Here is a 144,179-nt window from a genome sequence, read left to right as displayed (position 1 = left end):
GAAACAGATCAAATGTTTAGTACCGTTTCTTTTTTTTCCAAGCAGTTATAGTACACTGGGTTGCTGGTGTTGACTTGTTTTAGTCTCAGAAGCAGGTTCTCCACCATGCTATCCCTGTCCTTCAACTCAATGAACTGAAAGGCCATCTTGCTCCTTATACTAATAATGATGGGATTGGGAAGGAGACTAGTGTCCTCCATCTTCTCTATACTAACCACCTATTCCAAAAACATGACAGAAAATGTATTAGTCACCATTCAAATACACTCTCTGATATACTGTACATGCACTGAAATGTACATAAAGGGATATATTTCTTTGCACACTGATATTATGACCATTCAGATTGTCTAAATGGTCAGATACATCCTAAAGATCAAGACCGATTAAATTTTCTTTACTTTAGACAGATGACCTTACCCCCTTCAGTCTAAAGATTTTCAAGAGTAACTTGTGATTTTGAATGCTCAACTTAAGACATCTTAAAGAAGCCTGATTTTCAAAAATCTGAGCACCCACCTTCGGACGTTCATGCCAGATTAAGGTATCCCAAACTGGGCACTCAGAATCATTATGCTACTTTTTAAAATCTTGGCAAACAGCTATGGTTTTGCCGACATTTAAAACAACAATTGGAATGGGATCAAAATAACCAAATTCTTGAGGAAATACAGAGTTTCTGACCAATAGCATTGAATTAAGTTTTTAACCCTGTGAGCCTAACAGTTTTTGATAGATATGAAATTAAAAAGCCTTTGTCTCCAATTATGTACATTACATCACTTGTTTTCCACAAGTTTTCAGATGCTGTGTCACTACAAGTCACTGCTAGGGTCAGGATACCATTTAGAAGTTGCTGTTATTGGTTCAGGATGAAAGTAGAGCTTCATCATTAAGAGATCACAACTGCAGGCACAGGGATTGAAAAAAAAAATTTAAAAATCAAACAGCATCCCACTCCAGTGCATTTAAAATAGCTGATTGGCAGTTATTACTTGCCATCCATGAGCCAGACAAAGGCTAAATGAAATATACTGAAATGTTCATAATACTTGAAGGCCAGACTTCTTGCAGTGAGGGGGAAATGCCACTTAATTCTGCTGAAAGCAGAAACCAATTCTATTGATTCTACACCAGAGTGCCAAGAAGTAAATTTTGTCTCCAAAAATCTCCATTAGATAAAAACGTACAAGTCTTTTTTAAAAGACTGGACTATCGTGTCTGTGTTGGAGACCTGTGTGTCGGCACCGCATCCAGAGCCCCCTGCTTCCCTCAGCTCCACAGGACAATCCACTGCCAATCAGTAGTCCCTTGTGTGTGGAATCCCCACAGGCTTGGTTGGGGGAAGACTGCATGGAATGGAGGGAAAGATGCCTCTGTATCTTATCTGCATGTGTGTTCAGCACCCAATGGGGCCCCAATCCTTGAAACGTTTGGGTGCTACCACAGTTAATAAAATAAATAAAACTGGCACTCCCTCTTTCCATACCTCTACCTTGGGACTTTCCCAGTTCACATCCCCCTGCCTACTGAGGGGGGATTGGGAAAATTTGGGCCACTTTTACTGCCAATAGCAATTATTCCTTGGATAGATCAATCTCTTGTTTTGCAAGGTACCTTTCTGTTACATCACACTGTATTAATCGACAATACTACTTTGAGAAATGTGTTACCTCACCCAACTGCCATATAGAAATTCATCTGCTAATGAAGATAGGAACAAAACATATTGCAACTCTCTTCCACACATCTCCTTCCTACGGAAAACAACTGTTTTTCAGCTAAGTTAGTTGACAGCAGTGGTTTGGATCAGAAAAAAACAGGCACAGTGTAAAATTAAAATCAATCAGCAGACCCTACCTCTCTAAGGGGGATGAGAACATTGCAACACCCACTTTCTTTGCTGGCAAAACAGATATAGCTGTCTGAAGTATACATCCTTCCTGCAGTGTGACAGCGATTAAATGGAGTCCACAGAGAACAGTCTGCAACTTCATGTAGCTTCTCCTTCCCCGGCAGTCTGAAAAAGGCCCGAAAGAACTCACTCTGTGCTCTGGCTTCGAGATCCCTTGTTAAAAAAAAAAGAGGGGGACAGAGGGAGAAATAAAAAAAATCTTGAAACCTAATATCTGAGCTTCCTTTCCAAAAGTTACATTACAAAAGAAATAACAATAATTAAGAATAAGTAATGTAGAGTAAAACTGTTACATACAGCAATCTTGCCAACCAGGTCTTTATGTGAATGTGGAAGCCTATAAAGGTGGCAACTTCTAAGTACAAAGACCGTAGCAACTGATCACTTTTGACAAGTAACCTAAAAACAATATTACTACCTGTTAAAAAAGGAACACACATAAATTAATTTTAGTTGTTCCTTAGTTTTCAGTGTGCCATAGGCTTTTGTATGAGAAATGTGAACTGGAGGTGCAGGGGAGGGGACAAGGCATAAAGGATATGACAGCTGGAACTTGCCATTCAGGGAAGCAGTTTTGATTTGGGGCACCCAGAAGGCAACCAAAGGCTATCAGTACATTCTGCCCCTTCACTCCGTTTTTAGTCAAGGACAAAGGGGATTAATGTACCATCATCATCGAGTGGGTGGAGGTCTTTAATTCCTCATTCAATATTTATCAGCATTATCTGCTCCACTGCCACCATTCCTGATTCTTGCCTCTACACACCCCAAAAGTGATGGAAAAGCACATTAACTTGATACTCCTGCTAAAACATTCAGCAGTGAAATTGTTAACCATGATGACATTTAAATCGTCATCATTAAACTTCCAAGCTGACAGCCACTGAGACGAATTCGAACAGTTCAAAATTCAGAGCAATTTTTGGGGCCATTTTGCAAACTCAGATAGGTATAATGACATTAGATACAGACATTCAGACTGAATTTGGAAGGTTTCCTTTCTCCCCCACTCCGAAACCATGAAGCCAAGGGACAATCTATATAAACAAACATTTAGCTTTTGAATGGTGATGCAAAAATTTTAAATGAGGAATTACACAGCCATTTATATTTTATAAATTACATTATAAACAAGACACTGCTCATTACACCATGCTGTGGTAGTATCAGTGAACCACAGCCGTAATACTCTGAGGATTTCCAAGAAAACAGTCATAATCCATACTTATTTGTTGGCATTAAATTTTTGACAATGAAGTCCTATTATTCTCTTTACTGTGAATGAGTTCCTCCAACAAAACTCACCTAGGGGGAAACAAAGCTTGTCTTTGTTCCACTGAAAGAATGCAAAGCATGGGTTGACCTATGGAGCTCCCCAGTGCTATGGTGAGCCAAGGAAAAGCAGGCTAAAAACCCCTCTCTTCGCGTTACTTAGGAATAAAGGCTAAAGTATAGAAGCCTCTTTCACTTTTAATAAATAACCTAATTTCCCTTTTTATTTAATGTTTAACTGTAGAAAAAACAAAGCCCGGTGAAGTGAGGGACAGAGCGGAGTGCAAGTTGGAAAAGGGGAAAGGAAACTCTAAAGCTAGTAAACAATAGAAACAACAGAATGAACTTGACCAGAGTTTCTGACCCACTATCTTCAGTAATACTGTTATCCAAGGAAAACAGACAAAAAGGCTCCATTCTGTTAAAAATAACAAAGAGAAGTATTCTTTACAAAGCAAGACAAAAGCTTTCTTGAGACTTAAATTTCCATAGCAAAAGAAACTCGGACAAGCACATACAAGTGCATGCAAGGATCTGCTATTTTGACTAAGCTGAATCAGGATATGCCTCTCTGTTAGCTAAGCACAAAAATATTTTCCACTTCTGCACAACACAGATGAGCATTAATGATAAGATCCACCATCGTTCTATATAAGGTTGTTTTCTCCAGTTATTGTGCTGAGAAGGTAAGTTCCCTCCTGATGCTATCGCTTCCCATGCTTTGCCAATTGTTGTATTAAAGTGTATTATAGCAAAGCGACAGCTCTGCTGTGCTTACAGCTGAGAGCTGCTTACTGTTTAAAAGACGATCATTCTAAGTACTCTACAATCCACATGAAGATTCAGACTCTCTTGATATTTGCTGTGCCTCATGGAGGTGAGAGAGAGAGGGTTAGTGGTCCAAAGCTGGGGTCATTTGAGCAAAGGGTTCCAGAGATTACAGCCACCCTAATAATCCGACATTTTATAAAATGACCTGGTTCTAACTTATTTTCCACACACCTGGGGCTCAAACTATTATTCTAATACTCCAAACATTGATCTCACCCACCCAGGATTTATCCCACCTAATGCCTGGCATCCATTGCCTCTTTGGGCAGTTATACTGAAGGGTACAGTTTATAAATCCAGATTGGCATGTGCCAAACTGATGTGCCTAAAAGGGTGAAATGTGCCCGTGCAGCAAGATTAGGGCTCTGTTGAAGCCAGAGGGTTTTCAGGGAGTCTTTTCACAATAACTGGGTGTCTCAGGGTGACCTGCTTGGGGTCACTGAACCTGAGCCGCACCTATGCAGTGTGAGTTCAAGTCCTACCACCTAGTAGTTTTCAGAGAATGTGTCTTCTGCCCATACCTTACTCTCTACCTGCATTCAGCAGTGTTTTCCCCCTAAAGTTTTGCCCAAAAACCAATATTTGGGGAAGAGACCACCAAATGCCAAAAACAATGAATGCAATTATTCTCTTAGCTCTAGTTCACATGCCTCAGAGCTATGATTTCAGGTCATGTTAATCTCCATGAAGCGTTCTCATTCAGCTGCAATCATCATATTGAGATAATGGTCCCCTTCATGACTCTCTGAGCCTCCTGATGCAGCCAGATGGATAGAGCCCTTTCCTCATAAACTCAGCCCAGATCTGGGGGAGGGACTCAGCATCTCCCTGCCTCCATCTGGTATATACCCTCTTCACAGCCCCACCACATTCCCACCTCCCCATGGCCACTCCAAGCTTACCAGAAACATGGAAGGTGCAGCTGGCGTGTGGGAGGTGTGTGGAGAGTACGGGAGTGGGGGTGAGGGGGCTTGGAGCAGTTGGGGGTGGGGGTGGTCAGAGCCATGGGCATGATAGCAGGAATACTGGAGCAGTGCAGGGGAGAGTCTAAGCAGAGAAGGGGAATGTGGGCTGTTGTTGGAGCAGCGGAGGGAAGAACGGAATGAAAATAAGGGGGTCAGAGCTGTGTAGTGGGGCATGCTGGGTATGTTCATCTGTCCTCCAAAATCACCCACATCCATGCATCCCCAATGTCTGTCCCCTCTCTCCAAAACATGTCCCCAGTGACTTCATGCTAGTCCCTGCATCCTCGGCCCAGCTCCTCATCTGGAGTACTGTGTCCAGTTTTGGGCCCCACACTTCAAGAAGGATGTGGATAAATTGGAGAGAGTCCAGCGAAGGGCAACAAAAATGATTAGGGGACTGGAACACATGACTTATGAGGAGAGGCTGAGGGAGCTGGGATTGTTTAGCCTGCAGAAGAGAAGAATGAGGGGGGATTTGATAGCTGCTTTCAACTACCTGAAAGGGGGTTCCAAAGAGGATGGCTCTAGACTGTTCTCAATGGTAGCAGATGACAGAACGAGGAGTAATGGTCTCAAGTTGCAGTGGGGGAGGTTTAGATTGGATATTAGGAAAAACTTTTTCACTAAGAGGGTGGTGAAACACTGGAATGCGTTACCTAGGGAGGTGGTAGAATCTCCTTCCTTAGAGGTTTTTAAGGTCAGGCTTGACAAAGCCCTGGCTGGGATGATTTAACTGGGAATTGGTCCTGCTTTGAGCAGGGGGTTGGACTAGATGACCTTCTGGGGTCCCTTCCAACCCTGATATTCTATGATTCTATGATTCCTCAACTTGTGGGTCTCATACCAACACCTTCTTCTCTGTGCGAAGGAGGGAGAACCAGCCCTGCTGTACAGGCAGGAAGATGGGAGATGAGTTGGGCACTGAAGGGACTAACATGGAGCCAGTGCATTCTGTGCCAGGATAATCGTAACCAAGGAGCCAGAGGCACTAAATGGGCATAGCTGGGCTATGGTACATGATGATGCTGAAAATTATTTGTTTTAAATTATGGAAATTAAATGCCCCAAAACTTCATTAATGGATAGTTAAGGTTGGCTGGTGGTGGTTTCTTGGGCCCTTCCACAATGTGGAGAGTGACTAAACTTCTAGAAATACTAAGTGAAGTAATACAGACCAACGCTACAACACAATTTTAACTCTGCTGCTCCACTCTCAGCCCTAGAGCTGGCAGAAGCCACCGTAAGGGTGGTGCAAAGGTTAAACTACCAAGAGAAGTCGTAGATTCTTCATCGCTTCAGATCAAGACCGGGGGCTTTAGTCCATCACATATATTAGGCTCAATACAGGAGTAACAGAAATTCTCTGGCCTGTGTTATACATGAGGTCAAGCTAGACCACCAAATGGTCTCTTCTCGCCTTAAAAATCTAGGAGTCTACAGTAAGTAGACTGAGGAGGGACAAAGAGAATGCTCCATCATTTGTGTTGTGTTCTACAGCTTTGAGTTCCAGCATTTATCTGCACGCTCTCCAGCTGCATTCCCTGAGCTAGGTGTAACTGTACTGAATGGTGGAAGGATTAGTTGGAGCAGATTGGCAAGAATTGTCACTACGATATGAACAGAGCCGCATGTATACAGAGAGAGAGAGAGCAATTATGCTTTATGTCAATGATTAATTATGTTGGTTGTGTCAGCAGAGGTGCACAGGGGTGTCTTTTTCCCCATGGGGAATGTCAGTACTCTGACATACACAACAGTGGTCTCTGGGGCTTAGAGAGGGGTAAGTGAAGGCAAGGTCTCAGAAGGAATCTTCAGGGCAAGGGGAGAAGAAGGTGTAACGTAGCAATCTGGAGTGGTTTGAGTGGAGCAGGCTCAGTGCATGGGTGTAGCCCAGATGTAGGTAGTTCCTGTTTGTGACCCATGACCCGGTCCTGTAGATCCTCCCCTTAGGCTGGGGGATGGGGGGTCCTTAAGCAGTGGGTAGGCTCTTGCCCGCCTGCTTCCCAGAACCCGATAGGTACAGCACTACAGCTGTGCTGCAGCAGCATAGTCACTTCCTACAGCAACAGAAGAGGTTTTTCCCGTTGCTCTAGGTAATCCACCTTTCTGAGTGGTGGTAGCTAGGTCGACAAAAGAATTCCTCCATCAACCTTCCAGCATCTACACTGGGGTTAGGTTGGCTTAACTATAAAGCTCAGGGTTATGTGAATCTAACTTTTAAGAAGAGACCAGGCTTTAGTAAAGAAAATGTGTTAAGCTGTCCTACAGTGCTCACGTGCTCTGTTTCCCAAGTGTTCTGTAGCAACTGTGAGGGCAGATTGCAAGTATGTGGAGCAGCGCTGGAAGGGGGCAGAGTTAAATTTTCATTGCAGGGGTGGAAGATACCTTAACTTTGAATTTCTGTTATGTATAAATGAAGTTTTGGGTTATTGAAATTGCATGAGATTTTGAGAAAGTATTACATGGTGCGTGAAGTCTATGTGTAAATGGAAACTATATCGCTATGTATATGAACTCTCCCACTATACAATTGTGTGTTTATACGCACACAATACATAAATGCTCATTCGTATGTGGAATATGAACAACTATCCATTGGAATTTAACAAAGACCACTTTGATGCCTGGAACATTAGGGTCCTATCCACAAAGAAATAAGCAGCACTAGCTGAACCAATTTTAAAATCAGGCTTTGGCCATCATCATGGCGACACGTCCCCTGTTTTAGCATAAATCAGAAAAGTGCCTTAGAACCAGTTTTCTAGATGTGATCTTTACCGTTCCCCCTCTTCGAAACATGTCCCACACATTCTGCAACATGGACTTCCACCCTGCACTGTGGGTAGCGTAGGGACAGGTATCAAACACTTTTGCTAGTAAAATGTTAGTACAGGAGTATGCCAATACTTGCCTCTGGGCAACACCGAGAAGCCTGCACTTCTCACGCTGAGATGAGTGTTCATGCAATTTAGAAGGGCTGTGCCCTGTTTCCTACAAACCTGATGCCTGAGCATTCATAAAATGTTACAGACCACATCCAAGACAGCTGAAAATCTTAAACTGGCTATGTTTAACACAGGCTGTCAAACACTGCTTTGCTCAATTTCATCCCTCCCTCCTAAACAGTGGTTAAACGCTGATTGGCCACTGTGAATATGGCATAAATGTGTTCAATACCTGGCGTCCAGGGTGCACCCAGCATCCGTTAGCACAAGATGACGAGCATACTGTCAGCAGCAGTTGAATATAGTAGCCTCTCTATACCAAAAGAACAAGTGTTTCTGAATACTCCTTGGTTTGTTTTTTTGGGGGAGGGAGGGAGAGGGAGCGGAGAAGAGCATGTCTGTGCTTTATCATTCCCATTTAACAGATGGAGAACTGGAGTAGAGAGAGATTATGAGATTTGCTCACAGTCCCACAGGAAATCTGTGGCAGAGCTGCAAACTGAATCCAAATCTCTCCCAAATCCCAGTTTAATACTTTACAAGATCAGCCTTCCTTCCCACCAAAAATCAAACACAGAAGTTCTGTAGTATAGACAGAGACATATCTTAGAATACATCTGAATTAAAAGGGACGGGGGCAGCCACATACAGACAATACTCAGTTAAGAAGGAAAAATAATCTGATATATTTAAGAATTTCAGAGAGGTTACCCAGGAACAAGAAAAAATACTGCTGTAACTTTGGCAACTTGCAACGGCTGATGGGGCTCACCAATACTTGTTATATTAAAATGGGAACATTTATGCTTTTTTCCTTTTAAGTTTTCTTTTCATCTGGCTGGATTTCTGTTACTGTGGAGGAAGGACAGCAACTCATAGCTAGTAAAGTAACAACACTACATAGATACACTGAGTGTTTCAACCAAAACAGGTCTTAAAGTATCTTCAAATTTTATTTTGCCACAGTGGCCTGACTCATTAGCCTCACCTCTCTTTGAGCTAACAAAATTTATGTTAAAGCCTATATAAATTCACCAAGTGCGTACTTGCCTTTTGGCATGACGACATGCACTGCAACACCACATGAAGGGTTTTATAGGGGAAAAAGGGGGCATTGGGTCACGCTCGAGGGTATGAAAAATCCACACCCCTGCACAACATAGTTAAGCTGACCTAACCCCCAGTGCAGACCGTATTAGGTCAACGAAAGCATTGTAGCTACTGCCTCTCGGGGAGCTGGATTAACTACAGCAACAGAACTCCTCTCATCAGTGCAGTGAGTGTCTACACCAGCGTTACTCAGACTCGCTCTCGAGCCACAAGTGGCTCTTTAATGCATCTCCTGCAGCTCTTTGTAGCACATGATATTAAAACACTGTGTGATTTAATTATTAACCAATCAGGATGTTTTTACTATGTTATTAACCAACTGTAGTTGATAAAATAATAATACTTGGTCAGTCATTTTGCTGTGAGAATATATATCTATAATAAAAACTAAATAGTTCCCCTGCCATACGGTTTAAATATGAATACATAGTACCACAGTATATGAAACAATGAATTCACACAACTGTGGCTCTTCTGGGTAATGTCGATCGCTAATTTGGCTCCTGAACCAGGAGTTTACATATAGACATAACCGTAGCCTCCTGTCATTAGGGAAGGATGTCAATCCTAACATCACTGGAATTGCCTATTCTGAACAACTCACGAAGCAAGATCAGACAGCTGCACCAGGAGACCACACCTCATCCACGACTGCCCTAAAGAAAGGTGCTGAGATGGAGGTCAGCTTTGTGCGATACGGGAAAGAGAATAAAGTGTCAGCACAAGAATGAAATGCAGTCAGTACTCACATCACTGTGGGCAGAGATGAAAACTTATATGAAAAGAATCACAAGTTGAACAGAAGAGCAGAATTCCGTTACCCAAAGAGAAATGCTATGCATTTCCACCTCTCAGCAACTGCATGCCCTCATAAATATCTCCCAGCAAAAGTACAGCATATAAAATATCTTATGGCAGTTAAAAAAAAGGTACCTCTAAAGTTAGTTGCTGAAACAGGAAAGGTAACCCTTTAAATGCGATACAGCAAAGATTGAGATCTATGGGCCCATGATATCAGCTGTAAGTTTTCCAGTAATAAATACGATATTACCCTGGAGACAAGTTTAAATGACTCAATTAAGGTGGTAGACCCAAGCCCTGGGGCATTGCCTATGCTGAAATAAGGACACGGTCAAGATTTATTATTTACAGAGAAGCATGAACAGTGTTTGGCAAATAAGCTAAATTCCCTGTACTAAAGAACTTGTCATCTAGGTTATCTTCCCCCTTCCCAATTAAAGAAAAAAAAAAAGGGGGAGGGGATTCCAAAGATTCCATTCTGAGTTTCAAAACCCCTCCAGCGCTGAAACATGAGTGCAAAGTCCCAATGTGCTGGGGCTGTTAAACTCAAGCAACTTCCCTCTTTTCTTCCTGATATTGGCAGTTCCATATTTATGAATCAACAGGCAACTAAAACAAGTAGTGTTATTTTTATATGTACCAGTGAGAAGATATGATGAAAGTTAAGAAAAATATAAACCTCCCCCGCCCCCTTTTTTTTTTCCGCCTGGATTCCCAACTTGCACCTTGTTGGATTCTAGGATTATCTTTGTCTCCAGCACATTGAGTGACTAGTAAGACTGAAACTGTGATCATCTATAGGTGACCTAAAAGTTACCTTTAAAAAGTCTTTTACTTAAAGGAAATAATACACATATGGCTGACCAAAACAATTCCTGGACAGTGTTTCAACACTTCAGACTGCATCCTCACTGTCACGTGTGTTTTCTATATTTTAAAACCAACAAGGGTCATATTGGCAGGATCTCAGTTTTGTTGAGTCACTGCCTGTTCATATTCAAAGAATTAAAACAACATGCAGCGACAGAATAAAGCATCTAAATGACAATGTTCCATTGGTAAGTAGCTAGATGACGTCTCACTTTTAGAGAAAAGTTACTCACTATTTTTTCCCCCATGGGGTGAGAAGTACCTGATATGTATAAGCTGGGAAGTATTTGTAAAAGTTTGTCAGTTTATTAAAAACACATTGATATTCTGAGCCTCCCTGTCAGAAGCAACCACATGGACGAAAGCAACATTTGTAATGCAAGCTATTTCATCAACCAGTTTCCATTCCGCTCTGACACTGGTTTAACAATCAAAAGTATTTTTTTGCTTTAAATATTTTGCTTCAAATTCTATGGATTGGAAACTCATCATTACAAAACAAGAAAAAGGATTTAAGACCGTAACAGCCCAGAGAAATTATTATCCTCTTCAAATCTTATTGGCACCGCATGCACCCAGTTACATTTCCACTCAGGCCATTTCCTCAAGAAGTTTTTGTCCTATACACATCCTGAATGAGATGGAAGTGGAAAATCAAAGAAAGCAGTAAAACAGCATTTTCAAACCCTCACAAAGCAAGAAAATCTAATCTCTTTGGATAAAAGAGTTATCCTATGTAACAGTGCAGTTCATGGCACTGAACTGCATTTGCAATAAAGGCCTTTTGTCATTATCAACTGCCCCTCAGCTTCAGTTTGCTTTTGAGTGTGCTTAAATGGCCATTAATCCCTTTGCAATCCATGTCTACGAACATCATCATTACATTAAGCAGGAAGGAAACTGATTTACTATCTGCTTTGCAACTAGGCCCCAGTATTGTTCTTGTCACAAATATGGACCTGATCCAGCAGCCCCTACACATGTAGTCCCATTGAGATTACAGAACTACCTGCATTAGTAAAGAAAGGGTTGCAGGGATGGGCCCTATATTACTTTTCAGCAAGATGAAAACAGGAGATTCTAAAATATGAATTATAATTATAAGCTGCTATTTTTCATGTGTAGTTTATTCAGAACGCGAAGATCTTCCACACAAGTTCTCATTTTTCCAGAGAAATGAAGGCATCTTTTTAAAAGAATTGCCACAAGCCCCTGGAATGTAGTGTCCAACCCAGAGGTGGGCAAACTACAGCCTGTGGGCCACATCCAGCCCACGGGACCGTCCTGCCCGGCCCCAGAGCTCCTGGCTGCGGAGGCTAGCCCCCAGCCCCTTCCCCTCTCCCGCGGTGCCGCCAGTGTTCTGGCCCGCCGCTCCTCCCGGGCGGCACGGGCAGCGTGGCTGGCTCCGGTGGGGCTACGAGCTCCTGCTGCTCTGAGCAGCACGGTAAGGGGGGCGGGGGGTTGGATAGGGGTCAGGGGGGCAGTCAGGGAGCAGGGGGCGGTTGGATGGGGCGGAGGTTCTGGGTGGGGGGCAGTCAGGGGATGGGGGCAGGGGGGTTGGATAGGTGTGGGAGTCCCAGGAGGGCTGTCAGGGGATGGGGGTTTGTGGATAGGGTGCAGGGCACTCAGGGAGCAGGGGGGGTTGGATAGGGGGTTGGGTCCCAGGGGGACAGTTAGGGGCAGGAGGTCCCAGGAGGGGGCTTTCAGGGGATAAGGAGCAGGGGGGTGTTGGATGGGTCAGGGGTTCTGAAGTGGGCAGTCAGGGGACAGGAAGTGTGAGGGGGGCAGATAGGGGGCGGGGGCCAGGCTGTTTGGGGAGGCACAACCTTCCCTACTCAGCCCTCCATACAGTTTTGCAACCACGATGTGGCCCTCAGGCCAAAAAGTTTTTCCACCCCTGGTCCAACGCATCAACAAGTATAAAAAAATACTAACGGGGGGGAGTGGGGTAAAGGAGTCATTTTTATAATATTTGGCCCAGGGTGGACTCATTTAAATTAAAGTGATTTAAATAATTGATTTTAATCATGATTTTAAAAACAGCAGGCAGGAAACCATTATTTAAATATCAATTTTAATCTTGTTTTATATTTGTACTTTTTAGTTATTTTCTTAAAGAAAGATAAATTCTCATTGGTTGGTGTAATTTGGTTCCCTTTTTTGCTAACCCAGAGGGTACATAATATCTATGCACATTTATGTATAGTTTAATATACATTTATTCAGATCCTTAATTTTTACATCTTCTGTTAGAAAACGGTGAATGATGTTTCTCATTTACAATTAATTTTTTTTTTGGCTCGTGATTTGTGTAAAGCTGCATTTAGATGGAAATTGGAATTCAGTTGGAATGCACAAAAACAACATTTTAAAATTGTTTTATTTAATTAGTAAAAATGATCTTAGATGTACTGGAAATGTAAGAAAAAGAGTTTATCAAAACACGTTTTACATTTAAAACTAATGGATTTACTAAATAAAGGAAGTAATTGCAGTTAGTGAATCGAACTGTTTTTTTCTGGTCACTTTGTCCTTCAAGAATTTAGAACTAGTAAGTCTCATTCTCTCATCTCATTTTTATTCATAGACTGGAAAAAGGAAAAACAAGCTCCCCTGCTTTTTCAACTCTCAATTAGTTTCTCAACTATGAATGGACTAGTGACATCCTTAAACTGAACTAGTTGAATAACCTTAAATGAAGAAAATATTCTCTCTAAACCTGCAGAAGAGGCTACTGGTGTCAAAAGGTGGTTTAGAACTACAACAAACCCTGGTTCCAGGTACTTAGCCAGTGACTTTAACAAGTTCAGTGGTTTGATTTTATTTAAAACTTTGGCAGCAAACACCTACCACTTAACTATTACTTATATTTAAATGATTTTTATAGATTATAGTAAATTTTGGCTTGAACGTAGATTTTTAAATTTTAAATTATTGTTTCCCCAAAAAATAAATGTATATTTGGCGGGGGGTGGGATGGGAGAGAATCAGATTTTTTTATTTTAAAATAATTTGTATACACCCTGAAATGGCCTATTACATTGATTCTGACATTGCATTATAATACATTCTAATATTTGCTTCCAAGACCAAAAAGGGAATTATAAAAAGAGAACACAGGGAAAAATTAAGTGAGAACTAGTATTTCCTGAACTATTACAACAGCGAAAAAAAAGTCACTTCAACCCAAATATGTCAGAATTAGCAACTCGTTTAGCCACTACTCAAAAAATAAACTTGCTGAATCATACTACATCAAAGTACGAACCTACCTAGCCACTACCTGTCTAACCTGTGTACAGGAAATGGGATTTCAACATCTTTGTATTCTCAAGTTACCACTCACCAGCATGTTTACAGAATGTCAGGCTCAGGAATTCTCTTGCAAACTATTTCTTCTCTCTCTTTTCTTTAAAAAAATTTAAAAAAAAAAAAAAAAAGGAAGGAAGGAAGGAAGGAAGGGGAGGAAAAAAACTGTGTGATTATAGGTGTGGGCTGATTTGTGCTCCTGTTGCTGGTTCATTAATATACGTATTGCTTTTCAAACTCGATTCAGGACACAATTTGTAGTTTGATTCAGTTGAAGGTCTTAACACTACAGTATATCAGAGGTCTATTAAATTCAATATTTACATCTGAGGGGGTGGAGGGTGTTAACTTTTGTTTCAATTAAGACTTTTAATTCAAGGAGTCTTTCAGTGGGAAAAGGAGAACTTAAAAATTACAAATTAGGAATCCCCCAGAAAAAAAAACTGGTGTGCAATTGGTGTCATAGCTCCTGTGCATTAGTTTCTTTACTTCAAGACACAATATATTTTTAGTTCAAAAGGTGAGGTTCTGAGGAACTCGTTAGTTTAAACGAACCTCTGGCATCACTGAATAGGTGTACATAAGTAAGTGTTACTGCTTACTGCCTTCATTAAACTTACAGACTGCTCAGAATATATTCTTCAATGACATAATAGGCAAAATCCTAGCCCAGTGACTGCAATGGAGCCAGGACTTCACCTATGAAGCGTAAATTTAAATGCTTGGGGAAAATAATAGTGTATAGGAATCTTCAACTGCTATTAAAGATCCTATAGCACTATTCACAGGAGTTTAGAAAAGGGGTTGTAATTTTGGCATCATTGCAGAAATGGCCACCAAAACCGAAGCATATTAATAACGGAAAACAGTTATTGTACATCTGTATTCTCATCATCAGAACTTCTCCTCCTCACCTAAAAACCATTCACAGATCATTCATTCATGTAGCATGAGTGATCTATATTTATGAGAGTGCACAGTTCTCACTGCAGGGTCAAGCGAGCATGCGTGTTTTGTGTACTGTTACCGGCACAGAATGGCTACCATTTTCCTCCCTCCGAGTCAACTTCATTTCAGTGGTGAGTGAGGAATAGAGAGAGAGAAAGAAACTATATATGTTGGGATTCTTTGGAATGAAAGGCCAAGGGTAATACAGACAATTGCATATGAATCTCTCACTACAGTTTTGATTCCCAGAACTCCCTGTTAAATCAACGATGAGAATAATAGAAGTAGGGACTTTCCATCTGTCAGAAGTTCAAGAAGAGGTGACCCCAAGCAATAATTACCATGTTATCAGCACTTGGAAAGTTTACACAGAACAAAGAGCATAACAAAGAGTGCTTTTGTTCAAGGCAGTTGGAATTTATTTTTGGGCAATGAAATGGTGCTTTTAAAAGACAAAAAAAAAAGGAGTGATGTTACTTCAGAAAACACAGAAAACGTAGTGGTGTGACTTGAATACCTACTCCAGACGAGTTGCATACACACTGAAAAACTCTATTCCAGAAGATCGAATATATTATAAAGTCTGGTTTTCCTGAAGACACAGCTGTTCAATATTTAATTACTACCAAGCAAATAAAATACTGAAAAATGGGAAATGTACTTCTATAATTCTTCTTGCATAAGCAAGAACTTTGCTTTTTACCTTTTTGTAATCTGAGTAGGATCCTGGAGACCTGGATCCAGTTCAAAGATCTCATTATCTAGTAGCCTTCGGAGTGTTACGTCTGCCAGCTGCTCCATTATCCTGAATGCCTCATCAATATTAAGGAACATGGAGAAGTCTCGTTCTTTACTTGAAGTGGTAATACGGATGATATCAGTCATAAAGACATTGGAGGTTCTTTCCAGTTTCTGGACATCAATCCAGGGAACTAGGAGTTTTACTGCAATTTGAGAAAAAGCAAAAACCTCTTAGGAACTGAGTTTAAACTTTTCACAGACTTCAGAAATATGCAAACATACTAAAATTCAGATGGACTTTAAACAGGTATAAAGGGGAAGAAAATATCCTTCTGTATATTTAAAAAAAACATAAATGCCTAATACGTACCCACTATTCATTCTCCAATGTTCTAGGCAGAAAGCATCTCTTTTGAGGGATTGCCCTCTTAAGTCTCTTTTAGTTTTCAGGAAAGACACTAAATCATCAAGTAACATTGACGGGAGTCCTCTCCCCATAAAACAGGTTACGTTTCATTCGCTAGGGGGTGGCAAGAACATGAGGAAAGGTTCCAGGGCCATCTACCCTACTGGAAGTAGGTTTTGAGAAGGGTGAGAACTTGGCCTCCTACTCACTTGGCCCTGGTCCACACTGGAGGAGAGGGGGGCGGCGGGGGGAAATCGATCTAAGTTACGCAACTTCAGCTACGTGAATAACGTAGCTGAAGTGGACGTATTTAGATCGACTTACCGTGGTATCTTCACCGCAGTGAATCGACTACTGCCGCTCCCCCATCGACTCTGCTTGCGCCTCTCGCAGCAGCGGAGTACAGGAGTCGATGGGAGAGCACTCGGGGATCGATTTATCATGTCTAGACTAGACGCGATAAATCGATCCCCGCTGGATCGATCGCTGCCTGCCAATCCAGCAGGTAGTATAGACATACATAGACAGTGTCAGGGAAGCAGCAGGCTATATAAACGTATAGATCTATATATCAGAAGTTTCCTTTGATGAAGAAGAGACTGACACCACCCTTTAACAAGGCTACAAAGATCACCAGAAAACAGTAATAAAACTCAAGCTCACAAATTACTCTAATTTAACTACTGTGGGGACAATGTCATCAGAAAATAGATGTGTACATTTCTGTCTGTGTCCAGTTTGAAACACCCATTTCTATAACCAATATAGTATAATGAGGTAAAAAAGATTGAGAAATACCACATATGAAATATAAAGTCCACACGCACAAAATATAACTGTTACCAATGGAAATCTGAAGAAGGCTGCAATGTCACCCATAAATAGAATTCTGAAGAAAATTACTATGCATATTAATTTAATCTTCCCATTTTAATTTTTTTAAATAACTGACAGCTGTAAATTTTGTCTAGAAGCATTTAACTGCATGTGACAAAGGCCAACTACAATTAAGAAAGAGTACAAGATAGCATTTTTGATATTGACATTCTGTTAAATCATCTGTCACTACCTAAAGAAGAGAAAAAGGATCAGCGCATATTGGATGATTATGAAAGGAGATCATTTGCCTTTTATACGAGCTCTAAGACTAACAATCTGGCTACTATTTACTGAAAAACACTTGAAAATAAATTAGATTTTCCACCTGGGTTAACAACTGCTGAAAGCTCACCCAGGACTCTCGTTGCCAATGAAAAACTCTACCAATATCCCAGGCCAATCTCTTGTTGCTAACCAAGTCATAAAAAGGCAATAATGTAAAGCCTTGTCATGATTTGATTGTTTTGTTATATATAACATGCCAATAATTTTTATAATTATAAAATTATTTTATAATAATTTAATAATAATTTTATGCCAATAATTAATTACATTCATAAAAGACCCGAGTGAGTTTACTGTATTATTCCATAACCATAATCCTGTCAAGACTGTTCCCTGATTCTAACTTTTCCTATTTAAATGTAGCATACTAATGTCACACAAATTGTTTATCAATCGCCATAAAATATTTTAGTTCAGCAGAGCGAGACAGCCAAGGGACTATAGACCAGTTATCTAGAGTTGTACTAACGTTATTACTAATGCTGTTGTCAAACACGTCAGCCAAGTAAGACATAACGGCTTTTATCAGTGGTGGGCAACCTGAGGGCCACATGCGGCTCATCAGGGTAATCTGATTGTGGGCTGCGAGACATTTTGCTGATGTTAACCATCACGACTTGCCCCAGCTCCCAGTGACCACGGTTCTCTTTTCCCGGCTAATGGGAGCTGTGGGAAGCAGTTGCCAGCATGTCCCTGCGGCCCGCGCCACCTCCCGCAGCTCTCATCGGCTGGGAACGGTGAACCATAGCCACTGGGAGCTGCGGGTGGCCATGCCTGTGGACGGTCAATGTCAGCAAAATGTCTCGCAGCCCGCAATCAGATTACCCTGATGAGCCGCATGCAGGCCACAGGTTGCCCACCACTGGCTCATATTCTGTATGAAACAGAAGGAGCATGCCAAATTACAAAAAAGGTCAAAACTGGTGGCAAAAGACAACATATTTTCAAAGTCTAGGAACAATGAAAACTTACCGTAATTAAAAACTATGAAAACTTCACAGTAGCCCTTTAAGGAATTGAACTTTCCAACCTTTCAAAATTCTAAATCTTTTGATAGATCTCCCTCCTTTGAGTATCTTTGAACATGTTTCAATGTAAGTGCCCTTCTAGTGTCGAAGTACTGTGACTTCACATAAAACTCACTGACACCACCACCAGAAATAAAATAAGGATTTTTTGATCAACAGGCAGAACCAGAAGATTTAGTACTTTGCCCATATTTCTGTTCATCCAACAGCACTGAAGCATTGCAATAAAACAGAATTAAAATAACTGCCAAGGCTTTTTTATTTCGGTTTTGTAATTCGTGTTTTGTTTCTCCCAGCAGTTGTGTTTGAGAATGCAAGAACATGTTCTATTGGCATTATTTTCTAAAGTCGTTAAGACTTAGGCATTTTAAGTAGCATTGCTTAAAATACCTTTGTGGATCTAGCCTAACTGCCACTTTAGTTGCCTAAATCCAAAATTCAGATGCTAAAAATGCCCACTCAGCTGCTGCCTAATCCTATAGGTGGCTACATTTCCCCCAGTAAAGTCCCTTAGATACCTAATAATCTGCTGCTGGGCATAAGCACAGGTGCTTTAGTCCTGACACCCAGGTGCCAACCTCATGCTTAAACCCAAGTGGGAACTAGGCCAGAGAAAGATTGAGAATAACTCTATAGCCCAGTGGCTCATCTGGGATGTGGGAGACCCAAGTTCAATTCCCTGTTCCAATGCTAAAATATGTACACATTGGAATTCGTCTCTTGTTGAAGCCATTCCACTGTGTACAAATAATCAGTCATTGAAGACTGACAGACACCTACCCCAGAATATCCAATACCCTACTGGCTAGGGCACTCTACTGAGAAGTGAGAGAGATGGATTCAAACCCTTGCTTCAAATCAGGCAGAGGGGTCCCCTGCATACTAGCTGGGTGTTCTGAGCTAAAGGCAGCTGTTACCTCCCGTTTTTTGTGAGGAAGGGCTTAGGTGCCAAACTCCAGGAGAAGGTTCCTAACTGTGGATCCCAAGCAGAGATAAGTGCCTCCCTCTGACCCAGACTTAGGCACTTAGATAGAAAATGCCAAGGAGAGGAGTGTGACCTATTGGCTAGCTTAAGCAGCTCTCCACCCACCCTGCTGGGTTTTGCAGATCTCATTTCTCAGCACCTAACTCTCCCTATATACTGTATAGGGAGTCTGGGTGCCTAACTCCGGGCTGTGGATGCCATTAGGCAGCAGGGTTAACTTAGGCATTGTAATGCTGAGGCTAAGTCCTCAGTGACTTTGCAGATCTAGTCCTCAGTGACTATGGCATGAAAACCAGGATAACAAATTCCTTGCTTCACAATAAGTGTCAAGTTCTCCAATATTAACAGTCATTCATAACTATAATTATTTATGAACCATTCAGTAGGTCAGTTGACAAACATGACAAAGAGTGTTCAGATCGTATCTGTCACCCATATCAGATGAGAAAAAAATAAATTTAAACACTAGATACCATCAAGTAAGTTTAGGACTAGGGCTGTCAAGTGATTAAAAAAATTAATCGCACTGTTAAACAATAATAGAATACCATGTATTTAAATATTTTTGAATGTTTTCTACATTTTCAAATATATTGATTTCAATTACAGCGCAGAATATAAAGTGTACAGTGCTCACTTTATATTTATTTTTAATTACAAGTATTTACACTGTAACAAAACAAAACAAAATTTTTCAATTCACCTCATACAAGAACTGTAGTGCAATCTCTTTATTATGAAAGTTGAACTTACAAATGTAGACTTATTTACAGGAAATAAATACATTCAAAAATAAAACAATGTAAAACTTTAGAGCCTGCAAGTCCACTTAGTCTTACTTCTTGTTCAGCCAATCACTCAGATAAACAAGTTTGTTTATATTTGCAGGAGATAATGCTGCCAGCTTCTTGTTTACAATGTCACCTGAAAGTGAGAACAGGCATTGCATGGCACTGTTGTAGCCAGTGTTGCAAGATATTTACATTCCAGATGCGCTAAAGAGTCATATGTCCCTTCATGCTTCAACCACCATTCCAGCAGACATACGTCCACGCTGATGACGGGTTCTGATCGATAACAATCCAAAGCAGTGCGGACTGATGCATGTTCATTTTCATTAGCTGAGTCAGATGCCACCAGCAGAAGGTTGATTTTCTTTTTTGATGGTTTGGATTCTGTAGTTTCCTCATCGGAGTGTTGCTCTTTTAAGACTTTTGAAAGCATGCGCACACCTCATCCCTCTCAGATTCTGGAAGGCACTTCAGATTCTTAAACCTTGGGTCAAATGCTGTAGCTATCTTTAGAAATCTCACATTGGTACCTTCTTTGCGTTCTGTCAAATCTGCAGTGAAACTGTTCTTAAAATGAACAACATGTGCTGGGTCATCATCCGAGACTGCTATAACATGAAATATATGGCAGAATGCGGGTAAAACAGAGCAGGGCACATAAAATCTCCCCCAAGGAGTTCAGTCACAAATTTAATTAATGCATTATTATTTTAACCGGTGTCCTGAACATGTCCTCTGGAATGGTGGCTGAAGCATGAAGGGGCATATGAATGTTTAGTGTATCTAGCACATAAATACCTTGCGATGCTGGCTACAGAAGTGCCATGCAAATGCTTGTTCTCACTTTCCATTGACGCTGTAAATAAATAGAGGGTAGCATTAGCTCCTGTAAATGTAAACAAACTTGTTTGTCTTAGTGATTGGCTGAACAAGAAGCAGGACTGAATGGACTTGTAGACTCTGAAGTTTTACATTGTTTTGTTTTTCAGTGCAGCTATGTAACAAAAAGTCTACATTTGTAAGTTGCACTTCCCCGACACAAAGATTGCATTACAGTACTTGTATGAGGTGAATTGAAAAATACTATTTCTTTTGTTAATCTTTCACGGTGCAAATATTTGTAATCAAGAATAATATACACTTTGATTTCAATTACAACACAGAATACGATATATATAAAAATGTAGAAAAACATCCAAAATATTTAATAAATTTCAATTGGTATTCTATTGTTTAACAGTGCGATTAATCATGATTAATTTTTTTGAGTTAATCGTGTGAGCTAACTGCGATTAATCGACAGCCCTGTTTAGGATCAAAATTTAGGAAGGGTTGGTGCACAGGTGCTGGAACTAGAGGTGCAGGGGGTGCCATAGCACCCCCTGGCTTGAAGGGGGTTCCATTATATCCAGGGTTTACAGTTTGGTTCAATGGCTCTCACCACCCCCACTATAAAAATTGTTCCAGCAACACCTGGGGTGGTGTGTTGGGGTTTTTGTTGCTGTTTTGTTTTGGGGAGGAGGGGGAGGAATACAGTACATTCTTCAAGAGAAAAAAAAATGTTAATGAAAACTGTTTTGTTTTTTTAAAATTTACTTTCCCAAGCATTAGCCTAATTAATGCATGAGAAGCAGGAAGTGAAACAGACTATAAACAAAAGTGAATGAGTAGTTTATTTTCACTGTCCAAGATGAAAAATGAATATAAATGCAAAGTAAATTATATTTATTTCAATTTTGCATTTTAATAAAGTGTTACTAACAAAGATAAGGGACTATTTCTCGTTATGTAGTATAATATTTGATCGTGTTCCTTCATTATCCTTCAACAATCTTCAGTAGTACATAAATGAAGCTTTGTGACTAATATTAAAGCATTTTTCCCTTTCTGCTTTGATTTGTAAGAATCCATTTTATTGTGTGCAGAGGATTTCATATGTTCATCACATATTAGTGGACAATCAACAAGATATTTAAAACAGAGACTGAGCTAACTATGCATCAAAACAACAACGACATTTTTCCAAGCCACATGCAACTTCTGTATTATAATCAGCAGAAGTTGAAAGTGCAACAAGATAACTGGTTCTAATAAAGCTGAAAGGAAAGAGAGACATCTAATTAGAGGAAGGGAATATATTAAATCCTAGAAATTAAGAGTTAACATTTTGCATATTTTACTGTACTCTCTAATTCAGCTTTAAATCTATAAATATTTGAATAACCACATGATCACAATTTGACTTGACAAAATAACTCTTCTATTCATAAATAGTAAAGCCTCCCTGATCATTAAAGTATAATTAACAAAGCTTCATTCTGCTGTTGCTGCTGGAGTTATGGTAGGATTCACAGGAATCCCTACAGTGCTACTCAAGAGCATAATCCTGTTAAGGAGAAGAAGACACACACACCCTAAAAAGAAAAAAAACAGTTAAAAGTTGTCTTCATGTATTATTTCCATCATCCAAGACTGGGTATGGAGGGCATCTCATAAGAATGCTCCCTGGGGCTCCAGTGGAAACATGGGACCATATCTTTTGGACTGGCTTATTAGTAGTGATTATCTGGTAGATTTTTCAAGCCATTCTTAAAACTTTAACTTGTCACTTCTGTGAAAGATTTAAAAGGTAGAAAAGGGAAGACAAAAGTTTTAAGATATTTGGGAGTTGTTTGTTTTAATTCCCCCCATCTGTAAAACCTGTTCAGAAGCTTGAAAAAACAAAATTTCATTCCTTTTAGAAAATACTAGTTTTCCCCGTCTACCTCATCACATGGAGCACAAGACACAGCTGTGTTATGTTTACTACTCACATTACTTTAAAGTGCATAATTGATGTCACTTAGTTCTAAGAACGGGGTTTTTTTTAGCCAATTTACACTTCCTTTGATGTCTCTGTACTAACTGCAGCTATTAACATGGCTATTTTTGTGTGTGTGCATGTCACACCAATGGGGGAGAGACTGTTTCTGAATGACTATGTTCTGTATTAAAAATAGGTATTTAAGAATCTGTCAAGTCAGATACATTTTAAGGCAGATCTACTTTGGGGCCTAAACTATTTAGCACACTTTTAGAGCAAACTGTTTTCCTGACTTCCACCATATAATTACCACCACGGTCCACTTCACATTTAAAAAAAACAACAGTTTAAAGCAATCATCATCTATGTACACTAATAAGAAAAGTTTGTTGCCAGTAAAATATAAAAATAGATGACAAATGACAACGTGGAATTTTTAAAAGCAAATACACTCAAATTTAACAGGATAGTTGATCCAAACAGAACAAGTTTCAGAACCTCTTCACTGTTGCATTAGCGAAATACCAAAAATAAGATTAGATTTAAATACATCAGCTTAAAAATTACCCCAAAAGTGATATACATGTTTACAAGTCTGCATAGGGTATAGGGATAACAGTTTTTATATGTTCAGACTTACATTCTTTGCCTAGGAAGAAGGAATAAAAACAGAGGTGATTGATGCTCAGATAAAGCCAGCCTTGACGAGGAACTTTACCCTTCCAGCAGCAGCATGAATAATAGGTAATTAACTTCTCTGTTTCAGGGAAGTTAAATCTGGCTTCAAATTTCACTAGCGCCTCTCGAAACTTCTCAGGATCCTCCTCCTGCTCTGCTAGTTTACTCCTGGTCTCTTCTGCTATCAATGCCTGATTCAATGACAAGATAATATATTATGGCAAACCGGTAGTTTGCCTAAACGAGTTATTACAAGCTATCAGTACATTTTTAAAATCGTGATTCTCTCTTAGAAAGGTATCCAAGTTGATGTGCAAGTTACACAGACATTTGCTCACTATTTGCAGTCTGTTTACCCACACTTCCAAACCCAGTTTTCTTTTTGGTCCCGAGTGATAACTGAAAAATATTGTTCAAACTACAATGTATAATTAAAATCTCATACCAATAATGGTTTGCTTTGATCACCACAATTATTTCAAATAACCCAGAGAAGGCAATAAACATGACTGGAATTTCACTTAGTATATGATGGCTGTGGAAGCTTTAATTTGACTTACATAGCGCAAAGCTACAGTACCAAATTTTTATATTGATCAGCACTATTACCAAGAAACAGTACAGTGAAGTATATGATAACCTGTAATAAGCATAACTATTTTTAAAGTCTTGAAATAATTAAATGCTGTGTCTTTTCATTACAGCTCTACATTAAATAAGGAGGTGAGAAAGACAGTTAAGTGCAAATTGCTTGGCTAAATGCAAATTTACTTCAGGTGCTACAGAATACAAATCAGTCCTACTGGAATACTGTAATCCCATATGCCAGATGTCTGTAGCAAAGGCCAAGATGTAACAATAAAAATATGGGCCCATTATTCAGTTTGAAACCTGCAGAATTCTAGATGTCCTGCTCTCACTTTCATGGTCATAAAATTATTAAAAGATGAGAGTTTTATTCAAGCCTTTCAGAGCACTTGGATGTACAAGGTGTAGTAAGGAAAGATAAATCACTGAACTACTGCCAAAAATAGGAATTTAAATAAAGAAAAACTTCTCAACAAGGTGCACGCTTTACAGATGTTGCATCAAGGATCAAGTAGGTGATGGTGTCATTTTTCCCCATTTATGGATAACATTTAGATACAACAACAGACTATTTGGAACTAGTCTTTTAAACACAGATGTTTTAAATGGTCTTCAGTCCTTGGATAGAATTTTATCTGAATGCCTTTTAATGCGACCTTTATTTCTGTAACATCACAGATAAATCCAGAGTTTAACTGCAGTTGATGGGACCAATGATATCACTGATGTTAGAGATTCATGTACTGTAATCTATAGGGCCCTACCAAATTCACGATCCATTTTGATCAATTTCATGGTCGTAGGATTTTAAAAACAGTACATTTCATGATTTCAGCTATTTATATCTGAAATTTCACAGTGTTGTAATTGTAGGGGTCCTGACCCAAAAAGGAGGTGTGGGAAGGGGTCACAAGGTTATTGTAGCAGGGGACTGCAGTACTTACTTCTTCATTGCTGCTGCTCGCAGTGGCACTGGGCAGGTAGAGAGCGATGGCTGCTGGCCAGGAGCCCAGCTCTGAAGGAAGAGCCGCCGCCAGCAGCAGCGCAAAAGTAAGGATGGCCTGGTATTGTATTGCCACCATTATGTCTGCTCTGCTGCTGGCAGGGCGCTGCCTTCAGAGCTGTGCGCCCGGCCAACAGCCTCTGCTCTCCAGCCACCCAGCTCTGAAGGCAGTGCAGAAGTAAGGGTGGCAATATTGCAAACGCCCCCTCAAAAATAACTTTGCAACCCCCCCGCAACTCCCTTTTGGGTCAGGATCTCCAATTTGAGAAATGCTGGTCTGCCCCATGAAATCACAGATTTCACGGTCCGTGACGCATTTTTCATGGCCATGATTTGATAGGGCCTTAGTAATCTAGGATGTCAGAGCATTTCTGTGCTGACTACTCTCTACAAATTAAAAGATTGAGCCCCTTGAGCATGGGTGCAGGGGAAGTACCCTCTTAGAAATCCAAGCAACCTCCCCCTTCCCAGTGTGTGTGTGTGAGAGATCAAGGCTGGCTTCTCACATAAGCACTGCCCCTGGACAGTGGGACCCATCACATCTTACACCTGGGTCTTGTGCTAGTAGGTTCAGCCATCTGTCAATTAAGTGTCTGGTGAAATTTCCAATCTTGAGTAAGCGGATGAGTGTGAGAGAGTGAGTGGATAGATGTAGACAGGAGAAACTGATGGGATGTATTAGGAAAGTATGAGAGAGACAGAGAGATCAGGGGAGAGGAAAGAAGCAGAAAAAGAAAAGGGAGAAGCTATACAATTATAGGAATACAATGTGTGCTTAGTGTAGGATCAAGAAAAGACATATGACAGATATTGAAGAAAACTCAAGAAACAATACATCATGATCTATTACAGGAGAGAAAATTGGAGTGAAGCCAGAATGGGAAACAATGTATAATGGAAGTGAGAAAGATGAAGCTATACATTTGCAGAGGTATTAAGAACTTGCAGCTCCCACTGACTTCAGTTGCAAGCACTCAGCACCTCTGAAAATCAGGCCCTGCAAGTATTAAATAGAAAGGTATATGTAATGTACTGCCAATCAACTACAGCCTATGACAGACTACACAGCTGTTACTCCTGTAGCTTCCTGAGGCATGGTGACACAGGTATTTTTCACCATAGCTACTAAGCCCCAGGCATGTGGCTATCTGATGAAAATACTGTGTAGACATACTTTCCAACTCTTTCTGATGCAGGATGACAACAAACTAATGAAACTACTGATACAGAATGTGGGAATCAAGACTTGAAAAAGAAAGCTATGTACATTTCATGACAAACATAATTGCGTACAGAATAAATAGAGCTGCAAAGTCACCTCGTTTTATCAAAAATACTGCCTAGATGGGCAAAAGCTAATATGGACACAAACAGTTGGTAGACTGGTATAGTTCCACAACATCAAGAGTTCTTTCAATTCCTTTACTAGTGGGCAGAGGAAAGATGAAAGCAAGACAACTTTTCTTACCTTTACTTTCCCTTTGACAAAACTAACAATATCTTCTTTATTATCAAAAACAGACAATGTATGGAGTAAGTTTTGCTCCAGCCACTCCCAGTGCTGGTTTATCTCCTCTAAAGTGGCACCTAGAAAAGTAAAAAGAGCTAATTAAAAACCACATAGAAGAAATTGTGAAAGAAACTAGAAAAAAAGAAATTAAATGCAGTTGTGTCATAGTGCATGAAAAGAAATTAAGTTTCTGAAGTCACAAATGAAAACTATTAGTAGCAAATAGGTCAATAAGATGTTACATTTCAAGGCATAACTAGAGAAAACAAAAGTAATACTATTTTAAGTAGTAGTTTTTAGTACTTTTAGTTTTCAAGATCTGAATACAAGTTCTCTGTAGACAAATGCTGTTCTGGTTTTCAAAGCAGACAAAATACAACAAAGTTTCTTACTGCCCTGTCTGGAGGTGGCTCATTTTTGATTTAAGGTTTAACTCTCCCGCCTCTCCCCACAAACACATGATCTCTCTCTCTCTCTCTCTCTCTCACACACACACACACACACACACACACATGCGCCTTTGGGAGGAGGTTATGTAACCTTTAATTTGGTACCCTACTCGTGAAGGCTTTTATAATACTCAAGATGTCTGACAACAAAGGAGTTTGTATTTGGTTGTTTTAACGCTGCTTGACAAAATGAGAATGTCTGCAGTTTTGGAGAGAGGTGGGTGAACAGAAGCAGCTTTGAAACATGATGGACTTCTTTAAAAAGCAATACAATTTATTCTTATTAAGTACCACGTGTACATACGAACTCCAAAAACGTGATTTTAATCTCTGGCAGTTTGCTTCAGGCAAAATGCTTGTTGAGCTCCACTGCTCCAAAAAAGCTGCAGTTGTGTGTCATAACGACATGAGACCAGAAAAGTGCAAGGAATAGAGGCAAGTTGTAAAACAGCACTATTAGGAAAAAAGCTAGCCACCCCACTACAAGATAGCGCCTGCCAGTCCGTCATTAAACAGCCTACATGTAAAGAAGACATGATGTGCTCTTTTCAGTGCCCTGCTGAGAAGAGAGGCGACAGTGAACAAAAAGAGCAGAGCATGGAGGAAGAAAAAGAAAATTCAAGTACAAATCTCATTATCACAAAACCTGAGATCTGTAAACATCAAAGACACTGCATGTTGCCTCACACGGCAGAGATGATAAATTTAGCTAAACATTTTCCACCTTCCTCTGCTAGGTTTCCCAGAAGGAATGCCAACAGGCAGGGAAACTTTCCAAGATTTAACTTCCTCAACAGGAAGGTCTTGCGATGGAACTTCATAAATATCATCAATCAAGGCAAAAAAAAAAGAAGAAATCATGAAGAAAGACGACAGCCATTTAGATGGCCTTTGCTTACAATTAGGAGGACCACACACTGTAGGATATTAATTAAGAATACTAGACCTACTGTTTCATAGGAGCTGTTTTAATATAAAATGACAATTTATTAAATTGAACTTTTAAGCCTGGACAATGAAGACAGAGGGTAAACACGATGGGGATGAATCAGCGGTCTGCCTTTGTGTGTGCAGTCTGGAATGAGACTACAGTAAGAAGGAGTATTCCATAGCAGTTGCCCTATTTTCCTTTTTGCTAGACACCTTGTCCAAGCACTGGGCATCTCTCACCTGTACTGCTGTAAATCTTCTCTCTGCCTTACCGTCAACCCACTCATTCTGTTCAAAATGCTGCCCAAGTTATCTTCCTCGTCTTGAACCATGTCACCTCACCACTTTGTGACTCCCTCTGCTCCATGAGCTCCCCATCTCTTACTCCCTACATTCAAGCTCCTTGTCTTCAAATACAACATGATCTAAGACTCCGTCTACACGACAGACCTTACAGCGGCACAGCTGTACTGAAGCAGCTGCTCTGCTGTAAGATCTCTTGTGTTGCCGCTCTATGCCAACAGGCGAGCGCTCTCCCGTCGACATAATTAAACCACCCCACACGAGCAGTGGTAGCTCTGTCAGCAGGAAAAGCTCTTCTGCCGACATGGTGCTGTACATACTACCACTTATGCCAGGGAAACTTTGGTAGCTCAGGGGTGTGTTCTTTATTTATAACATTGAGCAACCTAAGTTTTGCCGACATAAGTGGTAATGTAGACATGGCCTTACTCACCCATTCCCTGGCTACTCTCATGCCCCCTATGCTCTTCCCAATCCTTTTGCCTTACTCCTCCCGTCATCTACTCTTCTCACTCTGCTTCATGGCTCTTTTTTTTTTTTTAATTAATTCTGCCCTATGCCTAGAGTCTCTTGTCCCCATTTGCCAAGCGCCCTCTCACTTCTCTTCTTCTCTCCTCCAAACCCACTTTTTCAATAATCCCCACACCCACCCTGACCTGAACTGTCTTCATGTGTCTTTCCTGCAGCACTGCTGTAGCCAGGTTGGTGCCAGGATATCAGAGAGACAAGGTGGGTAAGGTAATTTATTTTATTGGAGCAACTTCTGTTGGTTAGAGAGACAAGCTTTTAAGCTATACAGAGCTCTTCTTCAGGTCTGAAAAAGTAAGCAGAGTGTCACAGCTAAATACAAGGTGAGACAGATTGTTAAGCATAAAGGGTTAACACATGTTGCAGGAGACCAGTTAAAATGAAGGGGCAACTGACACCTCTGCGGTCACAGGACAATCTGTCCCACCTTGTAATTAGCAGTAACACTCTGAATACTTTTTCCAGACCCGAAGAAGAGCTCTGTGTAGCTTGCAAACTTGTCTCTCTCACCAACAGAAGTTCCTCCAATAAAAGATATTACCCTCATCCACCTTGTCTTGAATTTGTCCATCTTATTTTGCTTGTAAATGCTCTGAAAAGGCAGAGAACATGTCTTCGTGTGAAAGCTAGCATTTAAGCCCACAGACCATTTCTAAGAGGAATGTTAATAATTAATATTCCATTTTTCAACACTATGTTAACTATCCAGCAATGTGGGTGCAATACAAAATTATGTACTCTCATGGGGATTGCTAGGAGGCACAGGAGCTGCTCCTTGGCTGCATTCCAACTTTTACTGCAGTAGAAACTGCCTGTAACCCCCTTCAGTCCTGAACAATCTTTGGATTGTTGAGGGGAACCTTGAAAGCCCCTCCAGCACCTCACTAGTACAGGGAGAAATTAATAAGCAGATTCCCCCCGTTGCTACAGTAGAACCCTAACCCTGCTTTCCTGCTCCAAGGCTTCAGCTTTGTGGGAACTTACCGGGGAAGAGTCTCAGCAGCTTTTCCCCAGGCCCTTCCCTAAATAAATTCAGGTATCAGTTTTGGGGAACGAGGATAAGCAAAGAACCACAATGGAAGAGGCAGCTTGGAGAACTTCAAACACTGTGCTAAAGAGAGTCGGGTTCTGCTGTGTTACTGACTGGTATTGCCAGCCCTAGCAGGAAGCCTGCTTCTTTCCCAGCTGCTGAAGGCAACATTGCATAACAAGAGGATTATTAGTCAGAAGCATGTTAAATTTTTATTGTTCTTAATGTCTTTATGAATTTTGTGTGCATAAAACTGCAAACATGCTTTGACTACAAAAGACACATAAGAAATATAAGAATGGCCATACTATGTCACACCAATAATCCATCGAGTCCAGTATCCTGTCTTCTGATAATGGCCAATACCAGATGCTTCAGAGGGAATGAACAGAACAAGCCAATCATCAAGTGATCCATCCCCTGTCGTCCAGTCCCAGTATCAAGCAGTCAGAGGCTTAGCCATCTTGGCTAATACGCATTGATCAACCTATCCTCCATGAATTTACCTAATTATTTTTTCAACCCAGTTATATTTTTGGCCGTCACAACATTCCATAGCAATGACCTCCATAGGATGACTGTGCGTTGTGCGAAGAAATACTTTTTTGTTTTAAACTTGCTGCCTATTAATTTCATTGGGTGACCCCTGCTGCTTGCGTTATGTGAAAGGGTAAATAACACGTCCTTATTCATTTTCTCCACACCAATCCTGATTTTACAGGCCTCTCTCATCTCCTCCCTTAGTTGTCTCTTTTCCAAGCTGAACAGTCCCAGGCTTTTTAATCTCTTCTCATCTGGAAACTGTTCCATGCCCCAAACCATTTTTGTTGCCCTTCTTTGTAGCTTTTCCAATTCTAATGTATCTTTTTTCAGATGGCGCAACCAGAACTTCACACAGCATTCAAGGTGTGTGCATACTATAGATTTCTAAAGTGGCATGATGACATTTCCTGACTTATTATCTACCCCTTTACTAATGGTTCCTAACATTCTGTTAGCATTTTTGACTGCTGCTGCACACTGAGCAGATGTTTTCAGAGAACTATCCACGACTCCCAGATCTCTTTCTTGAGTGGTAACAGCTAATTTAAATCCCATCATTTAATAAGTATAGTTAGGATTATGTTTTCCAAAGTGCATGACTTAGCATTTATCAACGCTGAATTTCCCCATCTGCCATTTTCTTGACCAGTCATCCAGTTTTGCAACTCTTCCCAGGCAGCTTTGGATGTAACTATTATGAGTAATTTTGTATCATCTGCAAACTTTGCCTCCTCACCATTAACCCCTTTTTCTAGATCATTTATTAATATGTTGAAAAGCACTGGTCCCAGTTCAGATCCTTAGGGGACCCTGCTATTTACCTCTCTCCATTCTGAAAACTGACCATTTATTCCTACCCTTTGTTTCCTGTCTTTTAACCAGTTACTGATCCATGAGAGGACCTTCCCTCATATCCCAAAACTCCTTACTTTGCTTAAGAGTCTTTGGTGAGAATCTTGTCAAAAGCTTTCTAAAAGTCCAAATACACTATATCAATTGAATTACCCTTTTGCTGACCCCCTCAAAGAATTCTAATAGATTGGTGAGGCAAGATTGCTCTTTACAAAAGCAGTGTTGACTCTTCCCCAACAAATCATGTTCAACTGTGTGTCTGACAATAGTAGTAAAAACCAATGCAAAGAATTAATTTAGCTTCTCTGCAACAGCCTTGTCTTCCTTAATTATTCCTTTAGCATCCAATGGCCCCACTAACGGATTGGCAGTCTTCCTGCTTCTGATGTCGTTAAAAAAAATGTGGTGTAAGTTTTGCCTCTTTTGCTAGTTTGCTCTTCAAATGCTTTTTTGACCTGCCTAATTCTATTTTTTGCACTAGACTTACCAGAATTTATGCTCCTTTCTATTTTCCTCACGAGGATCGGAATTCCAATTTTTAAAGGATGTCTTTTTGCCTCTAACCACCTCTTTTATTCTGTTGAGCCATGGTGGCATTTTTTTGGTCCTCTAATTATTTTTTTATTTGGGGTATACATTTAATCTGAGCCACTATCATGTCACTATTCCTTTTAATTTCCATTTAACTAGCTTCCTCATTTTTGTGTAGTTCCCCTTTTTCAAGTTAAATGCTACTGTGGTATTTTCCCTCACACAAAGATGTTAAATTTTATTACATTATGGGCACTATTACCAAGCAGTTCAGCTATATTCACCTCTTAGACCAGATCCTGTGCGCCACTTAGGAATAAATCAAGAATTGCCTCTCCCCTTGTGGGTTCCAGGACTAGCTTCTTCATGAATCAGTCATTAATGGTGTCTAGAAATTTTATCTCTGGATTCCGTCCTGAGGTGACATACCCAGTCAATATGAGATTAATTGAAATCTCACATTATTATTGGATTTTCTTTGTTTGTAGTCTCTCTAATCTCCCTGACCATTTCACAATCACCATCACCACCCTGGTCAGGTAGTTGGTACCATATTCCTACTGCTATATTCTTCTTGTTCAAGCATGGAATTTCCATCCATAGAGATTCTTTGGTACAGTTTCACTCATTTCAGATTTTCATGTTATTTGACTCTGCTTTCGTTCACATATAGTACCACTCTCCCACCAGCATGACCTACTCTATCATTCCTATGTATTTTGTTTCCTTGTACTACTGTGTCCCATTGATTGTCATCATTCCACCAAGTTTCTGTGATGCCTGTTATACCATTACCCTCATTTAATATCAGGCACTCAAGTTCACCCATCTTAGTATTTAGACTTCTATCACTTGTATATAAGTACTTATAAAATTTGTCAATATTTAGCTGTCTGCCTTTGTGCGATGTAATTGAATGGGACTCTTTTTCATTTGATTGTTTTTCTTCAGCTCCTGCTTGTACTTTATCAACTTCTATCCACTCCTCTTTACTAGGACAGAGAGAATCCATGTTAATAGATCCTCCCCTAAGGGATGTATTTCTCTGAACTGTGCTCCTCTCCACCTGCTGACAGTTTCACCTGCTCTTAGTTTAAAAACTCCTCTACAACTTTTTTTCGTTTTCATGCCAGCAATCCTGTTCTGTTTTAGTTCAGATGGACCCCATCCTTTCTGTATAGGCTTCTCCCCTTCCAAAAGGATCTCCAGTTCCCAATAAACCTAAAACCTCCTCCCTAATACCATCGTCTCATCCATGCATTGGGACCCTGCAGTTCTGCTTGTCTAATTGTCCTGAACATGGAACTGGAAGCATTTCAAAGAATGCTACCATGGAGGTTCTGGACTTAAATCTTTTAAGTAACAGCCTAAATTTGGCCTCCAGGACCTCTCTCCTATCCCTCCCTATGTCACTGGTACCTACATGTACCATGACCACCGGCTCCTCCCCGGCACTACGCATAAGTCTATCTAGATGTCTTGAGAGATCCACAACCTTCGCACCCAGCAGGCAATTCACCTTGGATTCTCCCAAGCATCACAAACCCAACTACCTATCTTTCTAATAATCAAATCCCCCATTACTATTATCTGTCTGTTCCTAAAAAGTCACCTCCCTCAGAGGGGGATCCTCAGTGCAAGAGGATACCATGGCATCATCTGCGAGGATGTCCCAACTATGTGACTGTTTCTCTCCACTCCAGCTTGATGTTTTCCTTTCCGGAGACTTTCATCTTCCTCAACACCATAGAGGCTGTCAGACTGGGAGTGGGACCGCTCTACTGTGTCCCGGAAAGTCTTGTCTATGTACATCTCTGTCTCCCTTAGCTCCTCCAGCTCAGCAACTCTGGTGTCAAGAGATTGTACTTGGTCTCTGATAGCCATGGGCTGCTTGCACTGAATGCACGCAAGGCAGGCAATCATTTATGCTGCATTCAGTGCAATAAACTGGTTAGCTCCCCCTCTGCTGCTGAATCCATAGTATAGATTAATGCAATATTGATCTATTCAACCAGAATTATCTTCTACTGTCTTGAAAAAATTAACTGTTACTTACAACAATACATCTTGTAAATCCATTTGGTGAAGGGTGGCAATTCAAGATCTTAAAGAGTTATTTGTTAAAGGCTTTCTAAAACTTCTATAACCTATACAAAAAATCTTAACCATTCTAGTCAAACAAGTGAAGTGGGGGGGAAAAAAAAAAAAAAACAGCTGCCCTAGCAGGCTGAAGAAATCTGCAACGAGTAGAGTAATGATCAACCCGAGAGAGAGGTATTACCTATATCTTACTGAGAAAGGGACCTAAGCATTCTTTGAGATGAACATTGATTTGCATTTTAAAATGCAAAACTCATTTTCTTCATTACAAGAGCAATATTTAAGAGCATGAAGTATTCTCTTCACAAAACATTCTCTCTTTAGTGGTGTGTTCTTACCTTTCAAATAAACAAAAAAAAGAGTACCAAATCAACAGCAATTATGAAAATGAGGAAACAGTAGCACCTAACCATAGCCAAAAATAACATGGAGAACAGACTCTCTGCAAGCTTCCCCAAACAAATGTAACAATGCACATCAATCCTGACCTACTACCCTTCGCTCCAATTTCGTATCTTCAAAATACACTAAAAATCATACAGTGGTTTTGAGGTACAGACAGGCATCCATAGGGTAGCGTTCTCCAGTGCATGGAGCACCTCCTCAAGGGGATACAAGGGAGAGCACACACGCATGCACCTTCAAAACGTGAAGTGTGTGCAGCTGATGAAGCGACATCTACCAGAGTTCTCAGTAAGCCATAAACAACAAGTCTAATGTGTGAACTGCCTCACTAATTTCAATTAATACTAAATCTAACACCGTTAGTGATATTTTAAATGTCAACATTGTTAACTATTTCACTGCTCAATCCATGAAAAAAAGGAGAGGAAATATATTATGAAGATCTACACCAGCATTTTTCAAAACAGGAGGAAGAATGAAGGACTAGCCAGGAGAGCACAGAAAGTATATAAAAATGCCTACATTAAAATTGGTAGGCTTTAAACACCACATAGCAGGGTTGCTATGATTTACAACTGGTTTATTTTTCTAAAAGGGTGTTCAGCTTTGAAAAGCATGGGAAACATTGCATTAAGAATTAGTTCAAAGACTAGCAAATTCAAGTCTTCAGAGTGCACTATTCTTATGGGTCACCTAGCACTATGATACTTTAAAACATTTATTATTTAAAAACATTTCACATTTTTTAAAATCATTTATTTCATGAGATTTTATTGTGATCAGAGGAGCTGGGAGACTTTTTTTTTTTTAAAATAAACTGCAGGTAAAAATTAACTACTGATACACGTGTTGAAGACAGACCAGACCAAAAAGCCTCCTGCTGCAAGTGTCCTGCACAGGCTACTATCTGAAATGATAAATATGTGAATGGAATGACGACATTTTGTAACAGACAGAAAAATTGGAAGGCAGCAACAGCCAGATTTTTTGTTCTTGCTTAACAGAAGAAAACATTCCCTTATGTTATTAATACCTTGAAATATAACCAATAAGTATTTTAGTTGTTAAACAAGTCACAGCCAGTAGCCTTTACACACACACGAGGTTACTAATTTTGGTTACCTTCAGCTTCTTGGACATGCAGATACTGAGCATGCTCAGAATTTAGCTTTGGGGATTTTTTTTAATTGGTATGTAACTCACCAGTGGCTATGGCCCAGTAAACTTCTGATCCATTCAATAACTCACCACATGCTATGGCAGAGTAAACTGGTGATCCCGGAACTTGAAGTAAAATTCGAAATGGAGCAACACGTGCATTAGAATCTAGCACTGCATCCAGGGCACCCACCAAACGACCTGAACACACACAGAAAAGGAGAATGACGTGTTTTAACAACAGCAGCACCAACTCTCACTGAGACTAGTTTATCACTACTAGACCTATTCATGTTTAAGACCCTCAGATTAAGCACAGAACAAAATTATAACAAAGCTCTCCAATATTGGCTTGTAAAATGGAGAAGTGTTCAAATGCACCAGGGACTAGAGGACCAGGAAGACCAAGTTTTTATGCTTCTAGTTGGTTTGTTATGCCATATATACATAAGACTAACAGAAGCTTTGAAACTTGGTTAAGAAAAGGAGTACTTATGGCACCTTAGAGACTAACCAATTTATTTGAGCATAAGCTTTCGTGAGCTACAGCTCACTTCATCGGATGCATACTGTAGAAGATCTTTTTATATACACACAAAGCGTGAAAAAATACCTCCTCCCATCTCATTCTCCTGCTGGTAATAGCTTATCTAAAGTGACTACTGTCCTTACAATGTGTATGATAATCAAGGTGGGCCATTTCCAGCACAAATCCAGGGGTTTAACAAGAACGTTGGGGGAGGGGGGGAGGAAAAAACAAGGGAAAATAGGTTACCTTGCATAATGACTTAGCCACTCCCAGTCTCTATTCAAGCCTAAGTTAATTGTATCCAATTTCCAAATGAATTCCAATTCAACAGTTTCTCGCTGGAGTCTGGATATGAAAGTTGCTATATTACAACAAAAAAACTTCAAATCCAGACTCCAGCGAGAAACTGTTGAATTGGAATTCATTTGGAAATTGGATACAATTAACTTAGGCTTGAATAGAGACTGGGAGTGGCTAAGTCATTATGCAAGGTAACCTATTTTCCCTTGTTTTTTCCTCCCCCCCCCCCTCAGACGTTCTTGTTAAACCCTGGATTTGTGCTGGAAATGCCCACCTTGATTATCATACACATTGTAAGGAGAGTGGTCACTTTAGATAAGCTATTACCAGCAGGAGAATGGGGTGGGAAGAGGTATTTTTTCATGCTTTGTGTGTATATAAAAAGATCTTCTACACTTTCCACAGTATGCATCCGATGAAGTGAGCTGTAGCTCACGAAAGCTTATGCTCAAATAAATTGGTTAGTCTCTAAGGTGCCACAAGTACTCCTTTTCTTTTTGCGAATACAGACTAACACGGCTGTTACTCTGAAACCTGTCATTAAGCTATGGTTAGAATACATAAACATGTATTATTTAGAACAGTCTCAAATGCATTGTGTCTCAGAGTCTATTCCATAATAATTGGCTCCTGAGTAAAACAAGTCTTAGCATATTATTGCCAGCTGTTTGAACTGGAGTCATGAATTGGCAGGTGAAAATATAACACAAAGAAAGTACCAAACCATCTCCAACTATGACAGGAAAAACAATCAGAAAAAAAAAATCAGAATTCCTCCAACTACAAACACTTAAAATGTGCATTCCCTTTTGCCTCATAAAAAGTTCTAATTCTATAAGATGGTCTTAAAATTCTGTATTTTGCCAATAACAATAATACAATTAGGAGCACCCTATGAGTCCGCATCCAGTCATCAGAGGGCAATGGCATAGCACAGTCTAGCCTGCAAGTTTCAAAATATTGAAGACCAGGTGATTAACAAAGGAAGAAACAGCCCAGACTAATTTTTTCATCCTGATAATAAACCTATGAGTTGGAATTTTTAAAAGCGTTTAGTTTAGGTCTCACCTTGGCCCCATTTAAGTCACTGGCAAAAGTTAGACCAAGCACTTCTGAAAATCCTGATAAAAGGTCAGACTTGTAAAATATGGTTATTTTTAGAGAATACAAGAAATGCACCCATATAATGAAGCCATGTAAGTACATGAAAAATGACGGGCATTTATCTTGTTTCTCAGTTTGTGCAAATTAAATTCCCTTTTCTGTCCCTGAATGACTGATCACAGCAGCCAATTCCTCTTTTCACTCTGTACTTCTGCTTACCAGTTCCATAATGTTCACTACGTTTCCAATAAAGGAAAATAGTAAATATCACTCACTCCCCAGATTGGCTAGGTTAGCCACAGTTTAAATATTATAAAAACAAAATACTAAGAAGCCAAAACTAAGATGAATCCTTTTAATATATTATATTTTAAAAAAAGATCTTAGCCAGGTTCATTCACAAACTCCAATGATGAGTCACTGGAATATATATCTGAAGTCTCCCTCTTCAGTTAGTTTTGTATTTTCATAATTAATATCATACATTAGGAGCCTGACTGAACTTCTATTTGTGTCTATGGAAAGACTCTCATACACTTATGTGGGATTTAGATTAGGCCCCAATCTATTTTCAATTTGGGTAAGATGGAAGGTGCTTTCTAGTTTTACAAGTAAGAATGTTGTCTAGATTTCTGATCTCACATATCTGCTGCTGATTCCAGGGCAGTAAAACAAAGGTGCACCAGTGATGCAGAATAAGCAATTTATGCACGTTTCACACCTGTATTTTGATTATTTTCTTCAAGAGAGAAAAATATTAAGTATTTAGTGCAGGCTAAAACAATTTCCTCGTTTGACATAAAAGCATAACAATAATCTTTCTGAGGTAGCCTCATTACTATACTTTAGCACGTCTATTTTTGAGGTGCTACTGCAATGGCATAGGTTGAAATTTAACTGAACAAGCTCCAAAAATAGATCTTTCAATAATTAAATCAGTGAGTGCTACAAAAACTATGCAAGTTAGCCAAAACTTGTACACGAACCTGGTGAAGATTGAGTACAAAGTTTAATATTAAAGAAGGGACGAAAGCTACTTAAATTATTCAAATGGTGCTGCTTTCCAAGTGTTTTTTCCTATCATATAAACTCTGAACTCCGCTTAATACTTGTAACATACAACAACTGCACAGTGCTTCCTGCTGAATGAACCAATAAAAGCATGCAAACAAAAGAACTTTCTAAAGGAACACAATTTGAATTTTAAAATCAACTTTTTCTTTAGATTTTTTTTTTATGTTTCTGATAGAGCACCATTTAAAACAGTCCTTATATTTTTTTAAATTATTTTTCCTACATATTATACAGATACACACACACACACCACTCCCCGTTGATGTTTAAGGGTCTTCTTAACCATGAAGAAGCGGATTGACTTTTACAGGGAAAAGCAAATCTTACTGTCCATACAAGCCTATCAAATAAAACAAACTAGAAAAAAAAAAGAAAAACATGTTTTACTAACTTTATTCTAGTAATCATAGGTCTTTCTTGATACCATGTATGGAACAAAAATTTCAGAAGTAAATATGATTTTCAAGTTCATTGCATTCTTTTAAACAATAGTACTACCAAGCTCTCTATTTCAATTTTTCAGCTTCAAACAATGCAAAACCATTTCAGGAGGGAAAAATAAAGCCACCGAGAATAAAATGCATTTGATTTTTTACTGCACTACAGAAAGCTGCAGCCACAGGTTTTCTAGTAAGACTTCAGAGTCCAGAAACAGATCATCTCATGAACATCACAAGTCTTTTCATGATTTTATCACGATTACAAAGAATGTTGAAATGCAAGGGGAAGCTCCGAGTCCAATGTGGACATCAGACAAGGCTGGGGGAAGAAGAGGGAAGAAAATTGCTTTTCTGCTCTAAAATCAGTTTGTGCTCAATAACAAACACTTTCCCTGGACATGGGATTTCAAAGCAAGTGTTTAACTTGTATTCTTATGGAAACAAACAGCTCTCTAAAACAAAATTTGCACTCTTACTGTGGATCATGGATCTTAACTACAATTTTTGTTTAGTTACATTTCAGAGGTCTATCTTTATGCACATTTAACACAACCTAAATAGTGCAAATCAAACACTGTAAAGTTACACCTTATATGGAACGTACAACTAAATCAGAATTACAATAAAAGTTTCTACCCTGAAATCCATTTTAGAGAGTTCACATTATTTTATGCATACCAGTTCAATCAATAAATGAATCCAAGGACAAGCTAGCAGGAGACTGAAGCACTATTTTCAGATCCTGTGACAGACAGGCAGGGTCTTTGCTTTACCAAGATCATAGTGTAATCTAATCAGCCTGGAAGCAGCACACTACACAGCTGTATGATTAGGCCTCCTTATTCACGCTAATTCCAACTGTGTGTGTAACACAGCTGTGCACCCGTTTGTTTTGTTTTGTCTGGGGAGAAAATTAAAGTGATACCTTTCTGGTTATCAAATAAACTTGCAGAAGTATGATCCACCATCTGAGCTTAATCTGTATTTACCTGAAACCTCAAAGAGAAGATGATATCACAAATTGCAATGTATGACCCTGTACTTTGAGTACCACAACTCACAGCTACAGTCTAGAAAAGGACCAATTACAGTAAAGCCACCTGCAAAACACTGATTTCTATTTAAAACGTATTTATTCAAACTCTCAGGAATGCAGATTTCTCTAAATTGGTGTGAATTATCCATATGATATTTGAAGAATTCCACTAAACTTTGAGAGACTGGATGTTAGAAAATTAAAGCTGGACTCAAAGTTAGACACTTTGAAATCTGGGTTTGTGAAAAATATTGATTCTTTCCATCTGTCAATTCAAGATTTTGGGGAAGTAGCCTAAGATGTAATTAATTAAGACAGGTCAGGTAGCACCTGATCCAAAGATCCCCCTTTACAGAACAAAAGGCTCTCTCTGCCCATCGGCACTGCACCTAACAAGTCTTTAGGTAAAACTAAGGTAAAGTTTTCAAAAGTGCTTATGTCCCCATTTACAAAAGTGGCCTGGGCAGTTAGGATCCTAAAAGTTTTTTGAAAGTCAACAGGACTAGGAGCCTAAAAGCTCAAGCCACTTTTGAAAAAGTCACTTAGGGTGTTTCTACACTACGACTAGAAGGTGGGATTGCAGCAAGTGTAGGCATACCCAAGCTAGTTTTGATTGAGTTAGCTCACTAAGGCCTTGTCTGCAGTACCGCGGTAAATTGACCTAAGTTACACTTCTCCAGCTATGTGAATAACGTAACTGGAGTCGACGTAGCCCAGGTCGACTTACTGCAGTGTCTACACCGCTCTGCGTCAATGGGAGATGCTCTCCCGTCAACTTACCTTACCAGAGTACTGGAGAGCGTTCTGCAGTTGATTTAGCAAGTCTTCACTAGACCTGCTAAATCGACCCCTGCTGCATTGATCACCGCAGCGTTGATCCTGGTAAGCGTAGACATGGCCTAAAAAATAGCAGTGTAACCACATCAGCATGGACTAGCCCATAGGTGCTGGATCTAGGGGTGCTCCTGCACCCCCTGGCTTAAAGTTTCCATCATATACAGGGTTTACAGTTTGGTTTAATGGCTGTCAGCACCCCCACTATACACATTGTTCCAGCGCCCCTTGACTAGCCACTCAGTACAATCCTCTCTAGGACACTGGATATACACCTGGGCAGCTAACTCAGGCTGCTGTAGCTACACTGCTCTTTCTATCCAGCTAGCTCGATTACAGTTAGCTCAGGTATGCCTACACATGCTGTAATTACTCCTCCTGATTGCTGTGTCGTCATACCCCTCGGGCGCTTTTGAACATTTTAACTAGTCTAGCAGCAGATTCTAGATTCAAGGGTTTACAAGAAGAGAGGCCCAAGCTTGCTGTAAAATTCTAGCTCTCCTGGCACATTACTTTGCCCCAATATATCAATATTCAGTAGCTCATTAAGCATTTTAGTGCCATGTGCCATCCCTGCCTCTCATATCCTCTCTCATCCAGAAGCTTATAAACATAATCAAAACAGGAATATGGGAGCAAAACGAGTGGTCAGGTAAAAACAAAATGCTTTTACACAAAAGAGTAATAAATACACTGAATTAAAACAGGATGCTTCCATCTGTTGCAACATGGAGTGAGGTTCCAATTCAGGATGACAGCTAATGGTTGTGAGAAACACTTTCTGCTCTACATCCCAGACGACAGATATGAGACTTTGGGCAAGAAGTAAACCATGGGGGGAAAAAAAAAAGTCACACCAAGAAAATACAGAAGTTATGTCTTATCTAAAACTTTTAGAAACAAAAATGGACAATGAAATAACTTCTGAATGGAATTAAGTATTATTCACCCCTAGTTCCCTCAAACAATATATCTGAGTATTTTTGTTGCGAAGTAACATCTGAACAGCTCAATGCACTTTGCAAAACAGCAAATTAGAAAGTTACAATACCCTGTGAGGCTGGCAGCTACCTGTATGCTACAGATGGGCAAAGTGGTTAAGCAACTTTCCTGTTATCACAGAAGAACTCAGCAGAGCCAGGAAGAAAACCCAAACCTTCCAACTCAGAGACCCCAATTGTTCCCTTATGCTCTGTTTTACAGGTAGCTTAAGTGGCCTCTCCCTGAGGATTCAACCTGCAAAAGGGGAATCCCTGGATAGGGTAGAGCTATAACAACTGCCCTGTTCTGTTGATTCCCTCTGAAGCATCTGGTACCGGCCAGTGTCAGAAGACAGGATACTGGGCCGGATGGACCATTGGTCTGACCCAGTATGGCCATTCTTATTTTCTTACCAGCTCTACACCACCCTTCTGAACCTCTTAGCACAAGTGAGGCACATGGATGGAAACTGCCAAGTTCAACTGCTGTGTTCCAGCTATCAGAACATTCCATTGGGCTCACAGAGAGTTGGACATAACTAACTGGAGCTGTCTAAGGCTGGTCCAACTCCAGGACAGTTAGCAGCATAAAGGCAACTTAAAACACCTTTGCATCCCCCTACTGCTGATCTGCACTGAGCTAATTTCTGATGTAGCTCAGTATCTGGCCCTCATCCTTGTGGGTTAAATATAGGCAAAGAACTCTGTTCTGGTGAACAGGTGTTTGGTATAGCAAGCTAGGGAACATCAAAACAAGGAAAACTTAGCACCAAAATTGGCATCAAGTTCTTCCTAGAACCAGTACAACATGACACTCTGATTTTGCTTGCAGCAGTTCTAAATGTTTTAGTCATGCAGCAGTGATGTTTAACAGATTCCTGCTTTCACTCACATTTCACTGAGGAACTTCTGCTTTATAGCTCTGTAATATCAAGAAAATTTTTGTTACACAGACAGCTAAGGACTAGCAGATAAATTCTATCTTAGTTTACATCTCATACAAACATATGTTGATTTCACCGAGATTGCACAGGGTACAGATAGGGCAGGTTTCAAGCCAACAGGACACACACACAGTGGTGTATTTCTTACTAGCTTTCTCAATTCAACTCAACAGAATTTATACCGATAGCAAGGAAAGCTATTTAAAGGGGGGGGAAAGATAAATTAATAGTACACTAACCCTGCTGTAACAAAAAACAAAACAAAAAATTCCTTGGTGACGATGCTGGTTTTACCACATTTGAAAAAAGCTCACAAAGCTAGATTTCATTACTAAGGGCCTGATGTGGCAAACGTTTATGCACGTGTAATACATTACACAAGAGTAATCCCACTGAAGTCAGTGGGACTACTTTCATGTGTGTTTGCAGGATCAGGCCCTTCAACACCTAGGCAACAAGTCAGTGCCTTAAATTTCTTTTTCACCATGTAAAAGTGAAATTACAATTGTTTGTGTTACTTCTTAAACTGAGTGTCCAGCATCATGTTCTTTGTGAAGTTGGAAGTTATCATGTCCCAGCCAGCGAAGTTTTTACTTTTAATGGTATTATTTCACAAGTTTTCTTCAACGTTTTCTGTGGGTTTATATTACTCTGAGATTTAGCTACCCATTTGTTTCATATGCTAATATCCTTGGAAATTCAAGATACGATCATGGGGTCTGCTGTCATAGGAGTGCTGTAGGAGAGTGAGAGAGACGTGATATAGGAAGGGGAAGGAGGAAAGAGCAGAAGTATGCACATGCTTCCCCACTTCCTAAAAACCCACAATGTACTTCTCCTAATGTGTTATGAAAGAACAAACATTTATCATGACCCCCTCTTCTCCTCAGGCTATTTTTCCAAGTATGCTTTTATCCACATATTTCTTGCAGAGGGTTGTCACATTTATTTAACAGGAGTCAACATGACTGCAGCCTAAGATATACTAAGATAAGGTTGCCATCCATGTTGGTTCTAAAGTCCACAGAGCTAAAGGCTCTGTCACACTACAAGTCTAGAAAAACTGTTTCCAGCCTAAAATTAATGTACCTAATAAATATGTGGGACATATATGCTGCCTTTTGATAGTCCCCTAAATCACCACAATATAAATTCTGTTGAATACTGTCAAAAAAGAATCTCTCACACATTTTGTTGGTGCCATATAATGCCCCCACAAAGTTATTAGGAGCACTCTAGTACTACATAATTCTAGTAACCACAAAAAATCCTTTAGAAATTACCCATCTTGTTGTTCTGCAGAGTGTGTCCACTACGACACAACAGAAACAAAAACACATTCCCTCTATATTTATTCCAATCTCATTTTAGCTAGTTAGTGCTTTTCAATGTTAAAGGGGCTGATGTTCACACTTTAAACAGATACAATCCATGCTGGTAGGCTAAATATTAGACCTGAAACTTCTGTTTTGATTTGCAGGTGCATTCATGGCTTTCAAGGCATTTAAAAACACACATCACTGTAGTATGTGTGTGTATGCATAACGTGCTGCTCCTCCACTCTGTTTGCTGGTTCCATTTTGCTTTGTAACCTGCGAGCTCATAAGATTAGAGCAGGCAGAGCACATAGATAATGCCATATGCACACATCAAAAATACAAAATGTTTGTTGGTTTGGCCCAGCTGAGAAACTGGGCCTTCATATTACAGCCTTTGTTGAGGATTGAGAGTTATTTATGCATGTGATTCCATGCTTTAAGTTATTTGCAGCCCAAATTCACTTGTGGAGACGTCACCTTCTTCGGGGAAAATTTAAGAAAAACATGTTTTTAAGAGAGACCTTTTAAGATGTTACAGTTAAAGAACAATATAAGAGGGAGGGAGAGAAATATGATCTCTGATTTCCAGCTGTGGACAAGGCTACAAAAACATTTTTGATTAAAGCCTAAAGGCAGGTCTCCACTTAAAGAACTGTAGCTGCACTGCTGTAGCACTTCAGTTAAGATGCTACTACGCCAACAGGAGAGCTTCTCCCAGCGGCAGAGTTAATCCACCTCCACGAGAGGCAGTAGCTATGGCGATGGAAGAAGCCCTCCCATTGACACAGCTCAGTCGACATCAGGGGTTAGGTCGATGTAACTGCATCGCTCTGGGGTGTGAAAAATCCACACCCTTGAGCGACGTAGTTATATGATGCAAGTTTGTAGGGTAAACTTGACCTAAGTTATTGAATAGCCTATTGGTTAGAAAGAATCGTTTTCTCCTATGAGGGGGAGTAGTGATGATAACTGTAACACCTGTTCTATGGAAGCTATTCCATACCCCTAATAATTTTTGTGGTCCTTCTTTGTACTTTTTCCACTTCTAATATATCTTGTTTGAGATGGGGAGACTAGAACTACACACAGTATTCAAGATGTGGCCGTACCATGGATTTCTATAGTAGCATTATGATATTTTCTGTCTTTATTATCTATCCCTTTACTAATGGTTGCTAACATTCTGGTAGCCTTTTTGAGTGCTGCTGCATATTGAGCAGATGTTTTCAGATAAATTTGCATGACTCCAAGATCACTTTCTTGAGTGGTAACACCTAATTTAAACATTTTGCCTGTATAGTTGGGATTGCGTTTTCCAATGTGCATTATCTTGTATTTATCAACACTGAATTTCATCTGTCTTTTTCTTGACCAGTCATCCAGTTTTGAGAGATCCCTCTGTAACTTTTTGCAGTAAATTTTGGTTTTAACTATTTTGAATAATTGTGTATCATCAGCAAACTTTGCAACCTCACGGTTTATCCCTTTTTTCCAGATCTTGTTGACTATGTTGAACAACAATCGTCCTAAGTTTCTGAGATACCTATTATATCAATATCATCTTCATCTAATACCAGGCACGAAATTTTACTCTTCTTATATTTAGATATCTTGCATTTGTGTACAAGCACTTATAAAATTTGTCAATTTTATTTAGTTGTCTGCCTTCATGTGATGTAACTGAATGGGACTCTTTCATTTGACTGTTTCTCTTCGGCTCTTCTACTGGTACTTTATCAACTTCTATCCTCTTTACTAGGATATACAGAATCCCTGTTAATAGATCCTCCCATTAGGCATGTGTCCGTCTGAACCACATGCTCTTCTGCACCTGTCAGCTTTCCCCCAGCCCTTAGTTTAAAAACTCCCCCATGACTTTTTTAATTAAATACACCAGCAATCTGGTTCTATTTTGGTATAAGTGGAGCCCATCCTTCCTGTAGAAGCTTCTCCTTTCCCAATAGGTTCCCCAGTTCCTAATAAACTTAAATCCCTCCTATTAACACTATAGTCTCATCCACACATCGATTCCCAATTTGAGTCCAAGACTTTGGTTGTGACCTGTGAAGCCCTAACGGACTTAGAACCTCCCTTCTTGAGACCTCTCCCTGAGCCATACTGCAACAGCTGCTATCAATGGGGACATTTAATGTGGAGTCCCTCAGCATAAGAAGCTGTTAGCAGAATGATGTTTTCCAGGACGGGACCTCAACTTTGCGGCCTACTCATTCCCTTGGTCTGAAATAGCTTGAATTTTGGAGTATGCTAAACGCCTCATTATTTGCCCAGGGAGAGGAACAGGCATGGTAAGAGCCAATGTTTGCGAGGGATGGGGATACTGTTTGGACTGGACTTTATCATAGTTGATTATTTTTGGCTTGAAGATGCACAGCAGCTGCTGGCTTTAGTTTTGCTTATATTATATTTTTTGTTTCTCGAAAAGGAATCTAGACTCTAGCATGGACACTTTTTTATTTTAAATCAAAATGCAGTAAATAATTTGGCAACTGGAAATAAAGAAGGGAGGCAGCACCCTGTGACCAGCCAGCTCTCTCTGCAATACCAGCAGGTGCTCTGTGGGTCACAATTTGAGAACAGCTGCTTTGCAGGATGGCATTTTTTTTAAATGCACCGTAATATCTTATTCACTTTAACAAATGCTATGAATTGATCAAAACCTATTTTCTACAGCTTCTGAGGCCAGGTCTGTACTACAGGCCTATATCGGTGTAACTACGTTGCTCAAGGGTGTGAAAAATCCACAACCCTAAGCGACACAGTTATACTTACCTAGCCCACCTTGTAGACCAGAGGTCTCAAAGTCCCGGCCCGCAGGCCATATGCGGCCCGAGAACCTCCCCCTGCTGCCCGCAGAGGAGAGGCGCATACAAGCATGCTGCCGGCAATGTCTGTGGCAGGCACCGCCCCCTGCAGCTCCCACTGGCTGAGGGAGAGAGACAGAGATACACGGCGAGTCAGCCATGGAGGCAACATCATTAGTTCCCAGGCAGAATCAGCCATGGAGGTAGCGTCACTTTTTCCCCACAATGAATATAAATAAATCAAAATACTGAACACAACTATCTGATGCCCACCTTGCTGCAATCCTGAAGTTTTCAACTGCTTAGTCACTGAGGCCAAATATCAACAAACTGACAGAACTGAAGCGTTGCCAGGTGTCTGGCAAACACAAAAAACTCTCTGGCAGGCAAAGAATTGTATAAAGTTGTATGACAGTTTGATTATTTCTAAGAAATTCGAAATAAAAAAATATAAACATTTTCTTTTCTGAACACCCTCTTCAGTGACATTATTGGCCCGCTGGGAGAATTTGAGGACTGGCACTGGCCCTAAGGTAAATTGAGTTTGAGACCCCTGTTGTAGACAGCACTTCATCAACAGGAGAGCTTTTCCCGTTGACATAGCTACTGCCTCTCAGGAAGGTGAATTAACTAGGTGACAGGAGAAACTTCCCCATCAGCATAGGAGCATCCTCACTTAAGTGCTACAGCAGCGCAGCTGTGCCGCGCTGATGCAGGGTTTTAAGTGTAGACCTGCCCTAAGTTTACTTTCCTAAAGGAACATACAGATTCAGAGACTATCAGTATATAAGAAATACTGATTATTTTTACCAGTGTTGCATCACACTTAGAATTAAATGTCACTGTCAATGATACTGCCAAATTCCCTAATGCATTTCCATTCTTTTGCAGCTTCGCACAATCCTCCATGATTTTTTACCCAGTAAAACCATTTATAACTGAAAAATTTCATCAGTGTATAGTCTGCTTCCTCCTACACTGGGATGCAACTCTCTATGAGCTTCTCTCCTAGCTGAAAAAAATGAGGAGTCCTTGTGACACCTTAGAGACTAACAAATTTATTTGGGCATAAGATTTCATGGACTAGAACCCACTTCATCGGATGCCTGAAGTAAAAGATACAGGAACAGGTATAAAACATGAAAGGATGTGGGTTGCTTTACCAAGTGTTAGGTCAGTCTAAAGAGATAAATCAATTAACAGCAGGATACCAAGGGAGGAGAAATAACTTTTGAAGTGGTAAGAGAGTGGCACTTGGGGCGGGGGCAGCGTGTGGAGACCCCTGGCTGCCCCTATGCATAGGAGCCAGAGGAGGGACACGCTGCTGCTTCCGGGAGCCACGGCATGTGCGGAGTGGGGCAAGCCCCCAGTCCCACTCTCTGGCAGCAGCTCCAGGGCCGGAGTAAAAGGTCTCACAGGCCCAATGCGACCCCCAGGCCATAGTTTGCCTACCCCTGACCTAAGGAGACCATAGATTCTTTACAGAGACTACAGAAAGATACCACACATATCTTAGTTATTAAGTTCAAGTTCAACCAGCTCCCACCTTTTCCAGAGCAACAATGTAAGTGATCTACTACAAAAGGATTTCTTCAGTTATACGTATATAGAACCCCAGAATCAGCCAGTGCTACTGAATTACATCTTGATAAAAGTTAATTTGTGGATAATTTCATCCTGAAAGACATGCTTTCTAAAACACATTTCAGATTTCCTGCCTATGTCCCTGATCCAGCAAAGCACTTAAGCATGTGAGTAGTCCCAATGAAGTCAAGGGAACTACTCACATGTTCAGGGTTAAGCATTTGGTTAAGCGCTTTGCTGTGTCAGGTCCCTTGCGAGTCTACACAAAGTGGGTGATCAACAGATTAAGAGATCTCCCCTCACCTTCTCTTGTATGAAAGTGGGCCAGTTTTCCACATCATCTGCAAACCCAACTTGTATCAGTGAACTTTGCTAGTATGCAGATTAAGTGACTGTACAGGTTATATGTATCTCATATGTACACACCTGTTCAAAGTTCAATGCAAATACACTACCCTGATGACAGAAACAGACATTAAAGACTAGTACTTTCATATGACTACCCTATAGTTCAATTATTTGGGAATGAAATAAGAATATATCTAAACAAAATATTTTCTTCTGCTGTGCTGTCTGTGTTAGGTTTATTTGTACTTTCTGGATAGATTAACCTGGAAAGAAGAGAGAAATGGTTTGGAAAGAAGAGTAAATAAAGAATGGACCCCAAAACAGTTGTTCACACACAGGAGCAGTGAAAACACCATATACTATCATGGTGGCTTACATGCCTTTGTGCACACTAAAATGTATTAAGCGACATCTGATGCCGCCTTTAAAAAACAAACCAAAAGAAAAAGAAAAACAACCTCCATGATTTATCAAAGTTAGGGCTGTGAACTGCTGTATAATTTTAAAGTCAAAGATGGCTCTGCTAATAATAGTACTTTGCTTCCAGATGAAAGATTGAATAAAAATGCATACTGCCTATAGAGCCTTGCGAGGTAAACACTCATTTTTCACTAAGTTATTGATGGAGCCAGAAACAAAACCCAGAACTCCTGACTCAGAGACATCTGCTCTAAAAAATAAGTAGTATAATCTCGTCCCATGTGGGTGACATTTCTTTAATCTATTTTTAGAGTCTATTTAAAAGTCCTAGAAATTTCAAGCCATTTCTCCCATCACTGAACTAACTTGTTTTAAATATTTACACTGAAAGTTTCACACTAGTTTTAACTATTTTGTTTCACTTTGTTTCCCACCATCGTTCTCATTTTTGACTGTTCCAAGTAAAAGAGAATTGTAACATTTCATTTATGTTCAACATAAAGTGCACTTAATTTTTTTCTATTAATTGTTTTCCATTTGTAAGATGCACCTAACCTCTAGGCCAGGGTGGCCAACCTGAGCCTGAGAAGGAGCCAGAATTTACCAATGTACATTGCCAAAGAGCCACAGTAATAAGTCAGCAACCCCCCCGCATCAGCTCCCCCACCCCGCTCCCAGCACCTCCCACCCACCGGCAGCCCTGCCAATCAGCGCCTCCCGCTCCCTCCCGGCACCTCCCGATCAGCTGTTTCCTGGCATGCAGGAGGCTCCAGCGGGGAGGGGGAGGAGTGAGGGCACGGCAGGCTCAGGGGAGGGGTGGGGCGGGGGCAGGGCCTGTGGCAGAGCCAGGGGTTGAGCAGTGAGCAACCCCCGGGCACATTGGAAAGTTGGCGCCTGTAGCTCCAGCCCTGGAGTCGGTGCCTATACAAGGACCCGCATATTAACTTCTGAAGAGCCGCATGTGGCTCCGAAGCCACAGGTTGGCCACCCCTGCTCTAGGCTCTTCTACAATACAAACAAAAGCCGATTAAAGAAATGTGTCTAATTTTCTTAAGATGGGGGAAATTAAGAGGATAGAAAGAGAAAGCGTGTTTTCAGTTAATCAGCCAAAACAGATTTATGCTAACCTTACATAAAAAGACTGTATGCACTGCAGATTTAGCTTCTGCATTCAGTCAACAGGATGCACCAGGAACTTAGCTAGACAACAAACATCAATTTTTTATTTTAAACTTGCAGATGTCTGCCATGGAAAGCTCAGGAGTAGAGACTTCACATTTGTGATTTCAGCCACATGATCCACCTGGACCTAAAACTAACAGCTGAAGAAGCTATTTTTAGATCTAGAAATTAATCTCTCTCATCCCAGCAATCAAGGAATGAAGAGTGGGCTATGTGTTCCACACAAAGAGGAAGGGGAAATAATAATATAAACCCTAGGGGTTAAATCTTGATCCCATCCCCTTGACTTCAGCTGGGCCAGGGTTTCATGAAAGGTACACAATTGTAACATGACATCTTGGTCTACTGAATCAGAATTAAGCATTCGTGGTGACAAACAGTGAATGCCTACACAGCCAGGACAGACACCGACTCCAAATAAAATGGAGATGATAGAAGACAATGCCACATACTGACAAGAATCATAGAACAATTCTACCTTTGGTATATCAAATAAACATAGTAGCCTTTAAAAGTGTCTATTATGGACCAAAAAAAGATTGTGAGATGTAAAGAGCTCAACTTTTTTTAAATTACAATCCATCATAAGAAATTTGAATTAAAAAAAAATAAGATATAGAATACAATCTTCTCTCTGCAGAAGTCAGACTCATTGAAGAGCAGCATTCCTTCATCTTTTTGCTTGCTGCTGTCTTTCTCCATCCCCGACATGATGTATCATCATATTCTTTATGTTTTGGTCCAATCTGGATTGTAAACGTCTCAGAGCAAGGACTTTGGACCAAATTCTGTTCAGTTACTCTACAGTTAACCTGGTATAACTCATTGATCCCAGTGAATTTACTCCAGATTTACACAGTTGTAACTTAGGGCAGAATATGATCCATTGTCTTCATATTTTCTTCTAAAAGTACCATGCACAACTAAGGAGCTAAAAATAAACATTTTGTACAGTTAAATGAAGTAAAAATGCAAATGTAGGTTGGAAGCTATTTAATGGAAATATGAAGTTGCAAATGCACTACTAAATCTAATTTTTCACCATGTATATTTGATAGGATGACAGAAATCCTATGAACACTAAGAAAGTATATGCAGATAACTGCCACCAAATCATTTTCTTGGCCCTACTCAATCAATTTTAGTCCTGAATATGTGATGCTCCACTTGTTTCATTAGTTAATCATGTCCTAGCCACAGATGTAGAAAGAGATCACTCATGGTGATTTTCCTCAGATCTATCTTTGATATTACTGACTGCAAGGTTTTTGGTGATTTCTTTGTGCAAAGAAGCTAGAATCAGTCTTGAGCGGCTCTGCCCCTTTCATTTTTAGAAATCCCAAAGGACAGCTCTGGGCAATTGCTCTTCTGCAGCCATCTGTATTATCACTGCTGCTTTTCGTGTGTATATGAAGCAGCAGATAGGCCACCAGCACATTAACCACCATAAAGGCTAGACCTGCTTAAAGCAGAATTGGACAACATAGTCACTAAAATGCTTGCAGGCAGTGTGTACTAAAGCTGCATTTGTGCTAGCTCAAAGAAGTGAAATTTTAAGACAAATGCTAATATACCCCTTTTGTTTCAATCCTAACCGGGGTAGTTACACTAGTACAGTTGATGTTGAACTTATCAAGTTTCAAGAGAGTTGGTCAGAGTCAAAGAACTCTGAAGAATCAATCCTTTATTTAAAAAAAGGAAATATGGATAATCGGCACTTAATATATTGCAACACATGCACAAAGGAAATTTAAACCACTATAAATTGTGTGTGTTTTTCACTCAACACTTGTATAAGAACAGTACGGAACTTTTTTTTTTTTGGCTCACTCTTCTCACTAGTATCTCTCTCCTTTCATTCCAGGTTAATCCACCTATTCTGAAAACTTCTGTTTTTCTGCACTGTCCATTAGGATGGAGTCTATGCACTAACTTAGTATTTTTGGTTACCTTTCAGAAGATCACTGAGAAAGAGTCAAAGACCAATTCCTTTCCCTCTCCTTCTCATCTGGATTATTTAAATTGCCAACATTCATGGGAGACAAAGGCAACACTCCCTACAAGGCAATAACTCAAATTCTTACAGCAGGGTGCCCAGAACTGCACGCATTATTTCTTAGGGAGTTTAACAAGTACTTTATGAAGCGGGACACGCTTTTGTTTTGTACTGAAGCAGGGGGACAATAGGATTCTGTTTGCCTTCCGACTGCAGCTGAACAAACAGCCCGCGGTTTTTCAGTGCCTTGCCCAAAACAAACCTCAACATCTTTTTCTCACCTTAAAGGGAAGGATTTTCCAGGAGCCCGGAAGGAGCATCTTGCCAAGTAACTTATCCAGCTGTCAGAACAAACCACCCCAGCACCAGTGACTCTGGGAGGGGCCACCCCCGTGGCTGCAGGCAGGCCCCGGGGCCCCCGGCGACTAGAACCCGCCGCAGCTGGACCCCCCGGCAGTGCCCCGCTCCGCAGCCACAGGCACCCCCCGGCCGGCTAGAGGGGGCGGCCCTGTCTCCGCGCTAAACCCAGCACCAGCCTCCCTCAGAGCCCGCCGGGGCACGGAACAAAGAGCCTGCTCCGGACTCCCCCGGGCAGCAGCTGCCGCTCCGCTGCCCCCCTGGCGGGCAGGTCCCTGCGGCCCCGACCGGAACCAGCTGATTCCTGAGCCCGGGGCCGCCGCCCGCCGCAGTGCCAGGCACGGGGAGAAGAAGTGGGGGGTGCTCCCGCTTCGCTTCCCCTCCCAGCCCGGCGGGGCCCGCGGGGCAAGCGGCTCCGGGGGGCAATGGCCCGGCGGGCCCCACCTGGGCGGCTCCCACCCCAGCCCAGCCCCGGCCGGGCGGTACCGGTGAAGCGGCCCCCGCCGTCCCCGTGTCCGCGCCGCCGCTGCAGGACGAAGTAGCCGCTGCTCTTCTGGGTGACCCAGAGCTTGAGCGCGTTCTTCAGCAGCACCTCCTCGGGACGCAGCCACATCGTGCCGCCGCCGCCTCCCTCCGGCCCGCCTGCCTGCCTGCCTGCCCGCTCGCCTAGCGGCCCGGCCGCGGGGGAGGAGCCTGGACGCGGAGCCGCCGCCGCCGCCGCCGCTCCCTCCCCGGGGACACCGCGGCCGGGATTCGCGCTGCGGCGCCGGGAGACTCCCCCTCGCTTCCCCGCCTAGCCCGGCCCCGCAGCGCCTCCCCCACCCGGGACTCCGCATTTCAGGCTCTCCGTGCCGGGCTGGGAGAGAGGAAAGCCCGGACACCCCCTTGCGGGGAGGAGAAAGACCCCGCCGGGAAGGGGCAGCGCCTCCCCACCGCTGTCCTGAGAGGCACTGATTCCCCCTCAGCCCTCCTCCCCGCAGAGCCGCACTAGGCATGAGCAGACTAAGCAATTGTTGCGGGGCCTGAGAAACTCAGGGGCCCCCTATTAATTATTGGGGGGGGATATTCTTGCTTAAGGCCCCCAGTCGGCTAGCACCCGGCCCCGATTCTCCCTTTCCCTTACATCTTACTGAGAGTGAAATCAGTATCGCCTCCACACTCATCCAGGGATCCACCCTGTGCCTGCTGAAGGCAGGGCCTGCTGATTGCTCCTCCACCCATCCCAGCTTCCAGAAATCAGGGTTCTTCTATTCTCCCTCAGAGAGATGGGCGTGTGCACCCGTAAGTATTGGAACTGGGGGTGCTGCTGCACCCTCCGGCTTGAAATGGTTTCCATCATGTACAGGGTTTACAGGTTGGTTCAATGGCTCTCAGCAACCCCCCTCTACAAATTGTTCCAACACCCCTGCCTGCACATTCCAGGACAGGTCTCTCTTTTTTGCCCCTCCAAGAAGGCAAGGTCTTATTATATGTTAAATACTGTACTGCTGCTCCCTAGGGAGATATGATCAGAAGCTCACACAGCCATCTCTAGGCATCAACATTCCTCAATGTGCCAGAGTATTAGCATACCATATCTGTCACCATCCTCTGACACTAACACACAGTGCATTGCACATTTTTGGCATATATTTGCATCAGTTCAGATATGAGCTATCTGCAAGTGCCTTCCCATTTTAAAGTCACTCTGTAACAACAAGATTGCTTGCTAGGTTACATATACTGTAAATACATCCAATAGATAAATAATGTTCATGCTATATATCCATTTAAGCCTAGTCATTTTCATATTCACAAGTCATAAGAAGGTGGGGGAGGGGAGAGCAAAGGGATTCCAAATGTTTTCTGGATCACAACTGTGCAGACCTACTTGCTTAGGGCCTAAGCCTGCAAACTCTTAAGTACCTGCTTAACTTTTAAATCAGGGGAACTATTCACATGTGTAAATATTTGCAGAATCAACATTTTAATTCTCTAAACTATGAGAAATGTCAGGGACTGACTGAACATGACCTAAATGGCTTAGGGCTAGGATTGTTTCTCAGCACTCTCACACATTATTTATATTCCTGTGATGCCTAGGAGACCCAAGTCAAGGATTAGGGCCCCAGTGTGCAAGGTGTTATACAAGCAGGTCAAAAAGTTGCCCCAAATACCTTACAATCTAACTCTCTTCTGCTTTTGTGAAATCCACCTGGCATCAGAAGTTCAAACAAACAAGCTCCAAAACAGTAACTTGCTGGAGTTTCCTCTGCTGAAGGGCCCAAACCTTGGAGTCTATAGACAGAAACAAAAGATGAGGCAGAACTTCACTAGTTTTTGTTCAGAAAATGGAGTGGGATAGGGATGCATACCCCACTGTCATTTTAAATAGTTTTGAAGAAGGGATTTTGAAAACCAAGGACTACTACTGTAAATCCTGCCTGGTATTATTTTATACTGGTAATACTGATGGCCACTGAAATATGAATGTCTAATTCAGGGGTTCTCAAACTTAGTGCACTGCAACCCCCTTCTGACAACAAAAATTACTACAGAACCCCAGGAGGGGAGACTGAAACCTGAGCCTGCCCAAGCAAGCCCCACTGCCCTGGGGGAGGAGGCAAAGGCAAAGCCCCACCTCCCCAGGCCAGGGGGCCAAAGCTGAAGCCCAAGGCCTTCAGGCCCAGGCAGGGGGCCTGTAACCTGAGCCCTGCCACCCAGGGCTGAAGCCTTCAGGCTTGGGCTTTGGCCCCTGGCCACAGCAAGTCTAAGTCAGCCCTGGTGACCCTATTAAAAACAGAGTCACCACCCACTTTGGGGTCCCAACCCACAGTTTGAAAACCGCTGGTCTAATTCGATGTCCAGAGTTCTCTCTCTTGGTCAGATTATAAATAATAGTAAATATGAAGTAATTCCATTATAACTACTGGAGTAACTGAGGTCAGAATCTCACTCCCTCTCTAGACTCTGACACTCAGTCACTATGGACCAAATCACATACTGCTAAATTGGGCAAAGTGCCTATTAGTAGAGAATTTTGATTAATAAACAAAGGATTTGGCCCTCTGCTTGCAATACACAAGATGTTTTATGTATTCTGAATATTCTAACATGCGCAGCCAGGTATGTGGCACAGCCAATGGTAACTGGCATTTGGAATACCTGAAGGTGACTCTTTTGATTGCTTTTTAGGTACCAATTAAATAGTTGATTAGGCCAAACACTGTAAGCTGACTATAGTTTGTTCAACTTTGTTTTCCCTCACAGTGTGTGCGTGGTCTACACAAGTACCAGAATTTTGTTTTCGTACTAGAGAATGGCAAGCAGAAGGAAAAGTGAATGTACTACTCAGCTGAAATATTAAAAAGAACAGATGAGGGATGGAGGAACAATAATGTCTTTTAAAATATTAATTATTGAATGAGAAGAGGTTACTTAAAATGCTCAGTCAGAACATGGGTATTCTAGAGTATGATTTGACGTAGTAGTGAGCAGGATGGTGTTTTTTCCCTTCATAAAACAGTTTGGAAGAGAAGTCAGGTTTTTTTTTAAATTAAATAACTGTTGAGTGGCTAGATTTGTGCATGTTTATTCCTTCTTTTGTTCTGATTTGACACTTATTGCTATTTTGTTTTTACACTCAACTTTGGACTTCGCTGAAAATTAATTTGAAAAGTACTTAAAGAAAACTGACTGAGTTGTTAGTCTTTAAAATGAGATTTCTGTCCCCTGAGGAAAACTTTTCCTAGGACTAGAAAGAGAGCAAGGCTAGAGTACAGTAAACTTCCTTCTATTTTAGTATCACATGTTATGCACACATGCCATTATTGATTATTCCTTGAGACTTGCCTCTGGTTGAGCCTAATCAACAGTACTCCTTCAAAGGCTCAGGCTTTTTAATCACATTAAAGTTGGTTAAAAATCATATCATCAAAAGACATGCAATTTGCTGTTTTTCAGGCATATAGAATCAGTGGAAGGAAACTAACACAAAATACCATTTATAAATGGCTGTGGAGGATCAGACAACTGAAAACTAATCAAAGACCTGAAGAAGAGTTCATTCTAAGCTTGAAAGTTTGTCCCTTTCACTAATGAAAGTTGGTCCAGTAAGAGATTACCTCACCTACCTTGTCTCAAGGATAATATAGTAAAACAAAGGGCTATGGTGATACATAGTTTAATAAATATTCCAGATAAATTGAAAATAGTCTGGTTCTTTTTCAAGGTGGAAGAACAAAGTTTTCTAGGAGCAGAATTGCATGTTGAGTGCACCGACATCTGAGTAAGGCTAAATAATGGTTGCAAGAAGAAAAATACAATTTTACCATAACTTTCAATCCAAAACACTCAAGAAACAAAATACAGCCACCTCTGGCAATCAGCAGACTATAGTCAGCAACAAATGCAAGGTGATACTAGAGGGATTCCACCACCACTCCAGTTATTTACTGGTTATTTCCAGCAATCAAGATTTTAATAGTCTAAGAATCTTTCTTGGGAATCTCACCTACAGTCTTGCATTGGTGATATGTACAGATAAACAAAAAGGGTAAAATGGTGATCCATCCATAGTACCTGCTTGAGGTCTCTGAAGATATAAACTTTGCAGGTGTTCTCTCATAAATTCTATAGAAGAACAGGACAAGTCAAGCCAGGAAGCACTTTATTTGGAAGGAACAGACTGTAAGAAAATAAGTTCTCTGGGTTCCTTCCATCCATAATATGCCTTCTGAAAATAGCTATAGGTTATTTATGATCACTGATATCACTTCTAGATTTAAATATCAACAAATAGCACAAGATATTGATTTTGCAGTTTAGACGACATGAGAGCATCTAGGGTTAGCAAAAAGCTTCATGGAAAATTTCAAGAAGGAGTGGCCCTGAATATGCTTGGGATGTGGCATTTTGAGGCAGTAGAGGGAAGCAGTATGTCATGTAGTCAGAGTAAGTGTGATCTTCTATTCCTGACTTGCTTTGGTACATCTACTCAGCAAAAACCCACCCTGTGGCAGCAAGTCTCAGAGCCAGGATCAACTGACCCGGAATCACAGGGTTCATTCCGCAGAGCTGAAGGTAGCAGTGTAGATGTTTAGGCCCAGGCTGGAGCCCAGGCTAAGAGATCCTTCCCCCTTGCTGGGTTTAGAGCCCAGGCTGCAGCCCAACCTACTCTTTTTAGCCCCACAGCAACATGGGTCCTAGTCACCGACCCAGGCTCTGCTTCCATTGAGACTATGCTGCAAGGGACCCTCCACTCTGGCCATACTAGCTCCTGGGAATCTGCAAAAGAAGTGAATAAACCTTGGTCTGTATTAAGTTATTATTGCAACATACATGGGTTTGGAGGGACCAGAATGGAGGTGAAGCAAATAATGCAAGAAAGGGATATGAGACCCACTTCCAGGCTGAAGAGGATTGGACCATATGTGGATGATCCTTCCATGAGTGGAACTCAGTGGAAGTGCCCAGGAGTCTGAAGTATGTGTCCATTGTCTACTCCTGTCCACTGCGCATGCGCAGAATTTATGTCCTCTGCAGATTTCTTTGCTTCCTGGAGAAAAATGACTTTCTGACAGGGAAGCAAAGGGAAGCCACAAAAGCAGTCATACAACCCTCCACAGTAGTGTGTTTCAGGTACCCAGGGCAGCCGGCAGAGAGGTAAATCACTGTGGGGAAGGGGGCAGGACTGGGGAAGACCTGACTGGTGGCTCCTACCCTGCGCCTGAATCAGCTGCTAGTCTGGGCTCGGCTGGGGAGGAGGGGACTTCCTCTTCCCCTGCACGGCATCCAGGCCCGGGTGAGACCCATCCCCAGATTTCTCCCCCAGCTGCAGGAAGCTCTACAAACTCTCCTCCCCAACTCTGCTTCCTGTGCCCATCGTTCCTCAGCTGCAGGAGGAGGGATCCCTGTACAGGGAGCTGCTCCCCCATCCACCCAACCCCCGTGCAGTGACCCCCTCATACCTCACTAAGCCTCACCCCCTGCACTCAGAACCCCCCCCGATGAGCCCAACTCCCCCTGCATCACCCCAATGAGCCACCCGCACTCGGATCCCCACCGAGCCCACCACCTGCCCCACCAGCTGCACCTCGTTCCCCACCCCACTGATCTCCACAACCCCAGCATCTGGACCTCCCCTGACCCCCACACACATACCCAGACCCCCCTGACAAGCTGTATCCCCTCCCACACTCAGACACCCCCCCCCCCCGCTGAGCCCCAACCACCTTCACCTAGACCCCACTGCAGAGTCCCATTACTGTTGCACCCAGAACCACCTAACAAGCCCCTGTGCATCCAGATCCCCCCCCCGCACTTGGTTCCCCCACTGAGCCACCAGCACCCAGATTGCCCCACCCCTCTTAACCCACACCTGGATCCCCCCCACTGAACCCCTCCACACTTGGATCCTGTCTTGCCGAGCCTGCCTGCCCACACCTGGTGCACCTGGCAGGGAGAGGCAGGGCCCGGGGGTGTTTCTATAGCAGGCACTGTCCTTGCACTGTGTCAAGGTTGTGTGCAGCCTTACCACCAAGTCCGTGTCCCCGGGGGGGGGGGGGGGGGGGGGAGGGCTGCAGTGATCTCCCACCTCTGTGAGCCAGTGGCCTGTGCTCCCCAATGCTGGAATCTCTGCATTTATTTATTGGCATATAAAACTTTAAACTACTGTGTGCAGAATTTTTAGCAGCTATTTTTTTATTTTTTTGGCGCAGAATGCTCTCAGGAGTAAAATTGTCATGTCTGACTAGATTGCAAATGGCAGTTAACAGCGAAGTACATATTTATAACATTCCCTCCTGCCCCACTGAACTAACAAACTTATAAATATCTGTAAAAAGAAAAGGAGTACTTGTGGCACCTTAGAGACTAACATATGTAGATTGTAATGGATTTTTTTACCTTCAGTCCTTTTGGTCCATCTGTTTGCATTTGGAAAGGAAGATGATGTCTGTCTGTATCTGTACGAGTTTTTTCATGAAGTTGATAGATTTCCCACTCCATACGGCTAAATTCAGTGCCTTGCCTAATGACAGGTTTCAGAGTAGCAGCTGTGTTAGTCTGTATTCACAAAAAGAAAAGGAGGACTTGTAGCAAGTGCCACAAGTCCTCCTTTTCTTTTTGTGAATACAGACTAACACGGCTGCTACTCTGAAACCTGTCATAAATATCTGTAATAAATCTTAGTGGTTTTGTTTATTGATTCTGATTAAGTTAACAATTACTTTGTAAAGGACAACATAAAAGTATATTTTGTTACCCCTTTTGACTCAAACAGGTAGCCAGCATTTGGGACCTTGCAAGTTGTTTCCGTTAGGGAGAGACATTGATGATGGAGTCAGGTATTTCTTTTATGCAATCCTGTTTGTTTACCAAGAATGTACATAGAGTCCTGTTTCCCTGTACATAGAAGGTGTCAAATAGTTGGACACAGTTTCTTTGCGCATCATAGTTCCAAGTCATTTTCAGTCAGCACTCTGCCCAAAAAAACTCTCTCTTTAGGCCAGTGGCAACCAAACTTCACTGGTTCACATACAACCTTCTTAAAAAATTCTTGGAAAGTGAATTGATGGGACATCAAGCTCAAATACTGCAGGTGGTACATGTACCACAGCTTGGGAACCCAGCTCTCATCTTTTTCTCAGGGCCATGCCCCCAATGCTTGGTCGGTTTGTCTAATTGGCTTTCTGCTGCTTCTCCATTTCTCTGTTGTTTCTCTCCAACAATCAATGCCCAAGCCTCAGCATTTGCTATATCAGTCTGCAAAAAGCCCTTTGAGCTACATGGTTCAGCTTCTACTCAAGCCTTGCCATGTGCCTGTGTTTTGGGTGGTGCTCCTGTTGCTTCAGCTATGTGGTTCCATAAAGGACCACAATCGCTTTTTACACTTATCCTGAAGTGAAAGTTGTCTTTCACAACAACGTTACAGTACAATCAGCAAGTACAATGAAGCTCCAGGCAGCTATGGGGGGGGGGGGGGGAACCACCACAAAAAAACACTCATCGCACAATTAAGTGTTTCTATTTGTTCGGCTCACAGCTTTGCCCAGTAATCTAGCATGCTTTCCCCCTTCCAGCAGTACAATACACATGAGCATTTCTATATTTTGACAGGAAGAACGTCTTCAAAAACAACAACATTTGTTGTTACACTAGTTAGGATAAATAAAAGGACTGTCAAGTTTCAAGGTGTCCCTCTGCTAGGGACAGGAAGACAGTCTGTCTTTCCCATCCCATCCCCACGTTATGTAATTACACAAGTATGTGCATTTTAAGGGAAGGCGCTGACCACTGTCCAAGATGCTGTGGTGAACGGACTGGCTCTAGCAGGAAAAACACAATAGACTATTCTACTACTACATACACTCCTCTTGGATTCCTGATTCTGATCTTGCTTACATAGAAATAATGCACTGAAGTTGTATTGGTGTAATACAAGATTAGAGTCCATCCCCAAATTAGAAATAGAATTCCAATAATCTGTTGGGGTTTTTGGGATGGAAGGAGGGAGGAGAGGGGAGTCTTGTTATTCGTGTGTGTGTTAATTTAAAAGTTTGGTTTCTTATCAGGAATTAAAGAGTCCATCTGCAAAGTCTCATCTACACCCTTTAAGGAATTTGCAACAAGTTATAGGCATCTTCTATTCTTTCTGAAATTTTCTTTGTTAATCTCAATGACATAGGAGCTTGGAGAAGTAGATTTATTTATTTATTTTACACTACTGCTGGCTTACTCCACTGGTTCTTACCCTCTTTATTAACTCTAAAAAAATCTTTTCACCTAGTTACAGACTGCAAAATGCTTATTCCCTTAGGGCCTGATTCTACCATCCTTACTCATGGTGCGCTAGCCTTACATCAATGGACTTTCCTCACATGAGTAAATCCTACTAAATATGAGGAATGGTGGCAGAAGCAGACTTAAATCTACAAATATTTTGGCATCTGTGACTAGGTGAAAAAAGTCTGGAAATAAGAAAACTTTTATAAATTGAGGCACAGGCCTGACATTTTTCTATCTGTAAGTGCCTGTGCAGTAGCAATGTTATCAAAGAGGAAGGTAATGGCTTTAATATGAAACATTACTGTTGCAGTCACACATTCCCTGCACTGTAACTGCTGGCATCCATGCACACAATTATTTACTATGCAATATCAAAGAAAGCTCATACTGGAGCCCTCAATGCTAGTTTCTACTTCCTTCAAGGCTAATTCCTTATTCAAATTCCATGTTCATTCAACTTTCAAGGTCAAAAGTGTACCTCAGTGGCTCAGCAATAATTAGGTGATTCTGTAAAAAAAAAAAAAATCCAAGATGGTTTATTATGCTCTTTATTTGTTGCTTTGCATAGATTATTGAGACTGTGTTTCTAAGATGGCTGTCTCTCTCTAGATCTGGATGCAGTCCATCTTGAGTAATCTCATGGCCTAAAAAGTTGAAGTAGTTTGGCACAGTTTACTTTTTTTCCCCCCCCTCTTGGGTTTCAGACCAGAAGTTCTTATTGTTTAAAGATTTCCTCTAGGTGCTTATCGTGTTCTTCCTCTGAACATCCACACACCGGAATATCGTCCATGTAGACAGTAACTCCCTCTTAGAGTCTTGTAATAGCTGAGCCCTTTTCTCAGTGAAAAATGACAGGCATGTTACAAATGCAAAAATGGAACAAACGTGAAATGTTGTTGGCCAACTCAAGCTCTTATGTTCCCAATCCTGAAAGCCGCTCAGGGCCAGGGTTCTGGGTATGCCTGTGCAGAGGAACTTGCAGAATCACGGCCTAATTTAGCGCTACTCTTCTACTGGGAATTTTCACAACCTTTTAGAGGCATGTAGACTTGAACACACATCCTATCCAGTTTTGGAAGGATGTTAACAAGTGCATGCTAAATATACTTTTTCCTCAGAATTGCTGGATTTAAATATAGACTATCTATATCTTCCCTTCTTTCTTTCATAACAGAAACAGTAGGAGTGCATGCCCCTCTGGTGTTCACAAATTCTCACAACACCACCATTGCTTTCTAGTCCTGCCTGGCTTTTGGCAGCTGTGGAGCAGTTATTCTGTGAGTAATACTCAGTACACAATAGAACTCTACATTGGGTTTCAGTGCAATCTTTAGACTCTGAACAGCATTAGAATTCAGCTGATTCACATCCATGTTGTCACTGCAGACCACAACAATACGGAAAATGTATGGCTTGCCCTTTCATTCCACTTGTTCAATAAACTACCCTTTGCATTGTGGCATACCGCCTGGGGATTTCAAAATACTGTAGTACTGGTGGCCAGAATGGCAAAACTGTATCATAATTCAATGCTGATACCACTGAAGTGTTAGCACCTGAATAAGTGTTAAAACTAATATTTTTGTGGCTCTCCTTCAAGATAATTTTCCAAGCAGGTTTTGAGTAATTCTCACACTCCAGGGATCTCTACAAGAAGATTACTTGTTATTACTTCTTTCATTGATTTGATATGACAAACTCTAGCCCAATGGCCTCTTTTTTTACACTGTCAGCATATGCTAGCCAATAATCACTCTGCTTATGTTTGCGATAGAAGCCGAAATATAGTACTCATCAAAGAGAGCTGCAATCTGACAATTACTATACCCCCATGCTTTTCTGTATGCTAGCACTGTTTGATTTCTTCCTGTCTGGCAGCAGTCTAATTTAAGTCTCTGACTGTCTCCATTTGTACAGAATTTTCAGGCTCTCTCCAGTTTGTGGTGATGAGCAATAAGGTCTTTTCTCTTTTACTGTGGTCACAAAAAAGTGAAATTGAGATTATATGATTCCAAGAGAAAATATCAAGGTAATAAAAAAGTAAAAAAAAGAAATTGTCAAATTGTTCTGTTTCTCATGTATCCTTTCTAAAAATTTGTCCCTGATTTTTCATCTTTGCTCTCTTCAAACTTACAGAATTCAGATAATTCACACAGGTTTCTAATAAAGGCCTGTGTTGTCTCCCCTTCATTTTGGCAATGTTGGTATCATGTGGTGTTTAGATGTTGCTTGTAATTATTAGAATTGGGAGCACTGGCTGTTGGGAGTCTGAAAGGACAGAAAACAGGAAGGAGGGGGGAGGAGTTAAAGAGGCAGAGGGAGAGCTACTGAGGATGCAGCAGCAGCAGCTTGGAAAAGAGGTTTCCACTTAAAAAAAATAAAGTCCTGTTGAAGTTTGTTAGTACCTTGCCTGGCTACTACAACATATCAACATACCCTTTCATGTATTATATTCTTTTTAGGGATAAAATAATCATACTTCGCAGAAATGCCTCATAACCATCTGTATGCTCTCTCCTAGAGATGTCAAAAGATTTGGAAACAGTTTCTGCTTCCCATCCCAATTGCACAGATAAGTGTGTTTACTTGGATATCTTTTTTCCCTTTGTACTTTACTGTCGCTGTCTTAAATCTAGAAAATCTTGTTTCCATTCTTGCCATTCTGCAATGGTGACAAAACTGAAAGGCTTTGGAAGTTTGTAAGTATCCATTTCTTTCAGGAACAGGGCACTTCTAACGTATCAGACACAACAAGTCAACATAGCCTACATTTTCAGATGTGCCTGCTAATTTAGACAACTTGGACCTAGTTTTCCAGAAGTGCTCAGAAAACAGTTCCAATTCAAGTCAATGGCAGTTGTGGGTACTTGGCACCTTTGAAAGTCTAGTACAAGATATCAACTTCTGCACGTGCACACACAAACACACACACACACACACACACACACAAATGCACACTTTTGAAAACTCTGGACTTAAACCAGTGCCTCAGTTTCCCCATCTGTAAAATGGGGCTACTACTTGAAACTGATCTACAAGTCAACTGTGAAGGTTAATTTAATGTTTATAAAGCACTTCAAAACTGGAAAGTATTATTTTTACTTTTTAAATATCAGACTGTTTTTGCACCTCTAACTTTTCACATGTAAAAAAGTAGCTTTCTCCCTTTGTTGATAAAGTTATATTAGAAAATGTAAATATTCAGAAGTAATACTCTGACTACAACCAAGTTGAATGAACTATACTATGAACACAGTATTTTCTGATACAATATCAGCATTTCACGATATGTTTGTTTTTTTTACAAGGTTGATATTTACTGTGGAGTGTATGTGAGTTTATACCTTCATGTTACAGTTTCAGTTACACAACATTTATAATGGTTTGGCAAAGAAGTGTTATATTAGATTTTCTTCTTTACTAGCAATCAACATGACAACAACAAAGTCATACTGAGATCCTGTATGTTTCCAGAAACATCCTCATAATATCAAACTATCCTAAAATAGTTCCCAGTTGACGTATCATAGGTAGATGACTGTTACCAAACTTGACCCTTAATTTTGGCATTTACTGTGAAAGTAGAAATAACTTCAAGACTTCTGTGGCCAGTGGAAATGTAGGATGTAGTCAGACAGGGAAAATTGTCAACTACTCTACTCCTGGATCATTTTGCCAACTGATCTGTACAGTGGAATTGATGACAACTGTAGCTGTGTGATTTACGTCAATGTACATAAATTGGGAAAGTAAATTGAGGAGCTTATTGGGATATGCTGTCCTTTTGCACAAAGAATGGTCCTGTGGTTCAGACATTGGACTGACTCAGAAGACCAACCTGTGGCAGGGTGGACTATGTCTGGAGGCCCCCTACAGGAGGCCTTGTGGCCCTGCATCACCCTGCCGCAGAACAGAGTAGCGAAAAGTCCTCCAGGCAGCCTAGAGTGGCTTCAGAAAAGTGGTCAATCAGAGGGGCTGCTGCAACGACCAATAAGGGGCTAGAAGGACCAGATAAAAGGCAAGCAGCAAAGCAGGTAGAGCCTTCAGTTGCTGTGTGGAGCTTGATGAGGGAGGACTGGGTGCCTGGATGGCTAGATGAGCAGCAGGCTACAGACAGCTCACTACAGAGAGCCCAGGGAAGGCTGCCAAAGACCAGGTGCGTGGCTGGCTGGATAGAGTAGCAACAGGACCATGAAAAGGTCAGCGTGGGCAGACTGAGCCCAGAACCTGGCCAAACCAGTGAGGTTAGCGAGATGGGCCCTGGCTGTGTAGTTGAAGAAGGCAGTGCCTCTGAGAGAAGCCTTAGAGTTATGGCCCCATACCAGAGCTGAGAAAGAAGTTAGACTGTCCCCTCTTCTAGGGTATACAGTACATGTGGCTTGGTCTGAGTTGCTGAGACCCTTCAAAAAGCCATCAGATCGGGGGGGGCTTGTGAGAGGCAGGTGCCACCCTGATATAAGAACTAAAACCAAAAGCAGGCTCACACCCAAACAACCAAAGGGCGTTTCCCGTGAGAGGTGGGTACTGTCCTGAAAAAGACCGATTGTAGGTATCGGCCAGAGAAAAGAGTGTGCCCATGAGAGGTGGATGCTGATATTGTTACACAACCTTAAATTCCTAACTGACTCAGATTTCCAGTGTAACATTAGGCAAGTCACATAACACCTCTCTCAGTTCCCAATCTTGGAGTCATCAAGAATAGTTCTCTGAAAATATCTACTCAATGTGCAGCAGCAGTCAAAAAAGCTAACAATGTCAGGAGGAACGGTTAAGAAAGGAATAGCTAAGATGACCGAAAATATCATAATGCTACTATATAAATCCATGGTACTCGCAGACCTTTAATTCTGCTTGCAGTTCTGGTCACCCCATCTCAAAGATATTAGAATTGGAAAAGCTACAGAGAAAAACAACAAAAATGAGGAGAGATTAAAAAAGACTGGGATTGTTCATTTTAGAAAAGACTAAAGGGGGATATGGACTAAGGGGGTCTACAAAATCATGAATGGGCTGGAGAAAGTGAACAGGGAAGTGTTATCCCTTCACATTACACTAGAATCAGGGGTTACCCAATAAAAGGAATCAGCAGCAACAGAAGCAAGTACTTCACACAACACACAGTCAATCTGTGGAATTTGTTGGCAGGGAATGTTGTGAAGGCTAAAGTAACTGGGCTGAAAAAATAATTGGATAAGTTAATGAAGGATAGGTCCATCAATGGCTATTAGCCAAGAGGGTCAGGATGCTCTGGATGTCTCTAAAACCTCTGACCGCCAGGAGTTGGGACTGGATGACAGGGGAAGGATCACTTGCTAATTGCCCTGTTCTGTTCATTCCCTCTGAAGCATCTGTCACTGGCCATTGTCAGAAGACAGGAGACTGGGCTTGATGAACCACTGGTCTGACCCAGTATGGCCATTTGTATGTTCTTATGTATCCCCCCCCCCCCCCCTCTCTTTGCCTGTTTAGAACTTAAGCTCTTCAGGACCAGGACTGTCTCCTAACAGATTTGCTGATACAGAGCACAATTTTTGGAGCCATCCCAATTGTTTGTTGTGGGCTGTAAGCTGTATTAGAAATAATAGTGTCCCAGAAATAAGTCTACAGTAGGTTGCCTGGGGAAGCAAAAGGACAATGCAAAAGGGAAGTAAGTGGAGAACACAACGCTTTCAGTTGAACATAAGCACAGTGACAAATTCCCCTTTGCTTATTCCCACAGTATGAACTGTTGTCTGTTCCTTGACCTTAAGCCGACACTCCCAGCTTACCACAATCAGAAGTTTATATAGGAATTGAAACTTCTAACTTCACTCCCTGTTTCTGTGAGTAGTCTGTTAGGCCTGGTCTACACTACAGAGAGTTAGGCAGCTTACATGAACCTAACTTTGTAAGCATCTATACTACAATATTGCTCCTGCTGATGTAAGTCACCCACTACACTGACCTAATAACTCCACCTCCGCAAGAGGCGTAATGCTTAGGTCAAGGTAGTTAGGGTCGACCCAGAGTGTCTATATAGACACTGTAGAAAGAACAAGGAGTACTTGTGGCACCTTAGAGGCTAACAAATTTATTTGTGCATAAGCTTTTGTGGGCTAAAGCCCACTTCATCAGATGCATGCAGTGGAAAATACAGTAGGAAGAGATAGGTACACACAGAGAGAACATGAAAAAATGGGGGTTGCCATACCAACTCTTAACAAGACCAATTGATTAAGGTGGGCTATTATCAGCAGGAGAAAAAAAATTTAGTAGTGATAATCAGGATGGACCATTTCAAACAGTTGAAAAGAAGGTGTGAGTAACGGGGGGCGGGGGGGGGGGGGGGGGGAGGGGGAGAGGAGAAAATAACCATGGGGAAATAGTTTTCCTTTGTGTAATGACACAGCCACTCCCAGTCTTTATTCAAGCCTAATTTAATGCTGTCCAGTTTGCAGATTAATTCCAGTTCTGCTGTTTCTCATTGGAGTCTGTTTTTGAAGTTTTTTTGTCATTGCCATTTTTAGGTCTGTAATTGAGTGTCCAGGGAGATTCAAGTGTTCTCCAACTGGTTTTTGAATGTTATAATTCTTGACGTCTGATTTGTGTTCATTTATTCTTTTGAGTAGAGACTGTCCAGTTTGGCCAATGTACATGGTAGAGGGGCATTGCTGGCACATGATGGCATCTCTCACATTGGTAGATGTGCAGGTGAACTAGCCTCTCATAGTGTGGCTGATGTGATTAGGTCCTATGATGGTGTCCCTTGAATAGAAATGTGGACAGAGTTGGCAATGGGCTTTGTTGCAAGGACAGGTTCCTGGGTTAGTGTTTTTGTTGTGTGGTTGCTCATGAGGTTAGGGGGGGTGTCTGTAAGCGGGGACTGGCCTGTCTCCCAAGATCTGTGAGAGGGAGGGATCATCCTTCAGGACAGGTTGTAGATCTTTGATGATGCACTGGAGAGGTTTTAGTTGGGGGCTGAAGGTGATGGCTAGCGGCGTTCTGTTACTTTCTTTGTTGGGTCTGTCCTGTAGTAGATGACTTCTGGGTACTCTTCTGGCTCTGTCAATCTGTTTCTTCACTTCAGCAGGTGGGTATTGGAGTTGTAAGAATGCTTGATAGAGATCTTATTGGTGTTTGTCTGTCTGAGGGGTTGGAGCAAATGCGGTTGTATCTTAGAGCTTGGCTGTAGACAATGGATCGTGTGGTGTGGTCTGGATGAAAGCTGGAGGCATGTAGGTAAGTATAGCAGTCAGTAGGTTTCCAGTATAGGGTGGTGTTTATGTGACGGTCACTTATTAGAACTGTAGTGTCCAGGAAGTGGATCTCTTGTGTGGACTGGTCCAGGCTGAGCTTGATGGTGGGATGGAAATTGTTGAAATCCTGGTGGAATTCCTCAAGGGTTTCTCTTCCATGGGTCCAGATGATGAAGATGTCATCAATGTAGGGCAAGTAGAGGATGAGAGCTGAGGAAGCGTTGTTCTAAGTCAGCCATAAAAATGTTGGCATACTGTGGGGCCATGCAGATACCCATAGCAGTGCCGCTGATTTGAAGGTATACATTGTCCCCAAATGTGAAATAGTTGTGGATGAGGACAAAGTCAAAGTTCAGCCATCAGGTTTGCTGTGACATTATCGGGGATACTGTTCCTGACTGCTTGTAGTCCATCTTTGTGTGGAATGTTGGTGTAGAGGACTTCTACATCCATAGTGGCCAGGATGGTGTTTTCTGGAAGATCACCAATGGAGTGTAGCTTCCTCAGGAAGTCAGTGGTGACTCAAAGATAGCTGGGAGTGCTGGTAGCATAGGGCCTGAGGAGGGAGTCTACGTAGCCAGACAAACCTGCTGTCAGGGTGCCAATGCCTGAGATGGAGCGTCCAGGAATTCCAGGTTTATGGATCTTGGGTAGCAGGTAGAATATCCCAGGTTGGGGTTCCAGGGGTGTGTCTGTGCAGATTTGTTCTTGTGCTTTTTCAGGGAGTTTCTTGAGCAGATGCTGTAGTTTCTTTTGGTAACTCTCAATGGGATTAGAGGGTAATGGCCTGTAGAACGTGGTGTTAGAGAGCTCCCCAGCAGCCTCTCGTTCATATTCCGACCTATTTGTGATGATGACAGCACCTCCTTTGTCAACCTTTTTGATTATGATGTCAGAGTTGTTCCTGAAACTGTGGATGGCATTGCGTTCTGCACGGCTGAGGTTATGGGGCAAGTGATACTGCTTTTCCACAATTTCAGCCCATGCACCGTGTTGACTATTCCAGGAATTAGCCATTGGGGCTGCAGAGCTCCAGCTGTTGGCGCTGGGCATCAGGGTTCTGGCTGTCAACCCCGGGCGGTGGGGTTCCAGGTATCAGCCTGGAGGGGCTCCGGCTCTCAGTCCTGGGTGGCAGGGTTCTGGGTATCAGTGCCTCGCTATGCCCCATATTGAAGTTAAATTGGTGCAAGTACTCCTGGTGAGGATAGACACTGCCAACAGAAGGAGCTAGTGTGGACATGCCAACTCAATTTAATTACTGCTGTGGCTGTACGTCAACATAACTTAAATTGACCTAATTTTGTAGTGCAGGCTTGCCCTTAATTTGTGAGGTATAACTTGGAATAAAACAAAGAAAAGGTGCAAATTCTTCCCATTCAATCAAATTGAAAGGAGTAAATTCAAAACTGATAAAAAGACATTCATTTTCACATAACATGTAATTAAACTCCATGGAGCTTGTTGCCACAGGATATAATTGAGGCCAAGAGCATAACAAGATTCAGAGAGAGATTGGACATTTTTATGGATAACAAGATCCAGGTATGACAGGGTAAGTCTCACCACTGTGGCGCCTCCTGCTGTCTGGGGAATTAGTACTGCACCTTCTTCTGGTGGCATCTCACCCGCTGTCACATCTGTTCCTGGACCCACATCACTCCCAGGACCATGGCATCCTCTTCAGTGACTTTGCCCTCTGGCTGTGCCACATTCTGTTCCCCCCCTTTGGGGGGGAAGAGGGGGAGATGATCTGCAGTCTACTGTCTGGTTACTCCCTACAGTGGCTGTCAGGGTTCCCTCCCGACTCTGAACTCTAGGGTACAGACGTGTGGACCTGCATGAGACCCCCTAAGCTTATTTCTACCAGCTTAGGTTAAAAACTCCCCAAAGCACAAGTTCTCCCTTGTACCTTGGATTAGGTAACGCTGCCACCACCAAGTGATTTAGACAAACTCAGGGAAAGGACCGCTTGGAGTTTCTACTCCCTACTAACATCCCCCCAAGCCCCCACACCCCCTTTCCTGGGGAAGCTAGAGAACAAACAAGATGAGCACAGACCAACCTTGGGTTTTTTTAGGACACTAAAAACATACCCAATCAGATTCTAAAAGAAACAGAACTTTATTATAAAGAAAAAAGGTAAAAGAAGCACCTCTGTAAAATTAGAATGGAAGACAATCTTACAGAGCAATCAGATTCAAAAAGAAAAGAGGATTTCCCTCTGGGCCAAACTTTAAAGTTACAAATACAGGAATACACCTTCCTCTCAACACAAAGAAAATCACAAGCCAAAACAAAAATAAGTTAACGCATCCCCTTGCTAGTACTTACTAATTCTAATGGAGTTGGATTGCTTGCTTCCTTGATCCGTATACGGCAAGCACACAGGACAGACAGATCAAAACTTTTCCCGCCACCCAGATTTGAAAGTATCTTGTCCCCTTATTGGTCCTTTTGGTCAGGTGCCAGCTAGGTTACCCAAGTTTCTTAACCCTTTACAGGTAAAAGGGTTTTGTGCCTCTGGCCAGCAGGGATTTTATAGTACTGTATACAGGAAGGTTGTTACCTTTCTCTTTATATTTATGACAGTGGCAAACTGCAGTCCACAGTCTAGCCACTTCCTCCAGTGGCTCTAGTACCCCCCTTGCCCTTGTGTCAGGGCTCTGTCTGCAGATCCCTGCAGCCTGCCAGAAGCTGCCTTTAGCTCCCTGGGTCTCTGCCTGTAGCATTGCTCTGCCCAGGGTACTTGCTGCCCTCTGCCTGCAAGGCAGGCCTCCTCCCTTCTCAAGCTCCAGAGACTGACTACACCTACTCTGTTCTGCAGCCCTTTTTATATGGGCCAGCCTGGCCCCAATTGGCTGCTCTTATAAGCCCTTCTGTGATTGGCTGCCTCCTGCACAGCCTCCGTAGGGCTGCTTTTAACCTGTTTTCTGCCAGTGTGCGGCAGACACCCCATCACACCAGGGTGATAAAAGTTACCACTAAAAACAGAGTTGTTGAAAGGATATAAAACCTCATACATCTCCAGGGTTAAGACATTCTCAGTCAAGACCTTCCTGAGGAGCAGATTATCCCACATGTGCCTACTGTGGGGTTTCTTGCACCCTCCTCTGAAGCATCTAGTGACCGTCACTGTCAGAGACCGGGCATTGAAATCAGTCTGGCAAATCCTACGTTGCGCAGTTGAACCTCTGCAAGTCCACTGACATCAATGTGTGTGCAGAATTTGGCCCAAAATATAGAATCCACTCTCTCTACAGAAAGAGTGGCATGATTCTCTGGTGGTGCAAAAGAGCATCCAGTAGCCCGATCAGGTTAACGGTAGATAGAAAGTTGGTTTAAAGGCCATTTGTACCAACAATCCATTCACTGACAATTTTCCAGTGGTGTAAAAGCCTCTGTGCTGCCTCTTAGGCAGTCATTTATGCCCAGAATATTCTAGGAGTTCCACCTTCCTCTCTTTCTTCAAGTCCCTGCTCTAAACCCATTCTCTCTTCAAAGCTCACCTCCTCTCCGATCCCATCCCAGTTATTTATAAATACACGTATAAACAAATATTCTGAAAGGATTTGTGAGACAAAGTGGTGGATCCTCAGAAGCAAATATAGCTTCCAGTTTTTATTTTGTAGGCCTCTAAGTTACCTGTTTGAGCAAAGTATGAAACTACTTGTTATCTTCCCCTCTTTTTAGTGGGAGATATCAAGTCACAGATAGTCACTTCTGTTTTATGCTGGTAATAATTTCTAGTGTGAATGTGATATAGATAAATATGAATAATATTTACCTATAATTCTTTTTTCTCCCACTTCTTCAATACATAACAGCATTCTGTTTTCTACACTTTACCTCAAAGCAGAAATAACACTATAGTTTTCATTATGTTTTGTGGTGCGTCCCCCCACACCCACCATTCCTCCTATCAGAAGGGCTGAGAATAGAGAGCACAGGCTTGTCGACCCATACTTGATGGTTTCTGCAGAAAAGATTTCCTAATGCCTCTTCGTTCAGACTCAAAGGAAGAATGCTTGTTTGGAGTTTCCTCTAATCCCAGAACTACTTAGTCTGAAGAAGAGATAGCAGTAGTTCCTTCCTTTTCCACTAATACAGGGTCTGAATAGCCACTCATGCTGGTTTTATACCAGTGTAACTCCATTGACTTCAACAGCATTACTCATTATTTATACCCATATGAAGGCAGAGCAGTTGCCTAGCTCCACACAAGGTAGCCAGAGGATGCTTCCGTTTTAGCCCAGTGGTTAGGGTATTCACCTAGGATACAAGAGATACTGCTCCAATTACCCCTTTGCCTGATAAGGAATTTCAACAGGGATTGCCCAGCTCCCAGCTGAGTGCCCTCACTGTTGGACAACAGCGTAATTCACACTCTTTTCTGACCCAATTAATATGTTATTTAATTCAAGTGGAATGACATCAACAATAAAGATTCAAGGAGCCCCACACCACAATTACCCAAAGCCTGTGGCAAGAAAACTCACCTAAGGGGTGTGTGAGCCCCTGTTCAAATTCTTCCTCCTCATTAGGCAGAGAGAGGAATTGAAGTAGAGCCCAGATGATAACCCCTAATCACTAGGCTAAAGGGATGCCTCTTCCCAGCTGGACATTTTGTGTGGTGCTAACTCATTCTAGCAAGAAATGGCTCAGGTGCATAAAACACCTAATTCCAGGGAAGGGGTTCTCAGTCATGGATTGTAATCAGAGATAGGCACCTCCCTGCAGCCTGGATTTAGGAGCTGAACTCTGTGATAGGGGTGGGTTTTATAACCCTCTTGTCATCATCTCCCATTAGCTAGTGTAGGCAGGGAGCTGCCCAGCATGCTGGCTTTTGTGGATCCCATTCTTAGGTGCTTATCTCTCCCCATTCATTGTATAGGAAACTTTGTGAATCCCATTGCTGTTCTAGTGATTTTCTAGGCACCTAAAATTTAAGTGTTGCCACATTCAGCATTGCAATGCCTCCAGACCTTTGTGGATCATCTAGGCCTTATGCGGCTTTAAAATTTTTATCCTAGAGCTCACTTCTGTTAGGATCCCAAAAAGAAAGGCTTTAGGGGTGATATTAAAAGCTGCAATCAAACTTAAGTATTCTCTGGTATTTGTACTCTGTAACAAATGTCAGGGATCTTGGGGGGGTTTCACCTTCCTCTGAAGCATGTGGCACCATTCACTTGCCAGGATCATCTGGGTGTATCTCACTTTATCATTTCCCTGCCATTGCAGGAGCCTCAGGCACTGGTGCACATCAGTCCCTCCTATTTTCTGTCTGTGGCACAAAACAGTTTAGTCTCTTGAAAGCATAGGCAGCGGGTAGCATAGGCTATGCCTCCCCACACAGCCTGACGTAGCCCAGCCCACAGGCCCCCTCCTGCCTGCTTCCCTCACTTCTGGGGCCAGTGCACACCAGGCTGGGGGCACTTGGGCTGAGGCCATGCCACGCTGCCTGTCCATCTGCCTGGTGCTGAGACTGCGCCACCCACCCAGCGCTCCGGGGTTGGGGGTGCTCTGGCTGTGCCACCTGCCTGATGCTCCAGGGATGGGGGCATGCGGAGGGGAGCCAGCAGCTGCCAGGGCAGGGTGTGCTCTGGGCTCTGGTGGGGCAGAGGGGATGGAAGGGGAGGGATGAAGCCTCAGGCAGAGGGGTAGGGGACAGGGGCAAGCCTCCCCCAATGGTGTGTTCACCCACTGCCCGTGCCTGACAGTTATAATGCTTTGATTTAATTTCAGTTGTTGTGTTTAGTATGTGGGTTGTGGTCGTGTCCTTAATAGACAAGATGTCATACTAGATCTGATCTGGTGGTCCCTTCTGGCCCTAAACCCTATGATTCTATTAAGTTAATTGTTGATCTGGATTTTATTTTTGTTAGTGTCCTGTCTTGTTGTTCTTTATTGCTATGCAGTCTAAGTCATTACTTCTCAGCTGACTCTGGCTAGTTAATGTGGTTACAAACCAATATGGATAGTGTAAAAATTAGTAAATTCAAGACCTTATGTTGTGTAAGTCTTCCTCCTATCCTCACTCTCTTGCCGGTTACCTCTCCCTTTATTGTATTATGTCCTATCTAACCAGACTATAAACTTCTTGAGGAAGGAATGTGCCTCCTATTTGTCTGTATAGTGCGATACACATTTAAATTGCTGTACAGATGTTAGCTATTACATGCGCTGAAGAGGCAGTGTGCAAACTAAAAGAAGAATGGTCAAGTTGGATGGGGTTGTTTGTGTTTGGTGCAAAATGGGCTTGCATCTACATGTGGTTCACTAGTCCAGGAAAAAGGATGTAACAGCCCTAGAATAAAGTGATATATCACTTGGTGCACCTAGATGAAACTATTGTTAATGTTACTTTGTGGCATCTACACAAATGGTATAACTTAGTGAAAATTACAAATTTACAAATCACAGTTTTCTTATGGAATTGACTGCAAACCTCTCCTGAATATGGCACATTTCATAGGGCAAAACTACCTAGTTGTTTGGCAATCATGGATTGCTGTGGATATGCCACTTTATTTTTTTTTTTTAATACCTTATGTTGGCATGTGTGCCTGTTTTACACTTTATTTGTTTTCCTTTCTAGTCTGCCCACTGAGTCTGAATTATGGACAAATGACCTCCTGCTTTATTTTCTATTCTGTGCTTGGCTGTGGCATGCCCAGAAGGTATTCATCTAGCAACTGGGATGTCACACTGTGATTTGCAGTTTATATCAGCAGTTCTCAAACTTAATGCACAGCGACCCTCTTCTGACAACAAAAATTATTACATGACCCAGGGGTGGGGATGACAAAGTCCAAGTCCCACTGCCCGAGGTGGGAGGGAGGACCAAAGCCCCGCCGCACAGGACGGAAGCCGAAGTCTGACCCCTGCTGCCCCGGGTGATGGGGTTCAGGCTTCAGCTTCAGCCCCAGCCCCAGACTCCAGCAGGTCTAAAGCCAGCCCTGGCAACCCCATTAAAATGGGGACCCGACCCACTTTGGGGTCCCAACCCACAGTTTGAGAACCGCTTTGCTGTATCTAACACAGTATATTCTCCACAAGCAACGCCTGTGGCTGAATTCTTAAGACCATGACTGGCAGATAAGTAGAAGCTGTGGGTGGACACATTAGTCCTGTGGGTTTTTATTCTACTCCCTACACCAATGGTTATTACTAACACTGCTGTTTTGAAGACACTGAAAAAGACAGACTTTTAAGGTAGCTTACTGCAACTAATTAATTTGTATCTAATTTTAGCAGAAAAAGACTGTTGTATTTGCCTTGTCTTCAAACCACAGTAAATATACACATTGCTAAATGGCTATTGACATTTTCAAATGTCTGTTTCAGATGAAAATCAATAGCATGCTATTAGGCTCATCATACTGCTCAGCCTCTTATGCACCATTAAAATGTATTTTAAAAGCTTTTAACATAAATGGAAGTTGGGGAAAATAATGAGACATTCTGATGATGTGCAGCATACTTAAAAGACATTAAAGAATCAAATGGGAAACTTTAGAGGGATTTGGAAAGAATGCCCGGCAAAGCATTCACTGGGTGTGTAGAAAACATTATCAAATGAACAAAAAAGGACTGTGTGAGGGAAGCAGTGTATCAGTAGAGTTGAGCCAACTGCTGAGGATAACAAAGTAATAAAACATTTTAAAAGATACTTTTACAAATGGGCTCGTGGCACTTATCTTCCCTTTGTCTGATGTATAATATCACTGCTGCACAATGCTAAGTAATGTACCTAAAAATACCATTCACATTTTATTTTCCTTGCAGAGAAGAATCACATTAAATCCTAAAAGCAAGTTTAAAAATTAATATTTCTGAGCCACTTCCTGGTGACCACCATCTTGCTGAAAAGTGACATCATTTGTGACAATGTAGGGTCCAAATTCAGACAGTGTAAATTGCTTCTTCTGCCTGAAATAGCACATAAATAATCAGAAGTTTGATTTAACATTTAAATAAAATATAAAAAATTGAAAAAATTCTCCTTCTGCTACAGAGAATGGGATGGGAACAATTGTTTTTTAAAAAGCAAAATTTCCTCGTGAGCTAAAAACTATTGTGCATATGGCCAGGATCTGTGTTCTCCTTATTTATTCTGATCTCTTGTCTGCATATATCACCCTTTATGGAGTTGAGATGACTTTTTTTCAAATTCATCATATTTTAAACAAAACATTATAGACAAACATCAGTTGTGGTATAAGCAAGGTGTAACTCCATTTACTTCAGTAGAGTTACTATACCAAAGTTAACATTTTTTCCTTAACTATATGAGGAAGATTCCATTCAGGGTAAAAATTTTGAAGAATTATCTGCCTTAGAATGGGACTTATACATCAAAAACAGTCTCAAAAGAACCATCTGCATCTAACCTTGAGTTTTTAGCTGGAGTACCAAACAAGAACTTCCTAGGATACCAAAATGTGTATGTTAAAATATGGGGTGATTACAGTCATGTTCAGGTAGACACCAAGTATATATAAATGGAATATATATAGGGATCTCAAAGTCCCAGCCCGCGGGCCATCTACACCCTGAGAACCTCCCACTCCGGCCCACGGAGGAGAGACCCATGCAGCCATGCTGCCTGATGTCTGCTGCTGCAGGCGCTGCCCCCCACAGCTCCCATTGGCTGGGGGAGAGGGACAGATACACTATCACTAGTTGCCAAGCAGAGTCAGCCATGAAGGCAGCATCATTAGTTGCAGCATCACTTTTTTCCACAATGAATATAAACAAGTCAAAATAATGAACACAACTATCGGATACACCCCTTGCTGCAATCATGAAGGTCTCAACTGCTCAGTCACTGAGGCCAAACATCAACAAATTGACAGAGCTGAAGCATTGCCAGGTATCTGGCAAACACTAAAAACTATCTGGCAGACAAAGAATTGTATAAAGTTGTATGACAGTTTAATTATTTCTAAGAAATTCGAAATAAAAAATGCAATATAAACATTTTCTCTTCTGAACACCCTCTTCAGTGACATTATTGGCCTGCTGGGAGGATTTGAGGACTAGCACTGGCCCTAAAGTAAATTGAGTTTAAGACCCCTGACAAACTATCAAGGACAGGAATTTGTATCTAGGAGGAAAAAGAAAAGGAGTACTTGTGGCACCTTAGAGACTAACCAATTTATTTGAGCATAAGCTTTTGTGAGTGACAGCTCACTTCATCGGCTGCATCCGATGAAGTGAGCTGTAGCTCACGAAAGCTTATGCTCAAATAAATTGGTTAGTCTCTAAGGTGCCACAAGTACTCCTTTTCTTTTTGTGAATACAGACTAACACAGCTGCTACTCTGAAACCTATCTAGGAGGAAAGACTCCTGAGAATAATAAAGTCTGGCAGTACTTTAATTTCATTTTTGTCTGTAGAGTGGAACTCACCCCTCCCCAGCATGTTCTTGAAAGTAAGGCAGGGGATCTAAAAAAAATAATTGGGTAGAGAGTTTCTTCTATTTTTAACTATTTAGTCTGGTTGCTGAAAGAAACTAAAATACAATCTCTATAGCAAATCAAACGCTTTACTGTAGCTCTTTCTTTTTTCTCTTTCCCTGTCCTGTTCTCTCTGCTGCCTCCTCCCTTGCAAAATGTATTTGGGGTTCGCTGGTCCTGGGATATTTCTGTTCCCTTGTTCTTCTCTATTTGAATGTATGGTAGTAAACAATAACAGACCATTTTAGCACGGAACGAAAAACAACTTCTACAATCAAATCATACGGCTTTTTCCTTTAGCTTTTACCTGCTGTCAACAAACCAATCTAATACGCTCCTATCGTGATCTGACTAGGGCAATAACAAGTAGACGTCCTTTTAAATTACTAACATCACACAGCCAGTCAAATATATTGCGAAAGGGTTCTCTTGCCAAGCCAGATTGCCAAGGACGCTTTTCAGTTTGCAGTGGGCATCTGCCTGAGGCGAGCTGCCGAAGCGCAAGGAAAGCGGGGGGCAAATAAACAAGCGCAGGGGACGGGGAGGCAGGACTCCTGGTTCCTTTCCCCCAGGTTATTTGTCGAGCGACCGCGGCCGGGCCCGCTAGCAAGACGGGGTTGGACGGGCGGCTGCCTGTGGCTCCGGCGCACCAGCCCATACAAGGCCGGCTAAAGCAGCCCCCGCGCGTCGGCCGCTCCCCGGCGGCTGCTCCCACAGCTCGCGCCCGCTGACTGCCGGTCCCAGGGGGCTCTGAGGCGGGAGAAGCCGGCACCTCGCCCCGCCTCCCGTCCTGGGGCGGCCCCGCCTTCCTGGGCGGAGCACCCAGCCGCGTCCCCGCTGGCAGCGGCCAATTCCTTGCCTGCTCCGGCTTCCACGGGGGTGGCGGCCGCCCGGCCGCCCCCCTGCTGCTGTGTCTCCCTTCCGCCCCCCGCTACACCACCGCCTGGTTTGTTGAACGACAGTGTCGCAAAGTTAAACACGCCGGGCCAGAGCCGGAGCGCGACTTTACGGTGGCGGCAGCCGACCTTTTGCCTCACTCCGGCTCCCATTGGGGCAGCCGCCGGCCAATCCCCTGCCGCGATATCTCCCTCCAACGGCAACAATCCTGTGGTCCGTTGGCCGCCAGTGTCGTAAAACCGCCGTACCGGAGCCGGCGCGCAGCTTTACGGCAGCAGCGGCCCGACGAGCTCGGCGGGGTGGGGGGTAGGCGGTGCGGAGCCGGCCCGCCGGGGTGTGCACGCGCGCTCGCGCGGGGAGCTGGATGCCCGGGGGCGGGGGGAGCCCGGCGCCCTGCACTCTGGTGGGAGCGGAGGCGGGGGCCCCCGGCGCCGGCGGGGAGGCGGGCGGCGCGGCGGCCCCGGCGGGCAGGATGAGCCTGTCGCCCAAGGAGCTCTCGAGCCTGCTGAGCATCGTCTCGGAGGAGGCGGGCGGCAGCACCTTCGAGGGCCTGTCCAGCGCTTTCCACCACTACTTCGGCAAGGCCGAGCACTTCCGCCTGGGCTCGGTGCTGGTGCTGCTGCTGCAGCAGCCCGACCTGCTGCCCAGCCCGCCGCAGCGCCTCACCGCGCTCTACCTGCTCTGGGAGATGTACCGCACCGAGCCGCTGGCCGCCAACCCCTTCGCCGCCATCTTCGCCCACCTGCTCAACCCCGCGCCCGAGCGCGGCGACGAGGCCGAGCGGCCGCCGCTCTCAGGTACCGGCCCGGGGCGCGGGGGTTTCCGCTGAGCAACCGGCTCCGCTTCTCGGCGGCCGTCGCGTCGCTGCGAGGCCCGGTCTCCCCGGGGTGGGGGTGGATGGGTGGGGGGGCCGCGCCGCGCCGCGCCGCGCCGCTGAGGTGGCTCCCGGGCTGCGGCCGCTCAGCAGAGAGCGGGCCCGAGTCTTTCGGGGGAGACAGGCAGGGGCTAGAAGGAGGCCCCGCGCGGAGTGATGTTTCGGTTTGTGTCCACGGGACCGGAGCCTGCCCCGGCCCCCTCCCTCGGCCGTCTGTGTGTGTGTGTGTGTGTGTGTGTGTATTTTTCACAAAAGTTTTTCTGGAGGTTAAGTTACATCGTTGTTCATCAAAGAACACTCCGTTGCCTCTGGTTCGGTACCTGTCCCCTTAGTTCTTCACTCATCTAAACTGCCCTCTAGCAAGCAGCAAAAGAAATCCGGATTATTCTGAGGTCAAACACTTTAAAATAAGCTTTTCAGGCTTTCTTTCTACGTTATAAAACACCACGCACCCTTTTCCTTTGCAGTGCAGTTCAGAAAACATGTTTAAAAACACATCTCAACAGCGGTCATCCACCACTCTATTCAAACGGCAGTGCACATTGCTCTGGCTCTTAATTTTTGGGGGCATTAAATTAAAGCCATGAAAACCGAGAAGCTGTGCATGAAGATAAATTACCCCTCCAAAATCAGAAGGATTCTGGCTAAAGTAACTAATGTACATAGCAGATAAACTGAAGAGAAAAGGAGGACTTGTGGCACCTTAGAAACTAACAAATTTATTTGAGCATAAGCTTTCCTGAGCTACAGCTCACTTTATCGGATGCATTCAGTGGAAAATACAGTGTGGAGATTTTATATAAACAGAGAACATGAAACAAGGGTGTTACTATACACACTGTAATGATAGTGATCAGGTAAGGTGAGCTATTACCAGCAGGAGAGGAAAAAAACCTTTTGTAGTGATAATCAAGGTGGGCCATTTCCAGCAGTTGACAAGAACATCTGAGGAACAGTGGGGGGGGGGCGGGAATAAACATGGGGAAATAGTTTTACTTTGTGTAATGACCCATCCACTCCCAGTCTCTATTCAAGCCTAATGTAAGGGTGTTCAGTTTGCAAATTAATTCCAATTCAGGAGTGTCTCGTTGAAGTCTGTTTTTGAAGTTTTTTTGTTGTAATATTCTGACTTTTAGGTCTGTAATCGAGTGACCAGAGCGGTTGAAGTGTTCTCCGACTGGTTTATGAATGTTATAATTCTTGACGTCTGATTTGTGTCCATTTATTCTTTTACGTAGAGACTGTCTGGTTTGGCCAATGTACATGGCAGAGGGGCATCGCTGGCACATAATGGCATATATCACATTGGTAGATGTGCAGGTGAACGAGCCTCTGATAGGGCTTAATCACAAACGGCCACACTATGATGGTGTCCCCTGAATAGATAGGTGGACACAGTTGGCAATGGGCTTTGTTGCAAGGATAAGTTCCTGGGTTAGTGTTTTTGTTGTGTGGTGTGTGGTTGCTGGTGAGTATTTGCTTCAGGTTGGGAGGCTGTCTGTAAGCAAGGACTGGCCTGTCTCCCAAGATCTGTGAGAGTGAGGGATCGTCCTTCAGGATAGGTTGTAGATCCTTGATGCGCTGGAGGGGTTTTAGTTGGGGGCTGAAGGTGATGGCTAGTGGCGTTCTGTTATTTTCTTTGTTGGGCCTGTCCTGTAATAGGTAACTTCTGCGTACTCTTCTGGCTCTGTCAATCTGTTTCTTCACTTCAGCAGGTGGATATTGTAGTTGTAAGAATGCTTGATAGAGATCTTGTAGGTGTTTGTCTCTGTCTGAGGGGTTGGAGCCAATGCGGTTGTATCGTAGAGCTTGGCTGTAGACAATGGATCATGTGGTGTGGTTTGGATGAAATAGTTCATCCAACCTGATCACTCTCATTACAGTGTGTATGGTAACACCCATTGTTTCATGTTCTCTGGGTATATAAAATCTCCCCACTGTATTTTCCACTGCATGCATCCGATGAAGTGAACTGTAGCTCACGAAAGCTTATGCTCAAATAAATTTGTTAGTCTCTAAGGTGCCACCAGTACTCCTTTTCTTTTTGCAGATACAGACTAACATGGTTGCTACTCTGAAACTGAAGAGAGACAGGCATGCTTAACTCCATTCCCCAACACTGGAGAGCTATTGGTTGTTTGAAGCCATGTAAGAGATGTCTCACTGTTTGTGTAGGGAGGAATTTGCAAGAAGTGAGGTTTTCCTGTCCCCTCTGTTCCCAGTACAAATAAATCCCTGGAATAGGGCCCTCTCTGTGTGATCCGGGGCCGAAAGGGGACCCTCTTCTCCAGATATTTATTTTTGAGGGGCACGGTAACAGGTAAACCTCCCTTCTTTAATCTAGTGCCCCCCAAACTGGGAATCGGAGTGATGTGTGCTGAGTGATGGATGACTCCTGTTGAGAGGTGCTTTTAAAAATTTTGTCTTTGAAATTGCCCTACAAAGGAAAGGAGGGGGGGCTGTTTGCTGTTTTGTGATAATTAAAGAAGGCCTGAATCACTTAAAAATAAGCATTTGACATGAGAATTATCAGGGTTTGCTTTTCTGCTTTGAAGAACTGGAGGGATTAATATCATCACAAGGTGCTGAAATCAGAGGAACTGAAGGAAGGGGAATTTGGAGGGGCAGTGTTATTTGATTAAATCCTAATTTAATCACATCATAAAAAACACCTTATGTTCCAGACAAACACTGGAAAGAACAAAAAAGTTCTTTTGTGAAAGATCAGAGAATATCGGGGTTGGAAGGGACCTCAGGAGGTCATCTAGTGAGTCCAACCCCCTGCTCAAAGCAGGACCAATCCCCAACTAAATCATCCCAGGCAGGACTTTGTCAAGCCTGACCTCAAAAACCTCTATGATTCATTGCTCCACCCCACTTTCCTGCATTTGGGAGCTGAGGGAGCACCAGTCAAGCTTTTTAGAAAATAAAAATACAAGGAACTTCTGTTTTGATGTAAAAACAAGCAGGATTTTTTTTCTTTTTTTGGCCAAGTAACTTTAGATGTTGGATTATAGCTTGTTTGCAAACAGCTCGTTGTTTAAGTGTTCAAAACCTGAGCCATTTGTACCCATTGGTCACATGTAAAATGTTTAATCTCTGATTGGATGAGTTATTTTTAGCCTCTGATTTCTGGAGCTAATACAAATGAATTCTGGATTCTTTCTGAGTTTTAATAGTTTAAAACTTGCTTTTTCAGCAAAACGTTCACTTCATTAATATTTTCGAGAATGTTTATTGAAAGCAGCACAGTCAAATTGTTTGAACATTTAAATACTAAAGCAAACTTTTTTTTTCAGTATTCTCCAAGCTCTGTTGGTCATGGTTTAAAATGTGGGGTAAAGGGTGTTGAACTTTACAAGCACTGCTCTAGAGAGTATATAAACTGGCTGTATGCCACTAATTTAAATCCAAATGATTTTCAAATCCAAGCTTCCCCTCAGCTGAAAGTAAAATTCTGTGGATTCACTGGTGGCTATTAGAACGATTATCTTTGATGTGACTACTTGAAATATTGTCCTTCGGTATATATTTCAGTGAGAGGTATTTATAACATGCTGCAAAATGAGTCTCGAGTATTTATAACTTCACCTGAAAAGTGCAAATTTTAAATTCTATTAAAGTTACTATAGTGCTTACTAAGGTGTATGGATGTGCCAAGTTTAAATTTTATTTACATTGAAAACTAAAATGGCTAAAGTACAAAATTCAGCATTTACAGAGTATTATAAATTTTGCTTTAACAACAAATGGAGATCTTGTTTAACACTTTTGATAGCTATAAAGTTCTGAAAACAGGCAAGTTCTGCTCAGTCTTAAAGGGATACTGTCAGTTTTACTTGGCCCAAAAATAAAGTTCCATAAAAATTTGTTTATAAACATTCAAGACTAATATAAATGTTTCCATAATTTTAACAAAGTTGTTTTGAAACAAACATTCCCTGCAGTGTGTGAAGCCCAAACTCAGCAGCATTAAGAACCTGAAAGAGAAACTGATGTGATTTGTATTTCTTGGCTTTGAAATGAAAATCAAACTATAAATAGTGACAGGTAAACTGGATTCTAAAAGTTTTTCACTTTGAATAATTTGTAGTGTTAATAGCAACTTGTTCACCACAAACTACAATGAATATTATGGCTGTGACTAGCAATGTGCTTGTTATTTGTTAAGAATTGATCATTGGTCTAAATTAGAAAACAAAATGATGCATCAAGACTGCTTGACATTCAAAACCAAATTTAAAAAGTTGTGTGGGGAAGGGTTGGGAGCTCTTTACTACTTATGCCACATTTTTCTCTTCTGTTCCTTCCCTGATGGCCTGTTTGTATTCACTGCTCTCTACAGAAGGGTTCAGCTTTCCTTGTATTTGCCTAGTTTTAATCAAATTGCCTTTCATTTCTGGAGCACCCAAATTCAAACTATTCCCCAAAGTGTAACAGAGCTTGATATGACTGCGTGGGTCTCATAGATGCAATTGCAATATAAGGGCTTACGTTTTACTAACATGGATGACCAAACATTGGTAACAGCTGAAGAACTAGGTTTTTTTAATTGTAATAATTAAACTAATTTTAGATGGCTTCATTAGCCCTTATGGTATGCTGTGACCTAGCCTTCAACCCAAAAATGGAGACATAGGGCTGTTGAAATAAGTCTAAAATGATTTAATAGTTAAAACCAAAGATACCTTGACTGGGTTTAGTTCATTAGACCAGTGTTTCCCAAACTTGGGACGCCGCTTGTTCAGGGAAAGCCCCTGGCGAGCCGGGCCGGTTTGTTTACCTGCCTCGTCCGCAGGTTCGGCCGATCGCGGCTCCCACTGGCTGCGGTTTGCCGCTGCAGGCCAATGGCGGCTGCGGGAAGCGGCAGCCTGTATGTCCCTCGGACGGTGCCGCTTCCCGCAGTCCCCATTGGCCTGCAGCGGTGAACCGCGGCCAGTGGGAGCTGTGACTGGCCGAACCTGCGGACGCGGCAGGTAAACAAACTGGCCTGGCCTGCCAGGGGCTTTCCCTGAACGAGCGGCATCCCAAGTTTGGGAAACACTGCATTAGACAGTTTAAGCAAAATTATTCTGTATTGCTCATATTTAAATGCTACATAGACAGAGGCGTGGATTTAATTTAAAATATTAACACAACTGAATATTCTTAGTGTCAGCCTAATTCATACATTTTAATATTTGTGCCATAGTTTGTTTAGCAAACATCGCTCCTTCACAGTAGAAAGTGAAAAGTATTGATTGCCACTGTGTAACATGTGAGGAAAATTGTTTTTCTCAGGTTTCTTACCTCCCATAACTCCACCAGAAAAATTCTTCCTTTCCCAACTGATGTTGGCTCCTCCTAGAGAACTCTTCAAGAAGACTCCTCGACAGATTGCCTTAATGGATATAGGAAATGTGGCCCAGTCAGTGGATATAAGTGGACTTCAGCTAGCACTAGCAGGTAAGAAATAACAAACCATTTTAGGTATATCCTGACAGCTTTTCATTGAGATAATAGTGAAAGCGAGATATTTCTTTTTAAGTGTAAAATGAGTTGAGCTATAATTCTAGGCTGTAGAAACTTCAACCACAGAGCATTTTTAACTGCCTTATATTTGGCTTAAAAAGCAAGTTTTATACATGGAATTTTCTTCTTTGAGGCTGTGAAGACACTTTTTTTACAATATAGGAATAGGCTTTACATCTGAAACATGTCTTTTGTTCTGGTGGCTGTTTTCATGCTTAAATTTTATTCCCTTGTATCCTGTGCAGTGTTTCCAATTCAGAAACACAGGATAACTTCTTATCAGGCAGCCATTACACCTCTTTCTTCAGTTATCTCTTTTGGCAAGCCCAGGTGTTATAACTGAATTTTTGGTAGTTTTTATAAATCTGAGATGATTCAGGTTTTTGTTACTTCCTGTATTGCCTCCAGATTGGGAAGGTGGCTAATTTGGCTGGCTGTATCTAGTAAAAGTGATTCTTTTGGACCACTTGGCAGGAGAAAGAGAGAAAAGGGTGGTGGCTGTGAGTCATCACTTATAGTAGGTCACTTTTGGAGCTACTGATTGAAACAGTAGGAAAGATGGATATAGTAAATGGGGCCAGTTTGGAGCACGAAAAATCCAAGTATGGTCTTGTAAGGATGTGATAACCATTGTTTGAGACTAGGGACCGAATGGCTAGGCAGCAGTTCTGCAGAAAAGGACATAGGGGTTACAGTGGACGAGAAGCTGGATATGAGTCAACAGTGTGCCCTTGTGGCCAAGAAGGCCAATGGCATTTTGGGCTGTATAAGTAGGGGCATTACCAGCTGATCGAGGGACGTGATCGTTCCCCTCTATTCGACACTATTCCTCATCTGGAGTACTGTGTCGAGTTTTGGGCCCCACACTACAAGAAGGATGTGGAAAAATTGGAAAAAGTCCAGCGGAGGGCAACAAAATAATTAGGGGACTGGAACACATGACTTATGAGGAGAGGCTGAGGGAACTGGGGATGTTCAGTCTACGGAAGAGAAGAATGAGGCAGGATTTGATAGCTGCTTTCAACTACCTGAAAGGGGGTTCCAAAGAGGATGGCTCTAGACTGTTCTCAGTGGTAGCAGATGACAGAACAAGGAGTAATGGTCTCAAGTAATGGTCTCAAGATTTAGGTTGGATATTAGGAAAAACTTTTTCACTAGGAGGGTGGTGAAACACTGGAATGCGTTACCTAGGGAGGTGGTGGAATCTCCTTCCTTAGAAGTTTTTAAGGTCAGGCTTGACAAAGCCCTGGCTGGGATGATTTAATTGGGGATTGGTCCTGCTTTTAGCAGGGGGTTGGACTAGATGACCTCCTGAGGTCCCTTCCAACCCTGATATTCTATGATCCTGTGAACTAAGTTTTTAATACCTAATCTTGGGATAATTAGACAAATATTAGTGTGATATTCAACCTATTGCCTGAGTTTTCCTGCCTTAGTCCTGTGTCTCCCTCTTTGAATTTTTCTGAGCATTTTTGTGAATGCTGTATTCTTTGACTTAAACTTTCAAAAATGACTTGACACTTTGGGTGCCCAAATTACAATACATTGAAGGGGTCTGATTTTTCACAAGAGCTGTGTACCTGCCCTCTGAAAATCAGGTCCTTTTTGAATGGTGTCAAATTAAGAACCCCAAATTACTAAATTTGACTGTTTTTGCTGGAGGTTCCATGCATTTTGGTTTGTCCTGTCTTCAAAATACAAAACCAGTAGTATTTTTGAAAACGGAACAAATTCATTGATATTGGTTGCTTTTAAAAATAAGTAGCTGAATGTGCAATGCTTATTCTGTATGTAGTGGATACAACAAAATTATACAATAAATCACATACATAACTAACTTGACTACATAGAGACCTTAGGCTATCTCTGATCTGACATGTTCATAACAGAGACAGTGTGGCTGAGGTAATATCTTTTATTGAACCAATTTCTGTTGGTGAGAGAGACAAGATTTGTTTCTTTGAATAAATGCCTGCCGTTGTCTATGTGCCTCATAGGAAGGCAACTGCTCTTGCTGTCTTGACACCTCGGAATCACCTTTTTGACTGGCTTCTCCATTTATAAAATAACTTGTTTCAAGTCCATATATTTCCCAGTAATCAAAGATGTAGAAAAGAAGTTAACTGAGTAGTCCGTAAAGTATAAAAAGAGTGAAACAAAAAAAACTTAAAAGCTATTGAGAACTTTGTTTATATTTGTCCCTCTTTCCTAGCCAATCTTGTCATGTAAGAGTTGTAAATCTTGATGGCTTTTGTAAAGGTGTTCTCCTATTCAGAATATCCCTGGATTCATTTTAGGGACAAGTTTGGACCTTGTTCTAGAATGTACCTCACAAAGATTTACTGCTATTCAAAAAATTTTAAAGCATTCTGTCAGGATAACTATCCTGAATGTTAAATTACATATGGGAAAGACAACTGATGTATCCTGTCCTTTAATATCTGATCTTCTCTGAGTAATATCCTAAGTAACAATCAGAATTTAAATATGAACAATTTGACTTGCAGCTGTAATTGCTTTTTTTAAAGGGCAGAAATACAGTTTCCTAAGGACTTTGTTTAGATTTTTTTGTTTGATCAGTATTAACTTCTCTTCAACCTGCTGATTTGCAGAATGTTTTTGCAAAATTTGCTTCTGTTTCTTTATTTGTACTTCTGCCTGTTTGGATCATTATCCTGCCAAAAACGTCATTTTCTGATGCTGGTGGGAAAAGGAAGTTTTCTGGCAAAATACTGCCTTTATTCGATACGGTTAGCTTGACAGAAGACTACGTTGGTTAAGGGTAATTGGCTTGTAGTCAAAGCTGCTTTTTCCAATACATTTCAGCACCTTCCGTTAGGAATCAAAGGAAGCTTCCTGCAATTTACAGAAGAGGAAAAATGTAGCACCACAATAGAGATCTCCAACAACTGCTTGCCTTTGAATAGCTTTTTTACTTTAGGTGGCTTGGGTTTAAGGAGCTTATGCTCTTCCCATACACAAATTAATCTTTAGCTCTTTTATTAAGGATTCTGCTTTAAATACAGCTTTTGCTTTCCCTAATCCCCAAGAATTGATCTGGCCTGATCCTGTAACCTTCTGCTTGTGGGCAGACTGCAGTGACCACATGGAGCTTCACTGAGTTCATTGGAGACTCCTTGCAAGCCCAAGAGACTTCATGTGTGCACTGAATTGCAGGACTGGGGCCTAAACCTGTTGTAGATCTCATAATAATATCCGATGGTACTTTATTGTCTGGGAATACTGGGGTCCAAATCAAACCTACAATTTACTATCAACTGTTGACCAGCTATGACCTTAAGATGAACACCACAGTGCCACCAAACTGAAATGATATCTACTCATCTTTTAGATGTGACATTTAGCCTGTTGGATTACTTGTAATGTGCAGGAATTGGTCAAGAATATTCCAAAAAAAATTCTTAGGCTTGTATACTGAAGTTCTAAATAGTTTATAAACCAGTAGAAGCATTCTGAAAATTGGTGAAATTGGATTTTTATTTTTTGCAATCAAATATCTTTTCTTGGGAAACTGGTAAAGAAGTATTCAAGTATATCATACATATCCTTGAAGGAAAAATATCCTACCAAATTAGTTCAGTGAGTCAATATTCAGATAAAATAAAACAGAAAACCACCAGGTACTTTGCAAACTTAATAACTTCTGCTTATTCCTTTGCTTTGATGGCAAAGGTTCATGCTTGCTCCCTTGCCAGCCATAGGAAATACACTTAGAAAAAAAGCCTTTGGACTCCGCAGGCTACCATTATCTGTGGAAGAGAGTTCTGTTATCTGACATTGAGTCTATTTTTGGGAAGGGGTTCAGTTAAAATTTTGAACACTAGATAATTAGGGGGCCATATCTAGCATGAAGAACGTTTCTGCAGAGAAAAGCTCTGAGTACTAGCTCACCAGGTTCTAAATAAAGGGGAAAGTATAAACAAATTCGGTGTAGGTAGAGGCAGTATACAAGCTCAGTTACACAGAAAATGAAGCAGTAGTTTCATTTCAGTACGGTGTCTCTCTTCAGTGACTGCTGGGCACAAAACAAGAGCTGTATTAGTTATGGGACCAAGATTTCAAGCTTCAAATTATTAGAGGCTGAATCTGTTAAGGAGCATGCTACGTAAAAAATGCCTACAAAAGGATGAAAACTCCCTGAATGACTAGATATAAGCGCATACTTAGACTTCCCCTTGCAGATGGAGTCTGTTAGCAATGCTGTGGGGCTGGCATCTGTTAGTCAGCTACTGACTTTTGTGAAGTAAGGTTGACCTATTTTAAAATGAACTGATCAGGGTGACAGAAAGTAAAGACATCCTTTTTCACAGTACTACAGAGGTCATAAAAGTTGGAGCCTGAAATTTAGGATTAGGAATAAAGGGTCAGCTAAACTCCCAAGTCCTCAACTTGTTTGAGTGCTCCTATGACAGAAGCCATGTTACGGTTTCTCAGAATGTATCTATAAGTTTAAAACCTATTTTCCTTTCTCTGTAAGCAGCTTTGCAGTAACAAAGAATATCTACTGGATTTAGTAGTAGTACTGTGTAATTTGTTTTCTATGCTGTGTAATTTGGCCTTTTTAGGGGCATTGTCCACCTCTGAACAATTCTTGCTTACAACTGTAGTCCAGATAGTGCTGGATGTCCCATGCTGCTGGCTCACTTCCAGATGCATAAAATTTTAATTTATATTAGACTCCTAATATATATTTTTTCAATGTAAGCAATTGCTGTAGTTGCTACTGGGATGATGTGACAACAGATGGGGGAAGGTAGTTAGTCTGTGCAACATCACTAAAAACACAGTCCACATCGAAAAATCTTTTACCTCTGATTTAGATTTTCTTATGGCCCCCATTATTGTAGAGTCTGAATGTCTGTTTGTGTGGGTCTTCACACAACAGTGGGGAAAGCGGGGGGAGGGAGAGAGAAATGTAACTGTAAAAATACAATTGGCAGGGGGACAAGTCTGGCAAGAATAGTGCATGAAAAACTACTCCAAACTCATTTTTTGAAACTGACTAGATCTGGGGTTCTAACTCTTTCCATAAGCTAGGTCACATCCTAGAGCAGGGGTTCTCAACCTTCTTTCTGAACCCTCCCCTTCCCCCCAACATACTATTAAAAACTTCAGGGCCCTGCGGGGCACCGGGGTTTGGGGCTTTGGCCCCATTTAGGGTTATCATGTTTCAGGTTCCCCAAAAGAAGGCACTGCCAGAGGGCAGAGGCAGAGGGGGAGCAGGAAGGAGGAGTCCCCTAACCCTCCTGTGCCCCTTCTACCCTGACCTCTGCACTCCCCTTCCATGCTTCCTGGGCACTTGGTGCAGCCTGTCTCTCACCTCCAGCAGCTGCACATAGCTCCTCCCTGGAAACAGCCACAGCCCGTCCTCTTTCTGCCCTTCCCACCAGCCTTGCAGCATGGGATTAGCTCACCTGTTGCAAAATGCAGCCCCAACTGGAGCTGCTCCCTAGAGAAAGGGTTCAGGATCTGGCAGCATGAGGCTGACATGCTGCATTGTGAAGCTGTTTGGTCCCTCACAGCTGCCAGATCCTGCCCCATCAGCTACAAGGGAAGGAACCAGTGAGGCTCTGCAAAAGCCCGGATATAGCCTCTGATTTGAAAAAATCTGCTCAGACAGACAGTGGAGAATCAAAAGAGGCTATGCCTGGGGAAAACCGGACATATGGTAATCCTAGGGTGCCGGGGCTCCTGCCTCAGAGGGCGTGGCCTCCTGAAACAGCTCTTGGCCCCCCACTTGAGAACCACTGTCCCAGAGGATTCTCACAGATAGCTTATGTTCTCACCCATTCCCAGTCGATCACTGCATTGCTCCCATTTGCAATTATGTAAATCCTTGTGACAAATACAACAATTGCTGTTTTCATGGAAAAGTAATACTGGGAAAGTGTTAGTATTTTTAGCTATCTAATGCAGTTTTAGGAAGTGGAAAGGAGGAGAGCCAACACCATGTGACCGACCAATCAACTCTTTGCACACCACCAGCAAATGCTCCATGGCCCACCGTTTACAAACCTGAACTAGATTTCATGTTAACACTGTCTCTTTAAGCCAGTGCTGTTCTAAAGCTCAGATTGTCTCCTGCTACTTTTAGTATTCCTGACATCTGTATTTTGGTTGTATGCTTTAATATCATGGGCTGAACTTTTTTTCAGAGCGTCAGTCTGAGTTGCCAACACAGAGCAAAGCTAGCTTCCCCAGCATTCTCAGCGATCCTGACCCAGATTCCTCAAATTCTGGTTTTGACAGCTCTGTTGCCTCACAGATCACTGAAGCTTTAGTGAGTGGACCAAAACCACCTATAGAAAGTATGTGCATCTTTGTTTACTCTTAAGTTTCTGTAGTCTTTGGCACAATTACTTAAGGAGTGATATAAATGATGTGTTGAGCTACTTTTCTGTAGATTGGATTGTATGTGACCAAGCTCATACGTCATAGTACAAAACTCCAGTAAAAACAAATTCATCTGATTGTACGTTGAAAAGTATTACAGTTGTGGGAGGGAGAGAGGTATTGCTATTGTCAACCTTATATTAAATATACAGTATAATAACCTTCTAAATGTAAAATGATTTTTCATTGAGTAATACAAAAAGGACTTCACCTCTTTACTTTTCCTTTGAAAGAAATCTTCACAACATTGTCTTTCAGGTCACTTTCGACCAGAGTTTATCCGGCCACCACCTCCACTCCATATTTGTGAGGATGAGCTGGCTTGGTTAAACCCAATAGAGCCAGATCATGCAATTCAGTGGGATAAGTCAATGTGTGTTAAAAACAGCACTGGAGTGGAGATCAAACGCATCATGGCTAAGGCTTTCAAAAGTCCTTTGTCCTCTCCCCAGCAAACACAGGTGGGTACTATGTGCTAGCTGCCCTCCCTTCTAATCTTTCCTATGCATGTTCTTGTATTTCATACATTTTAGAAAACTAGGGTCAAATTAAATGACTTAAATAGTACTCAGGTTTCAGAGTAACAGCCGTGTTAGTCTGTATTCGCAAAAAGAAAAGGAGTACTTGTGGCACCTTAGAGACTAACCAATTTATTTGAGCATGAGCTTTCGTGAGCTACAGCTCATCGGATGAAGTGAGCTGTAGCTCACGAAAGCTCATGCTCAAATAAATTGGTTAGTCTCTAAGGTGCCACAAGTACTCCTTTTTTTTTTTTTTTAAAAATAGTACTCAACTCAATATTTGGGGTTGACAGAATTCAATTTTTTTAAATAATTTCAGTGGATAATATCAATATTTGTTTATTTAAGCATTTTTAAATTTTTTATCAATTTATAATTTCCTATATTTGTGAACATTTGGGGTCAGACAGTAATTATTTAATGACAGTAGATTTTGAGATTCAAAAAGTTAAAGCTTCATAACCATTAAAACAGAAATTGTCAGCATCACATGTCAAAATATACAAAGTAAATATCCTTAAATCAAACTCTTAAGTTCTCAAGCAGCATTGTTCTAAGTTGGCCTATCTGTACATTTCAGTTATCATTGATGGAAATATTTTTCATTGTTGTATATATGGTGAAATCAACATATACAGATGATAAATTCTAATCTTTCCACGCCTATTTATATTACATAAAATTAAAATAGTCACATAGCAGACCCAGTGAAGCAGAATGATGGAACTCAAAACAAACAGTAGCCCGAGGTGCTAAGATGGAAGTGTCACTACAAGATTTAAACTCTCTAAACTCCTGTGTAGAGCACTAATCTGTCTGTGGGCACTCCAGAAGTTTGAAGATTTGTCCTGCCAAGGAGTGGACTTGCTTAAAACTGTCTCCAAATTTAGGAAATCTCAATATTGTTTGAGTTGTCTTGTCTCAATACCAAAATTCCGGAGTCTTGGTTTGTGTATGGTCAGGTGAGGAAAGCATTTTTTAAAACTTGGCAGTGTGTGTAGAAACAGCAGATAGACATTAGCTGAACAAATGGAAAATGTGACTAGTAACTAGTAACAGTATTTCCCTGCTAGGATAACCTTGTTGCAGTAATGCTGTTTCAGGTTTGGCAGAGGCTTTCAATAAGATGTTTATTTAGAAATGCTAAGGGCCTAATCTTGTCTGGCTGAAGTTAGTCGGAGTGTTACTACTGACTTCAATGGGTCTTAATCTTATCATTGTACTGTATAAGGAGAGAGATGTTCTAGAACAACTATCTCTTTCTGTCTAAGATAACTTATCAAAGTTGTTGGTAAGGTCAGTTAAACAGTGTGTATTTTCCGGTTCAATGAAAGAGCTAGAGCAAGAGATAAAAATGAAACTTGGATTATGTGGGTTTAATTTTTTCCACAACATACAAGGCTACTAACTGCCATGAGCTTCAAACCCTAGCTTCTTTTAAAGGCTTTTCTGTGCAGTTGCCCTGGGGCAGAAACTGAAATATTAGAAGAAAACAAAATATGTATAAGAAGAAATACTTAAATCCAAGTGGCTAGAATTATTCTCCTTTTGTATAATATAGATGGATTATTGCTTTTGTTTTGCAGGCTACATCATTTTTGTAAAAAATGCATAACCTGTTGACAATTACAGGAAACTTGGAGTCGTTCTTCATATCACTGGAATTTCTGCACAAGGCAGAATATTTTATTAAACTAAGTCATAATAAAATCCAGGCTAGGTTTCTAGTTCACCTTGTGTGGTCAACCATGTACAGTTTAATTCAAATTTAAAATGATGTTGTTGTTTTTTTTTATAGCTTCTTGGAGAATTAGAAAAGGACCCCAAGCTTGTTTACCACATTGGCCTCACTCCTGCCAAACTGCCTGACCTGGTGGAAAATAATCCTTTAGTTGCTATAGAAATGTTGCTTAAGCTAATGCAGTCCAGTCAGATAACAGAGTATTTTTCTGTCCTGGTCAACATGGACATGTCTTTACATTCAATGGAAGTTGTAAATCGGTAAGTGTTCCTTGTCTTCTTAAATCTAAACTTATCTTTGTGAGTTCTCGCACTGGAGTGCTCTGATCAGTGCTGTTTTTTAAAAAAATGAAAGCATAATGTTTCACAGGAAGTACCTGATGAGTTTTACTGATTGTGGCTTTATGCATAGTGGTATAGTCAGATTTGAAAAGTAGCTTGTTCCACTGTGCCCCTAAAGGGTACCAAAGTTAGCAGGAGTTTAGGAAATAGCTGTCAAATTTCATTGAAATAGGTTTTGGCCTGAAAAAGATGGTCCTTGTGCACAAATCAGACATATTAAAGCAAGAAGGGGGAAGAGAAGACTCCTCTATGCTCTTTTACCATAGGACATGATCATTGGCTGGAAAAGTGCTGAACTCATCTGACTAAATATACCAATTTATACTATATAAGCAGACTCACTAAAATGCAGTGAAGCAGCTTTGAATTACCTGTCCTCTTGCCAAAAGAAGTCTGAACACTATCATTCAAAACTGCCTGTATGTCAAGTTAGTTTCATCCCTTTTAAGGGTTTGTTCAATGAAAGGTGTAATATTGCTAATTAATTCAAACAAAGTAATAAACACTTCTTCATGAAATGCCACTAACATGAGAGGCACAGTTCATTTCAGTAGGAGTATTCATAGAAATAATTTTACAATATATCTTAAAACAAGGCTGTGCGTAGTAGTGGTTTTGCCTCTGTGATATGAGTGTTGTGTCCGCCATTTTGTTCTGCAAATGAAATAGGGCAAATCTTGAAATCTTGCTTCTTATTTGAAATTCACATTGAATCCCACCTCTTAATAAAAAAAGTGTAGTTCTATTGGGTTAATGGCAATCTCAGTAGAATGTTATGCTTAACTAGAAGTTTCTTACTTTTCTACATTTATATTTCTAAAGAAAATCAACTCTTCTGTGCTGTTGTAAATCAAATCACGTGACAGTGAATGTATTTAGTTTGAATGGTTGTGGCTTCTCTCATTTTCATGTTGAACTTGACAATTATTTATATGTAAAATTTCTTTGTGTATCATCTGTGTACATCAAGAGAACACTTTTAGTAGGAATAAGCTTTTTTCAGTCTTCACAACTTTATGAAAATTTATCTGATCACCACAAACTTTTAAACTAAGTTTTTGCCTAATAACCACCATCTAATATACAAAAGCATCCTTATTAGAGAGCAGCTAGTTCTATGAATAACAGCACTCATATGAGAAAGTGACAATGTATCCTTTAAAAAAAAAATCTATCTTTAACATTTCAAGATTTGCTAATCAATAAGCCGTAAACGTTTTAATATTGCCATACTTATCTGCTACAGGAATGCACAAAATGACAGAATAGTGCACTTCTGGGGTCTTGCAATAATTAGATTCAGAAATAGTATTAGTTACTGTTGTTTTCCAAAATAGACTGTAGAAATGGCACTAGCTTATTTAACAAATCTGTTCCACTGGTGTACTCTGTACCTGACACAAGTGGTAAATGTTCATGTTTTTACTGTTAGTCCTGCAAGACTGAGACAGATTCTATTTCATATTGTGCATCGGAATTATTCCATTCAGTTACATCAGGTACCTTTGCTTTCATTGGGTTTAATTTAGGTCACTGACCATTTTTAACGTGTGTGTGTGTGGAATAAAGAACGTAACTTCTCCTAGGGTATATCTGTCTACACAGCAAAGGGGCTGTGGGGCTGCTTCATTGCTGTGTAGACTTCCGAGGTTGGGCTCTATCCCCATCTCAGAAGTCTACACAACAATGAAACAGCCCCGCCGCTCATTGCTATGTAAAGTTTGTAGAGGAGTAGTGAAAAAACTTCACTTGTAAATTGATCACCTTTGATATTGAAATTGGAGACAGATTTCAATGCCATTTTTAGTCCTCTTAGAATAGTATTGTACTGATACTCCTGAGGCCTATGGGGAAGCACTAATAGAGAGATTTTACAGCAGCTCATCTTAACTGGAATGACTTTTTTGGGGTGGAAGAGAAGAATCAGAAGATGTCCACAAGAGCATGTGAAGGGTGAGATTGTCGTTTTTGCCTAGAGTTTATGGAAATACAATCTGGGAGCATTTTAATACCAAAACTACTACTAGTGTGAGTCTGAGGAAGTACTGCTTCTACCAGGGTAAAGTTATGATCTCGTTTCCTTGTTTCTCGCTTTCTCTCTCCTCAGACGCCTCCCCTGTTATCTCTACTGTTTTGCAGCAGGCAGAATGAACAGGAGCAACAAGAAACACACAGTTCTTGTTCATTCAGTCAGCTGGAGAGCTGTGCCACCTGCTATAGAGGGAAAAGTCCTACATCTGGAGTCAGTGCAGTGATTCTTTAACAGAAGGTTCTGCTAGATCATGTGTTACTTTTAAAAGAGTCTACTTAGAGACACTGACAGCAATGGATTTTGATGCCTCTGTATAATGCTACGCTTATGGATGCTGTAAACTTCTAGAGCCAAAGCTCCATTGCATACGATGGGTACAACAGAACTGTTATGCAGGGGCATTTCTTTGCAATTTAATCTAGTTTGTGTGTTATGTAAATAAAAGCAAAGTCACACTCGAGAGTTTGAAAATGCCAGAATAAAAGTGGTCTGTGCAGCTTTAATTGGGCCCCCTTGTGCCTGTACGTTGATAGTCTTTATTTACATGATCACATACAATTTTTCCACAGGACCCCCACCTCCTTCAGTGCACGGGATGTACTTGCTCTGGATTGGAATCAGGGCTGTGTAGTGAAACAGACTATCTAGAACCCTGCCTCATTCGTTGCAGAACTTGGAAGGTGTGTAGTGAAGAGAAAGGATGACCTCATGGTTAAGGCAGTTGGAGAATTGTATCCTGCCTCAGCCAGAGTTCCTGTGTGATGCTACACAAGTCACTTGAACCAAACCCTTCGCAGGTCGTCACTAATTGTGTGTTCTTCATTTTCTGGGTGCCTGACTTGATTTGCAGAAGTGCTGAGCATTCAGAGGAGGGTTTGAATAGTATGCAGTACATAAGACTTAAGGGCCACATAGTGAACAATGAGTATAAAACAAAATATTGAACAGCTGCTCTGCTCACTTAGTGAGCATCATCCTTCCTGTGCCTTAAATGAACCAGGGGTCTTGTGGAAAAAATACTGTATCATAATGCATACACACAAGGGAGCCAAATTAAGCCTGCACAGGCAACCTTAAATCAGGTATTTTGTGACTCTTGAGTGTTTGACATGAAGGTCACCCCCTGCCAAAATTTCAAGTCCCTGTTCCAAAGCATGGGGGCAGGGGAGTGCATCAGAGAAAAGGTCACCAGAATATTTTAACATGGGCAAAACTTATTTTTCCCTTGTCTCATTCTTGGAAATGGCTGAATTATTTTGGTTAACGTTTAAAAAAAAATCAAGCTGAGGTGTAGACATCCAGCATGTAAAATTTCAGCCCAAATATTAAAGTTTGGCAAAGTTATAAGCAACTGAAAACAGGGTCTTAATGGGAAGGGTAGTGCTACCTTACTCTGAAGTGCTACCAACCCCACCTATAATACAGCTGATTTTTTTTTTTGCTTCTGGCATCAGAGATGCACTCAAATTTGCTTAGTTGGGACAAACTACTGTCAGATAAGTATGTTCTGAGAAGTTTTATTATAATAGGCTTGGATGTTGACTTCCAGATCTATTGTAATTGACCAGTTGGGTTTCATACCCATGATTAAATGTTACTGTAGTGATATGTAGCTTGCTTGTATGTTCATGCATTAAGCAACTATTTTTGAATGAGAAGCCTAATTCTTCTTCCCCTCATGCCAAACCCTGTAGTTTTCTTCCTTCCTGTCCCCACTTCAGCACTGCAGACTACTTTTCTGGATGTTTAAAAAAGAAAAACTGCTAACACTGATCTGCATTAGTCTCCTGAGTAAAATGTTTTAAGTATTTAACCTGAAAGTTTCCCAGAGGCTACAAGCTAAATGAGAAGTAGTTGGAACTTCTTCCCCATCTCTTGGTCTTTCAACTATTCACGCAAATTTGTGAAGCGTTCCATACTATTCAAGGAGTTGTTAAACACCTGGTTCCATTCCTGCAATGTTGATGAATCAGTCCTCAGGTGCGCAGTATAAGTACCAAGCCTTCCCTAAAGCTGCCGAGTTGACAGTTCTACCCACTTCGAGGTAGTAGCCATCAAGCTGCTAGGGCCTCTGCTCTGCTTTAGGAAGGAATGGCAGTAGGTAAATGGGTACCCCCCCCCCCCGGCACAGTGAAAATCACATCAGTTCTGATGCAGGCAGGGTCCTCCCCACAAAAGATACAGGGCAGGAGTTTTCCATAAAATTTAAAATGGTTGGCAGTGTCAAAAGGGAAGTTTGAGGTGAGGGAAATCAGGTAAAGTAAATGTCCTGTGGGATATAAAAAACACTTGCAAAGTCTTATGATAAGACACCTACTGACCTACATGCTCCAGTCTTCCGAACCACTTCATTAAAAAGCCAAAACCTTTGTGATCCAGCAAAGTTCCATACTGGTTGCACAGCAGTCTAGTGCAAGCTGGAGCATCTTGCAGAACTGCATCTAACTGGCATACTTCAAATGTGATGTAAGATCATTCCTTAGTTGTAGTACCTCTCTTACTTTGTGGGTATTGAAACAACTTGAAAACAACTTACAAGTCCCCTTCAAACAAGTCAGATGGCAGTTGTACACCTTAATGATCCATTAGTATAGTACATGTATTGCGTGATTGAAGATATTATGTCTATAGCACTATTCTGAAAGCACAAGCTCTCTTGCTTTCTCGTATTTTAAAAAAATGTTCTCTAGCTCGCTCTTTGGTGAGACACTTCTGGTTCTTCACACCAATAGTGTGATTAACATGTTTAGTCATTTTAAAGTCTTTTGAACTTATTTTGAAATCCAGATATTAATGATGATCTAATTCCCATGATTTCTAAATTTAGAACCCTGAAAAAAAACTAAGGCAAACTAACGTTTTTGAAGCACAAAATAATGCTGTTCCAGTTGTGTATTTTAGAAGAAGTGTTCCAGCTTCTAGAACTTGATCTCTGATGCTGATATACACAATTGCATTTGATGCTTGCTACAGTATGAAATTGTCGCTCAAATAAGCTCTAATCTACTCAGATAAGTAACTTGAGAGTTTCTGTTGCTCTGCATGCAGTGCCCATCACTAGCTTCTGTAGGGTGTAAGAAGTGCATCTGCTTATTAGACAGTAAAGATCACATGGGTGCCTTTGACGTAGGCCTCCTGCACGGAGACATCTAGAGAGTAACATTAAATAAAACCAATTTCTATATTGCACTTGATGTAAAAATAGATTTGCCTTTTGATGTTGGTGTCCGGCTAGTGCAACGCACTTATTGGACATAACTAAAATGTTTGGAGTTATGGTCTTTTGACAACTCCCTTAGACATTACAGTGGATTGTCAATGAATCGTATACAAATTTGAATTATGAGGGTAACTATACTTGTCCATTGTTTAATGGTACGATGGATGATTAACTTGCTACTTTATCTGTACATTAATCAGCTGGTTTTACATTTAACAGGCTTACTACAGCAGTTGATCTCCCTCCTGAATTTATTCACCTTTATATCTCCAATTGCATCTCTACCTGTGAACAAATTAAGGATAAATACATGCAGGTGGGTATTTGAGAATGACTTGGTTAAAAGTCAAGATGAGGCATCTTCAGTAGTGAGATTTAATAAGGTGACTACATTGGGAATTCACATATTCCCTCTTTACGAATTGTGACTTCAAGAAGTAAAATACCGCTTTAATGAAATTCTGATGTTTAATAAGCATATGATTGAGTAGGGGTTGTTCCTTCAGTATTTTTATAGGCGCACAGGTAGTAGTCTTAATTTTCTGCAGAGTACTTCATGCATTCAGTAGAAAAGTAGTTGTACAGTGCTTCCCTTACATTATTCAGGACTTTATATGGTGTCAGAGAGAGTCAGATCTCTCACTTGGTACCCTTCTCTCCATCCACATATTAGATTTTTACCTCTTCTCCCTGTCCTCAAGCTTCCAGATCCTTCCACTTCTAACTTTATTTCTGCATAGCGCTGTGCTTTGTCATCAGAGAAACACTCCAGAATCTCCTGCACTTTTTAGTACTGCAAAGGGAAGTGCCCACAGTTAACAAAATAAACAGAAGGCATTCTGTTTCTAAGGACACGCTATGCAAAAAAAGAATTACACTTGAAGTGGAAACAAAATGGCTCTCAGGGCTAATGTGTGGCATTTCAAAACCTTAGCAAATGAGGCAGCACCCTGTATTTCCAACCTTCTTGCCCTGCGATTGGCATGGCTCCCAGCTTTTTAAAATTCCTCCCAGTCTGAAAAAATCCACAAATTCTACATCCTCTAGCATGAGAAATTATTCTGCAATAATTTCTTTCTTTTAGGAAACATTACTCTTAAAATGAGTTCTTTTTCCTAAAAGTAATGACTAAGTTATCCTTAATGCTCAGTACATATATTTAATATCCTCTTGAGTCACTCTATTGTGGAAATCTTGTATTCAGATCCAAGTTTTTGCCCAAGAGGTAGCCATGCCACCTACGTATAAAGTAAGTGTACAGTGGTAGGACCTAGTTCGTACAATCAGTAAAAAAAATTTCATGCAGGACTGAAGAGCATGTCCAGCTCCCTATCCTTAACATTTCATTATAGGGCAGCAGACGGGAAAAATAAAGGGCTAAATGCAGATTGTATAAATCTTGAAGTGAAAAGGTTGGTAAACTGATATAACTAATTCTAGTTGAATTGTCACAAAATACCAGTACAAAGGGTCAGACTCTTCAACAGAATTGCTTGGGCATATTTTCAGATATTAAAGCCAGACCTTTTCTGTTTCAGAACCGCCTGGTACGTCTCGTTTGTGTCTTTCTCCAGTCTTTGATCCGGAACAAAATTATTAATGTACAGGACTTGTTTATAGAAGTGCAGGCATTTTGTATTGAGTTCAGTCGGATACGAGAAGCAGCTGGCCTTTTCAGATTGCTGAAGACATTGGATACTGGGGAAAACCCTTCGGAGGCAAAAGCTTCAAAATAAGACCCTTTCAAAATTTGGCGAAACAGCGGTCAGCTGAATGTTCTGTATCATTACTTTTTTGTGTATAAATTTTAAACTTAAATCAGTGGATTGCTTGGTTTAATACTGTATAAATAGCATTTTATGCATAAAGCAAGGCAATAAATATTGCTTTTCTGATACTAGACTATCTTGAATTTGTTTTGATTTTTGACACTGGACACACCGTATTTTCTGTCCTTGACTATTAAGCCTAAGGAACAATAATCCTTAATGGAAGAATCTCCTAAAGTGCAAGCATTGCTTACTTCCAAGGGACTTAAATTTTACTGGAGAATTATGTGATGCCCCTGTCCAAGAAAAATAAGCTTGGAGGGGGAAGGACAGAACATGAGAATGTCCAACATGTTCAGTGAGTTGTTTCAAATCATGCTAAGCAAGCTTAGAATTGCTACTGCCAGTTGAAACTGAGGGAGTGATGTCACTCCAAATTCCATCATGCCAATTTTTTTAATAAATTCACGGTACCTGTAGAGGTTTAGATTAAAAAAAATTACATTTCTAGGGAAAATATAGATGCAACATGCTAATCACTCCTTTTAATCTTTAAAGTAATCGTGAAGGGTTACTCCATCAACAGTTCTTGTCTCAATATTCTGAGACTGACATGGCTACAACTACACTGCACGCATCCTAGAATAGATTTCAGAGTGGTAGCTGTTAGTTTGTATCAGCAAAAAAAAAAAAGTACTTGTGACACCTTAGAGACTAACCAGTTTATTTGGGCATAAGCTTTCGTGGGCTAAAACCCACTTCATCAGATGCATGCAGTGGAAAATACAGCAGGAAGATATATACACAGATAATGAAAAAATGGTTGTTGCTGTACCAACTGTAATGAGACTAATCAATTAAGGTGGGCTATTATCAGCAGGAGGGAAAAAAAAACCTTTTTTAGTCATAATCAGGATGGCCCATTTCAGATAGTTGACAAGGTGTAACAGTAGGGAAAAATTTAGCATGGGGAAATAGTTTTTACTTTGTGTAGTAACCCATCCACTCCCAGTCTTTATTCAAGCCTAATTTAATGGTGTCCAGTTTGCAAATTAATTCCAATTCAGCAGTTTCTCTGAGTCTGTTTTTGAAGGTTTTTTGTTGTTGGAGAATTGTGACTTTTAGGTCTGAAATCGAGTGACCAAAGAGATTGAAGTGTTCTCTGACTGGTTTTTGAATGTTATAATTCTTGATGTCTGATTTGTGTCCATTTATTCTTTTGCGTAGAGACTGTGGTTTGGCCAATGTACATGGCAGAGGGGTGTTGCTGGAACGTGATGGTAGATGTGCAGGTGAATAAGCCTCTGATAGTGTGGCTGATGTGATTAGGCCCTATGATGGTGTCCCCTGAATAGATATGTGGACACAGTTGGCAACGGGCTATGTTGCAAGGACAGGTTCCTGGGTTAGTGTTTTTGTTGGGTTGCTTGTGAGTATTTGCTTCAGGTTGGGGGGGGTGTCTGTAAGTGGGGACTGGCCTGTCTCCCAGGATCTGAGAGTAAGGGATTGTCCTTCAGAATAGGTTGTAAATCCTTGATGTGCTGGAGAGGTTTTAGTTGGGGGCTGAAGGTGACAGCTAGTGCCATTCTGTTACTTTCTTTGTTGGGCCTGTCCTGGAATAGATGACTTCTGGATCAGTGTTTGTTTTTTTTCCTCTTGCTAATAGCCCACCTTAATTGATTAGTCTTGTAACAGTGTGTATGGCAACACCCATTTTTTCATGTTCTCTGTATGTGTGTGTGTATATATATATATATATATATATATCTATCTTCCATTGCATCCATCTGATGAAGTTGGTTTTAGCCCATGAAAGCTTATGCCCAAATAAATTTGTCTCTGAAGTGCCACAAGTATTCCTCATCCTAGAATAATTATTCAGGGTGACCCTTAACCTGAGATTGAGTGGCCAAGGGTTTGGTGACTGATCACTGCTAGGTACCTATGAAGATGAATCCTGAGAAGGGAGGATATTCTGAAGGCTGAGCTGGTATTTGTGAAAGACTATCATACCCAGGAATATGGGAGTCCAGCAAAATTTTTGACTGGCTCCCTGGGTTGTTCTGAGGGTGACTTGACTCAAATAATCCAAGGAAAGACACTGTAGTTCAGGTGTTATCCATGTATCAGCTGCTTCCCTGAAGGAGAGTGCTGTGGTGTTCAGTGCACTTGTAGCATAACTGCTGTCTGGTCCTAGGCAGATGGAGGTGCTCTTGGTACTGCAGTCTGACCTGACACACTTTGAGCCAGGACTAAGAGTTCTGGTATTGAAGCGTCTGGCAGTACCACAGACTGGTTCTGAGGAAACCCTAAAAGCCTGGTCTGAGGGAGTGTAACAATCCCTCAAGTCTGGGGGCTGTGCCTCTAACACAGCCCATCTTACTGTTGCTTTCAGCAGCCCCTCTGATAGATTCTCTTTTATGGTACTGGGGAAGGTGACTGCTTCCTGGCAACTGATCTGTCACATTGCTTAGTTCTGTGGGTAGCTGTGTCCATGTGAGGATGAGTAGAAACAAGGGATAGTGATAGAATAAATCAATATTGCTGCTGATGTGCTGCAGAGTACACAGCCCTGATTGTAGGCATAAGGCTGAAACATTCCTAGCTTAAACAGGGTTGCTTAAATTGCACATGGTAGATAGTTCTCTATAGTAGCATGCCACTTCAGTAAGGGAGTGGTAGAAGCCTAATTCACAAAAACTCACCATTACACTAGACGGACCTTCTGTGTGCACACCTTAAAGACCTGTCCATATCATAGCATGGGTAAATGCAGTATTTGAGGACCTCCCTATCTGAATTTTTAATTGTAAGGATTACAGGCATGAAAGCTTCCTCAAATTTTTAATGCATCCATCTCAAGCTGACTAGAACAATCTTGCTATACTAGGTTTCAGAGTAGCAGCTATGTTACTCCTGTTCTTTTTGCAGGTACAGACTACCTGTGGCATGTTAGACTAACATTTATTAGAGCATAAGCTTTTGTAAGCTACAGCTCACTTCATCAGATGTATAGAATGGAACATATAGCAAGATTATATATACACACAAATTGGAAGTTACCATACAAATTGAGGCTAATTAGTTAAGGTGAGCTATTAGGAGAAAAAAAACTTTAGTGATAATCAAGATGGTCCATTTAGACAGTTGACAAGGTGTGAGGATATTTAACTTCACAAAATAGATTCAATGTGTAATGACCCAGCCACTCCTATTACTATGCATCTGATGAAGTGAGCTGTAGCTCACAAAAGCTTATGCTCTAATAAATTTGTTAGTCTTGAGGTGCCACAAGTACTCCTGTTCTTGTTATACTAGTCCCTCCTCCCATCTAGCTTCAGAAGGATTTCATGCCCCAGAGCAGATGACTGAGAAGGAAGTGGGAGAGGCCATACAGGACTTGCACCTGGCTTGTTCTTTCAGGGAGGGGGGGGGGGTCCTGTAACTCTCACCTAGGATCTGAGCCCAGATTTAATGATAAAAGACTAGTACAACACCTCTGTGTTCCTACCAAGGAGTAAAGAACAAGTTTTTCTCAGTACTGCATTCAATGTTGAAACTCTAGCATCTTTAGGAAAGAAGCTGAAGAGCCAGTTGTATGTGAAGCAAATTAAAAGCTAGCTGGTATAATAAGGTTAAGAAAGCAGTCAAGTTTTTAAATACCATTACATTTAATAAGCCCATACAACTTACAGGATTTTAGGTTTTTTACTAATAACTTTTTAAATACACAATACATAACATTGATTTCTTTAATTCAACATTTTCTTAAATAGTTTAAAGTATACAATGAAAAAAGTTTGATGTACTGTATCCAATCAGTGCAACCAAGTTTATTAAAAAGTTAGCACTAGGCTTGCCATTATCAAAGTCAAACAGTTTGAGTAGTAGTTTACTCATTCTGGTTTTGCTCAATATCAATCAAGTTTGAACAAGTTATTTCTGTGGATTGAATGTTTTCCTAAGCGTTAGACCAAAGCAGCCCCTGTAGTTGCCAGTCAAAGGCAAAGTCCCACCAGTGGACTCAAAACTAACACATTTTCCTGTTAAGTTTTTAATGCGTTCATTAATCATATCAGATGATTCCACTTGGTGACTGAAAGAACAAGAAACCTTCAAATATTAATGGTAACTCAGTGAGCAAGTTCATCTAGCAATTACTTGCAGATATAGTCTTTCACCATAAACAGCAAACTTAACTGAATTAAGTTTGACTTAGGGCTTTAAGAAAAAAACTAAAGCTCTCATGACTACTTACTGTATTTCATTAATTCAGTAGGAGTTCCACTTTCTCATCCCGTTTTTCAGACTGAAATATATTCTTTAATTAAAAATGCAGCAATACCATGTTGTAGATGGAATACAGTATAAGTGATACCTACTAAATTAGATCCCTGTCCAATTAGAGTATAGGTGGACTTATTAAGTTCCCTGGTAATGAATTCTCTTACACAGATACATGCAAACAATCAAAGATATCCTACTTTAAACAATCTCAGGTCAAAATTTTGCCATATGGCAAGTTATCCAAGAATAGAGTTCAGTACCCAGTTTGAATACATGAAAACATTAACTTGATATATGTGCATCTTTTATATTTCCAGTTCTGGAATCTTCACACCATGTCACCTGTATGAGAGAAGAGAATATTAAGTAAATAGCACAAAGTCTGATTAAGAAGGTAAGTTAGAACGTTATTTTGGTGCAGCATTGAAAGTTGTAGAACTGATGAAAGGGAAGAGACTGCTTGTTGTGGCTGAAGTCAGAAAATGGAAAATAGCACTTGTTCATTTAGCTGCTGGCTGCCACATTTCTCATCTATAGGGCAGCACCTACCAAATTCCATCATACTACTAGGTTGAATCTACTAAGAGCACTGTCATTTTCTCCCAAGTTAAACTCCAGTTGCTCACTCTGTTCCCCAGGGGCAGAAGAGTTGATCTGACGCTCCCCTATTGAATAACCTCATGTCTTCCACCAAGAAGTAGTTCTGCATTAAATAGCACATGATGTTGAAAGTCACTGATGGAAGCTATACACAACCTCCCAACTCCGGTAACTTAGATTTTCTTAAATCTCCACAATGAAGTCATTGCCCTTATGATCTGCAGCACTCTTATTATTTGGAGCTTTCTGGAGCACAATTTCCCAATTTTGCCAAATGCTGTGGAGTGGTTCTAAAGTGTGACATTAGGGCACCTTTATTGTTCTTTGTAGCCTGTACCATATTTGGGATTAGGTTCCACACACTGAATATGCCAGCCTTAATTTATTGTACATCTAGTCTCAAGATTACTGGCATTGTTCATAGTAAACTTATCAAAACTCTCCTCTAAAGAAAAGAAGCCTGCTTTGGGGTTATATAACTATCCTAACCAGAGCTGGCAAAGCATCCAACTGCAGCCATAATATAAAAATCACTAACATTGCTCTCTAAACAGTCTCAACACCCCTGTAAGGCACAATTGTTCCATTTTACAGAGGGAAAAAGTGAGGCAGAAGTCCCAGTAAACTAGTGGGAGGTCAGATGAAAGAACTTTCACACCACAGCTTATGTAACTGACAATATAATAGAGGCCAAGAGGTTAGAAAGATTCAAAATGGGATTTGATATGTTATAAAAGGTGCTAGAATTATAGTAGTAAATTTAAAAAATAAAATAAAGGGCTGTGAAAGGGATATAAATCTTCATGGTTTTCAAGGTTTCACACAACCTCTAGCCATTAGTGGGTTAACAGGAAACATTCCCACATGGCAGGTTATCCCATAACTATTGCAGGAGTTTTGGTACCCTCTCTCAAGCATCTAATATTGGCGACAAGATACCCGGATAATGGATTCATAAAATAAGGCCAGAATAGACTAGTATCATTCTAGTCTGACTTTCTGCTTCGCACAGGATAAAGAACTTCATCCAATAATTTCTGGATCAAATCCATAACTTCTAATGGAACTATAGCATACCTTTTAGACACACAACTAGTCTTGACTCCCCCATGTAACTACTTGCAGACCATGATCAATTTATCTCAACCTTCTCATGGATAAAATATACTGAGACTAAAAAAAGCTCAATTTAAAAGGCATATTTTCCAGACCTTAGATCTTTTTATAGCTCTCTTCTGAAGGCTTTCCAATTTGTGAACATCCTTTTTGCAGTGTTGACACCAGAACGGGACACAGTATCCCAATAATTCTCACTAATGCCAGATACAGAGGCAATACCACCTCCTCACTCCTTGTTTTTCTAAAAAATAGGAATTACGTTGGAAGTTCTGTAGCCTGTGTTATACAAAAGCTCAGACTAGATAACAATGATCCATTCTGGCCTTGGAATCTATCAGTCTACTAGATATGCATCAGTTTATACGCCCAAGGATCATATTTACCCTTTTAGGTACATCACCACAGTGGGAGCTCATGTTCAGGTGACTACCTTGTTTTCCAGTCATTACTTTCAAAGATATAGTCAACTCTTTTCTGTGTAACATACATTATTTGTTCCTAGATGTATGATCTTGCACATGGTTGTATTAAAAACATTCAAATAAGCACTCTTACCATGCGATCCAGGGCCGGTTACCACTCTACCAATTTGTGTCACCTGCAAGTTTTTACCAGTAATGATTTTATATTTTCTTCCTGATCACTAAAAGATACTGAATGTCACAGGGCAATGAACAGACTCCTGTGGGATCTCATTAAAAACAGTCCCATTGGGTGACTATTCTCCATTTACATTCTCCCCCCCCCCCCATTTTCAGTTAACTAATTTTTAATTCATGTAATATGAGCGGTTGAATTTGAATAGTACTTTTTAAAAAAATCAGTATGTCATACAAGACTAGGTCAAATGCCTTACAGAAGACGAAGTATATTTTATCAGTTATCTTTATCAAGCAAATCTGGAATCTTATTTAAAAAGAAGATACCAAGCTTTCTTAACAATACCTGTTTTCCATAAAAAAATATTGATTGGCATTAGTTACACTGCCTTCTTTACTGATTGTGTCCCATACCAGCATTTCCCTGATACTGTCTGGGACTGATGTCAGGCTAACCTGCCTGTAATTTCCCAGGTTCTCATTTACCTTTTTTTAAATACTGGTACAACGTTTTCTCTCTCGTCCTCTATCAGTCTGATCCAATATGGCAAGTCCTGTGTTCTGGACAGGCAAGATCTCTCAGTTATCTATCTACCTCAGTTAATTCTAATACTGTTTAGCCCATTTATGTAGAGCAGTGGTTTTCAACTTTTTTCATTTGTGGACCCTTAAAATTTCAAATGGAGGGACAGACCCCTTTGGAAATCTTAGTCTACGGACCCCAGGGTCTGCAAACCACAGATTGAAAGCCACTGATCTAGGAGGTCACTTTACATAGTAACACTAGACTGCTTATCGACTTACGACAAGGGAAATATTTCAGGAGGTTTCTGACAGTCTTTTGCTACCATTTGAAGTCCAGAGAGGGTTTCTTCCACCACCTGTGTTTCTCCACCTACCTCTAGAAAAGTGGTTACTGAGGTCAGACTAATAATTCGCTTCAGGAGACTTTGTCATTGTGCTTCCAAAGAGAGCAAACTGCTTATGGAGACACTGCAATTCGGCCTTTTATTGTCATCATTCCTCAGCAACACAGAAGTCCTTACAAAGCTTGGCATAGCAAAAGAGGAGGATCCCTTATGATTGCATCATATGATATTGTTACTGATAATCAGAATTACAATAAATCCTAAATGAGTTTATATACATTTAAGCAGCTATGAGGGACACCATAACTATTCTCACGGAAGCTGTGGATTCTCAGCACCTCTGAACAACAACAAGGTGTCAAGTTGAGCACTCAAATATTGGGTTGCACAAAATTAATGGACGTTTCTGAATTTCTGTCTGCAAGTGACTTGGCTATGGTTTCAAAAAGTCAGTGGCGGAGCTAAAAACATATGCCAGGAATCCTTGATACCACGTCTATGCTCTACAAGACAACACCTCTAAATCAGTCAAACTTAATGTTTTGAAACAGCTTGACAATGGTTGGCTGGCCCTTTAAGGGGAGTAAGGGTCATCTTATCTGTGACAGGCTCCTGTAAGAGAAGTCAACCCACACACACCAGGACATAATTAAATCTAAGGTGGCTGATTGGTAGCTAATTAGCCTGATACAGGGTTACCAGGGCTCAGCTGGGGGGTGAAAGTGTTCTAGAAACAGGAAGCTCCTGAGGAAATATGCTCCCAGGAGAGCTCACCAGATCAAGGAGTCCAGAAGGTGCTCTTCTAGGGACAAGGAACTCCCAAACAGTGGCAGAAAGCCCAGCTTGTCAGGAACTACACACTGCTCCAGAGAAGAACTGCAGTTGATATAGCTCTGCTGACCCTTGGCTCTGGGAAAGGATTCTCCTCAGATAGTGGCAAGAGGCCTGATTCCAGTGAAGAGACCTATGCTGAGAGAACCCTGCTAGTACAGGGCCCGGATGGAAGGAAGCACTGGATCCAGGTTGAAATGGATAAACTAAGACTGATCATCTCCCAGCTAAGACTCTCTGGTGACGTTTTGCTTGTATTTTCATTGGGCCTCATTGAATGTACAGATGACACATTAGGGGAAACTGAGCCAGGGAAAGTCGGGAGCACCATGCTTGGCCAGCAGAGAGTGCTACAGTGCAGGTATGCTGTGAGACAGCTTCGTAATCTTCCTCTGAAAATTTTATAAGCAAATTTGCAGATTCTTTAACTTTCTTTGCCACATTTCTCTCCAATCTTACATGCTATTCTTCAAGTGAGCAGACAATCTATTCATTCCTTTTCACTTTTTAATGGCTTATATATAAGGCCCTACTCAATTCGGGATATTGCAGAAATTGCGGATCCCACAATGCTACAGTTCCACCTAAATTTTCTCAGCTGTGCCGCTGACAGACAGCAGGGGATCCCAGCCGCCCAAGGGGTTTCTGCTGTCAGCCTTGCACATGGATTGTAATATAGTTGCAGTAAAATGTCTGGTTATCAAAAAAATGACTAGGCATAACAATTCTTGTGTTTATATTGTTCCAGCAAATTTTTTCTTAAATAGGATTTTCCAAATTACCACAATTTTAAAAAGGCCCATTATTACTTTTCTGCGATTTCCTACTTCTTGTCCACCACTCAGCCGCAATTATTGGACAATCATCCCACAATTCAAGTAGGGCCTTATTCTTACATAGAAGTTGTACTACTCACCACAATGCTCCCTTCAATGTGGATTCCATGTCTTGCAGGTATCTGCATCATCATCTGGAGACTCCCAATGTGTCTGATAACTTCCTACAGGCTCCTGACTGATGAGCTGGAGTTGTGACCCTCTTGACATTTATCCACTAAGAATGTTCAACTTTGTGTTAAGGAAGAGGGAGAAGACTCAGTTGCTATATTAAAGAGTAAATTAAAAAGGCAGTCCTGGAAGTAAAGATGAGCTTGCTTTGGAGGCATACTGGTTCCTATGCATCAAAATTGTTTGGAGATGGGGATGTTAGTTATTAAATATTCCACTTCCCCATGTGCTTCTCATCAGATAGAGGCATCACAAAAGTTGCACCTGCTGGTGAAATGAGAGAACTATGCCCTGACAATTATTCCATGAAATCTAACCAGGGGGCAATCCTACTGGGCAGGGGGGAGGAGGAGGCAGATCTTAAGTTATCACTACTGAGAACATTTTGGAAAAACAAATATTTGATTATGAACTGTTTGGTAAAGTAAATGCTCATTTTTTTCCCCTCAGTTGAAAACCTTCATTTCTGGAACATTCATTCTAAAATAAAATTACTGCTCCAATTGAAGCACAATACAAATTAGAAAAGGATTGCATATTTTCATTTTCTTAAAAACATTCCAAATACACATTGTTTTAGAAACAAAGTGCACTTGAACAAATGCCTGACAAAAGACACTGCTTTAAGCAACTTTACAAAAAGTCTGAGGAATGTACCATATACATTCATTTGTAACATGACAATACTAAAAGCCTAAGAATTCAACACTATTAAAATGTATACAGTATTGTAAACATACGTCGTTCTTTACAAAACAATTTAGCATTTCCTTATACTATCTATTGTATGTAACTATCCAAACAGGATGTCAAAAAGAAGGGGTTGATATTTCATCTTTGATGTTTTGGGTTTAGTAATAAGTGCTTTTAAAAAAAACCAAAACACCCACAACTATAAGGCACAATACTGCTAATCTAGCAAAGGAAAATACTAATGACAACCCCAAAGTCATAATGGAAAATAGCCAAAAGGAATTTCCTAGTTTATGGGACAAAAGCAAAGACCCCTAGGCTTCATAAAAAGATCTTAAGGAGGGATCCCAACTTGTGTACATGGAAATGGGAACAAGAGTGTAAGAGGGAAATAAGGGAAGTCTAAAACAGAAATAAATTCCCTAGCCATAATAGCCCTTTTCTACTCTGTTTTACTGAGTTAAAGATTGAGAGGGAGGTAACTGACATGAATGCTAGATAAGTCAACACGCTCAACATGTTAAGACTGTCCAGCAAAGACACTGAAGTCAACTGTTACTGCTAGAAGTTAACAAGCTGGAAAAATTTAAGTACTCAGCTCTGAGTTGGAAAACACTAAGAACCAACAATATTAAGAAAGTTGCGATAAATTATTTTTCAACCAGTGGTGGGAGGAGTGGAAGATGCCATGTAATATCAAAGAAATTATTTGATATTTTCACAAATCTATTTTGCATGCTTCTTAAACATCCAGCTCCAGTTACAGCAAAATGTAATTTTTTTTCAAGTACGGTTTAATAAAATGTAGTGTTGTAAATGCTTTCAGCTTTATGTACATGCTAAACGTAAACACAGTGTAACCAACATTTATCCATTAAACTTTTTATATTCTGTTCTCTCATCCTAGTCTACATCTTTGTTACAGCCCTCTGGAACACACTGACATTGTAATAATTCTTGTATCAGAGGTATTGCATCTCTCATAGGATCAGACAGACTAGTTTTAAAAAATCCTCTTTATACAAAATGCTTAGTTATTAGCCCTTTTGGAATATGAACTAGAAAAGTTCTCAAGGTAAAATAAATTACATTGTTATTTTTCCCATCAACTAGGCAAAAGTTCATACTAATTAAATAAGAAGTTCGTTAAGCAGTCTAATCAGAGAGTCTTCCATGAAGTTTTCAGTGGGAATTTCCATTAGACAGATGTTCTCCATGCCGACTATCACTGCCATCCAGGTCTAAAAATTGGGAGTTATAAAATGTAAATCATAATTTGTTAAAACTGGTTATTTAAATATTAACGTGGTAAGCTATTATATTTACTGACGCTATCCCATAAAGAAACAATTTGGGGACAAGTTCTACAGTCAGTCATGCAAAATTCCCTTTGATTTCAATGGCAAAGCAAAATAGTGCACAGGAAATGAAGGTTACTTATAACCAGAATTCTTGGAGATGACTGCATAGTCGCACTTACGGATGTTGTGCCACCTGGTGGCACCTAATGGTAGAACCTTCAAGCAGTGCCAATTCAGAGTGCACATGCACCCCTCCTCTCACCTCTCCTTAGAGTTTCTGAACATTCTGATTGTGTGGCAAAATATGGGGGGAGGGGGGCACTGCACCTTCTACCACCTCAGTTCCTTCCACCAGTAACTCAGAGAGACCATAACAGGACTGAGATGGGGGAAGTGTGCAGGGGGAAAAACAAAACAAAAACACAGTTACTAACCTTATGCCCAAATAAATGTTAGTGTCTATGGTGCCACAAGTACTCCTTGTCCCCCCCCCCCCCCCCCTTCTGTAACTGTTATTCTTTTAGATGTGTTGCACATGTCCATTCCACTCTAGGGTGCGCGTGCCCCAAGCACAGTTGCTGGAAATTTTCCCCTCAATGGTGCCCGTCGGGCAGTGTGCCTGCAGCACCAGTAGAGAGTGCCCAGCCCCTTCGGTTCCTTGTTTCCAAAGAACTCCGATGTAGAAGGGCAGGTTATGGAATGGACATGTGTGACATCTCGAAGAATACTTATGGAAGGCCACCCTGGGACCGCTGCTGGGAACAGTCAACCTGTGGCTGCTCAGGTGGTCCCCGGGCTAGCTGCATTGGCCACTGCTTAGGCAGTTCCTGGGGCCAGCTGCAGCAGCGCCTGGTGTGGCTGGCTGTGGGCACGCCAGAGTGGCTGGCCGCAGAGCCGTTCCAGCGGCAGCTGCTATGGCTGTCCCCAGGGCCAGCTGCTTGGGCAGCCCTGGGATCAGCTACACTGCAGAAGTCAACCGAGGTTGAAGGAAGTCACGGAAGCACAGAGCCCTAATGATTGTAAACTGCTCTGCCAAATATAGCATCCACTCTAGAAGCTAGATCTAGAGCACAATGTTTAGTGAGTGTGCGCACTTACTTTTAGGTTAGCAGCCTTGCAAATTTCCCTAATAGGAACCTGCTGAAGACAAGCCAAAGATGCTGCTACAGCTCTAGACAAATAAGAGCATACCACACAAGGCACAGGAACTTCTGCTGGTCTCTAACACTGAAGGATGTACTGTATAACCCAGCTGGAAATAGTCTGAGCAGATGTACTATGACAATGTTGATGTACTGAGCAGATGTACTATGACTATGTATTATTAAACAAACCAAACTTCCTAAAACTCTTCATTCTATCCAAATAATATGCAAGACCTCTTCTGGCATTTAAAATATATAATGGAGATTCCCCCTTTATTAGCATAAGCTGGAGAAGGGAAGACAAAAGTAAATCAATTGTCTGACACATGAAACTCGGACACTATTTTTGGTAAAAACCTGGGGATCAGATCCAAGAACCACCTTCTCTAAAAAATCTTAAGTGGCAGGGCAGCCAGCAGGGCACTTAATGCACTGACCCTTCCGGCTGTTACAGTAGTAATGAAGACCACTTTGATAAATAAAAACACTCCCTCAAGAAGTTCAAGGGTGATCTCATAAGCATAGATAAAGCCAGATTAAGATCTCAAGATGGAACGACACATTAGGTAACCCCTTCTTGAATCTTTTAGCAGAATTATGTACAATTGGTGATCTACTACTGACCAGAACGTAAGCTGAAATAGCCGTCAGGTGAACTTTTAAAGAATTAGACAACTACTCAGATTTAAGTTCAGTACATATTCCAGAATATAGGGTATGGAAGTTGCCTCTGGAGAATCAGATTTTCCTCATATCCAAGCAAGAAATCTAGCTCATTTTCAGTAACACTTTCTAATACACAGTTTTCTAAAATTAAGCAGTATGCTCTGCATCAATGAGGAATGAAACTGCTCAAGATTAGTCAAAGTCTGATAGCCCAGGCTGTCAAATGAAGAAACTGAAGACCTGGATGAAGGATACTGCCTTGTTGCTGTGACAAGAGATCTGAAGACACAGGAAGACATGTACAATCTGATAGCCGAAGCAGGTCTATGTTCCCTTGCTGTCTCAGCTGAGCTAGGGCAATCAATCAATACCATTTTAGCCCTGTCCTGACAAACCTTTTTCCACCATTTCTGGATGTGTAGACCTGAGACTTCCAATGTTGCATCAGTCTCATTCTGAGAGAATCAAAGAGAGTTACATAAGTGGTAGTCTGCCCATGAGACTCGGGATGACAATCACCTTCCGGGATTGGCAAATTCAAATTTGCAAAGCCACTTGCACTATTTTTAGAAACCTGTTCTTTAGATGAAAAGCCTTCCCTTCTATTGAGTCTGGTATGGAACCTATTAAAGGAGTTTGAGTTGGGCAGAGATTCCATTTAATGCTTCGCTGGAGAACACTGGACTTCTAAGTAAAATCTGGAACCAATTTGTGTTTCAAAGTCAGATTCGAAGAAACTGTCAGAATCTGATGGATTAGCTAAGTCTCATGCATAGGATCTGGCACTGCCAACAGTGGCTGTCTTCAGACCTGACACAACAAAACAAAAACAACTTTCAGAGTAACAGCCGTGTTAGTCTGTATTCGCAAAAAGAAAAGGAGTACTTGTGGCACCTTAGAGACTAACCAATTTATTTGAGCATAAGCTTTCGTGAGCTACAGCTCACTTCATCGGATGCATACTGTGGAAACTGCAGAAGACATATACACAGAGACCATGAAACAATACCTCCTCCCACCCCACTCTCCTGCTGGTAATAGCTTATTTAAAGTGATCACTCTCCTTACAATGTGTATGATAATCAAGTTGGGCCATTTCCAGCACAAATCCAGGTTCTCTCACCCCCCCCCCCAAACACACACACACACAGACACACACACAAACTCACTCTCCTGCTGGTAATAGTTCATCCAAAGTGACCACTCTCCCTACAATGTGCATGATAATCAAGGTGGGCCATTTGAACCAGAACGTCGGGGGGGGGGGGGAGGAGGTGCCACAAGTACTCCTTTTCTTTTTGCGAATACAGACTAACACGGCTGTTACTCTGAAACCTGTCATTATGCAAGGCACTGCATTTAGCCGTATGGAGTGGAAATCTATCAACTGCATGAAAAAACTTGTACGGATACAGACAGACATCTTCCTTTCCAAATGCAAACAGATGGACATCGTACCAAAAGGACTGAAGGTAAAAAATCCATTACAATCTACATACCACACAGACTATGCTGACAGGAGAGCTGGCTGTATTTCAAGGAATCCCTGTTGAGGTTACAGGGACAAACCATCCCAATGAGTCGAAAGAATAGTAAATATGGCAGGCGACCAGCTTGGCTTAATGGTGAAATCCTAGCGGATCTTAAACATAAAAAAGAAGCTTACAAGAAGTGGAAGGTTGGACATATGACCAGGAAAGAGTATAAAAATATTGCTCGGGCATGTAGGAATGATATCAGGAGGGCCAAATCGCACCTGGAGCTGCAGCTAGCCAGAGATGTCAAGAGTAACAAGAAGGGTTTCTTCAGGTATGTTGGCAACAAGAAGAAAGCCAAGGAATGTGTGGGCCCCTTACTGAATGAGGGAGGCAACCTAGTGACAGAGGATGTGGAAAAAGCTAATGTACTCAATGCTTTTTTGCCTCTGTTTTCACTAACAAGGTCAGCTCCCAGACTGCTGCGCTGGGCATCACAAAATGGGGAAGAGATGGCCAGACCTCTGTGGAGATAGAGGTGGTTAGGGACTATTTAGAAAAGCTGGACACGCACAAGTCCATGGGGCCGGACGAGTTGCATCCGAGAGTGCTGAAGGAATTGGCGGCTGTGATTGCAGAGCCATTGGCCATTATCTTTGAAAACTCGTGGCGAACCGGGGAAGTCCCGGATGACTGGAAAAAGGCTAATGTAGTGCCAATCTTTAAAAAAGGGAAGAAGGAGGATCCTGGGAACTACAGGCCAGTCAGCCTCACCTCAGTCCCTGGAAAAATCATGGAGCAGGTCCTCAAAGAATCAATCCTGAAGCACTTGCATGAGAGGAAAGTGATCAGGAACAGCCAGCATGGATTCACCAAGGGAAGGTCATGCCTGACTAATCTAATCGCCTTTTATGATGAGATTACTGGTTCTGTGGATGAAGGGAAAGCAGTGGATGTATTGTTTCTTGACTTTAGCAAAGCTTTTGACACAGTCTCCCACAGTATTCTTGTCAGCAAGTTAAGGAAGTATGGGCTGGATGAATGCACTATAAGGTGGGTAGAAAGCTGTCTAGATTGTCGGGCTCAACGGGTAGTGATCAATGGCTCCATGTCTAGTTGGCAGCCGGTATCAAGTGGAGTGCCCCAAGGGTCGGTCCTGGGGCTGGTTTTGTTCAATATCTTCATAAATGATCTGGAGGATGGTGTGGATTGCACTCTCAGCAAATTTCCGGATGATACTAAACTGGGAGGAGTGGTAGATACGCTGGAGGGGAGGGATAGGATACAGAAGGACCTAGACAAAATTGGAGGATTGGGCCAAAAGAAATCTGATGAGGTTCAATAAGGATAAGTGCAGGGTCCTGCACTTAGGACGGAAGAACCCAATGCACAGCTACAGACTAGGGACCGAATGGTTAGGCAGCAGTTCTGTGGAAAAGGACCTAGGGGTGACAGTGGACGAGAAGCTGGATATGAGTCAGCAGTGTGCCCTTGTTGCCAAGAAGGCCAATGGCATTTTGGGATGTATAAGTAGGGGCACAGCGAGCAGATCGAGGGATGTGATCGTTCCCCTCTATTCGACATTGGTGAGGCCTCATCTGGAGTACTGTGTCCAGTTTTGGGCCCCACACTTCAAGAAGGATGTGGATAAATTGGAGAGAGTCCAGCGAAGGGCAACAAAAATGATTAGGGGTCTGGAACACATGACTTATGAGGAGAGGCTGAGGGAGCTGGGATTGTTTAGCCTGCAGAAGAGAAGAATGAGGGGGGATTTGATAGCTGCTTTCAACTACCTGAAAGGGGGTTCCAAAGAGGATGGCTCTAGACTGTTCTCAATGGTAGCAGATGACAGAACGAGGAGTAATGGTCTCAAGTTGCAGTGGGGGAGGTTTAGATTGGATATTAGGAAAAACTTTTTCACTAAGAGGGTGGTGAAACACTGGAATGCGTTACCTAGGGAGGTGGTAGAATCTCCGTCCTTAGAGGTTTTTAAGGTCAGGCTTGACAAAGCCCTGGCTGGGATGATTTAACTGGGAATTGGTCCTGCTTCGAGCAGGGGGTTGGACTAGATGACCTTCTGGGGTCCCTTCTAACCCTGATATTCTATTCTATGATTCTATGACAGCTTGTGCCACATGCTCTCAAAGAAACTGTGGAATCACCTGATCAACATCCTCTACAACAAACAGGGAAAGATTAAGAATGAGCTCTCAGAACTGGATACTCAAAAAACCAACCTTCCACACAAACTTCCTCGTGGCTGGAATTTACTAAAATTAGACAAGCCATTTACAACGCACACTTTGCTTCTCTACAAAAGAAAAAGGACACTAAACTTTCTAAACTACTACATGCTACAAGGGGCCACAGCAATGGTTCCCTCAACCCACCCAGCAATATTGTTAACCTATCCAACTATACTCTCAGCCCAGCAGAAGAAGCTGTCCTATATCGGGGCCTCTCCTTCTGCCCCTCCACCCCCACGAGCATGATACAGTTCTGTGGTGACCTAGAATCCTATTTTCGACGTCTCTGACTCAAGGAATATTTCCAAAATACCGCTGAACAACATACTAATCCACAGAGGCCTCCCTACCAACATTACAAAAAGGATTCTAGGTGGACTCCTCCTGAAGGTCGAAACAGCAGACTGGACTTCTACATAGAATGCTTCCGCCAACGTGCACGGGCTGAAATTGTGGAAAAGCAGTATCACTTGCCCCATAACCTCAGCCGTGCAGAACACAATGCCATCCACAGCCTCAGAAACAACTCTGACATCATAAGCAAAAAGGCTGACAAAGGAGGTGCTGTTGTCATCATGAATAGGTCGGAATATGAACAAGAGGCTCCTCAGCAGCTCTCCGACACCACTTTCTACAAGCCATTACCGTATGATCCCACTGAGAGTTACCAAAAGCAACTACAGCATTTGCTCAAGAAACTTCCTGAAAAAGCAAAAGATCAAATCCGCACAGACACACCCCTGGAACCCCAACCTGGGATATTCTACCTACTACCTAAGATCCATAAATGTGGAAATCCTGGGCACCCCATCATCTCAGGCATTGGCACCCTGACAGCAGGATTGTCTGGCTATGTAGACTCCCTCCTCAGGCCCTACGCTACCAGCACTCCCAGCTACCTTTGAGACACCACTGACTTCCTGAGGAAACTACAATCCATCGGTGATCTTCCTGATAACACCATCCTGGCCACTATGGATGTAGAAGCCCTCTACACCAACATTCCACACAAAGATGGACTACAAGCCGTCAAGAACACAATCCCCGATAATGTCACGGCTAACCTGGTGGCTGAACTTTGTGACTTTGTCCTTACCCATAACTATTTTACATTTGGGGACAATGTATACCTTCAGATCAGCGGCACTGCTATGGGTACCCGCATGGCCCCACAGTATGCCAACATTTTTATGGCCGATTTAGAATGCTTCCTCAGCTCTCGTCCCCTAATGCCCCTACTCTACTTGTGCTATATTGATGACATCATCATCTGGACCCATGGAAAAGAAGCCCTTGAGGAATTCCACCAGGATTTCAACAATTTCCATCCCACCATCAACCTCAGCCTGGTCCAGTCCACACAAGAGATCCACTTCCTGGACACTACAGTGCTAATAAACAATGGGCACATGACCACCACCCTATACCGGAAACCTACTGACCGCTATTCCTACCTACATGCCTCCAGCTTTCACCCTGACCACACCACACGATCCATCGTCTACAGCCAAGCTCTGCGATACAACCGCATTTGCTCCAACCCCTCAGACAGAGACACACACCTACAAGATCTCTATCAAGCATTCTTACAACTACAATACTCACCTGCGGAAGTGAAGAAACAGATTGATAGAGCCAGAAGAGCTCCCAGAAGTCACCTACTACAGGACAGGCCTAACAAAGAAAATAACAGAACGCCACTAGCCGTCACCTTCAGCCCCCAACTAAAATCCCTCAAACGCATTATTAAGGATCTACAACCTATCCTGAAGGATGACCCAACACTCACAAATCTTGGGAGACAGGCCAGTCCTTGCCTACAGACAGCCCCCCAACCGAAGCAAATACTCACCAACAACCACATACCACACAACAGAACCACTAACCCAGGAACCTATCCTTGCAACAAAGCCCGTTGCCAACTGTGCCCACATATCTGTTCAGGGGACACCATCACAGGGCCTAATATCAGCCACACTATCAGAGGCTCGTTCACCTGCACATCCACCAATGTGATATCCACCAATGTGACATCATGTGCCAGCAATGCCCCTCTGCCATGTACATTGGTCAAACTGGACAGTCTCTACATAAAAGAATAAATGGACGCAAATCAGATGTCAAGAATTATAACATTCATAAACCATTCGGAGACCACTTAAATCTCTCTGGTCATGCAATTACAGACATAAAGGTCGCTATCTTAAAACAAAAAAAAACTTCAAATCCAGACTCCAGTGAGAAACTGCTGAATTGGAATTCATTTGCAAATTGGATACTATTAATTTAGGCTTAAATAGAGACTGGGAGTGGCTAAGTCATTATGTAAGGTAGCTTATTTCCCCTTGTTTTTTCCTCCCCCCCGCCCCCCCAGACATTCTAGTTAAACTTGGATTTGTGCTGGAAATGGCCCACCTTGATTATCGTGCACATTGTGGGGAGAGTGGTCACTTTGGATGAACTATTACCAGCGGGAGAGTGAGTTTGTGTGTGTGGTTTTTGGAAAAAAAAACGGAGGGGGGGGTGAACCTGGATTTGTGCTGGAAATGGCCCACCTTGATTATCATACACATTGTAAGGAGAGTGATCACTTTAGATAAGCTATTACCAGCAGGAGAGTGGAGTGGGAGGAGGTATTGTTTCATGGTCTCTGTGTATATAATGTCTTCTGCAGTTTCCACAATATGCATCCGATGAAGTGAGCTGTAGCTCACGAAAGCTTATGCCCAAATAAATTGGTTAGTCTCTAAGGTGCCACAAGTACTCCTTTTCTAAAAACAACTTTGTTTCCTAGCAGGCAGTCAGCCCTCTTCTATCAACAGTGCAGGGGGGAGGGGGGAAGGAGAGAAGGGAAGGGGCATGTGGGCAGCCCGGAACCACCAATGGTGCTGTGGGAGTGGCCCAGCGGGGCGAGGTGGGGGGGGGTTGCGTTTGGTGCCATCAACAGGCTCCCTACCTGGCTCCACACCACCTTCCCCAAGGAGCAGCAGAGTTTGGGTGTGGGAGTGAGCAGAATGGGGTGAGGCGGGCTCTGGATGGCACTTACATGTGGGGGCTCCCCGGAAGTGGCGACATCCCCCCCTCACCCAACCGCTAGGAAGAGGCAGGGTCAGGCAGTGCTGTGTGCTGCCTCCCCAGCTCCTGGCCAATGGGAGCTGCGAAGCCAGCGCTCTGGGGGGAGGCAGCACACAGAGCTGCCTGGCCATGTCTCCACCTGGCAGCTGAGCAAGGGGGAGGTCGATCATTCTTTAAATTCAATTTTCCAAGTCTGGCATGATTTCAGCCTGAAGTAATTTGATTCCCAATCTTCCACGTGGCAGAAAATGGTACTACTCACTAAAGCCATCACCTCAACACCACAGTATTGCGAGTTCTGAAGTAAACTCAAGAACGAAGAGTTTTCATTCTAAAGTTCCAATTAATAAAATTAAAGGATTATCCAAATGATTAGTGAAGACCTGGTTTTATGGGAAGTATGAGTGAAGGTGGATGAATAAGGGTGTTATGCTGGGAAAGTTGTTTTGATCTGTGTATGGGTTAAACTTGAACCATGGGGCCACGTAATCCCCTATCTATGCAGCCTCCCTCATACAACCAATAAATTGTTGCGTACAGATTAGCTTTAGAGAAAGAGTGGTGATTGGTTGAGGGATAATGATATCACAATGGTCTAGGACTCTTGGAATGGCAGATACATCTTTGACTAACTGAAAGCCCATGCTGTCACATGGGTGTAATCTGTAAAGGAAAAATGGCTCAGAACTTAAATATTGGATGTTAAACTGCAAAATCCATTGATACTGAATCTGGTGATATTCTAAACAAAAAGAGCTTCAGCCATGCTTGTAATTGTTTCCATAGTTTCACACTCATTCAGACAATCTAGGTTTTAGAGTGACAATCCTGAATTTTATTATATAGATTACACATTGATTTTAAACATATTACATTGTACTTACCAAGCAATGCTGTGGTTTCACCTGCATCCTCTTTTAAACTGTTACACTGTAGCACAGATTCATTAGTTGAGGAGGCTGACAAATCGCTTACTTCGTTTCTATCATCTTCTTGTAAAGCAATACTCAAACTTCCTACTGATACACTGCCACTTATTGATTCAGGTATTGGAACTTCAAGTGCCTCTTCAGGGTCACCCTTCAGAAGTAGACAAAATATTCAGTAAACAATTATTTAGACATCAGAAAAACAAGTTTGTAAGGACTCTACAAAAGCAAAAAAAACCTCTTTGATTAACCTTTACATATTGAATTCATTGAAGGAAAGCTATTTGCCCTTCCTAATACAGTAACTCCTCACTTAAAGTTGTCCCGGTTAATGTTGTTTTGTTGCTGATCTATTAGAGAACATGCTCCTTTAAAGTTACACAGTGCTCAGGGTATCCCCCTCCCTCGGCCCCCCACTTACCCCATCTCCATAGAGCAAGGGGGACACAAAACAGGGCTCAGGACGGAGGGAGCTTGCAGGTAGCAGCTGCTGTCTCAACTTGCTGATCTACTTAAAAAGGCAATGTACTTAGAGTGGAGTCAGCATACTTAAAGGGGCAATGATCATCTCTCTCTGTACCACTCCTCTAGAGATCTCAATATATAGGGGCACTTAACTCAGAATAAGGTGGTGTGTTTAGAATTGTGTTTGGGATCTTTCCACCCTCTGACTTCACCACCTCAACCAAGCTTCACAATCATCACTGCTGTGTACAGTATTAAATTGTTTGTTAAAAAATTATACTGTGTGTATGTATATACACAAATATAGTCTTGCCTGGTAAAAAAATTTCCCTGGAACCTACCCCCCCCCCCCGTTTACATTAATTCTTATGGGGAAATTGGATTCGTTTACCACTGCTTTGCTTAAAGTCACATTTTTCAGGAACATAATACACACACAAGGGGGAGGTGAAATAAGGTTGCACGAGTCCCCTTAATTCTGGTATTTCCTAACTTTCCAAGTATCAAATTAAAAATTAAAGCTACATTTTTCAATGTAAGTGAACAAAACACATTGAGAGTTGTTTGGGCCCCCCCAATATTTGTGTACTGCTAGTTTCCAAAATCAGTAATTCATAATGGGTGACTCAGTCAATAGTGTAAGTTAGCAAGACTCTACTACATCAGAAAGGTTTTTAACTTGTCAATTGGGGTTCCTTTTTATCAAGTGAATTTAGGGCTGGAACAACCACCTTGGGGACCAAAGTCCTTCATTTACAAAACAGGCACACAACAACAGGCAAAGGAAGTTAAAGTTCCTCCAAGCTATTCTAGAAGTATCTAGTTTTTAGATTTATGAGAAGTTCAGTTCTCTCTAGTTAATTCAAACTCTGCAGAAGATAAAACACATTGAAATGGTGATTTCTGTAATGAGAATGCTCATCTACTTAAAATGGACTGATCACCACATAGGCAACCATTTAGAGTCAGATTGTAACTTTCCATATTATCAACTTGAGTGGTGTTTGAACTTGTGATGTGTAACTAGCTATCCATTATGAATACCTTAATGAACTGATGTTTGCAACTGACGCGTTTCCTACATTCACCTTTGTCAAGCAAAGAAGAGACATGTCTGATCAATAGGAGAGAAATTATATGTTGGGCTGGTCATGGGTAGAGTATCAATGTCCATCCCAAAAATCTGAACTCAGGTACGCTAATAATCACAAAAACCCATTTTTTTTGCTAATTTCTGTCATTAAGTAGAATTATGGGCTTCAACTATATGGATGATATAAAAACAAGACTCTAATAACCTAATGTAGCTTCCAGACCAGTCTCCGCAACAATGGAATCTTCAGGCCATATGGTACAACCATTGCCTCATTTTGCATAATGAAATCATGTAGACAAGCAGATCTAGGGTTCTACTGCTTTTCTTAGAACTCTGACAAGACATAAGTAGTGCATCAGATGAAGTCACAGGCCTTATATAAGTATATTGTAAAGTCTCCAACCATTCCAAACAGTATTCTTTTGTTTATAAGAAAAGCTAGTCAGAAAAATGCAGGCATTTTATGAAAAGAAGATCCCAGACACCATTCTAAAACACACCACTTTATTCTGATGGTAAGTGCCCCTATGTACTGAGATCTCTAGAGGATACCACATGTATCTTCATCTCTTTGCTGGCCCTGTCAGAAAGAAATGAAAGCACATCATTTCTACTAGTTAAGCCAACTACTGCTAAAGTTTTTCAGGAAGGTTTTAGTGAACACTTATTCAGTTATAGAGACCAAATGCTTACTCAGCATATCTGGGAGCATACAGACACAGTTAACTAATTTGTCCGGCTACTTGAAAAGTTTCAAGGACTCAAAAAGCAAAAGGGCCCTTGAGGTCCCTGTAAGCTGAAGCATGAAACTGGTTTCTACAACTGTGCAGCTGTAGGCAAGTCACTTCACTTCTCTTCCTCAGTTTCCTCCCCCCTCTGTAAAATGGGGATAAAAGCAGTTACTTACCTTTCGGTAACTGTTGTTCAAGATGTGTTGCATATGTCTGTTACACTGCTGGTGTCTGGCATCCCATGCACCCAGATCTGAGTTTTCCCTAGAAGTACCTATGGGGTGACACTGCCCACATCAAAACTCTTTATGATCTGAAGTGAGGCTACAAGAGTGAAGCCACCCTGTCACCTTCAATTCCTTCACAATGGAAGCTGATGGCAGACTCCGATGTACTGGGGAAGGAGGTGGTGGGCCGTGTAATGGACAAATGCAACATCTCAAAATGAAGAAAAAATAATTACTTTTTTTGAACTGTAAGTGCTTGGATATGTCCATTACACTGTAGGTAATTCCGAACCTGTTATCCCAGGCAGTGGGGCTCAGTCTCATCAGAAGGGAGAACTATATGACCACTTTTCCCACATTTGCATCCTCCCTTGAAGCAGCTGATTGTGCACAATGCTTGGGGAACGTATGAAGCGAAGGCCACGTTGCCACCCTATAAATGATAGTAATCGGCATGTGCTACAAAGGCTGTGGAGATCAAATGTGCTCTGGTCATGTGTCCTGTCAACTTTTCAGGAGGCATTACCGCTTTGACAGCATAACACTGCAATGCAACTAAGAACTAAATTTGAAATAAAATAAAAGAAATAAAATGGAAAATTAAACATCATGGGATAAAAAAAGAAAAAGTACCATTAGATCAAAACAAAGCACTGAAGATTTTTTGTTCACAGGGCACACAAAACACTGACAGTAAGAAGGAACCGAAGGGTAGGGGTGGCTCCACCCTTTATACCCTCACAGCGCTCAGATGTAGACAGGGCTATCCTTGCGGGTACCTCCAGGGAAAACTCTCCGGCACTGGTGCATCCCGCCCCCCAGCGTAAAGGACATATACAAACACTCAAAGAATGAAACTTTTCCTACCTCAGAAAAGTATTACAAGATAGTTAATTAGCACTTTGTCAAGTGTAATATTAAGGATGAGTATTATAAATCATTACAGATTACTCTTCTTTGGGTTCTTGTACCACAGCCATCACTGTGGTATCTATATATACACACATAGAGGAGATAATCTGGAGAAACAACTGCTCTGAATTTTTAAACAGGTTGATGTGCAGTCTTGCTTCCTGTTTTGAATGTCTGCAGTGCAGTTTTAACTCAATAAATATGTAACTCACCCAGTATCCCAGAGCTTTGATGACATCTAGTTTGCACATTGGACAAGTTCTGTGGTCCAACAACCAGGGGTCAATGCAGGTCCTATGAAAGATATGCCTGACAAAAAACAAAGTACACTTGGTTTTAATTTTTTTAAAACTATGATTTATTCTTTCAGAAAGCCTATTAATTTTCTAGTATATCCATCTTGAGGTTATTAGATACATTTATGGGTGAACCTTTTTAATCTTAGTAGTCATTCAATATATTAACCTGTCAAAGTTGGAAGGCAATGGACAAGTATACTGACAGAATACATTGATAGTGCTTTTCTTTAATCACTTAGGAGTCTGGACTGATTCTTTAAAAAGGAGAAAGTCAGATTTAAAGGTTACTATATATAAAAAACAGTACTAGCCAGACAATACAGAAAAATTGAGAAGGAGACCTAGTTCAATGAAGGTCCTTCTTATGAAGCTGACCTGCTCCTCCACTTGAGATCTGGAGTGGCCCCTGATGAGCCGGTTGTCAAGGTATGGGAAAACCTGCATCTGCTGCTTGCGTAGGAATGCTGTGATGACTGCCATGCACTTGGTGAAAACTCGAGGTGCTGCTGACAGGCCAAAAGGAAGTAAACGGATAGTGGCTGTTGTTCACCACAAACCAGAGGTATTGTCTGTGAGGTGGAATTACTGCTATGTGAAAATATGCATCCTTCAAGTCAAGGGCAGCGTACCAGTCTCCTGGAGCCAATGAGGGGATAATGGAAGTCAAGGAGACCATGCGGAACCTGAGTTTCTTGACAAACTTGTTGTGCTCCCGCAGGTCCAGGATGGGTCTGTGGCCACCCTTGGCTTTCGGTATTAGGAAATACTGGGAGTAGAAGCCCTTGCCCCTTTGTTCCTGAGGAACCTCTTCCACTGTCCCTACTGAGAGGAGGGAGTGCACGTCCTGTATTAGAAGTTGCTCGTGAGAGGGGTCCCTGAAGAGGGACGGGGACAGGGGGTGGAAGGGCAGAAGGGCACAGAATTGGATGGAATATCCCCTCTCTATCGTGAGGTGCACACAGTGGTCTGAGGCGATACTGGACCAAGCACAGTAGAAAGGGGATAGACAGGATGAAAAGGTAAGAGGGGATGGATCCAGTTGTGGTACTGGTGTGCCATCCTTAACTGCACCTTCAAAAGGGGGGGTCTGGGGCCGGGAGGAGGCTTGGGCTGGCCTGAGCTCTGCCCCAAGAAGGGGTGCTGCCTCCTCCTACCACTCCTATTCCTCCTACGAGGAGCATCCTGGCGGTTGTGGGGTTGGTAGAACCTGGAAGGAGGCTGTGGCTGGAAATGCCTATGCTGGGTAAAGGAGCCCCAAAGATCTTAGTGTGGCCCTTCAGACTATGGAGTCTTATCCATTTTGTTGAAAAAGAGGGCTGAACCCTCAAAGGGGTGGTTCTGGATTGTTTGCTGGACTTCATGAGGCAGACCAAAGACCTGCAACCAGGAGCCCCTTCTCATTACAACCCCCATAGCCACTGGATGCAGCAGATGCAGCCTCACGTACAATGCCACTTGTAGGGACGCTCCGGAGACCAGCCTTTCCCCCTCCACTAATGCATAGAACTCAGCGCGAGAGTCCTGCGGCAAGAGCTCCACTAACTTGGCCATCACAGCGCAGGTTTGTGTGTATCCACTCACGATGGCCTGTTGGTTTGCGATGCGGAACTGTAGTCCCCCTGTAGAATAGACCTTCCTGCCGAAAAGGTTGAGTCTTTTTGCCTCCCTGTTTTTAGGGGAGGGGCCCTGGAAGCTCTGGCGCTCCTGCTGATTGGCCGCATGAACCACCAGTGAGTTGGGGGGGTGGGTAGGTATATAAATGTTCATATCCCTTAGAAGGGACGAAGTACCGCCTTTCATTTCTCTTGGCCGTAGGGGCCAGAAAAGCAGAGGTCTGTCATGGGATTTTGGTAGTCTCAACTATCGTCTTAATAAAGCTAAGGCGATCTGTGAGGGACCAGAGGGTGCAAGGATGTCAACAACTGGGTCCGATTCCTTCACCACCTCCTCTGCCTGTATGCCCAGGTGCTGGGCAGCACAGCGTAAGAACTGCTGGAGTGCTCTGTTATCCTCCAGAGCTGGGGCCGTCAACATCCCCGCAACCGCTTCATCTGGTGAGGATGAGGAGAGACCTGGCAGTGGACCTTGCTCACTGCCTTCGGTGCCCCATGGGTCTTGCGGCATGCGGTATTCAAGTCTGCGGTGCCCGGCCCGCCAGAGACGGAAATATTGGTGCCAAGGTAGCTGCTGAAGCTACTGGTTCCAGCGGTGAGGATCTCGTCAATGCCGTTGGAGTCAAAGTCGAAGCTGTCGGTGGTGCCGCTGATGGGAGGGTTGGTGCCAGAGCTGTAGCAGTGCTGGTGCTTCTGTCGGCGGTGGGATGGGGTGGAGGAGGGCGCGAAGGACACTGAGGATACCAACGCCGACCTGGACCGTGGACCCTGCACCTGATGATATGCCCAGGGTGTCCAAAAGGGCCACTGTGACTAAGGCTGCCCCTACGGAGGCCACGGTGCTGGGTAGGGCTGGTGGTCGCAGCAGGATCTGGACCTCCTGGTCCTCTCGGAGCAATAGGAGTCCACCTCTGACTCCGAGGTCTCTGAGTAGGATGACCAAGGAAGTGTGGTGCCCTGGGCTGCCGGAGAGCGGTGCCGAGAGGCCGGGGATCAGTGCGGCTCCCCTGCATGTGCGGGCTGTGCCTGGGAGAGGTGCGCCATAGATGGGGATTGGCACGCCATCAGCGCTGGTTTGCCCCTCGACTGAAAGTGGGAACATGCAGTCACCGGCAACTTGTCTCTCCTCTGCGGGGGGGACAGCACCGTGAAGCGCATAAGGTCCTGAGCCGCCTCAAATGCTTCTGGCATAGAGGGAAGCTGGAGGTGGTCACCTTGAAGGTCCGGGAACCGTGGGGGGTTTGGACTCAAGTAAACCCCAGCTGCGGTAGGAGTCAGTGAAACCTTACAGGGTTGGAGGGACAAGGTAGCCTGGCTCAAAGTGCTCGTCGATGCCACAGGTCCCTTGGACTTTACAGGGGGAGACCAACCCCTCTCTGGCCTTCTCTTCTTTTGTGGCACCGGAGACAGAGCAGTGCTGCACCAAAGATGGCTGTTTATGGGCGGAGTCATGGCCGTGCTGTGAGGCTTTAGGGTCATTGTTTGGCGCTGGCTCACGCACCGTTGGTGCCAGAGCACTGCGGACCGACAAAGTACTTGGTACGGGTTCTGCAGACCCGGGGTTGGAATGTGGCCAGAGTGCTGCTTCCATCAGCAGGATCTTAAGTCTCTGCTCCTGGTCTTTAAGGGTCCTAGGTCCCCTTAGGTCCCCAGATCCTGCACTTGTCCTTTTGGTGGCTCTCCCCGAGGCACCGTAGACAAGAAGAGTGTGGGTCACTCTTGGGCATAAACTTGCCACAGTCCTCACAAAGTTTGAACCCTGGGGACCTGGGTATACCCCCAGAGTTGGGGAAGACTTTGTTGGGGGGAAACCCCCCCCAAAAGTCTACTACTACTACTACAAGAAATAACTATTTCTAACTCCCATTTACACTATTGTACAACTAACTAAAGAGGACACTGCCAAAGCGCTTGCAAGCAAGAGCAAGAAATATTCCAGCTAGCGGTCACTGCCAGTAAGAAGGAACAGAAGGGGTGGGAGGTTAGCAGGGCGCTCTACGGGGAACCATGAAGGCGTAACTCCAAGGGACGCCCAGGCCAACTCTATGGACACTGCTAAGGAAAAAATCTTCTGGCTAGAGCGCATGCACACACCTGATTGGAATGGACATGAACAAGCACTCGAATAATAATATAACTACTCAAATATTTGGTAATACATAGCAACAACTACGCACAAAGCTTAATAAGAACAGTTAAAGATGAGATCTAAAGTACAATACTTGACCATGAAGAGCAAGTAGCCCTTGATTGGTAAAATAACCAAGACATCTGATTACATACATTTTTAGAGAAATGGCCATTTCAGGACTGATCAAAACATTAATACAAATAAGGAATCAATATTTTTATATTTCAAACACACTAAAACCCAAAAAGTGGAAACAGTTTACAAATTCTCTTTTACTGAGAATTTTTCAAGATCATGTCTCATATTTCTAATTATACATCTAATTTTCTTTAACTAAAGATAAATGTTTCTCACAACAAAAAATGTTCCCACAGAACTAGTAAGAGTCACATATATACATCATACATAAGGTAATATTTTAATTAACAAGTTTATAACATTTGAGAGGCTGAACTCCCCACCACATTTATGAAATACCATCTCCTCATGCCCTGCACATGTTACTGGACAAACAGATAGCACAACTTCAGTGCATTGTATAGCTTCATGACCCCAAAACTCCAGAAATGGTTTAGGTTTCTAGGAACCTCATTAAATATTTCTTATGGAAAGTATGGTAAAAATAGATTTTAAAAGGCAATCAAACTTACTTGCATGGCAGAATTCGGACAATATCTTTCGGTTTGTAGTTTTCAATGCACACAGCACAATTTTCTGCATCAACATCTAAACCCTACAGAAAACACATTTAAATGTACAGGTAGACCAGGACATTAAAAAGATCATGAATATAACAAGCATTGAGTCATACAGTATAATCATTTGAACAGAAAGCTTTAAAATGTCATAAATAAGAAGCAGTTCTCTTATTTAATTCAATTAGAAATACTCTACCAAAAGGTGGAGAAATACTCTACCAAAAGGTCCTTTGATATAATCAAAGTAACTGATCGTGGCTAAACCTAGACACATCACATGTTAATCCAAGCACTTTTTGGGTGACTTACATCTCTGAACACTGGTGTTTTTAATGGGGTGCAATCAAGCATTTTAGTAAGCTAAAAATTATAATAAAGGTAACCATCTCCAGATGTATGAAATTTCACATGGTAAGTATGAAAGATATGGCAACAGACAACTCATTTAAACTCCCAATCTACAGTCTCAAGAGCTAATGAGCATTCAACATACTCTTATAGAGTTGAATGGTACCTCATCCTGCTTCTTCAGCCTTCTCCTCCCACAGTGCCCTGGTAAACAGGCTTGCACAGGAAATCTAAGAAGGACTGGAGAGGAAAGAATCCCCCCTCATACTCCAAATGAAGCAGCTTAACAAGATTCTTAAAACCTCTCTCTCTAACCTCTCGCTCATTCAATCCTAAGAAAAGAGTATACTGAATGCTCATGGGCCTGAAGATGTCACATGGACACAGTTGTGTGCTGACTGGGCTGTAGGTTGAGAACCACCGCACTGTAGTCAGAGTACAGTGTGCAATTACTCATGCCATTAACTCTTTTTGGGAGAGTCCTCCATGTTCTGCCCCTTTTGGAGTTACAGTTGCAATATAAATGTGAAGGAAAACTTAAGTATGAAGATATTTTGTATACCATGTAATCAATTTTAACTGAGTTGTATACAAAAACAAATATGAAGGATATCCAAATTGGGTCCTAGCATAAAAATACAACGCAAGTCTTTCATATCTGCAGGTTACTAAAAAGTATGGGTGTCCATTACCAACTCTTGTAAGCATTTGCAGTGATGTGAGTAAGATTGGATGATCAGGCCCATAATTTCTATTTTACACACTGTATGTAACAGTCATTTTAAATAAAAAGTTACTTGTAACATTTCTGTATTAGTTGCTAGTCTGTACGTTTAAAGTTAAATTGATAAAATACATTTACTACTGCAGATATTTTTCACTGAATGCAGGGGCAGAAACCAACCATGGCATATTTGATTATGTGCTACATAAGTGTCCATTTCACAATAATCCTCCAAACTGCTCAGAAAAGATCCACAAAACTGTAAACATGCTTAAGGCTGACGTGTTTTTAAAGTGCTTCAACTTTGAATGTTGCTATACTACTTTAAACACAAAAAGTCCTATATTATTTGTTACAATTGTGATGGATGAAGGGGGGGGCGGGAGAGAGAAAGAGCTCCCTTTTGTGGGCTCCCAGCCAACTAGTTGGCTGTGGAGTCCCTCTTGGTGGCTGTTCTCTGCTTGCTTTATCTGTAAAGGGTTAATAAAGTCCCCCAGGTAAAGGAAAGGGAGTGGGCACCTGACCAAAAGAGCCAATGGGAAGGCTAGAAATTTTTAAAATGGGGAAAAAACTTCCCCTTTCTCTGTGTTGTGGTTCTCCAGGAAAGAGGGGAACAGGGAGCAGTTACCCTATGAGAAGCTTTAACCCAGGCATGATCATCAGATCATACCTAGAGCTACTTATTTGGAACCCCCAAATGTGTAAGTAGATCAGAAATGTTTAGAAAGACGTGATTAGCTTTATTTCTGTTTACTTCTTATGGCTAGTGAACTCCTCTGTGCTAATCCCAGATGCTTTTGTCTGCTTGCAACCTTTAATCTGAACCCCAAGAAAGCTAGTTTGGGGGCTTAATTTTTGCAATTGCTCTTTTAAATCTAGCAAAAGCCTAAGTTCCAGATGTATTTTCTTTTTTGCTTTTAATAAAATTTACTTTTTTTTTTCTTTATAAAAGAACAGGATTGGATTTTTGGTGTCCTAAGAGGTTTGTGCATATGTTTAATTAGCTGATAGCAACAGCTAATTTTGTTTTCTCTCTCAGCTCTTCCCTGGAAGAAAGGGCTTGAGGGTACCTCACAGGAAGGAAGTCCTAAGTGCGCCTTCCTAGGTTCCAAAAAGGGATTTTGCATTTGGATGGTGGCAGCGTTTACCAAGCCAAGATCAGAAAAAAGCTGTATCCTTGGGAGTTTAATAAAAGCCTGGAGCGGCAAGTATTAATTTTTAAAAATCCTTGCGGGCCCCCACCTTCTGCACTTGAAGTGCCAGAGTGGGGAATCAGCCTTAACAATAAAGAAGAGAAGGGAAACTGTTGTGATTGTGATGACTGGACCAAAGGAAAACAAAATATACATCTGTCCAGACAATGTAAGATACTACTTCTAGATAAACTCATTTCACAGAAGTACACCTGCTCCAGTAAGTTATATTAAATTTAACCGGTCTTTGCAAATCTACCTATAGCCTCACAAAGTAAGCCCACATGGGATGTAGAGAAAGTCCAGAAGCGAAGACCTGTCAAGCTTTGTTAATATATACATTTTAAATAAGCTATTTCTTTGTCCATGAAGTAATGATTAGAAATATGTAAAAATCTTTGGGAATGAGACATTCTTTAAAGGATTAATCACAATTTGTATGTATTTCTTCCTATTCTAGAATCATAAAAAGAAAAACAGTACCAAGACTAACAGATTTGTAATATATGGAATTGTGTAATCAACAGATCATGGGAAATATTGCACAATTCAACTGTAATGTTGATATCTGGCACTAGCCAAGATCCTATGCTGGTAAATATATCTTTGTTAGATGTTAAATACCAGCCTTCATGCTTCTAGACAGAGAAATACAGGTTAACAACAAACAAGAGGAGACAGTCATGCACTAATTTATAGACAGCCCAACAGGAGTTAGTCATTTTTATTTTTAAAACCATAAATAAAATGAAGACAGCTTGCAAAGACCATTCTGACCAAACAAAACAATTTAAAGTTACTAAATTACCTTGTCTCCATGCTTCACAGTATGCAACTGAAGCTGGTTGATCACTTTCTTGGTTTCTTTTCTGTGGCCCTTAAAGTGGTAAGAGAATGTTTAAAATAATGTTACACAAGTTCAGTTTGGTACTCTTTCACTTTTAACTAAATTATGAAAAACCTTCAATAATAGCGTGTTCTGTATAGTTTATAAAGCCTTCAAATACATTGAGGAAATTCCCACCTTTTGTCACTGTAGTAGGTTTATAAAGCCTTACACCCACCAATGCACATTAAGGAGGAGTGAGTTCCACACTGTATGGGGCACTACAGCAAATACACACAGTGATGAGATTCATAAGAACTGGGTATTGTCAGAGTGCAGATACATGTGGGGACAAGGACAAACAATCAATTCATCACTTTATAGGCAACCAGTGTAGAGAGGAAGAAGGGGAGACATAACAGGACCACAGTTAATCCAATGACCAAATATACTGGTAGTGCATAATGGGTAGTTAAAAAGGAATGTCAAGACACAGCGGGGTATCTTCCTTGTTATCTTGCCACAGACAATGATCAGAGAATGTATTTCATTTAACCTGAGAAGATGCTTAAAAAAAATCATATCAATTGCATAATTCTCCAAATCAATTTAACCTGCTACATACTCCCTGTAAAGTTACAACTACGTGTAAGAGGAGGACATGGGGAGGGAGGAGCAGTCACACCTTAAATAGCCCCTCTTGATATAGAACTAGGATTAAAATAAAGATACTTTTTCCAGATGACAGGTTTCAGGGTAGTAGCCGTGTTAGTCTGTATCCGCAAAAAGAAAAGGAGTACTTGTGGCACCTTAGAGACTAACAAATTTATTTGAGCATAAGCTTTCGTGAGCTACAGCTCACTTCATCAGATGCATTCAGTGGAAAATACAGTGGGGAGATTTATATACACAGAGAACATGAAACAATGGAACAATGGGTGTTACCATACGGATTATAGATTACAGAAAAATGTTATTCTGCTCAGTCTGGGTCTCAAATTTTCTTTTCCACTGCAAATGCAAACATATGCCCCTTATTGTAATGTGAATGGCATGCGGAGAGGACTTCAATTTAAGAGGACACTGTTTAGTTAAATGTTCATTAAAGTAAAAAATTGTTAAGGGTGATCTAAATCCTGTATTTGGATCCATGCAAGTGAAGCTTCATGCCTATTCAGAAATCCAGTGGAGTTCCACAGGGACCCAAATCCACCATCAGGGCATAAGATACCAACATCACTTCACATGTGTCTTCTTCCCCGCCTCCCCTGCCCCCCCCCCAAAAAAAAACCCATTGAACTTAATATTCACCATTTACACAATCTACTTTTTGCACAATACTAATTTTAAACAATGAAGTCAATATAACTTTTTATATACTTTTTCTAATAAATTTTATCAGATTTTGCCACTGAATAGTAAGAGTGCTTCCAACTGCAAAGGTTCTCTTTTTTTTTTTTTAAAACTCAATCAAATTAGGGTTTCCAAAAGACAGCCTGTAATAGTCTCTTCTCAGTTTTAGAGCCTGATCCTATAACCCTTAAACAAGTAGTCCTACTTGAGAGGATAGGACAACTTGTATGACTGAAGACTACGTAAAGTAAAAAGAAAGCAGTGAGCTGTAGTTCACAAAAGCTTATGCTCAAATAAATTTGTTAGTCTCTAAGGTGCCACAAGTCCTCCTTTTCTTTTTGCGAATACAGACTAACACGGCTGCTACTCTGAATCCATAAGTAAAGTTTGTAGGATCACATTCTTAGGCATATATTCATCACCTTGGAGCACCTCATTACATATGTTTAAAAATATGTTTCCATAATCTATCCAACTATTATGTTCTAGCTTTATGAAACAGGTTAAGCACAGGATTTGTCAACTATTAGCAATTTGCACATACTGATATGAAAGTATTTCCCACACCACCACCACCAGATTTAATTTGGACTGGAAATATGAAGTTCCAGGAAAAATTTTTATTGCTAACACCTAATCCTTACACAGGGCTTAATTTTCAATGCATTGTACAAAAATCTCTGCTTTTTATAATACCTCTATGAGCTATTGTATTCATTTTACTGACTGGGAAAGCAGGTTAATGATTGATGGCCCTCCCTCCAGGCCATGTAAGTCAGTAGCAAAGGCAGATTTTGAACTGGGTAGCTCCCGAATCTCATCCCCATATGCAGTCCACTAGACTAATGATTAACCTTTTTTTTCCTGCAGCCCACAAAATGGCTGAAGTTGTCCCACATCCCGAAGACTGGATTTTTTCCCCCCACAAGTTGATTTCCCATCCATTTCATGGGTCTCACAATAAAAAAAAAAAAATAAAAATAAAAAGTGAGGTACACCGATGGGGCTGCTGAGCACCTACTCTTTCCCCAGTAATCAGCTCCAGAAGTTTGGAACAGCACTTCCTAAAGAGATGTAAAGTTGACTGCACAGCCCTTTGTGCTCACCCTGGGGCCAAATCTCCCCCTGGAGCAGTGAGCACAGATGAACTGCTCTTGAAAAGCAGAGGGACTGTAAAGAGGCAAAGGAAGTATCTGCAGCAGCAACTGAGGGGGAATGAACTGATCCTCTCCCTCCCCCCACACCTCCAGCTCTTACTGGGTCCTACTGGCCCAGGAAATTTGCTGCAACTCACTGGGCATTCCCCCAGCAATCAATTTCCAGGTCGTGGCCCACCAGAGGATTGGGGCTGAACTACAATTACAATGCCAGCTTCAGGGTCAGCTTTTGTAAAGCTTTACAATACAACACTTTAGATTTATAGGATACTACTGGGTTAATTTAAGAGCATTAGTGGCTGGCCCATTGACTCTCTCCATTAAACTTTACTCAGAGCTCTCTAGCTGAAGATAGGGAATTGCTTCCTCCTCCTTTTCCAAAGTTACAGTTTTAATTGGGAGGGGAAAAAAAAGAGAATTAATACATCTCACCCAGCAAGCACTAGTCATCAAACATTGCTCTGTACCAAGTTTCACAGAAATTGTTCCCCAATTCTAAATTAAACACTGATCTGGTAGAAGGCAGATATTTCAGATAAAAATCTAGTTATTAAAGCTAAATAGGCTTGAGATGCCAATTAACATGCTGCTTATAAGTGTATTCATTTAAAAAAGTATTAATTTTAGGCAGTATCCATGGTCTGTCAGACAAGAAAATATGGCGCTAAACAACATTTCAATAAAATTAGTAACAGATCCAGACAAAGAATTTTACAGGAGACGTTCAGGGGAGAGAAAACAAACTTTAAAAACTTTTAATAAGGTTATTTTAAAATCATTATCACCATCTGCAATTACCTGGCTTCCAAATTGTGACCCAGTATATAGAAAACGTTGTATATAGTAAAATATAAGCCAGGCTAGTGATATAATCATCATGGTGATAAAAGCGATGGCTACAAACACAACTGACTGTCCACTGATATATTCTTGCACATGTCTTGTGCCAACACCAATAGTCATTTTTACTGGAATCCCTCTGCGTACTGGTTCCAAAATTTCTATCCCTTTTGGATATCCAACCATAATTACCACTGTATTGCCCGTTCCTGTTGGAGAAAAGGGGGGGAAAAAAAAGTCAACAGAATGCACTTACTCCAGTTTATTATCTGAATGCAATTCAATCTTTTAAAGTTAACATATAAGAGGTGGACAAGATTAATGGAAAATGCTTAAAATTCTGAAAACAAAACAAAATTACTTTGACAAAGCAAGTTTAATTACTAAAAACAGCTTACATTGTGAAATTCTCAAATGGAATAATATATAAGAACCAGACATAATTATACACGAACCAGACATAGTTGAAATAAAACATATCTATTGAGGCCCCGCATGCCTCATTCCACAGAATACAATGGGATGCTGATCTGAAGATTCATTTAGCAAATAAAAAGATCAGTACAATTTATTAGGCTTTGAAGTCTCTATTTAAAGTACTAGAATGCATTCACGAGCATCCATTTGTTAGTTCATAACTCTAAAGTAGTAGCTGAAGATAGAACAAAAGAGCTTGATGATTTTGTCACATGTAATAGACAGTTTCAAGTCAGATCCCAAAGTACTCAAGCCAGATCCCAAGTATTACTCTGGGATGGGACCAACAGGAATTTCAAGTCTTTTTAAATGGTATCTGTCAGAGAGTTTGCTGTGGAAATACTTAGGAACTCGACTTGAAAAGGCTTTATATTCATGTGAAAGTTACTTGAAGTTATAAGTGCTTTTTTAAAAAAAATCAGAGCACTGTGGCAGGCCAGACAAATAGAAGACATGCATGGGACTTACTGTAAACAAAACCAAAATTTCCCCTTCCCTAGAGGCTTTATTTCAGTTTATCGAAAACAGCGTATTCTCAGACCTTCGTCAGAGGTATCTGTCTCAACATCTTTCTAAAGTAAATAAATTGCACCTAACAAAGAAAGGGGGTTTACTTGCTAACAATGTTCTGGAGACCCACAGGTGCAACTTTCAGATGACCTGGGAGGAGACAAGAGTGCCATCTGTATTGTCCCCTATTTCCCTGTATGCTAAAACTATTATGGTTCTTCAAAGGATTACATTTTCCAGCCTGCTTTTCTCCTCCCAGTTCTGAGGCAAGGAACGGAACGGAACTACAAGAAGCCAGCTTGATACCCTGGGGTGGCATAGGGAATTATTTCAACCCACCCTACTCATGAAACTATTGACTTCAGGCTTTAAAGCTGGGATCAACATAATGGGCTTCCTTATACATTCCAGACTGCTTATTCAAGACCGTTCCCTCCCCATGAAGGTATGTTTTGATGGGCAAAAATGTTTTTTCCAATTGCATTAACGTCACAATTGCAAAACCCCATTAAAATGTAGGCTATTTGTGTTTGAAGCGGTGTTAGCTGGTCACATTACCCAGGCTCCCTCCTAAACTACAACATACTGTAGCTTCAAATGTGTTAGCTTAACACAACTGAAATACCCTATGCAGGCTAACAATTCAACAAACCCCTACATTACCCACCAAGAGAAGGCCACATTTTTCTGACTCCAGTATTTATTAAATCCTTTAGAGGCAACCTTTGGACAGGATAATGCTGGAAGCAGGAGGGTTCTCACACAAGCCTAAGAGGACTGCACACTCATGCGTGTTAAGAAATTATTACACTGCCATTTCTGTACATGGAGCTTTACAAACCAGCAAGACATGTCTCTGCCCCAAGGAACCTACAATCTAAAGTGGACATAAAGCAATACTGAAAACTGAGAATTCATTTCAAGGATACAAATATCCTCATCAAAAATCTTTAGTTTTTAAAGCTTGAGCCTCTTCCAATGGAATAATACTCTCCTTCCAGAAGATTTAGATCTTAAGGTCACAGAACACCCACCACTCTAGGCATTACAAGGATAAAAAACAAGTAGTTAGTTAATAAGGGGGGGAAATCAGAAACAATTTCCACCTTTAAACCAAGCCAAAGACCATTACCAGCTATAGTGAGCAGTATCATCAATGATACATAAGGAAATTTAGATCACTTTTTACTCTCCACATACATGCTACAGAAGAAAAGATTCTGGCAAGAAAAGAGGTTTTTTTTCAGAAGACAAACATCTAGTCAACCAACTAACCGTACATGTATTTATTCAACTCTAGAAGCTGGAAACAAGTTTAAAAAAATCTCATTGCATCTGCACAGCCACTCATCCAAAACTAAATACTTTTACTTATTTGTAATCCAACAGATGAAATTCTCTCTTTTTTATAATATCTTGTTATTTATCAGCATGGTTTATCAACCTTTGCTAAGCACTTTTTAACCTTCTGTGTAGTTTAATACTAGATAGAGAGCCAAGGAAGTATAACAAGTAGCTCTGATCCCACTCCGGATGTACATTAAACCTAGATGTGTATAGCTCAGAACCACATGTATGCAAATCTTAAACAGGAAAGTATATTCAATATGTCCTCTTGTTTGTTGTCTCCCCCCTTCTTCTGATGAAATAAGCTATACCAGCAAAAACGCAGACCAGTATACCGTCAGTTTTTTCACACCTCTGACTGAAAAGAGTTACTGACAAAAAGTACTAGTGTAGACATAGCCTTACAAAGCAGCTTAACAGTACTAGTTAATCATGATTCCAACTTGCAGGATGGTGCCACTCACTTATTACTTCAAGAGGGACTTACTTCCCTTCAGGGTTTCAAATATACTTTGAAGCAACAGCACTCCAAAGTTGACTTTTTCAGCTAATTTTACTAGGAGAAAAGAAAACTGCCTCTTGTTTTTAAAAAAACTACCAAAATGTATTTAAAATCCTCTTGAAGGATTGCCAGGATACTAGTAAGATTATTACACAGCAGCAGGTTCACTGGCATCTGCAACAGGGTTTTTCCCACTATGCTTTGATTTCTTACTCCTTGTATCCTGCCCTGAAGGTCGCCTCCTATGCCTTTAAACATACTTGATGGTAGTTAAAAAAAAATTAGGTGTGTGTGTGTTTTTTTTTTTTAAATAAAGTTCTCAAGCAAGTAATGCTTTCACATACACAAAATTCAGCAGACTGTGTGGAGCCAGAACACTTGAGCTCTTACCTTGGCAGGGTCACAGACACTGTCTGTAAGCTACAGATAGACAGGCATGCTTAGACAAGTCAATTTGATCCCTCTATACATCACTTTTCTCACCTTACTTCAGAAAGGTGTGAGGATTATAAGGTGTACTTTGACGATGAAGTGGTAAGTACTACAATAAAGCCTGCACTAAAGACTCAGCCAATAGGTAATTCCCTGTCTTAAGTGACCATTTTTACATCTCTGCGGTATCCAGCACAATTTTGTTCAGCCCGTAGTTAAAGAGCAACATATTCACTTATGATGTATTACGTGCTCAGATTCTGTGGTGCTTCTCACAGTAGTAAGACCTGGGGCAGTTGCTTAATGGTTTCACTGCAACACTGCTCGATAATTTCTGCGTCCCTTCCTAAAGGCTTGGTGTAAAACTTTGTGCCTCTACCAAACAGACCCCTCGCTTTAGTATTATGTGTAGTGACAGGAAACAAGCCCTACACGTCCTTTTTAAGGGCGCTTCATGGTGTTCCCCTTTTCCCTTTCCCCCGAAAAAGCATCTCGTGTCACCGGGGAATGTTGAACCCAGACACACGCTCGCCCCCCCCCTCTCCACACACCCCCCAAAAAAGACACCTCACTCCCCACTGGGCCCCTTTTCCTCCGAGCCCCCCCCCCCCGGCCCCGCCCGCTGCCGACCCCCCAGGACCCAACACCGCCCACTCACCAAGGTGAGACATGGAGACGGTGGCGTTGCCGAAGCGGGGCTCGTTGTAGATCACCACGGCCACCGCCCGCTTCCGGGCCGCGTTGGTGACTTTGTCCTTGAAGGTGCAGCCCCCGCGGGCCACCAGCGCGATCCAGGGCGGCGGCGGCTCCCCGCCGGGCGGGCCGCGGCTCCCCGGCGGCAGGGGCACGTCGTAGTCGGTGTCCGAGGCGCAGCCCTCCATGCGGCGGGCGGAGGCGCCGCGGGGGATGCCCACCAGGCCCTGCGCGCTCTCCTTGGGGGAGCTGTCCCCGTAGCGGCCGCTCTCGGCGCTGCCCCGCACCGTGCGGTTGCTGAGCGGCTCGGTGTAGGCGGTGCTCACCCACGCCGTGTACCACTCCAGGAGCCGGGCGCCGCCGCCGCGCGGGGCCCCCAGCGCCAGCAGCGCCGCCGCCACCAGCGTCAGGCGGACACGGCACAGCATGGCACGGCCGCGGCGAGCGGGGAGACCCGGGCCGCCTGCGTCTCACGTCTCCTGCCGGGCCGCGGGACGAATGAGAGGCGGAGGGGCGCCGCCCACTTCCCCAGCCAGGCCGCCGCCGCCGCCGCCGCTCCCGCGGCGCAGGTAACGGGCGCCCTCCCCGCCCTCGTGGGAGTTGCGGCCGCAGCGCAGCTAATGGGAGGCGGAGGCCGGGCCGAGCCGGCTCCTCCCCCTCAGCGTGGCCGGTGGGCGGGGCCGGCCGGCGAGCTACGCGGGGGGGCTCTGCGCGCGGCTCCTTCGCAAACCGCGGCCGCCAACAGACCCGCCCCGTGCGCGCGCGCGCAGGGGCCGAGCGGGAAAAAGGAGTCCTCGAGTTAATGTCCCGTGACCCCCGAAATCTGGCCCGCTCCCTCCTCCCCCCCGACCATTGGCCCTGAGAACACGGGGCGGGGGCGGAGCCTTAACGGCTCGCGACCCTACGCGTGCCGGATGAGCTGGGGCTTGGGGGACAGTGGAGGCTGCCCGCTCAGCGCCCGTGCTGTCAGCGCGTGAGGCCCCGGGCACGTGGAGCGTTGGGCGGCCCCGATCCGGCCGCCCACGCGGAAGCACGTGCTCAACGGAAGGGGTCCCCCTGAAAACGATCAAAGTGAAGCCGGGCACCTGCCCTGAAGCGTTTGCAGGGTCTGGAGAAAAGACATTCCCCGCCTCCCAGTGCTCAGAGCCCTGCCAATGGTGCCCAGGGTGTAGGTCCTGGGCTGGAAAGGCCAAGGCAGCAGAGACCCAAGGAGACCAAGAGGATGATGATGATCATCACTTGGATGTCTGTGTTTGTTTTTCAATGCCAGCAAGAGGATGTGACTAATTGAAGGCCTGGCTGCAGGCTCGCCCACGTTTGGTCAGTGACACACAAGCTAGTCACTCACTCCACCCTCCAAAACACTCCTCACCTGCATTGTAGGGGTCATCCCCAGAGGAGGATGGGAAGGAGAGAAATGGATGAGAGGAAGTGAGGGTGAACAGAGGGTCAAAAGCCAGGTAGAAATAGAGAGGATGGGCAAAAATAGAGCATGACAAGGAGAAGAGCAAAATCATTGAAGGTAAAGAGAGCTCAAATAAACATTTAAAAGGGATGAGGAGTCTGGTGGCACCTTAAAGACTAACAGATGTATTTGGGCACAAGCTTTAATGGGTAAAAAAACCCACTTCTTCAGATGCATGGAGGGAAAGTTACAGATGCAGGCATAAATATACTGACACATGAAGAGAAGGGACTTACCTTACAAGTGGAGAACCAGTGTTGAAGGCCAATTCAATCAGGGTGGATGTGGTCCACTCCCAATAATTGATGAGGAAGTGTCAATACCAAGAGAGAGAAAATTGCTTTTGTAATGAACCAGCCAGTCCCTATTCAAGCCCAAATTAATGGTGTTAAATTTACAAATGAATTGTAAATGCGCAGCAGTTTCTCTTTGAAGTCTTTTTGAGGGGTTTTTTTGTGGAAGGATGGCTACTTTTAAATCTGTTATTGAGTGTCCAGGGAGATTGAAGTGTTCTCCTACTGGCTTTAGTATGTTACCATTCCTGATGTCTGATTTGTGTCCATTTATTCTTTTGCGTAGAGACGGTCCGGTTTGGCCAGTGTACATGGCAGAGGGGCATTGCTGGCACATGATGGCATATATCACATTGGCAGATGTGCAGGTGAATGAGCCCCCGATGGTGGGCTGACGTGGTTGGGTCCTCTGATGGTGTCACTAGAATAGATATGGGGACAGAGTAGGCAATGGGGTTTGTTACATGGATTGGTTCTTGGGTTAGTGTTTCTGTGGTGTGGTGTGTAGTTGCTGGTGAGTATTTGCTTCAGGTTGGGGCTGTCTGTAAGGGAGGACTGGCCTTCCCTCCGAGGTCTGTGAGAGTGAGGGATTGTTTTCCAGGATAGGTTGTAGATCTTGATGATGTGCTGGAGAGGTTTTAGCTGGAGGCTGTATGTGATGGCCAGTCGTGTTCTGTTATTTTCCTTGTTGGACCTATCCTGTAGTAGGTGACTTCTGGGTATCCATCTTGCTCTGTCAATCTGTTTCCTCACTTCCCCAGATGTGTATTGTAGTTTTAAGAATTGTTGATAAAGATCTTGTGTTTGTTTCTGTCTGAGGGATTGGAACAAATGTGGTTGTATCTTAGGGCTTGACTATAGACAATGGATCGTGTGATGTATCCTAAATGTAAGTTGGAGGCATGTAGGTAAATATAGCGGTCAGTAGGTTTCCGGTATAGGGTGGTGTTTATGTGACCATCACTTATTTGCACTGTAGTATTCAGGAAGTGTCCCCTTTAAAAGGGATGAACAAATTGTAGACCAGGATTTCTCAGTCCCTGGGTCAGGACACAAAATTGGGTCACCAGAATGTTTCAAAAGGTTGGGCGGTGGCTCCTGTGGCTTCTGTCACACAGAACTGGCTGTGCTCGCCTACCTGCTCCAGGCGCTGAAACTTCTGGGATCCTAGTACCATTCAGGTTTGGCTCAGTCATCATGATGATGGGACCCTGGGTAGGCCAAATTTGACTGAATGGCACTGCAACCCCATGAGCCAGGTCACAACTCCACTCACACAAATTTGGTCCAGTCAGGGTGGCAGGTCCAAACCCCAGGGATGCTGAAACCTCAGAGGTTGCAATGCCTGGAATGGAGAACCAAACCCAGCCCAGCCAGTCCCACAGCATAGGAGATGCCACTGTGAGGTGAGTGCCAGGCAGGACCTGATCAAAACCACCACAGGGCCTCCACCCTATTATTTACT

General features: G+C 42.0%; 3 protein-coding genes and 1 non-coding gene across 20 annotated transcripts in view; 1 reads left to right on the top strand and 3 right to left on the bottom strand.

Annotated features, from left to right (window-relative positions):
• The window catches only part of TBC1D8 (TBC1 domain family member 8), a 73,984-nt gene extending 20,462 nt beyond the window's left edge, over positions 1–53,522 (bottom strand). For 2 of the 7 annotated variants that reach the window (XR_012159834.2, XM_073351976.2), the window contains exons 1-7: positions 53,248–53,522; positions 35,538–35,693; positions 26,622–26,740; positions 23,525–23,753; positions 15,670–15,910; positions 1,861–2,068; positions 24–218 (exon numbers count right to left, since the gene is read on the bottom strand). Coding sequence is in view for 5 of the 7 variants with exons in the window: in XM_073351976.2 (XP_073208077.1) it covers positions 24–218; positions 1,861–2,068; positions 15,670–15,910; positions 23,525–23,753; positions 26,622–26,740; positions 35,538–35,693; positions 53,248–53,374 (1,275 nt within the window). In the remaining 2 variants the exon portion in view is untranslated. The remainder of the gene's footprint in view (positions 1–23; positions 219–1,860; positions 2,069–15,669; positions 15,911–23,524; positions 23,754–26,621; positions 26,741–35,537; positions 35,694–53,247) is intronic. The other 5 variants (XR_012159833.2, XM_073351924.2, XM_073351933.2 and 2 more) reach the window with 5 other exon arrangements.
• Positions 53,523–79,290: 25,768 nt separating this feature from the next.
• On the top strand, positions 79,291–112,438 carry CNOT11 (CCR4-NOT transcription complex subunit 11). 7 transcript variants are annotated; one of them, XM_073351824.2, is made up of 9 exons: positions 79,291–79,914; positions 85,272–85,436; positions 91,679–91,831; positions 92,175–92,377; positions 94,236–94,438; positions 96,627–96,761; positions 99,991–100,087; positions 106,145–106,221; positions 110,800–112,438. In XM_073351824.2, exons 1-8 carry the CDS (start codon positions 79,482–79,484, stop codon positions 106,175–106,177), a joined length of 1,422 nt encoding a protein of 473 aa, XP_073207925.1. In that variant the 5' UTR covers positions 79,291–79,481; the 3' UTR covers positions 106,178–106,221; positions 110,800–112,438. The 7 variants fall into 7 exon arrangements, with proteins under 7 accessions (XP_073207925.1, XP_073207916.1, XP_073207935.1 ...); XM_073351796.2 differs by lacking the exons at positions 106,145–106,221; positions 110,800–112,438 and adding an exon at positions 101,310–101,671 and having other exon boundaries at positions 79,303–79,914; XM_073351815.2 differs by lacking the exons at positions 91,679–91,831; positions 106,145–106,221; positions 110,800–112,438 and adding an exon at positions 101,310–101,671 and having other exon boundaries at positions 79,295–79,914.
• Positions 105,855–141,598, bottom strand: RNF149 (ring finger protein 149). 5 transcript variants are annotated; one of them, XM_073351899.2, is made up of 9 exons: positions 140,922–141,598; positions 136,954–137,204; positions 133,628–133,696; positions 130,507–130,589; positions 126,026–126,122; positions 122,338–122,533; positions 114,913–115,112; positions 110,762–110,912; positions 105,855–106,169 (listed from the first exon to the last, which is right to left on the bottom strand). In XM_073351899.2, exons 1-7 carry the CDS (start codon positions 141,382–141,384, stop codon positions 115,108–115,110), a joined length of 1,164 nt encoding a protein of 387 aa, XP_073208000.1. In that variant the 5' UTR covers positions 141,385–141,598; the 3' UTR covers positions 105,855–106,169; positions 110,762–110,912; positions 114,913–115,107. The 5 variants fall into 5 exon arrangements, with proteins under 5 accessions (XP_073208000.1, XP_073208010.1, XP_073207995.1 ...); XM_073351909.2 differs by having other exon boundaries at positions 110,762–110,898; XM_073351894.2 differs by lacking the exon at positions 114,913–115,112.
• On the bottom strand, positions 109,061–109,174 carry LOC140905649 (small nucleolar RNA SNORD89). The gene has a single exon (XR_012156895.1). It is a non-coding gene; the product is annotated as a small nucleolar RNA SNORD89 (small nucleolar RNA).
• Positions 141,599–144,179: the final 2,581 nt, after the last annotated feature.

The sequence above is a fragment of the Lepidochelys kempii genome, chromosome 1 (assembly GCF_965140285.1).
Source record: "Lepidochelys kempii isolate rLepKem1 chromosome 1, rLepKem1.hap1, whole genome shotgun sequence".
NCBI classification, from domain to species: domain Eukaryota; kingdom Metazoa; phylum Chordata; order Testudines; family Cheloniidae; genus Lepidochelys; species Lepidochelys kempii.
Note: the sequence above shows the minus strand (reverse complement) of the source record. Positions and strands in the feature narration are given on the sequence as shown.

What these genes read in the sequence shown, in the direction of transcription:
- CNOT11 (XM_073351796.2), top strand. Translation starts at nt 79,482, where the DNA reads ATGCCCGGGGGCGGGGGGAGCCCGGCGCCCTGCACTCTGGTGGGAGCG. An exon ending in ACCAAAACCACCTATAGAAA is followed by an intron (nt 91,832 to 92,174) that starts GTATGTGCATCT and finishes ATTGTCTTTCAG; the next exon opens with GTCACTTTCGACCAGAGTTT. An exon ending in CCTCTCCCCAGCAAACACAG is followed by an intron (nt 92,378 to 94,235) that starts GTGGGTACTATG and finishes TTTTTTTTATAG; the next exon opens with CTTCTTGGAGAATTAGAAAA.
- RNF149 (XM_073351866.2), bottom strand. Translation starts at nt 141,384, where the DNA reads ATGCTGTGCCGTGTCCGCCTGACGCTGGTGGCGGCGGCGCTGCTGGCG. An exon ending in TCAAAGCTCTGGGATACTGG is followed by an intron (nt 122,534 to 126,025) that starts GTGAGTTACATA and finishes CTACTTCTGAAG; the next exon opens with GGTGACCCTGAAGAGGCACT. An exon ending in TGAAACCACAGCATTGCTTG is followed by an intron (nt 112,787 to 122,337) that starts GTAAGTACAATG and finishes CCCAATTTTTAG; the next exon opens with ACCTGGATGGCAGTGATAGT.